The 109,663-nt window shown below is 49.9% G+C and overlaps 2 protein-coding genes across 3 annotated transcripts; both read left to right on the top strand.

The window, feature by feature from the left end:
* The first annotated feature begins 7,605 nt into the window (after nt 1-7,605).
* On the top strand, nt 7,606-73,799 carry LOC101836116 (serine/threonine-protein phosphatase 4 regulatory subunit 1-like). The gene is given in 20 exon segments (XM_021229760.2): nt 7,606-9,772; nt 9,934-10,055; nt 24,424-24,555; nt 36,005-36,111; nt 37,362-37,504; nt 47,943-48,080; nt 56,204-56,269; nt 57,819-57,977; nt 58,529-58,713; nt 59,625-59,874; nt 59,877-60,051; nt 61,132-61,325; nt 63,818-63,913; nt 64,629-64,814; nt 65,010-65,171; nt 65,930-66,030; nt 68,772-68,892; nt 69,627-69,761; nt 71,509-71,650; nt 72,289-73,799. Coding segments are annotated over 17 exon segments (2,439 nt in total). The 5' UTR covers nt 7,606-9,772; nt 9,934-10,055; nt 24,424-24,555; nt 36,005-36,077; the 3' UTR covers nt 72,441-73,799.
* Nucleotides 73,800-75,091: 1,292 nt separating this feature from the next.
* Ankrd60 (ankyrin repeat domain 60) lies at nt 75,092-86,048 on the top strand. Of its 2 annotated transcripts, none has more exons than XM_013116606.3 (4): nt 75,092-75,398; nt 80,669-80,799; nt 81,857-82,022; nt 83,951-86,048. In XM_013116606.3, exons 1-4 carry the CDS (start codon nt 75,314-75,316, stop codon nt 84,259-84,261), a joined length of 693 nt encoding a protein of 230 aa, XP_012972060.3. In that variant the 5' UTR covers nt 75,092-75,313; the 3' UTR covers nt 84,262-86,048. The 2 variants fall into 2 exon arrangements, with proteins under 2 accessions (XP_012972060.3, XP_040588808.1); XM_040732874.1 differs by lacking the exon at nt 75,092-75,398 and adding an exon at nt 78,852-79,062.
* The last annotated feature ends 23,615 nt before the right edge of the window (nt 86,049-109,663 follow it).

Raw genomic sequence — 109,663 nt, 5'->3', positions numbered from 1 at the left:
TGATGTAGGACCTGGGAAGTGGGGGGGGGGGGAGAAGCGTGGGATGACACAAGGAAACAGGGCTGGAGGCTGCCAGAGAAGAGTCACCTCCCGACCAGTCGTATTCGTGTCCGAGGAGAAGGTCGTGGAAGGCTCCAGATGCTTTGCTTCAACTTCTCTTATAGGAAGCTGAGGTAGGAGAGTCACTTATCCTGGCAGTGGTACAAAACCACCGTTTATCCTTTTACTTGTTTGTTTATTTTTAAATGCATGTTGCGTTTGTGTGTGGGTGTGTGAGTGCAGTGCCCATGGAGGCCAGAGTCGTCAGCCTCCCTCTAGCTGGGCTTACAGACAGCCGGGAGTGAATTCTGCTCCTCCACAGGGGCGGTGTGCGCTTTTACTGCCGAGTCTTCTCTCTAGCCCCAAGCTACCGAAAGTTTCTTTAGGACTAATGATGTGAAGTTCTGTTCTGAGTGTGTCTGGCATTTTAATTAATTACAGGGCTGGTAAGATGGCTTGGATAAAGGTGCCTTCTGCCAAGGCCGCTGACCTCAGTTTGGTTCCCAGGGTTTGCACATAGTGGGAGGAGAGAGCATCTCCTCCAAGTTATCCTCTGACCTCCACATGCACGCCCTGGTACACATGCGTGCCCTCAGAAGCTCGCAATAAATAGAAATAATTAAGATGCAACTCCTCTAGGGCTGGCAGGCATTTTATTATCCAAAACTGCGTGCAAGCTCTGTAAGAAGTAAGCATTTTTAATTGCTGAGCGAGGCGGACAAGGGTGAAGAAAGGTTAAATAAGTTGTCCAAAATAATGCGCACAGTCTAGTGAGGGATATCAGGGAGCTGACTGCAGAATTTGTCCCAGCCACTAAGCTCTGGAGACATCGTCCATTCATCCGTTGGTCGGGCCTTCACTCAAGGCCCGTGAAGTCTCAGGTACTACTGTAGGCGTTGTAGACCCAGAAGCGAGGGAGCCCGGCCGCAGAGCCCAGTGTTCAGCAGGTTAATATAAACCGGTGTCATTGGTTCAAGTTGTGGTGGATGCTGTGAGGACAGACAGTCACGAATGTGGTCCCAAGTGCCAGCACAGCCAGGTGTGGTGCTTTGTGTGTGTGTGGTCCCAGCGCATGAGAGGTCAGACATGTGAATCCCAAGTCCCAGTCCAGCCGGGACTTCAGTGAGGCTGCTGGGGGTGGGGCAGCCAGAAAGAACATGTCAGCCCAGTGGCTGGAGTGGAGGGCGGCAGGGACTGATTGTGTCAAGTGGCCAGAGAATCCTCTGCAACTGTGTGAGGGGCTCTTGAGTTTAGATTGGAGTGAAGGTGGGGATTTCCACATGAGGAGCCCAAGAAACAGTTCTCAAATGGCCCCTCAAAGGCAAGGAGCAGCAGAGTGTCGGTGTGTCTGGCACGCGGTGAGTGATAAACATAAGAGGTTAGAGAAGAGGGCACAACCGCACCCTTCAGCCCCTCTGCAAGGTGAAGTGTTTGCTCTTTACTCGGGAAGTCCTGGGGAGCCACTGGAGAGCTTGAACCAGGGCCTGATAGAGCTGAGCCCGGAAAGGATGCACGAGTAGAGATGCAGGCCAGAGAAGGGTGGGCACCTTGTGCTGCCAGGAGAGGACCTGAGGGCGACACCAGGGGGTGAGCTTATTGGTGATTCCAGTGGTCAGGGAAGAGTGGCCTCAGGGATGCTTGTTTACTGTACACAGATAGGGCTAGATGCCCATTCTCCTTGTTCTGGGACATGGGTGTGGCCAGGTGGCTGATTTCCTTGCTCATCAGAATGAGTTGTGTTGATCTTGGGTTGCCATGGTGTAGCGCAGCAGATGGCACCAAGCAGCTTGGAGAATGCTTTGGGCACAGGAGTAAAATGAGTGGACACCTCTTGCTTCTGAGGGGTTAGCTAAGGTGAGACCTGGAAACACGTTGGGGTGTTTGGCAGTGGAGAGACTCAGTGATTCCGGTGAGCGAGTGGTCAACCCAGCTCAGAAGCAAATGGGAGTGAATTGGGAAAGCATGAGAAGTTAAACAAGGCGGCCAAGGCCAGTTGCTCAGTGACCACCCACCAAGCACTTACCAGGCAGTGAGTGGACTTGGGGCTTGCTGGGACTGGTTACTGCTCTCAGGACTCAGAGCCTAGTAGGAGAAGCTGAGTGAGAGGCTTTATTTTGTGAATGGAAGACTCCAGAACACGTTGGTACTCTCTGTATTTGCTCTAAAAATTTCATGAAAAGACAAAAACCATAAACATCTCTCTCCCCCAAAGCTTTGAAGGGTTGATGTCCCACTCTTGCTTGTGTGGAAGGTGGAGAGCGCTTATCATTGTTGGGGGCATGTCTCTTCATAGCAGCTCCTTGGCAGACTTAGACTTGAGCCTACACAAATATCCACCGAGAGCAGAATAGCCCCAGACGGGAGTATAGTCACAGTGGGAAACTTTGGCTTTACAAGCAGTCTAGGGAGCCCTCCCCACCAATGTGGATCTGGAATGTCAAAGAAGCCAGGCTGTGAGGGATCATAGAGTGGGATTCTGCACACAGCTGGCACAGCTGTCCAGGTGTGGGGAGGGAGGCAGGAGTGGCGAGGTAGGCAGGTAAGATTTGAGCTACTGGAGAAGGTATCTTTCTTCCCGGAGGGCTCACTAGATAGGTGTGTTCTATGTGGAAAACCCTTTGGGTATACTTGTATTTGAGCACTTTTCTCTACATGTTACTTTAAATTTTCAGAAAGGAATGGTTTAAAAATCAGTTTAGCTGGGCATGGTGACACATACCTTTAAACCTAACACGCAGGAGACAGAGGAGCTGGGCTAGGATTGGGCTTTGCCTCGATTACTTCTCTACTGCTGTGACAGGACATCATGATCAAGGCAACTTGCAGACTAAAGGATTTATCGAAGGCTTACAGCTTCTGAGACTTAGGATCCATGACCACCATAGAGGGACCATGGCTGCAGGCAGGCATGGCACTTGAGCAGTAGCTGAGAGCTCACATTTTCATCCACACACTCGAAACAGAGCAAATTGGGAACGGCTTTGGCTTTTGAAATCTCCAAGCCCATGCCCAGTGACACACCTTCTCCAACAAGGCCACACCTCCTAATCCTTCCCAAACAGTTCCACCAGCTGTAGACTAAGCATTCAAATACGTGAGCCTGCAGGGCCATAACTTACTCAGACCCACACAGGATTCTGGCCTGTCTGTGGAAGAGTTTGTTCCTATCTGGAAGAAGTGTGACCATATTGGCTAAAGAGAAGCCATTCTGTTGAGTCAAAGCTGCTTGGTGCTTTGAAATAGTTCTAATAGGAGGAAGATGGAAACCTCCCCACCGCAGAGGTGGGTAGCTTCCTTTTCGGTTCTTTCCATCTCTTGAATGTGTCTGAAGGCTGACTAGTGAAGTCACTGCATCTTTACATAATTGTGGTCTATTTACCAGTGCTATGTCGATGAGGAGTCACCTCCAGATCTGCCCTCGGCCAATGGGATGGGCCTGCGGACAAATTGAAATGTGTTACACCAGAGGGAGCCTTAGGAATTGCTTAGATGTAGCAGTCTGGCCAATCAGGTAACCTGAGTAAATGTTTCCCATTGACCGTCAGTGTAAAAGTGGAAAATGTGATTAAAGCCACAAATCAAAGAAGAATCTCCATGTGTCCATGGCAGAGACAGGATGGCTGTTCATGAGTTAAGCTGGGCTTTCCAGCCAGCCCAGTGCACGGTGCTAGATAGAACCATTGGTGGCCCGCAGAGATTTGCCATAGGAAGCACTGTGTCGACGGATCTGCCCTCTGAGAGCTCATCTATCTGTGGGGTCTTGTTAAAGGATGGTGTTGATACAGACACATCCCCCCCCCACACACAACTTGCCTTTGAGATTCAGTCAAATCAACAGGGACCTGCTAGGGAGGGTTAGCTCCCCAAACAAGTGTCCAATCAGAAATGTTCTTTGAGATCTGGTGGATCTAGTCTAGCTAGTACAAGTAGTCACCATTTAAGGTCTTGTATTCATCCCTGGAACCTGTTAGGGAGAAAGAGACCCTCTGAATAACAGGATGGGGAATGGCTACTCAAGTCTGCCCAAATCACACAGAACTCCTAGAAACTTAGTTATTGTTCAGAGAGAAACTTGTGAAACCTTCTTAAATTTAGTAATTGTTCCCTGAATTCCAAATGGCACCCTCCTTTTCTCTTTTTTAATGCGAATTTTGTGAATAAGGCTAACCACCTTGGCCTTAGTCAACTAATCTCCTAATATTTTGAGCCAGACCTAGACATAGTGGACCATGTCCATCATGTTCTCCATCCAGTGTCCCCTAGTGCTATGGCAGAGACAGAATATTGGATCGTGTGGATAATTGGTCTGGCCCTGGGTGTCATATCTCACACAGAGTTATAGTGACAGGATGACATGTTGAATGGAGAGTCGTAAATATCGGGACTGCCCGGAGAACGGATTCTTAATGAAAATGCTTGCTGGGATGGACGCGCTGGAACATTCTGCCTGCAGCTCTGCAGCTTCAACTCTGCTCATGTCTGAGCCAATGAAGGTATCTCATTGGCTGTGTTTTACTGTGTTTATTTTTTTCTTACCTTTCCACTTAAAACCAATTATACTGTGGCTACTTAGCCAGGGCCCTGTGGCGTCCTGTGAGGCCTCCTGAGTCCCTGAGAAGACGACGGACTGTCCTGCCTCTGCTGTGCTTTGGCTGGATTCAGGGTGTTCCTTCCTCTTCCTCTGACTTACTCTCTTCTCAATGACAGATTCTCACCTGCTCTCTGGGGTGCAGTTCATGGATCATTTTGTCTCAGGAAAGCCGTCTCAGCTTCTCTCCTAACAGGCTTGCTTCCCTCTTGTTTGTGTGTGCCGTTTCCTGTGGTCCTTCCCCTACTGAACTGAGTGCTGGCTCCTAGATGATGGCCTTGGTCCCCGGAGCCTGTGTATCTGGGGACTCTAGGGCCTTGCGAGTTCTGAGTGACTGGAGGAGGAGGGTATTTTCACAATGGGTTTGCTGTTTATAGACCTGCGTTCATGCTGATCTTTTGATTCTTGCTGTAAAATAATCTGATGGGCTTCTTTTCTCTCTGTTAGATTATATCTACTGTTCTTTGGCCCCGTGAAGCACATTTATCTAACAAGCTTAAATATTCACTCCTATACAGCCTGCTGTAAGAAGTTGATGCCTTGTGCGAGGCAGTGGCTTTCACACAGGCACTCAGGGATGCGTGGGGTCACTGAAGCCTCCTGTCCCATTGTCCTTCATTATCCTGTTGGATGGTAAAGATGGTGAAGACAGTAGTCATTTGGGTTTTTTCAGACAACTGTTGAGTGAGTAACTAGTTTAGCATCGTGAAGGATAATTCCCCTTTTCTGAGTTGTAGGTTCTTAAGTTTTAAAACTTTTTCATCATCGTTTTTGTTTTGTTTTGTAATTTTTTTGGATTTAGAATCAAAGGGAAAAATCTTGTTTTTGCAAAATGTGTACAGCTTCTTGGTTTTCAATGTGAGCTCAGAACCATGTTGGCTTGGCTGAATGGTAGAAATGAGATGTCTGTCTGAGCTACTGAAATGGAGGTCTGAACTTGGAATTCTTCCCTGTAAGGCAAGTAACAGCCACAGCTGCTGACAGCAGGGACCTCATTCACAATTCAGTAGAAACAGAGGTGTGTGTGTGTGTGTGTGTGTGTGTGTGTGTGTGTGTGTGTGCGCGCGCACGCGCATGCAGTGGACAGAGACTGGGTGCTGAGCGTGTAGGATTCTGGGAAGAAAAACATACTTATAGGTCACACTAGCACATCTAAGCCCTTCCCCAACTGCTCTTTTGATGGTTCTAATTATTTATCCTTTGTTGCAGTGTTAGCAGCGTCCTGTGTGAACCTGACATTGATGGTTCTTCCTAACCTCGATGGCAAATGAACGAAAACATGATCAGTATTGGTTTATTTGCTATCTTAATTGGACCAGTTGATGTGAAGTTACTAGGAGAGATTATTTTCTCCAGGAAGCCTTGCTTTTCTGCATTGTATTAAGCTTTCATGAATGGAGCTGGTAACTTTTATTCCCTAAATGCAAAACATACAATGAAAACAATTGAACAAGGAATTATTCATATACTACTTCATATTTCATGCCTGACTTGAGTACTTAAGATTCCTGGTGTTTATGTTCAGCCTGGGCTTGTTGGCTCCCAGAATAGTTGACTGCCCCTGATACCATCACGTAGACCTTACCCGTTGTCCCTGTCAACAGTTACCAGACAGCATGCCATCTTAGCAGTGGCCGGAAATGTAAATCCTAGAAAATCCTTTTAAGAGCCGACATCGCTTTACGTGCTGCTTCCATTGCCAGGGGACACAGGCAAGCAGCTCAAAGGCAGGTTTTTACCATTCGCTCCTTCATTCTGCACCTTTTACTGAGTGTCTGTGTGTGCCAGGCATATCAATGAGCTCATCAGAGCTTCTTACTCTGGGGGGAGGGAGGGGGAGGGGACACAGCTGATGAACAGCAAACATGCTTTTGCCTTCTGAAGGTGAGGGATTTGCTGGGAAAATAGAAAAAGGAGATGAGGCAGCAGAGTGAAGATGCTTTCATTGTTCTTGTTTTTAAAGAAAGTTATCTGAGAGGACATCAAGGCAAGACTGGTAGGCAGTGGTAGCATCCACAGCCAAGCCACAGCGATGGGAACACGTGGGGGACAGCTTGAGGGGTGACTGAAGGCCCGAGTGGAGGTGAAGGCTTTTTCCCACTGACCGGAAGCCTCTCAGGTAGTCGTGCTGAGGCCTCTAGCTCCTTAGGTGTGGCTCAACCACAGAAGATCTTGTCATGCTCTCCTTCACCCCTAAAAGGGAAGGGATGCTTCTGGCATGTGAGGTCTGAGGCAAAGAGGGCTATTGAAGAAGTAGGGCCCACAGCAGAGAGTGTTCAGAAGTGTCGAGGTGGAGACAGCCTGTTCTGTTATTACTGAGCTCATCAGGTGTTGATTGATTTGGTTTGTCTTTGAAGACATAATGAGAAGAAGCGGTAAAATGTCACGGGTGAGGTTATTTACCTGAGCACCTGGTTAGCACACCTTGGCCATCCACACCAAAGCCAGTGCTGGCTCCCTCACCATGAGGAAGGCACTCTCAATCTCATTTGCTCCCAGTCTAAGAAAAATGTGCTGCACCATTCGCAAGGAAACAGTGGCGGCTGCGCTGAGGATGGAGTTACTGCAGCCCTGGGAGGGTTTTCTGATTCTCAGGAGGCCCAGGAACGGGCCCACACAAGGCAAAGCACCTTTGTAAAAAGAAAATGAATTTTCAGTGCTTGAAATAGGAGGTGCTATTCTTTTAGGCATGAATGTGGCATTATTAGTAAATTATTTTCCTTGGATTGCATCAATTCAGAAATCAGCTGCTTGTATGCCATTTTTTATTATGTCTACTTTATCAGTGTATGGTGTGTAGTTTTCTTTATATCAAATGCATTTGAAAGCATTTTGAGGAATTTGTTTTGGTGGCAATAACTGAAATTTAACAGAAGTATGCAATATAATGGAAATAAAATAATATCATTAAATCCTAGATAGATGCTGTTGCTTACAAATTTTTTTTTTGAGACAGTCTCACTCCCTAGTTCTGGCTATCCTGGACACTACGTAGACCAGGCTGGCCTTGAACCCACAGAGATCTGCTTGCCTCTGCCTCCCAAGTGCTGGGATAAAAGCCACCTTGCCTGCAAGAAATACTTAACAGCAGCATACTTTGTATTAATAGGAAGATTTACCTAGGAATAGTGGTGACACTCACCTCTATTCCCAGAACTCAGGAGGATCAGGAGCTCAAGGTCAACCATGGCTATATAGTGAGTCCAAGGCCAGCCTCAGCTATATGAGACCCTGTCTCAAAACAAAATAGAGTAAATGACAGATAACTAGTCTTAGGGGAATGTTAGAGACACATTAACATCAAAAGAGTATTTTCTTTAATTTCGTTAGGGAATTAAGAAGGAAATAACTTCCCCCTCATGTGATTTAATAACATTTAATGTGTTTTCCACATGTTGTGAATGGGGAGATGCTGTGTGTGCTTGGAGGCACTGACAGGCTGTGTTGGCAACAGGCTATGATCTGCCCTGCAGGGTGAGTGCTGAGCCCACTTGTGGCATCCCAGACGACGCTTCTCTTTGGCTATATTTGACCACCAGCCTTGAACCGGTGCCGGGCTGTCCCAGGGGCGTGGCTGTGAGCCTGACCCTGCTCTGTAGAGGGCTGAGATTTTTAAGTCCTGTTCTGAACATAGACAAAACTCCCTATAATTCAGATTTGCTGCTATTTCAAGTCAATTTTCTTAACTTTTAAAACTTCTGCCTTCTCTTCTTTACATACCTAATGTGAATTACCAAAATTTCATTCTACTGTGGCCATTGTTAGGCTGACTGACACTTGACAAATTAATGCGCATGATTTTGAATGTGGGCATTGGTTTCACTTAGCCGCGGTGTGGTAGTTCTGACCTGCTTTCTGTCTCTGTTTGGCCAACAGAAGCTCGTTAATTAGAGTCTGTGCTTTCTGCAGGGTAGCTCCAGGTGGTGCACCTCCCTTGGTTTTCTAAGGCGAGATTCTCGCCTTCTTGGAGGCTGCCTGGCCGGCCGTCTGAGCGCTGCTAATCAAAGCCTCAGGGGACTGATTTCTATGGAAGCAAGCAGCCCTGTTGCAGGCACTGTATGGCAGGCCCAGGGTGTGAAGGTCTAGCTGTGGAGACAGAGCAGGCGGCATGGCAGGGCTGCTCTGCTGTGGGGGTGAGGTGCTAACTCCAGAGTGGAGAGGCTCCTTTGAACCCCTGGGTGGCTTTGAATTAGCACTGCCCACATAGGTGGGGTGCAGATTCCACAGCACAGGTGCTCATTTTCACTTCAAACCATCACGTGCGTTTTAAAGTAATGAAGGCATAAAGAGGAAACTGGGTTGTCTTTACCATTTCTAGTGGGCTTTGTTCCTTTTGAAGACAAAGGTTTCTAAATGGTGTCACTCGCTCCAGCCTGCTGTTTCTGCCAGCATTTATTGTTGTCTGCATGTTAAAAAACGATGTGTTAGAAACACATTCTTTCTTTTCTTGTTGTTAAATCTGGCAGTGTCTTCATGTCATCTCCTTCCTGGAGGCGGTCCCACTGACCTCCAAGCTCTGATTGACAGCTCTCTCTCAACCCTGGGCCCATGAAGCCTCTCTTCCTCCACCACCTGTGCGGATAGTGCAGCCGGTCCTCACTCCCTGCTTCTTCCAAAATGGCCGTTTTGGTTTTGGTGACCAGGGGCGACAATGTGTAGACTGATTTTTGTGTTTGCCATCTTGGGGTTCACTTTGAGCTCAAGGCTCTCTCGGCTCTTAGGACGTTCAGAGAATTTTGTCATCTCTAGTGAGTTTTAGAATTTCAAATGCTGTTTTCAATTCTAGGATTACTATTTGGTGCCTTTTGAATGGAGAGGAATATTCTTGTGTGTGTGCCTGCACACTGTGTTTGTGTATGAGGGTATGTATTTGCCATGTCACGTGGGAGGGTCCCCCTTGTTTGCCACTGCACTGCGTACTCAGGGCTAACCGGTCTGCACACTTCTGGGGGAGTCTCATGTTTGTTTCCCACAGGAGTGAAGGGATCACAGACAAGCCACCACGTCCAGCCACATGGCTTTGTGATGACATGGACCATCCTGCTTGCAGTGCTACTGATTTTACTGCTGAACCATCTTTTTTCCAAAGAACACTTCTTGTTTGAGAGTCCTTTCCTTTTCACAAATTATTGACATCTCCATGTTGTAAGTTTAAGAGTTTCTTTAAAATCCTTCTTAATTCCAACTTTTGGGTCCTCTTGGTCCGTTCAGAGTCTGGCTCATGTTTTCCTATTTTCTCTGTACATTGAGGGTGCTTGTGTATTGTAGACCTCTGGACTCTGAGGGTTGTTTATCTTTGTCTTAAGGAACACACAAGTAAACCAGCAGGGCTGAAATGTGAGACCATCCCGTCTTTCCACCCAGCCTCGAACCTTCCTGTGCTGTATGGGGTTTCCACACGGAGTCATGACTCAGTCATTCAGTCCAGGTATTGGGAGAGCTTAATGCCAAGGCTTCTCTCTGAATCCCTCCTTCTGGAAATCCTCCCTTCCCCTCTCCTCCCCTCTCTTCCACTTCCTCCTCCCCTCCCTCTCCCCCCTAATGTTGTAATTAGTCTTGAACTCTGGCCAGAGAAGCATGAACAGCACTAACAATATATTATCATCAGTGATTTAATAACTATTATTTTTCAAGGAAATTGTTGTGTTAGGAAGGACAAACTGAAGGCCCAGGAGTGACAACATTTACAGAGCAGACAGAGAAGGGTTTGGTAAATAAGATAGCTGCCATCTCTACTTAGTGGGCAGATTCTGAGAGAGATGCCTCAGGAAGGAAGGGGCTCTTTTCCTGCAGTCGGGAAGCTTCTTGGACTTATCTGGGTAGATCAGTGGTCTTCTTACATCTTGTTAGGTAATAACTACCATTTGTCTTTTCCTGACTGGTCATTTGGGATAAGGGTGTTGAGGTCATCAAGAGCGAGATTCAGCCAAAGGAAGAGAAGGAGGAGGCGCGCGCGCCTGCGTGTGTGTGTGTGTGTGTGTGTGTGTGTGTGTGTGTGTGTGTGTGTGTAGAAACCACATAATTACTGGCCTGATACTATGGCACTCTGAAATAAGATGCCATGAAAACCCACTGAACTAATGTTTGCAGGCTCCACTCCCAGTGTCTGGTGGGAGAAACCTCTCAGTACTTGGAAATAAATCTGCATTTCCAGGGAACAGACTCCTGCTCTGCAGGAGTCTAGTGAGGCAATCATGGTTGCCTTTTTGAAGATTCTGGCCTGTAAAGCATTGATACTATCAACTCTGTCACAGTCCTAAACAAACCTATGAGACATTTCTGGATGTTGCTAGTGCTTTGGATGTTTTTAAAAGAAGTAGCTTTCCTACAGACGGTGATGGAACGGGGTACTGCTGTCTTTGTCACGCAGCAGGCCCTGACACACTGTACTTGGTGAACTGAGTTGTCCTGAATGTACACATACGACGGTAATGTTGTCTCTCTTGTGTGCTGTCAGTACGTTAAAGTATATGTGTAGCGAAGGCAGGTCCTGATGGATGCTGCAGGCCAGGCTCCCAGTTGGTGGGACCCCACGACAGTAAAGGGATTTCTGCATCCACTCATCGCTTCCATCTCCACATTTGTGTGTCCCGTCATCTGTCTTTGTCATTTAGCCCTCACCGCTGTAGTCATGGGAGTGGGCTCTGCTCCACTGGTTTCACGCAAGCAAGGAGAAGCTCAAAGCCAAGGTCACCCCTAATGAGGCTGTCAGAGTCCATATCCCTCTTGTTGATTGGCTATTATTCTTCTAATCAGTCCTTTCGGGGAGCGATCTGCGCCTGGATTATCACTGCGCCTTCTTCCCTTTGCTCGTGCCTCTCCGTAACGCCGACTTTGGCCTTGTTATTAATTACGCAGTTGTACTTCTCAGATTGACTATTCATCTTTTTTTTCCAGCCAGTATCTCTTTCCTTTTTCTCTAATCTCTTCTAGAATTCTATTGGACTTACCTTAGGCCTTAGCTTTCCATCTTTGGTGTCCTAACTGTCTTCGTTTCTCCATGCAGTGTTGTGGGTAATCTGTCAGATCAGTCTTCCAGCTCACTAACTCTCTCTCGAGCTGTGTCGAAGCTGCCACTTATTGAAGCTTTAGTTAGAGCCCCCATTTTTCATGTCTAAGATCCTTCCCAGACGCCCCTTGCCTGTTTTGCTTTCTTCCTTTCATGGTGACGTCTGCTTCGAAGACATTGCTGGTCCCAAGCAGGCTCCTCAGCCATCTGCTCAGGTCTGTGATGTTTGGTGCTGAGCTGCCGCAAGTCTTCCTGGCAGTGGCTTGCAGCCGTGTGCACGTCGAGAGATGGGTTAGCTGGCCCTCTTTGGGGTCGTTCTGCATTTTCCTACATCCTTTGCTTCTGCTGGCGGGCCTGGGATTTTGAGGACTCAGGACAGCCTTCCTCCTAGTAGCTCAGCTCAGCCTGTGGCAACCGTGTGCATAGACTGTGTTACGTGCTGTTGTCTGCCTCCCTGCCCCACAGCAGTTCCCTATTGGTGTCGTGGTTTCCTAGTTCCTGACCACCTGCTTTGTCTGCAGATGTCGCTCAGATGCTTCTCTGTCTCTGTGTCTCGTTCCATCTCTGACGAGCGCTCACTCCGTAGCTGGCCTGGAACTCACTATGCAGCCCAGGTTGGCAATCCTCCTGTGTCAGCCTTTCATGTTCTGGGGTTACTGGTGTGACCCACTGTGCCTCTGGGTGTCTGGTCTTTTTTTTGGTTTTTCAAGACAGGGTTTCTCTGTATTGTTTGGAGGCTGCCGTGGAACTCACTCTGTAGACCAGGCTGTCCTCGAACTCACAGAGATCCGCCTGCCTCTGCCTCCCGAGTGCTGGGATTGAAGGCGTGCGCCACCCCCTCCCGGCTTGGGTGTCTGGTCTTACGTGGTGGTCTGGGCATCAGTTTTGCCCACTGTGCTCACGTTGATGTCTAACTTCCTTCCTTCCTGGTCTTGGCCGAGTCCTTCCTCCCTCCCATCCTCCTGCTCCTCTCTCTCACAATATTCTATTGAAATTGCTATGGTGTGGGTGAAAGGGTGGGGGGATTCCATTTTCTCATCTTTGTTGTCATGTTGTTGGAAATCTTAGTAACAGGTCAAACCTGTGCTCCAAAGCCCCGGGGGTTGGAAGAACATGGCTGGTGTAGAATAGAGAGACTAGTCCCTGGCATATTCAGTCTGGTGACTTGCTGCTTTCCCACTTGATAGACTGTGTGGTAAGAACTCACTGGCTTTTCCACACCACTGGGGCAAATACATGAATGGCCAGGCAGCCTGTGTCTACACTCTTAAACATCTTTACGGTGGAATGAAGGGTTCCCTGGAGGCCACCCACCTCCCTCTGGTTTCCCAGCCACTGTGCTTTCTTTGGATCCAGCTGGATTTTGAGGGAGATGGCTGGGGTCACAAAATCACTTCATAAACACAGAATCAATCACAGGGGTCTCGTGTGCTGAGTTGTTTGAGCAGGACATAGTAGTGCTCAAATTTTGATAATTCTGGCCCTTGGGAGGAGGCAGGGGGATCTCAAGTTCAAGGCTAGCCTGGGCACCATATGGAATTCAGGTTATATATAGCAAGACCCTGTCCCAAAAAAACAAAGTTGTTTCCCTCACAGTAACTCAGCAATGCAACCTGGTGGGCCTTGTAGCCGGATAAAGCTTGGCTTGGCAGCAGCAACAAAACAAAAGGTGTGATGTCTTCTCTTTAGTGTTTGCTTGTTTTGTTTTGAAGCAAGGTCTCTCTCTGTGTAGTCTTCATCTCTGTTACTTGCCTGGGATTCATGGAGATCCACCTGCCACTGCCTCCAAAGTGCTGGCATTAAAGGCTCATATTAACTTTTTAAAGTCATTTTTATTGATGGCATACAATTTATGTTCAGTGAAATTTACCAGTGTTTAATTTGTTAGGGTGAGTCTTAATGTATAACCATTGGCTAGCGCTGCCTGCTTCTTCAGCCCCAAGGACCATTTACACCTTGGACTCATTTACTCCTTGTTTTGGATCAGTCACTACTTCCTTTTAAAGCCAATCACAGCCTTACCCCTAACACCAATCACTGCCATTGAGGCTTGTGTTTTGGACCAATCACAGCCTTGCCCCTTAACACCAATCACTGCCAATGAGGCTTGTGTTTTGGACCAATCACGGCCTTGCCTCTGTACCGGCCATCTCAGTCCCTGTGCTAGGCTAGAAAGTGGAAAGGACTTAGGTTCATCTGGACTTCCTTACAATAGCAAATTGTCAGAGGCTGTTTCAGTTATCCTGGCTTACTTTTCTCAGCAACTGTGGGGTGTTCATGGTGGCCGGCGTTGGTGTATGGGCGGCTTGGCTTCGATCGCAGCAGCCTGGCAGAGTCTTAACAGCTGCCTCATCCCAACAGCTTTGCCCCCTTCAGAGAAGGGAGTGTCAGGAGTGCTTCTACTTACAGAGCTCATTGTGAGTGCTGGCAGTGACTGTGGCAGGGTTATCAACGCTCTAGCAGTGCCAGTGGCCCAGGGAGAGGTGACTCTCCTTTATTTGTAACTAAACATACAGGCCTTTGTGTAAACAAACGTGTTTTCATTTCTCTTGGGCAAATACCTGGGAGTAGGGCTTAGAGGGTCACGTGGTAAATGCCTGTTAACTTTGTAAGGAGACTGCCAGGCTGTCTTAGGAGCGGTACCAGTTTGCCTTTCTGTCTCTGACGAATGAGAGAGAGGTCGCATTGCTGCAGACCTTCGCTAGTGTGTTGATACAGTCGGTTAAAAACATTGTCTTTCTAGTGGACGTGTAGCATGTTTTAATTACCAAGGATGATATTATCCAACATTTCCTATACTGGGCTGTCATTTTTTAAATGTATGACCTTTATGCAAATCTTTCATTAAATACCTGTTTTGCAATTTTTTTCTGTTTTATCTTTTTGAGTTCTGTGTCATGGTGTTCCACTTTCATCTTGTTTCTGGGTTGGGTGGTGCGAGGGGAAAATAAGGGCTCACTGTTTAGCCTAGGCTATGGAACTTGTATCCGGGGTTGTCCTCAGACTCATGCAGTCCCCCTGCCACAGGCTCCTGAGTGCTGGGACACAGGCCTGGGGCACCCGATCTGGCTGCTGCTCTCTCCTTCTGAGAGCACGCTGGTGGTGGGGGTGGGCTGAACTGGTCATTGTGTTATGGCACGTGCTCTTTCTCCTGCACTCTAAAATTTTACTGTTTCTTGCTTTGAATTTGATAGATTGTAAGTTAATTACATTGACGTACATAAGGACCAATGTTCGTTTTCTCCACATTTATTTACTTGTTTGTTTTGTTTGCTGAAAAGTTTGTCCTGGGTCACTGAGTTACCTTGGAACCTTTGTGAAAAACTGAACCGGCTTCGAGGTTTGCAGACAACTGTGTTTCTTCTTGCTGTCTGGTAAGAGGCATGTTTATTCTTAAGTCTGTCTCATAGTACATGGATAGTAAGGTTTTTCCCTTTAAAATTGCTGTGGCTGTTCTAGACCTTTTGAATTTCCGTGTAAACTTAGAAGCATGTATTGATTTCAGTACAGTTAATTTCCGGGTTTTGGTTGTGACAGCATAGGGTTAGGTTCTGTTAGACTTGGGAAAGGTGACGCTGTCAGGGTGCTGGGGCTGCTGGAGACATGGCGGTGGCTAAGAGCGCTCACTGCTCTCCAGAGGACCCGGTGCTTCCCAGCGCCTCCACGTGCCGCCCACAACCACGCGCCACTCAGGCCCCCACTCATGGGTCTTTAAGAACGTGTCAAATGCTCCAGATGTTTATAGTGCTTTACATTTTGAAAGTGTGTCTCTAGGCACAGACTTTGTCTCGGTTCTGTAATGGTTTTTGTTGTTGTTGTGTTTGTTTGTTTGTTTTTTAGATGGGTTTCTCTGTATTATTTTGGAGAGTGTCCTGGAACTAGCTCTGTAGACCAGGCTGGTCTTGAACTCACAGAGATCCTCCTGCCTCTGCCTCCCGAGTGCTGGGATTAAAGGTGTGCGCCAACACCCGGCTTTCGGTTCTGTAATGGTGTCTTTCCGTTTTCTTTCTTTATTTAATGGTTTTGGTGAGAAGTCTGTTCTCCTCTTGGTTTTTGTATTTTAGTGTCACCCTTCCCTGGAGCACATTGAAGATTTCCCCCACGAATGTCAATTAAAAAAAGGGAACTTTTATAAAGGGTATTTTTGGTCCCTGGTTTTTAGCAGTTGGGTGTGGCATGCCGTGCTGTTGCATACGCTGGTGCTGTTCTGCCCCAAGTGGAGGGCTTGGATGTCTCGAGTCTGACAGCTTCCGCTCTCCTCCCGTCAGCCACTCTTGTTCTCGTCTTTCCACGCCACCGTCTCCACTCGCACATGCACCGCATCGCCACGCACCTCTTTACTTCCTGCCACTTGGCGTCCTTGCTTTGTTTTGACAGCTCGCTGTGCTGATCTTTAATTTTTATTATTTTATGTCTGTAGATGCTTTGCCTGTACATGTGTCTGGTGTGCGCCTTGTGTCTGGTGTTCTTGGAGGTAAAAGAGGGAACTGGATCCCTTGGAACTTGAGTTACAGACTGTTGTGGGCTGTCACGAGGGCACTGGGAATAGAACCCTGGTCCTTTCGAAGAGCGGCCAGTACAGCTCCTTTGCTGTGCTTTGAGTTATCCGTTTTCTCAGTTGTTTGACCCTTAGCTTATTTCCATTTATCTTTTTGGTTGTTTTGTGTGTTTTTTCTCACTCAGATATGCACTTGGATCTTACTTGTATTCCTGCCTCCTTTTTTCCTAGAATATATATATTTTAAACATTCTTTTAACTGATGCTTAAAGAGAATTTTCTATTAATCCCATCGGCTCTGGGCAACTTCTGTGTATTCATTTTTCCTGGTTATTACCGGCTTGGCTTCTTTTCAAGCGTGGTAATATTCCTTTGCATTCTAGACCTTAAGAATTTTGTGTGGCTAAAGGCCTTTGAAAAAGCCTTATAGAAACCTACTACTGCAGAAGGTTCCTAAAATAAATACACATATGAGAAGCATTTAAATAGTGTTACTCTATGATGGGCATGGCAGCTTGAGTGAGATTGTTCCCATAAGCTCATGGGAGTGGCACTATTAAGGAGGTGACTTTGTTGTAGTGGGTATTGTTAGAGGAAGTGTGTCACTGTGGGCGTGGACTCTGAGGTCTCATATATGCTCATGCCATGCCCAGTGAGTCGGTTCACTTCCTCGTGCCTGTGGGTCAAGATGCAGGACTCTCAGCTCCTTCTCCAGCACCATGTCTGCTGCACACCACCACGTCCCACCATGATGACAATGGACTAAACCTCCAAACATGTAAGTTACCCCAATTAAATGTTTTCCTTTATAAGAATTGCCATGCTCATGGCATCTCTTCACAGCAATAGAAACCCTAACTAAGACAGAAGTTGGTACCAGGGACTGGGGTATTGCTGTGATAGGTCTGACCGTGTTTTTGTTTGAAGGACTATGGACCTTCGGACGATGGGCTAGAAAAGCAGTTGAATGATTCAAGTGCTGCTTAATGGGCCATACTAGTAGGAGCATGGAAGACAGTGGTGCTGAGTGTGCGGTGATGAACTGTGGGGCCTGACTCAGAGGATTCAGAGGAGGATTTTAGTGTGTGGCCTGGAGATCATTCTTGTGCTGTTTGGTGAAGAATGTGACTGTTTTTTACCCTTGTCCAAAGAGTCTGCTTGAGGCTAATGTGAAGAGATTTGGATTAATTCCATTGGCAGAAGAAATCTCAAAACAGCTTAGTACAGACTCTGCAATGTGGTTATTAGGGTTAACTCTAGTGAAGATTTATAAGGGAAAGGAGCAAGCTGGGAAAGGAAAAATACAAAATGTACAACAGTTTGAGAAGAAATGGAGGACCAAGAAGTAAAGTCTCTGTGTTGAAGGAGATAAACAGATTAAGAAATGGAATAAAGGGAGTGGTTACATCAGGGCAAGATCCCACCCAGCTAAGTTTCCAATTTGTGAAAAGGAATTAAAGAAAAGTTTAGAGCCAGGTGTGGTGGTGCACACTTTTAATCCCAGCACTCCAGATGAAGAGGCTGGCAGATCTCTCAGTTTGAGGCCAGCCTGGTCTACAAAGCAAGTTCCAGAACAGCGAAGTTTCTCTTCACAGCAATAGAAACCCTAACTAAGACAATGGGGGGGGGGGTAGTACCCCAACTAGATACCATGGACCACCAAATAAAACCTTCAGTACTGGGAATGGTTACCTGGTTTTGAATTGTTTGTTGATGAGGTTCCATGAGCTCCTTCCAAAATGCTGTAGGCTGTTGCCTGTGGTGTGGTTACTTGCTCCTGACATGACAGCAAGACCCTGTTGCTGTAGGCTGTTGGCCTGTGGTGTGATTACTTTCCCTGTTGCTGAAGACAGCACATGCTTGAGATTAAGGATGTAGAGAAATTTAGCCGGTGCTCATCTAGAGGCGTCATCCCTGCTGGCTAATGCTCACTGGACTGAAAGTACTGTGCATAGTGCTGGAGAAGGAGAGTACTCGTCTTTCTCAGCCAGCTGTGAATCCTGTGAGATACAAGCAAGATATGCTTGCTGGTGCCAACTGTTAGGGAGTAACTATGTTTTGACTGGATTTAAGGCCTGCTCCAGGAGATGGAACCTATGCTTGACACTGCCACTGCGGCCAAGAACCTGAGACTACATATGTCATGGGCCCCAGGAAAACCTGCTACAATCACTCTGCTGAAGGAACAGCAGTAAAATGACTGCTCGTGACATATTGCTGCACCCGTAGACCAGTGTCTCACTCTACCCTCATCAGAGAAGCCGCTGCTTTCCATAATTAACACAGAGACCCACAAATGGTCAAGGTTCAGGGAGTAAGAGACTCTGGAATGCCTAGCCTTAAATGGACATCTCCATCACACCCCTCCCCTCACAGCTCTGGGATCTACATGGAATTGGGAGAAGAGATAGAGGATGGCTCCAGACATATATGCAGGGCAGCTGCACATATGAACTCAACAAGACCAGCACAAGCTCAAACCAGACAAAATACCAGCGTGGAGGAGGGGAGGGGAGCATGACGTCACGCCTCTAGCTGAGGAGCTGTTGACATGGGATTGCTTCTTGGAGAGGAAATGGCTGGGTTTTTTGTTGTTGTTGTTTGTTTTTTAAACTGGTCTATATAACCAACCCCATTCTCAGGAGTGCTCAGCCAATACAAACTGGACTCTGAGTTAAAAGACAGACAGACAGACAGACAGACAGACAGACATTGAAGTGGATAAGTACTGGGGAGGAGGTGGAGAAAGGGGACAAATATGATCAAAGTACATTGTATGAAATTTTCAAGAAATTAAGCAGAGGTTTGTGTGGTTAGTTGCTAGATTGTTGGAGGTAGCCAGTAAGGGTTAATTACTCAATACCATATGACCTATAGCTTTTACTCCCTTGTTTTATGTGTCTCTGTAGTAGGGTCATTAGTATTCTGCAGTAACAGCTCTTCTTCTGTGGACTAATTGCCAAGGTCTTTAGTTCTCCGATGAAAGCGTTTCTTGCAGAGCATTAAAACAACAAGTTCTCTGCCTGTGAAGCATAGGGTAGGTCCCGAGGGCCCACAGAAGCCCTCGGTCTTGCTTGTGAGGTTCTCCTTGTGTTTGCAGGTCTGTCTCTGTGGATTCCAAAGCCACGAGTAAGCCCCAGAGCTCAGGAGCAAGCTCTTTGTACTCTGCCAGGGCCCATGGAAGCTCTTCACTCATGTGGGCTGAGGCTGCAGTGTCTGGGCCCTGGGAGGGAGGGTCTTGAGCATACACATCAAATACTGTGTCATGGGCTGTTCAGCTAGTCAGTGGTCATCCTATGGGGAGATGGCACTTTAATCCCCCACCCCACCCCACCCCACCTCTCCCCCCCCCACACACACAATTACGCTTAAGCTAATGTACACTACTTGGGCCCAGAGAGATGAACCAAGCTGGTCTAGCAAGAGTGAGGACTTGAATCCCATCCCCCTCGCCCACACAAAATCTGGATATGGCAACACACGTCCATTATCCCAGAGCCCTGTAAACAGAAACAGGGGTTCCCTGGGCCTCGCTGCCTGTCTGTTGCAGCTGCATCAGTGAACTCTAGGTTAAGCAAGAGACCCGCCTCAAAAATAAGGTGGAGAGCAATTGAGGATGACAGTTGGCATGTACACACGCATACAGTGTACTCTATTAAGATTCCGTTAGCACTTTGAATTTTTAATAAGGTCTCGCTTATAACTAAAAGAGTTGAGAGAATTGTGGCCAGTATTTCAGAGAATAGTGAGCACCTAGGCAGCACAGCTTGCCATCTCTATTTTAAACTCTTATCAATTACTCCTAAATTGGCCATGGCTTCCTGTCTGCCAGGTGGGACTCTTCTGCCTCTTCACACCTGTGGTGTAACTGGCACAGACATCTAATTTTCAGTGCAAAGTGCAGCAGGGAACATTGGCACCTCTAGAGCCGGTACCATTGATCTTCCCAGAACTAGCCAGGGAGGCAGGTCTCTTGCCAAAAGCCGCCTCGGGAGGGGAGGTCACGGTTGCTTCTTTCTTCATCTTTTTTCTTTTTGGTCAAAACAGAAAGGTTCAGCAGGGGATTGGGGGCCAGACATTCTTTGAAATAGTGAGAGTCCTCATGATAATTGGGTTTCAAACCCAGGCCCTTCCCTTCCTGCCTTACCCTTTTAGTAGATTCCCTCTTCTCCAGCAGGATGAAGCAGGATGGCTGCATAGCAGGGAAAGTCAGCTGTAGCAGGGATTTAAAGAAAAAAAGTTAAGTTTTATTTCTATTTTTATTTTTAAAAGTGTGTGTGTGTGTGTGTGTGTGTGTGTGTGTGTGTGTGTGTGTGTTGGGGGGTGTGCATGTGAGTACAGATGCCTGCAGAGGCCTGAGGCGTCTGACCACTTTGGAGCTAGGGTTACAGTTGGTTGTAAGCCACCCGATAAGGATGCTTGGAGTCAAACTCTTGCATCACCTCAGCAAGAGTGGTAGTTGCTTTTAGTTGCTAAGCTGCCTCTCCAGCCTAGTAGCTGAATTTTAACAACCAGTACTTGCCATATATAAAATGTGTCTGTAGACTGGTGTCATAGTCTGAGCCAATGCCTAGTCTAGGCACAGGGTCTTTTCAGACCACATCACCCAGGAGATCTCACCTGCTTTTCCAGTCCGTTCTCCTGAGGATCAGGATTTGCGCCTAAAAACATAGGTGCAGAGATGCCACGATGGAGCCATAGTAAAAGCACTTCTTGCACGGAAATTAAGGACATGGGTAGTTTCCCCATGCTCCAGTGGTTGACCCTACACACCCATTCACATGTAGATAGTTACCAGTGAACTTTGTGAGTTACCAAAAAATTTTTTAAAAGATAAGAAGTTAGGAGGAGAGCATGTTGGAGGGATATGAGAGAAGTTGAAGGAGGAAAAATGGATAGATGTCATATTTTTGTGTATTAATATGAAATTCTCAGAAATAAAGAAAAAATTAGGGGCTGAAGGGATGGCTCAGAAGTTTCGAGCACTGACTGCTCTTTCAGAGGTCAGTAACATGAAAAATAAAAGACCCAGATACTGATACTGGTGTGCACCACCACCCCCTAGCTTCTGGCTGCTGGGATTAAAGGTGTGTGCCTGGCTTCTATAGCTTGTGGCTGACTTTGCTTTCTGAATCCTCAGATAAGCTTTAATAAATCACAAATAATCTATCACTATAGAGTTGCCTGACTCAATTCCCTGTCCCCACATGGCAACTCACACCTGTCTGTAACTCCCGTTCTAGGAGATCCAACACCCTCACACATGCATACATGCAGACAAAACATAAAAGGTAAATTATATTAAATAAGAAAAATAAAAGAAAAAATTGAAGGCCAAGAAAGGTTGGTAAGGTGGCTCCATCAGTACAATGCTGCCACACAGCATGAGGACCTGAGTTTGTATTCCCAATGCCCAAAGACCAGGCGTGGTCACATGTATCTGGAGCCCTTGTGGGGATGGGAAAGGATGCAGGCAGCACCTCAGAGCTCACTGACTACTGGATCCAGTAACACCTCCTATCTCAAAAGACAAAGAACTGAGTCATGCCTACTAGGTACTTCTGTACCTCTGGTTCTTCAAAGGTGCTTAAAAGATGTAAATATTTTGTGTGCGTTTGCGGGCGTGTGTGTGTGTGTGTGTGTGTGTGTGTGTGTGTGTGTGTGTGTGTGTGTGCACTCTTGGATACATGTGTTTGTCCATGCCTGTGGAGCCCAGAGGTCTGTCTTGGGTGTCATTCCTCAGTAACTGTCCACCTTGTTTTTTTGGACTTGGTCCCATTAGTATTGGACAAGTAGCATCGACTGGTTTGTAATAGGCTTTCATTTGGGCCACACACCAGCTCCCAAATCATGACAGGGACTTATTAATTATGAATGCTTGACCTTATTTTATGCTTGCCCCACTAGCTTTTATAACTTAATTTAACCTGTTTTTCTCCATCTACATTTTGCCTCTGGGCTTTTTACCTTTCTTTCATTCTGTACGCCCTACTTTTCCTGCTTCTTCCCTGTCTGGTTGGTGGCAGCTACCTGGCTCGCCCCAGCTGTCTTGCTCTCTTTCTCCCTCATTTCCCCCTCCACTCCCTGGTTCTTTCCTCTCTTCCCTTGAGCCTAGATTCCTCCTTCTGCTTATTCTTTCTGCCCCAGCCCTGTCTATCCCTTTACTGCCTAGCTGTTAACTATTTGGCTTTTTGTTAGACCAGTCAGGTGCCTTAGGCAGCCAAAGAAATACATCTTTAAACAAATGCAACGCATCTTTACCCAGTTTAAAAAAAAACAATGTAAACAAATGTAACACATCTTTACATAATTAAAGAAGTGTTTCATAACACTGGCTAGCCATTGAGTCCCTGGGATTTGCCTTCCTCTACCACCTTACCATTGAGATTACAGTGTACTGCATCACACCTGGCTTTTTATGGGTCCTGGGGATTGAACTCAGGCCCTCATGCTTGGGCAGCAAGCACTTTGCTGACTAAGCCTCCTCTTCAACCCCTAAATTAAATTACTTTAATTTTTATGACCACCTAAAAGCTTTACTTACTACTGCCATTCTAGAGTCATCTCTTAGTGATCAGTCTTCAGTGTGTATTTTATAGAAAGATTTTATGGAAACATTGTGTTAACTTAGAGAGAGATACATGGCTAGAGAGTGAATTTGCTCATCACTAGGTTAAGGACCACCATCTAGTTGGGCGTGGAGAACTCAGTAGTGAGAGCATGGACACCTTCCCAAAAGAGTGCCTGTTGCTGAAGGCCTCTCTGCATTGTGCAGAGAGCTATATTGTAACAGTCAGCCAGGTTGGCACCGTGGGATCCTTTGACATGGGAGGCGGTGGCCAGGAGAGGCCTTCTAAAGATGCTGTGCACTAGCCATGACTTAAAGGGCCAAGCCAGAGGAGATCAGGAGCAGTATCTGTAGAAGGTCTTGGAGGTGGGAGAACCAGCAATGGGCATCACAGATTAAAGGATGAGGACTTGAGGTCGGGCTTGGGCAGGCCACAGGACTAGAGGACAGATCTCACGGGGCTTTCTGTGGGACAGCTCATATGTGCCACCATTCCGATTGCACAAGGTGGGTTTACTTGAGGATGAGAAATGCAAAGAGGCTCAGTGACGCCCTCAGTTCACACAGCTAATAAGAGAGAGTCCTGGGATCCCTTCTGTTCACACAGCTAATCAGAGAGAGTCCTGGGATCTCTTCTGTTCACACAGCTAATCAGAGAGAGTCCTGGGATCTCCTCTGTTCACACAGCTAATCAGAGAGAGTCCTGGGATCCCTTCTGTTCACACAGCTAATCAGAGAAAGTCCTGGGATCTCTTCTGTTCACACAGCTAATCAGAGAGAGTCCTGGGATCCCTTCTGTTCACACAGCTAATCAGAGAGAGTCCTGGGATCCCTTCTGTTCACACAGCTAATCAGAGAGAGTCCTGGGATCTCTTCTGTTCACACAGCTAATCAGAGAGAGTCCTGGGATCCCTTCAGTTCACACAGCTAATCAGAGAGAGTCCTGGGATCCCTTCTGTTCACACAGCTAATCAGAGAGAGTCCTGGGATCCCTCAGTTCACACAGCCTATCAGAGAGAGTCCTGGGATTCCTTCTGTTCACACAGCTAATCAGAGAGAGTCCTGGGATCTCTTCTGTTCACACAGCTAATCAGAGAGAGTCCTGGGATCCCTCAGTTCACACAGCCTATCAGAGAGAGTCCTGGGATCCCCTCTGTTCACACAGCTAATCAGAGAGAGTCCTGGGATCCCTTCTGTTCACACAGCTAATCAGAGAGAGTCCTGGGATCCCTTCTGTTCAGGTGCATTGGCTCCTGGGCCCCTAACTCAGCAACCTCAGCGCACTTCTTAGCCCAGATGGACTAGGGGACCTGTAGGGAGAGCCTTCTTGAATGTTGCTAGGCCAGGGCGTGGACCGGTGGGACTACCCACTACTGAGTAGTCCTTACGCAGCCAGGGCATGAGGTAACCCTGCTGCTGGGTGCTTGTCTGTGGTGTGAGCATGTTTCTTAGTTGACCATTTTCAGCACACTGGAGGAGAGATGCGAACTTCCTCAGAGATGAGTGGTTACCATAGTTGTTAATGGGAACCAGTGTCCCATCAACTGGTCCCTGCCACCCCTCTTTTGTATTTCCATAGCTGTTGGCACCACTGTGGATGGCTTCTAGTAGCTTGCAGTGGATAGCCCAGTCACAGGGCGTGTCTGCCTCAGTGTGACTGACCCATCCCTGTTGGTGGTGCCTACAGATACAGTTTTAGAGTGTTTCTTCTTCCTGTCTAGATGGATTCGAAGATTGTGGTCCAGACTGTGACAACGGGAAGGTCACGCTTTCTTGGACATCCCTGGCCAGGATAACCTGCCCCTGCTCACTCGCTTGGAAAAGCACGCGTTCAGCGAGAATGTCTTCAGCCGGTAAGCAGCGCCCTTACCCTGCCAGCCTTCTTTCTGCTGCTATGACAGGCTCCAGGGGACTCATGGGTAAGGTGGGTTACAGTGGTCTCCAGGACACCTCCATTCTGTCTCTGCAGAGTCCCATCTTACTGGGCTTTCCCTGTTGGTCTTTTGTTGTTGTTGTTGTTATTGTGGTAGAGCTGGGGATCGAATCTAGAGCCGGTGTTTGCTGCACAGGCTCCTTCTCACTGAGCTGCTGCTCCAGCCCTGCTTGTTGCTCCTGCCAGCCAGACAAGGGAGGAAGTGGTGCGGAGCATGCTGCCCCCTGAGCACCGTAGGGCGCAGCACACCATGCCTAGACTGTGTGCTGCCACGTTCCTTGTCACCCTACCCTGCCTGCCTTTCTCCACTGTCACTCCATGGCAGCACTGACCTGTCTGTGTTGCTTTCAGCTATGAACTTGGTTTGCTTTCTTGAAGAAAGCGGGAACTCAGGCTGTCCAAGCACACACACACACACACACACACACACACACACGCACGCACGCACGCACGCACGCACGCACACACGCACACACGCACGCACCGCCTGCACACATTCATTCCTGTCCTTCCTGTCTGTCCATTGGCTCTGCCCTTGGCCTCATCACTTCCCACCCTCTGTCCCCAACTATTCAGGAATGCCTTTGTCCCTGACTGTCCATCTGGCACAGCTGGTCCTTTCGGTCCCTCATTTCTTACCCTTTCCGTCTTCCCTGGCTGCACCACTTTCAAGAGAGCCAAGGGCCCCTCAGGTTGTCCCTGTCATCTATTTGGTTGACCTTAGAGGTGACGTTTAGGTCAAGCTTGGGCCCACCCTTTACATCGTAGGTCACAGAACTGGGAGAGCATCCTCCCATTTTAGAAGCAGGGAGATGTGGTCCTCATCTTTCATCTACGTGTGATTGACAGCTTGCTTGCCTCATCTCTCCTGGCTAGTGCTTTCATGCCGTGTGAACACAGTGTTTGCATGGGATGTGGTGGCTCACATTTCACCTCAGTACTTGAGGCTGAAACAGAACAGTATCAACTCTAAGGATAGTTTGGACTGCTTACAAGAACCTGTCTGGAGAACAGCATAAAGAACAGTATCAACTCTAAGGATAGTTTGGACTGTTTACAAGAACCTGTCTCAAGACCAACATAAAGAAATGTTTGCCTGTCGGGGCCATAGCTGTTCTCTGCTGGGGTTTACATTTGGGGTTCCAGTCCACCTGGAGTCATGGCTATTGTCTGGACAGTGTGTGAGGTGGGGCACTGTCTTCTCGATGTCCTGTGATGCCTTCAAGGAGTCTGGCTTATCCGTCACTGCACTGCAGTCACATAGGCATGACATCACACACTGCTTTTAAGATTGCCTTGTTTTTCTCGCTGTCTCACCCCACACGTGCTTTGCAGGGGCTCAGCAGTCCCTAGAAACAAGAAAAACTAGTCTATGAGACTCCTGTTGGCAGCTCCCATCTGCCAGTCAGTCACTGAAGAAGGAGGTTCTTCCAGGCCTCCTGTTTGTGTTTTAAGTTTTTCTTCACTTTATATATGTGCTCATGTGTGTGTAACACACACGTGTGCACACCAACACGTGGGCACACACACTAATGCAACTATGAAGCTACAGAGCATATTTTCCTGTTGCAGAGTCCTGACTCTTGTCAGGTTTTTTTTTTAATATATAAATTATTTTTATTTACTTTTGTTTTATGTACATTGATGTTTTGCCTGCATGTATATCTGTGTGAGGGTGTCCAGTCTCCAGGAACTGGAGCTATAGACAGTAGTATCTGCCATGTGGGTGCTGGGAATTAAACACAGGTCCATCTGGAAGAGCAGTCAGTGCTCTTAACCACCGAGCCGTCTCCCCAGCCCCTCTGGTCAGGTTAATTCTAAGTGTGTGGGCTTGATCTTGTTGTTGTCCTTTATTAACTTTTTTGAGACAGACTTTCTGTATAACCTGGAAGCCTCTCTCTCTGTCAGGGATTGCATCACAGGTGGTAGAAGAGAATGAAATAAATTGTTTCCTTTTTGATGCTATGCTGATTCTAACTTCACTGCATTGCTATGGAATCCCTTGGTTTTGGTTTTCTGTGTATTGCCCTAGTGTCTGTGAAAATGAGGTTTTGGTTTTTCTTTCCTTACTTTACATTTTAAGTAGAAAGTTTGTGTTTATAGCTCACTAAAAGATGTTTTTTTAAATTAAACATGGTGCAGAGGAAGAGGAGAGAGAGAGAGAGAGAGAGAGAGAGAGAGAGAGAGAGAGAGAGAGAGAGAGAGAGAGAGAGAGAGAGAGAGATTCAGAAGCAGCAGGAGAATTCTCATGTGCCCTCTGCTTCAGTCCCTCTGTCCGTGCTCTGCCCTGCAGGCCCCTGTCTGCTCCTCAGCTTCACGCTAACCCTGACCCTACAAGTAGCTGAAGGCACGCTGCTTTGCTCTCAGTTGCTTCAGTTGCAGTTTCCTCAGAACAAAGACCCTCCTCTTTGTCACTCCTGGAATCAGTGTGCTCGTGACACGTGGGGAATGCAGCTGGTACTGTATTGTCTGTTGTCTATTTAGGTGTTTTTGTTTTGTTTCTTGAGGTAGTGTTTCACTGTGTAGCCCCTAGCAAGCCTGGAAGTCACTATGTAGAGTAGGCTGGCCTCTAATGCTTAGAGATCATCTGATACTGCCTCCCGAGTGCTGAGGTTAGGGGTGCCACCTTGCCCAGCTAACACTGTCATCTAATATACAGGCTTTAATAACCCGGCACTAGCCGTCCCGATGATGCCTGGGTATTGCTTTTCCTGTCCAGGCTGTAGCTCAGCTCTGTGTGCTCCATTTAAACCCTGTACTCTCCTGTAGTGCCCACTCGTTTCCAAGTGTCTCACCATTCTCTACTGCCGCTGTGGCTGACTTTCTCCTTTCTTCTTTTGAAACCCAACGCATGACGATCATCCTGCCTCTGCCTCACAGACTGGAAGCTGCTGGGCCTGCTGGTTTTAACATTTGTTTTATAAATTCATCTTGATTGACAGTCTGTCCGATCATAGTGAGGTCTGAATTCTATAGTGTGCTGCTTTGATTTTTTTTCTGAGATTTCCAGTGGGTTTTTGTTTATTTGTTTTGTTTTTGCTTTCCTACTAAAAATCTCCCCTAAAACCTTCTTTAAAATTTCTTGCATTGTGGGACTCCTTTTCTGATCTGGGGATCCGGATTCCTCTCCTGGCCTCTGCAGGCACCAGGCACACACATGGTGCACCTACATTCATGCAGGCACAACATGTATACACATGGAATGAAAAAGAAATCTTTAAAAGTGTCTTGCATTGTGAAGTGCGATCCGTAGAAAGTGGGATAACACATAGATACAGAGTCTAAAGCATTTCTGTGAAGCCAGTGCCTGTGCAGTCATGGCCTCGGGTGAAGCAGTTACCTGTAGCGGGCATCCCAGAGCCCCCCCTGTCCCTCAATTGTTCCCACCTCACCAAGTGCTTATCACTAATCTTGATTTTCATGTGAAGCACATTCTTAATCTTCTGCCAAGTTTTAGCCCCAAGTATCTACCTTAAAATTTTTTATTTTTTTCTAAATTTGATTATATGAAATTATGTAGGTGATGTGGCTTTGGGGCTTGGTGTTGAGCGTGGGCATGCCCCTTTTGAAGCCCTCCTTGAAGTAAACTGGCCTTTGCCTGTTGACAGGTTGGGGAGGTTTCAGGTGTCCGGCTCTTAGGCAGCAGTTTCTCTATGGCTGCTGTGTGTGGAGGGCTAAGGAGAGGGGTGTCCCCTCCTTGAGTGGAGGGCTAAGGAGAGGGGTGTCCCCTCCTTGAGCGGAGGGCTAAGGAGAGGGGTGTCCCCTCCTTGAGTGGAGGGCTAAGGAGAGGGGTGTCCCTTCCTTGAGTGGAGGGCTAAGGACAGGGGTGTCCCCTCCTTGAGTGGAGGGTAAGGACAGGGGTGTCCCCTCCTTGAGTGGAGGGTAAGGACAGGGGTGTCCCCTCCTTGAGTAGAGGGTAAGGACAGGGGTGTCCCCTCCTTGAGTGGAGGGCTAAGGACAGGGGTGTCCCCTCCTTGAGTGGAGGGTAAGGACAGGGGTGTCCCCTCCTTGAGCGGCCGTTGCTGTCTTTCAGACTGCTAACCTGGCCCCATGGCTGCCTGTGCCTCACGCTTCACCTGCAGTTGGTGATGTCAGGTTTCCCCTGGAGCAGCCTGCTGGTGTGGCCGTGCCTCACAAGCCCATGTCTCACAACGCAGAGCTCTTCATCTGACCTTTTCTGACACCACTGGCCTGTAGACTCCTTTATGGATTTGAAATCCAGCACATCAGCTCCTGACAAAATAAAGCCAAACATAGCACCAGTTGGTCAATTTGGAGGGCCTTGCCCTCTCTGTAATATTGAGAATCCAATTTATAAACATGGCCTGCCTTTCTACTTATGTAGGTTTTCTTTTATGTCCTAATAAAAACCTGTTTAAGAAAGAGAAATCTATACTGGGCTTTTTTTTGTTGTTGTTTTCTTCCTTTGGTAACATCCGCATTTTTATATTGTACAGTTTGTTTTTAGTCAGTCAGCTTTTTTCATTGTGACAAAATGCTTGAGAAGAATCGATGCAAAGATAAGATGCATTTGTGGTTTCAGTAGCTTCCCCAGTCAGTCGACCCCACTGACAGAAAATGATGGAGCACGCATTGGGATGGCACTGCACAAGTCATGGTAGTCAGGCAGGAAAGGAAGGAAACCAGCCTTGTCCCTAAGGCTTAACTTCCTGCCACTAGGCCTTGCCTTCTAAGGCTTCCACTGCTAAGAGCACCCCAGGCGGATGGCCACACACCAGTCACTTGGACTCTTGGGGATAGCTGACACACAATCCCTGACCCTCCTGACTAATGTGTTGGTACCTCTTTCAGTTGTGTTTGTTTGTTTGTGTGGTTCACTCACAAATGAACATAAGGCATATTTGCACTCTCTCTTTAGAGCATATTTATTCTGAGCTAAGGTGTCACGTATCCCAGGATAGCCTTAGAGTCACTGTGCAGTTTGCTGAGCGAACACTGCTGGCTGAACTACCCATCCCATTGTCATCAGGTGTCCCTAATGCCCTTGATGAGTTTTCTGTTGACCATTCACAACACATTGTGCCACTTTCAGATACTTAAAACAATTTCCAAATAAATATGTTTCTGTTATCCCTGCTTTCATTTATTTTGTGGTCAGTGATATCTTTTTTAAAGGTTTTCTGGCTTATTTATGTTTCAAATTGTGTTTTGTCTTGAAAGAATGTTGCATGCCAGCATTTTGGGGGAGAATATCTTAAACCATTTGTAGCAATTGGGTTAAGTTGGCTGCAGGCATTTTCCAGGTCTTCTGTGTTATTTATTTACTTCCTGCAATAAATTGAATTGTTGGTGTGAGTAAGTGCGGGTGGGGGGGGTGTGCTTGAATGCCAGAGTTCCCTTATTGAGATCAGAGGACAGCTTGCTTGCGGGAGTGGGCTCTCTCTTTCTCATAGGACTCCAGTGACAAGTCCTGGTGACAAGTACCTTCACTGCTGAGCCATCAGCTGCTCCCTGAGCCATCCGCTACCCCTTACCTTCACCTCTGAGCTGTCTGCAGCCCCTTACCTTGACCTCTGAGTCATCGCAGCTGTCTTCACCTCTGAGCCGTCTGCTGCCCTTCCTTCCCGCGTGCCTGTGTGGGTAGTTACTGAGAGAACAGTGCTCACGTGCTCAGCTATGTTGTTACCCATTTCCTCATCCTTTTGCGAGTTCTAATGGTGGGAGTGTACCCTGCTAGCCACCACTGCCACCGCCGCTTCCTCCTCCTCCTCCTCCTCCTCCTCCTCCTCCTCCTCCTCCTCCTCCTCCTTATTTATTAAGTTGGCTCTTTTATTTGTTGCATAGTATCTCCATCCCTTTTTCTGAAGCTCACTTTGTCTGATAGGCATGCTTTTTTTTTATTTTTGTGCAGTGTTTACTTATGTATACTTGAACCTGTAACTTTCAAAATCCCAACTGTATTTACTGTGAAAGATGAATGAACACATCTTGCTTTTGGCACAGTTCACCCATCTCTGCTTCATAATCTGCTCATATGAATCCACCCAGTGGTCCTCAGGCCCCCTGTGTCCCAGAATAGCTTTGAATGCAGCCTATCATGTTCATAGACAGCGCCGTCTCCCAGCGTCGGAAGGCTGACCCCTCACCAGTCAACTGACATTGATGCTGCCGCCAGTGTGGCTGGTTAGACCCATTCGTCTCACCGTTTGCTTTCAGCTTATCATAACTATTCCTATCCCTCTGGTGCTAAGCACCTACTGCTCCATCTCACTGAGTACTTGGCTGGGCCGCTGGCCAGTCCAGTCTTTGCAGAGGCTGTGTCCTTCCTCGTCTTCCTCGTCTTGTTAGCCTTGCTGACTGAGAAGGTTCTGAGGCCTGTGCTCTGGCTGGGTGAATCCCGTGTTCCCCCAGGGCATACCCATGGACAGCAGCAGGTTTTCCAAAGCTCTAACACAGGGCGGCTGTCTGCCTGTGGTCCTTTCCATCTGTCCACACTGGTGGACTGTCCTGCTCTGGGGTCTCTCTTGTCCCTTTCTTCTCTATCCTTGGGAGGGCAGGTCCCTTGTGCCCACTTGAGGCTGGCTGCAGATTTGTCCATCCATTCTGTGACCAGAGCAGCAGATTGGGATCTTAGTTCTTTAATTTCCCTGGGGAGGCTGGTGTGAATGAGGTAATAAGTTTCTTTCTCCATAGTGTCTGTTTCGACTTCTCCAAGCTTCCTGGCTGCCAAATCGCAACCTTTTATCCCCAGGGTATTATCTGTCTCTCTGGGCAGGCTTGTGTTGACATATTTCTTCTGTGCTGTGCTGGGCCAGAGGACTTCACTCTGAATCCTCAATTTGTAGTCTTCTTTTCTTGAAAACCAGAGTAGGTGAGTCCACTCCTGTGCACAGTGAGGCCTTCGGCCCTAGGGCATCTGTTGGTTCTGACATTGTTGTCTGGTTGCCTTTGTCTGCAACAGCTCCCTGTGTCCATTTGTGCAACCATGCTCACCTGGAGCATTCATGGTGTCCTGTTATGCAGCCATCACTACTGGAGCGTGAACGTCTGTCACCCAACAAGTTCCTGTGTCTGCTCTTCATGGTCAGGCCTTCCCTCCCCTGATCCCTGGGTCCCCACAGCCACTGGCCTGGTTCCCAGTGTTTTCTTATTTTATTTCATTAGAACTAGGGGAACAGAATAGGAATCACTTTGTTTTTGGTCAGTACTTTGACACCTTCTCTGGACACTCTATGTTTTGCACGTGTGTTCCCAGAAAATGGACCAGATGTTCTTCCATGAATGATGCTTGCATACCTGTTTCGCAGCCTGTGTGTGTGTGTGTGTGTGTGTGTGTGTGTGTGTGTGTGTGTGTGTGTTTCTTCATTCCGTTTGGCTAGACCCCTAGAAGTGAAGTTGGATGGTGAGTGTTTATCTGGCTTTCAGAGACACCAACAGTGTTTGCAGCTCCTTATGCTCGAGTCCTCATTGGTATCTGGATTATCATCATAGTTTAAGTGCTAGCTGTTGTAGTGTTATCTTACTGTAGGTCTTTTTGTGTGTGTGTAACTGTGTCTTGTCTTTTAGCTTTTGATTTTGAGATAAGTAGGTTTGTAGAAGAGTTGCAGGTGTATTATAGCGTAAGGGTTAATTTTGATGGGTCACCTTGGCAGATGCTGGAGTCACCTAGGAGATAACCCTCTGGGCACATCTGTGAAGGACTTCCTAGACTGGGTTGTTTAGCTGAGGAGGGAAGGCCCATCCTAAATGTGTGCACCTGTGGGCCGAGGTCCCAGACTGCATAAAAAGGAGACAGTGAGCTGAGCACCAGCATTCATCTCTCTCTGCTTCCTGACTGTGGATGTCATGTGACCAGCTGCTTCACACTGCTGCCGCCAAGACTTTCTGGCCATACTGCCTCTTTCTTCCAACTGTGGGCCAAAAGAAGCTTTGCCTGCTTCTTTTGCTTCTGTCATATGTTTGATGACAGCAATGGGAAAAGTAACTAGTGTACATAAAGAGTCATGACGTTTGTCCAGCTCCTTCTGGTGCAGTGGCCCTCAGACAGAGGGAGTCTGCCCCCCAGGGGACCTTCAAAGATATCTCAGAGACATTTCTGGCTGTCACATCTTGGGGTGGGGGGTCAGGCAATGCTACTGACACCTAGTGGATATAATCAGGGCTGCTTCTAAGTACCCTGTGATGCACAGGACTGTCCCACAACAAAGAATTGTCAGCTCCCAGATGTAGTTGTGCTGAAGGCAAGAAACCCTGCTCTGATGTTTTTGTCAAACATGAACCTGTGTGCTTGTGCGTAGCAAAGAGAGATCGCTTAGCCATCAGCCACAGCCGTGCTCCAGGCTGGCTCGTTAAGCGCAGACAGGCACCATGGCTTTCCACGGCAGTCTCTTCCTGCGCCACACTGCTACCCACACCATCCGTTAGTTGTTGTGTCTCATTAGTCTCTTCAGTCCTGGTCTAGCCTTGTCTTCATGACCTTGATGATTCTTGAAGAAGCCTCAAAATATACAAACTGTAAAAGAAACAAGAACAGTGACTAAGACAGTATACCATACAATTTAGTATGATGTCCACTACACATACCATGCAGTTCACCACTGTATTATCATAGCCCAGACAGTAGAGTTTACCAGTGTAGTGTCATTAGACTTACCATACAGTTTACAACTTTCAAATTTCATGTTGATAGATTTTAATGTATTTGCAGAATTGTGTAGCATTCTGCAAAGAATTTTGAGGTTTTCTTACTACCTCCAAGAGAAACTCTGTTGCCATGAGCAGTTTCTGCTCAAGTGACCTCAGCCTGCTTCCCTAAGCAGCCATTAACCTATTTTCTCTTTCCACCGTGCGTAGCGGCTATCACCCTGTGGTTGTGGGCTCTTGTGGCTTCTTCACTCAGCTCCTTCCCAAGGTTCATCCATGCTGTAGAACGCAGCAGCTCTTATTCTGTTGACCTCCTTGGCTACTGATAATTATTGGGGTTGCTCTCAGCTTTTTCTCTTCTGTTTGAATAACGTTGCTGCACTTGTTTGCGAACACAGTTTCAAAGCTAGGTCTGTGTGTCTTTTGTCAGGTATTTCCCTCAGTCTGTGGTTTGGCTCTCCCACCTTGCTTAATAGTGTGATTTTGGGAAAGAGTTTTTCATTTCAATGACATTTTAAAATTGTTTATTTTCTTTTATAGTTTGTATATTTTGAGGCTTCAGAAATATTGCCAACCAAAGCTCACATAGGCTTTTTTTCCCAGATTCATTTTCTTTTCAGGACTTTTTTTATGGCAAAGAGCTCAACATTAGCCTTCTAATGTGTTTTGCATTAATCTCTGTGCATGGTATGAGGTGAGAGTTAGGTTTATTTTTCTCCCAGTGTCTGTTCATTCCAGCATCACCTTTTGAAAAGGCTGTTTTTCCCCCGTTGACCTTTGTAAAAATTCATTGGTGATGCATGTGTGGTCCTATTTCTAGACTCCTACTGTGACTTTTATCTGTTTCTCCTTGTAGCTTTATTGATCTTTTTTACTCTGTGGCTTGCAGCTGTGTTATTTAGTACATAGACATTTAGGATTATTACATCTTCTTTGTAAGTTCACCCCTTTATCACTGTGAAATGACTTTATCCCTGGTATTGTTCTCTGTCTAAAATATATTTTGTCTGATATTGAGATGGCTACCCTAGCCCTCAACTCTTGTTAGTTTTTCACTTTAAATGTATTTGCATATGTATATTAGAGTGTGTTTCTTGTCAGCAGTATATAGTTGGATCCTTGTGTACTATAGAAGTCTTGGTGTTCTAGCTGTAATGTTTGAAGCATTTATGTTATTTGTACTCACTGGTGCTAAAGCTGACATCTTCCTGCTTGAGTTCAATTGTTATAACTCTTTTCTCCTTTGGGTCTTTATCTGCCTTTTCTTGGTTTAATGGAATTTTTATGAATTCAGTTTGTCTTACTAGTTTATTAGTCATAATTTTTTGTTTTGTTATTTTAGTGCCCATCTCAGGGTTTAACTTATTAGTGATATTTTTCTACTTCACAGTGTAATAAAATTACACTAGTATGCTCTCACTTTTGTTTCTTTGTGCTATTTTGCATTCCGTTTTACATATATGCATATACATACACGTATATATATGCGCTATGACTCCATTACCAGTCATAAATTCATTATCAGTTTTCTTAACAATTATTTTTCTTTCTTTTTCCCCCCCAGGCAGGGTTTCGCTGTGTAGTCCTGGCACTAGCTCTGTAGACCAGGCTGGCCTCAAAGTTAACAGAGATCCACCTGCCTCTGCCTTCCTAGTGGTGGGATTAAAGGCGTGCATCACCGCTGCCCAGCTAACAATTGTTTCTTAAAGAGATTTAAACAATGAGATAAATCTTTATATGTGGTCTTCATTTCTGGTGTTTTTTCATTCATTTATGTAGTTTGGATTTCTATGTAGTGTCATTTTCTTCCTGCCTGGAGGAGTTCTTTGATCATTTCTTATAATTCGATTTTTTAAAGGTTTAATAAAGCATTTACTTAGGACTGCTTGTGTTGAGTAGTTCATTTTGCCTTCCTGGGTTTGTAGGCCTGCTCGTTGGAAGGCCTCGTCCTGCTCTTGGGTTAACTTTAAGCCATCTTGTTTCTCCCTGGTGGCCGAGAGCCTACAGGATGTATCTTTTGGGCTGCCGTAACTAACAGTCATTTGTGTCTCCCATCTCTACAACCCCATGATGAGAGAGAGCTTCTTGTGATTGGTACGTGGCTGCGTGCCACCCGCTGCCTGTGACAGGCTTGCCCAGTCCCTGTGTGGCCCCTGGGCTGCAGGCTGACTCATTGCTGTCCTGCTGCCCCGGGTACAGTGACACCTTCCCTTTCCTTACATGGTCATGGTCGCCTCCTGGCCCTGACCCTTCAACTGTAGTTGTCGTGACCGAGCCATCTTAGAGAGTCAGTGCTCCCTCAAAACAGGTGTTGTGAGTCCCCCCTGTTGGAGAGTAATCATGTGGGAAGATGGGAGTAGGGACTGGCAGGCTCAGGGAAGTGCCTTAGTTGAAACAACTCCTCCCGACTTCTGTCTGTGTGGAGCCCTGGTGCTCAGACTGAAGGACCAGTGGGTTCTCTCTGGGTCTCTCCCTTGTGTTTATTGCTCACTCGCTCCTCCCTCCTCTCTCCCCCTCCCCCACTGACCAAAGGGTTTTCTTCCAAGTCTGTTTGGGCCTAAAGAACCAGCAAATGAAGGAGGATAAGGGCCTCGCTATGTCAAGTTTATCCCCACTGCCAGGGTGTGAGAGAAAGCCCCAGTTCCCGGAGGGCTTTGACTGGCACCTCTGAGGCCCCCTCCTTCTCCGAGCTCAGCACCTCCAGTGTGGTCCCCTTTAGTCAGCACCTGCCAGGTAATACCTGTGTGGACCTTCTGTCTCTGTAGTCAGATTGTTGCCAGAGGATTACTGGATATCTTCCGGGACGTCGGCTGCAGTGACCAGGACATCCTGGCGGTGATGGAGGTGGCATTCCGACTATCAGAAGATGCAGGTCTGTTCAGTTCTGTACCTTTTTTTTACTTGTACACGTCTTTAAAATTATACGCTGCAAGGACTAGCTACAATTTAAAGGCCTTCATATTAATCAGTGAGCTTTGGACAGTGTCTGACCGTGGATAGATTTTTGTCATGAAGAACAGACGTCTTACTTGAGAATGACTCAAATTGTCCTTATTTTTGGAACATCAGAGTGACTAATGTGACGAAGGCCATTTGCCCTGGCAGTTAGGCCTTTTGTATTCCTTGAGTTTTACCAGAGTGCCGGTTGCTAAGAAATGCCCAATCAGAAGCACTCCTCTGGATTAGGACAATCCAGTCATTAGTTTCTCTCACCTGTGATCTCTGTGGACTGATGTTTCCCTGTTCTCCCTGCCTCCCTGTGATTGCTATTCCGCAGCAGCCCAGCAGATGCTCTGGCGTTCCCGTCTCCCCACCCCCGCCACACAGGAAAGATGAGGAGGATGAATGAGTGGTGGGCTTGTCGGTCCTGACAGCTGCCCTGCAGCCCCCCTTCCCTGCACTCATAATGGATGGCGAGATGCTTCAGAAAGTTCCAGAAATCTGAGGCCTTAGAATTTGATCATTTCAGCCGAAGATAGAAAAAGAAGCCTTCCATATAGCTCTCATGTTAGTTTAAAATATTCATATGGATGTGACATGGCGCTTTTAAAAAGGCCCAAGTGGATGTTTTGAGGCTTTGACTGGAATCTCTCTGTAAATGAATCACCATTTGCAGTGCTGCGGCAATTATATATTTGTGTTAAATTTAATGTGGTGTACTGGAGCTCCAGCGCTCTTTTGTTTAATGCTTTGCCTTAGAAATAATTGGGATGCGTGGATTGTGGAGGAGTGCATTTGTGAAAGAATTATTTATAATGTATACATCCCGGCTGGAATTTAAATAAGCACAACCCATAGGTCTAAGAGCGAAGCCATTAGCTGTAATGGCTTTTGGTCGCTGGCCCAGCGTGCAGACTTCTTGGTCCTTTCTCCATTTGTATATGGCTTGTTATAATAGAGTTGTCATCCTCTCTTCCTTTTATGTTTTTATATTGCTGTGTGGCTTACTAGCTTTTTAAGCCTGTCTGTAGCATAAATACTCTAAATGGGAAATGATTTTTAAACTGCATTTGTCTAATTTTCTTGATGAAGTATTTTAGTAAGAAAAGCTAGAAACCATTAGTATACACCATGTCAGATGCTTGGCTGCTTCTTATGTAACTCCCTGTCCCATTGCTGCAGAGCCCACGGTGCGGACTGAGCTGATGGAGCAAATCCCTCCCCTCGTCGCTTTCTTACAAGAAAGCAGGTTGGATTTCCCATTGGTGGTCTCCCAGGACCTCGTGCCTGTGATAGCACGGTACCTCGAGGATGCAGACAAGCAGGTGCGAACACGCCCACCTCAAGGTCTCATCCACAGGCTCTCCATTCACCCACAGCTCAGGGAAAGCCTGGGTAGAGCTTACTGCATGAAACAGACCCCTCTCATCTCATGGGAGAACACAGGCTGCAGGCCTTCTTCCTGAAGAGGGTCTCTCCAACTTTTCATTGTGGATGTGTTCCCACACGCCAACGGTCAGAACGGGAAGGTGGGGTTCGTGAGGCTCTACTGCTCCAACCATCATTAACCCTTGACCCGTTGTCTCCCGTTTATCCTACCCACACAGACCGTGACACAAAGGAAAGTGGTTCCCAACAGCACATTCTTCCCCCGTCCACACTCTAGCATGGCGCTCTAAGAGATAAAGAGCTGAGGGCATAGCTCAGTGGTAGACGCTTGCCTAGGGTACACAGTGTCCTGCATTTAGTCCTCAGTGTGGCAAAAATACATAGAGAGAAAGAAAGACGTGCCAACATTTGAAAACTTATCACTACTTATTGGACCCCGTCTGCTCTGCCACTTAGACTGTCCCCCTTTCCATCAGGGTGTGCTCTGGCTGGATCTCTGTTTTTGAGGCAAACTGGCCTTCCACTTGCTATGTAGTCGATACTGACTTTGAGCTCTGGGTCCTCCTGCCTCAGCATCTTGGATGCTGAGTTATGGACCAGCACTGTCATACCTAGCAAGAGATGTGACTTTTCCAGATGACCCATTTGGGTATGAACACAAACAAGGTCGGCACATGGATTTGCTTCAGTCTCAGAAGCTTGTGAGAGAGAGCTATGAGAGAGAGAGCTGTGTCTCTCTCCCTTCTCTCCTCTCTGTGTGTTAACTAAAGAATCCAGGATGTCTGCCCTGTTGGCTCCTGTGCTGGGTGGACAGTTGCATCTCTAGTATTAAGATTCTCTCCTTTTCTAGAAACTGGGCACTGAGTCTAGAGGTTGGTTTTCTGTTTCCACAAGGGCGCTTCCGAGCTGGGAGAGCTCCCTTCTGTGTCAAGTCAGGAAGGGAGGAGCTCTGGGCGCATCTGTCTGATGCTGAACCTGACTCCTGAGTGGGTACCATCTGAACTGTATGCGAAGGTGCCCATCCACTTGGAGCAGCCAAGGGCAGTCCTCATGGAGAACACTCTCCTTGGAGTCTGCGTGGCTTGACACTTGAATTCTGTCTTTCATTAATGCTTAGAAGTCTCTAGTGAAGAGCCTTCCTACTAGCTGTTTGAGAATGCTTACTACATAGGAATGCAACATTAGTTCTTTATTTTCTTCCTTTATTTACTGGTTTCCAGGAGAATTAGTTGGCTCTGTCATGGGTTGGCTGTCAGAGTTACTGAGACCAGCTAGGCTTTAATGTGATGCCTGTGTCCCAGTCATCGTGGTAATTGCTTTTTTTTTTTTTCGATAATTGAGTTGTTTTCCGTTCTGGCTTGTGGGAGCTATTATTCTAGAATCTTCCTGACAGGTCTAGTGGGCTTTGACAGTTTAGTTGGAACTGACTGCTTCTTCACAGGGCCCGTCTTTACTGGGGAGATGTTGAGAAACCAGAACATGGGTGCCAGGGTGCTCCTGACTGTGAGCTCAGTCACTGCTTCTAGTGATAACAGTTTTTAAAAATAAAATACCTCCCTGGTTTATTAGTGTACCCAATTCATATCAAGGGTGGCGAGGCTTTCTCTTTATTTTCCTATTTTAGCTTCTTTTTTACGTTGCACAGTGTAAGTCTCATGTGGTAGTTGACATGAGTGTTTGTGTTTCACCCACATCACAGCGTTGTGTGTGTGTGTGTGCACGAGCGTGTGTGTGTGTGCGAGCATGTGTCTGTGTGCGAGCGTGTGTCTGTGTGCGTGTGTGTGCACGCGTGTTCTTGCTTGGCGTGCACTCATCAATGAATGAGCTGCATCTTCACCCTTGTTTTACTTTTTTCAGTTGTTATTTATGCCCGTGTTCTTTGTAGATACATGCATATATTCCCAGATACAATCTGTTGAGTCCATATACTTGTGCTTTTTTGCGACAAGGTCTCACCATGTTGCTCAGGCTTGAACTCCTGAGCTCCAAAGATCCTTCTGCCTCTATCTTCTGAGCAGCTGCTGTCCTGTGGCTGAACACATCTTTATCCTCACTAGTAGCAGAAACTTCTACAGTTTGACTCAGATACAATGAAAGTGTCCACCCAGTTCCCAAACTACAGTGTCTTGTGTTTAGAGAGGTCTGATTTTGCTTGCTTGCTTGCTTGCTTGTTTTCTTCCTTCCTTCCTTCCTTCCTTCCTTCCTTCCTTCCTTCCTTCCGGCCCCCTCTCTTCTGGGGCTGCTTCCTCCAGCGGCATCCGTCTTAACCACTCTCCAGACAGTGAGCGCCCTGTGTCCTGCGCCCTGGCCTTTCTCAGGTGGCTGTGCCTCCTTCTGTTTCCCTCATGTCATGTGCCCTGTGCTTGGGAAAGTTACTCAGTGTGAGTCTTTCTCCAATTTCCTAGTGTCAGCCTCTGAGATTAGGGACTGCACATACATTGCTAGGCACTGGGGAGACTTCTGGTCTTTTGAGCCTATGACATTGTCGAAGGGGTCAGGGAGACTGTTCGGGGGCTGTCATGCAATGTGCTTATCACGCAAACCCGATGACCCAAGTTCAGTCTCTGGAACCCATGTAAAGAGGTTGGTGCAGTGGAGCACATCTTTAATTCCAGCATCGCAGGAGAGAGACACAAGAGTTACCCAGAAGCTCAAGAGCTAGCTGGCCTGGGGTGTGCAGCCCAGTGGCAGAAGCAGGAGGGGTTGCCTCTAAAACAGGGTTGGAAGAAAGAACCAACTCCTGAAAGTTCTTTGACACACATGCCATGGAATGCATGCACCCATGTGTATACACACACACACACACACACACACACACACACATACATACACAGAGTGAAGGAAGCCTCTGCCCCTTGTATTTGTATCTGTGTATTTCAGAGATGACTTTCTGTAAAGGGTGAAAGTGTTTTAATTTTTAATGACATACCATGTTTAGATTACCACTATTTTCAAGAAATGCTAAACATTTAGTTTGTGTTTTTTCTTGGTCTGATGTTTCTAAAAGAGACAGACAACCATTCTTAACTGTTACACAGTGTGACAGGACACAACGGAGTCTTCAGATAAGGAAAAAGCCGTCCTATTTCCACTTTCCTGCCGTGGGTATTTTGATTATCTTTGCATTTTCTCCCACACGAGTCTGATCATAACGCGGGGAGGCTTCCTCCATTCGTTCATTTGTTCTGACAGTTTCTGAGTGCCCATTATGAGCCGAGCCTGGTGTGTTGTGCCTGGGGATGAAGAGATGAACAGGACAGATTTCTGCCCTCAGCAAGCTCGTCTGAGGGCCGTAGACAGTCTCCTGTTTCTTCATCATCCCCCACTCATTTTAATTTTGTCATGGGTCCCATCTTCAGCACGGCATGTGTCTGAGTGCACTGTGAGCTGTGCAAGCACCCACAGTGTGAGCACCACGGTGTGAGCACCACGGTGTGAGCATCCACGGTGTGAGCACCACGGTGTGAGCATCCACGGTGTGAGCACCACGGTGTGAGCATCCACGGTGTGAGCACCCACGGTGTGAGCATCCACGGTGTGAGCACCCACGGTGTGAGCACCCACGGTGTGAGCATCCACGGTGTGAGCATCCACGGTGTGAGCACCCACGGTGTGAGCATCCACGGTGTGAGCACCCACGGTGTGAGCATCATCCCTTTTGTTCTTCTGCTGACTCTTCTTTCTCTTTTGATGAATTCTTGAAAATGAGAGACTGTCCAGGGGTTTGACTTTTCCCCGACCTCTGTTCCCAGCCTTTGAACGCACAGCCCCATCGCGTCTGACGGCATAGACCTCTGCTCTGCAGCGGTGCTCTCTCCCCCCCCTCAGATCCGTGTCCGTGTCCCTGCCTGTGGTAGGGTTCTTCCACTCTTGGCTGCTGGGCTCTGCCTGCGGGAGGCTGTCCTGTCATGCATTGATTGGTGCCATTGGAAATTAATTTATGGGCTCCAGTTGCAGCGGATGTGCAGTGCTGCCTGGCAATCCTTCCCTGTCCCTCAGCAGCTGCCTCTCCCATTGCCCCTGGCAGTTCCCTTAGACCTCTGCCATTCTCATCAGACCCCTCACCTTGTCCTGCCGTTCGCCAAGCAAGTGGCCTTGCCTTTTACATCACAGAGAAAATGGAGGCCTTCAATCTTCATCCCCTATTGCGGTGAGCAGAGCCACCACCTGAGATATTCAGTTCCCCTGAGCCACTGCCTGGGAACTCTGGAAACCCCCCCCTCACCTCCACATCCAGTCAGACCCAAGCCACATCTCCATTGTTTCCATCATAACCCCAAAGACACCCCCCCGCGCGCCCTTCTGTCCTCAGAACCAGAGCTATGAGAAGGTTGACTGCACTGGTCGAGTCTGGGGGCTGTGTCTTCCACCCCCACCCCCACCATTGACCTCACGAGGGCCTGCTCCTGCCAGTGCCCTTCTCTCCCCTCCCCTCCCCTCCCTTCCCTCTGCATCTAGTCAGGTGCTGACTCTTTGGAGGTGTGCAGTGTGCTGCTGGCAGTGCCCACAAGTCCTGGTCGGTCAGGGTTCCAGCAGGGGCATAGTGGTTTTGCCTCAGCCTGGGATAGGTACCTTATCTCACCCAGTCACAGCGTGAGGAGGGCGGCCTGCAGCCCTGGGGCAGCACCTAGATCCTGCAGTTGTGCTCACACACCTTGGGCTGCACTAGAGACGGTTGTTGTGTGCCAGGTCTGCTGTGGGTGTTTCCCGTAGTGTCCCGAGCCTGGGGAGGGAGACGCATGGCATTCATTCCATCATTCTTGTGTCACACAGGAGGAGGCTGAGGTGTGGGGAATGAGGCTGTGGCGGACATCAGACCTGGTTCCCGAGCCGCACCCGTCCGTCTGGGGATTGTCCAGGCTCTCCTGGGAGTCTCCTGCCTGTCGTCAAACCCGAGTCTTTCCCAGGAGGGCCCTCTGTGACCTAGGCCAGTGTCTGCTCCAAGTCCTCTGAGGTTCTGTGGAGCTGGGAAGCCTAACCTCTGTACTCGGCAGGCCTCACCCGTGCCTTCTGGCCCAGCTGACCGTCCTCAAAAGTAGTGATTTTGCTCTGCCTACTCTCAGCTTGTGTTGTCCCTGTGCCTCAGTTTCCCTCCTCTTTGCTTCCTGGCTTTCGACCCGTTTCCTACAGCCGCTCTCCTTGAAGGAGTGCCTGCTGCAGCCCCACCTGCTCCCTTCGCCTGGGCCTCTGTGCCTGGAAGCTGCTAGACAGGGGGCTGTTTGGCCTTGAACTCAGCTAATCAGCTCATTTGGAAGATTCAGGGCTCTTGTTTTAAAAACACTTTCAATTTTAAAATTATCTTGACAGATTTAATCACTTGAGAGAAGGACCATAAAATAAACACGCATCTCATCCCGCTCGCTTTATGTAACAAGTGTTTGTGGTTGTGCTTGGCGGCTCTTTGCTTTTGATTTTGAGGTCACAGCAGTGGTTCCAAGTGCTGTGTACCCCTCTCCTGCTGCAGAGTGCCACCAGCCTTTGCATGCGGGCTGTCACAGTCACCCCACTTGTGAGAGTGGCTCTGAGTGGAGTGTTAGCATATCACATAAACAGTGTGGGGGCTTTCTGGGCCGCAGTGGCTTGTTCCTCTGTGTTGTCGACCATTGAAGTAGTCAGCTGTTCACTGTGAGTGGCTACCACTGCATTTGTACCCCAGCCCCCACCCCAATCCCGGTCACCTGTTGGCAGCCTCTTTCCCGTCTCCCATCCATCCAGGCCCCATTTGTTACTGTTGCTACTTTGGGTTTTTGAGATTGGAACGGGATGCCTGTCAGCCCAGACAGTGTGAAGGAAAAAGGACCGAAGTGTCCCTTGATCCTCTCGGGCCCTAAGCTGGGATTCTGTACACACGCCTTCCTGTGCTCTGGTCACGGTGACTTTAGGGACAGCCACAGCCAGCGTCCTCTTGAGCACTATGCGTCCTCACGGTTGTTCTCAGCGCTTTGCATGCTGGGAGGCTTATGTCAGTTCTCTGTGATGGTTTGCGTGGTGGCCCCAGTGTGTACACAGAGGACCGCTGTGACCTTTACCCTCATTATTGCATCCAACCAGTCACCTGAGCTAGGCAGCACTGTACTGTTAGGTCGGGTTAGTGTAGGCGATCTTGTCCAGCTGGTGCTAATGTCATCACTCAGCACATTTGACATTGACCAGGCTGTTAGTAGGTGAAATACATGCAGCACATGCATTCTTGTTTGTTTGCTTGAGTTGAGATAGAGTCTCAGCTGTAGCCTGAGCTGGCCTGGAACTCACAGTTGCTTCACCCTACCGGGTGCTGGGATAACGGATATGAACTACTTCCTATCTTTTGTTTTAGTTTGGGGGTTTATTTGTTTGTTTGTGTGTTTTGTTGTTGTTGTGTATATGTGCGTGGGTTTTTTGTTTTGTTTTGTTTGAGATAGGGTTTCTCTGTGTAATAGCCCTGGCTGTCCTGGAACTTACTTTGTAGACCAGAGAGACCAGACTCTCCTGTACCTCCTCCTCTCTCTACTCTGCCTACCATTCCCTCCCTCCCTCCCTCCTTATAGGTATAGATATAGATATATAGATATGTAAATAAATAGTAGCCAGGGCAGTGTCAGCAGGCACCCTTGCTTAATTGCTTTCCTCAGGCATTGTCCTGCCTCTCTCTCTCTCTCCTGTCTGCGGGGCCAGGAGCTCCTTACCCATGCTTAGGTATCCTTGGACCCACCACAGGGTGCTACTCTGCTACCGTGATTCATACCAAAGCATGATCTTGTCATTTCTATGCTCTGACGCCCTTGCTGGCACTCACTGGTAGTTGCATTGGTCCCCCAGAGGTCATAGTGGCACAGTGACAGCCTTTCCTGGGCTCACCTCCCCTCACCCTCAGTCCATGTAGGTTTGTTTCCCTTGCTTTTGTCACCTGGAGCTTGCCACACCTCCTGATTTCATCTTCCTGTTCTTCAGAGCATGCTGCTCTATGAACCTGAAGTCCCTTTCCCATTGCTGTTGGTGCGTCAGTTTCCCAGGGAGACAAAGTGCCAGGAACTTGGTGGCTCAAAACCCTGGGCCTTTACCCTCACAGTTTGAGAGCTATGTGTTGTCAGGGTTGGGCCCCAGAGCTCTGAGGAGAACCTGCCCTTTCCTGTCCAGCTCCTGTGACTGTGACACTTGCTGCCTGCCCCTCTAAGGATTTCTTCACGTTTCCTCCTCTCTTCTTCCTCCTGTGAATACATACTTGTGATGATTGGCTGACCCCAGGGTCCTAGTCACACCTTCAAAGACCCCTTTTAGAGAGCGTTCGTGGCTGTCACTGTGCCACCACACCAGAGAACCCAGTTTCCAAGAGGAAAAGTTGCGCCGGGCGGTGGTGGCGCACGCCTTAATCCCAGCACTCAGAGGCAGAGGCAGGCGGATCTCTGTGATTCTAAGAACACCCTGGGCCGGGCGGTGGTGGCGCACGCCTTAATCCCAGCACTCAGAGGCAGAGGCAGGGGGATCTCTGTGATTCTAAGAACACCCTGGGCCGGGCAGTGGTGGCGCACGCCTTAATCCCAGCACTCAGAGGCAGAGGCAGGTGGATCTCTGTGATTCTAAGAACACCCTGGGCCGGGCGGTGGTGGCGCACGCCTTAATCCCAGCACTCAGAGGCAGAGGCAGGCGGATCTCTGTGATTCTAAGAACACCCTGGGCCGGGCGGTGGTGGCGCACGCCTTAATCCCAGCACTCAGAGGCAGAGGCAGGCGGATCTCTGTGATTCTAAGAACACCCTGGGCCGGGCGGTGGTGGCGCACGCCTTAATCCCAGCACTCAGAGGCAGAGGCAGGCGGATCTCTGTGATTCTAAGAACACCCTGGGCCGGGCGGTGGTGGCGCACGCCTTAATCCCAGCACTCAGAGGCAGAGGCAGGGGGATCTCTGTGATTCTAAGAACACCCTGGGCCGGGCGGTGGTGGCGCACGCCTTAATCCCAGCACTCAGAGGCAGAGGCAGGCGGATCTCTGTGATTCTAAGAACACCCTGGGCCGGGCGGTGGTGGCGCACGCCTTAATCCCAGCACTCAGAGGCAGAGGCAGGCGGATCTCTGTGATTCTAAGAACACCCTGGGCCGGGCGGTGGTGGCGCACGCCTTAATCCCAGCACTCAGAGGCAGAGGCAGGGGGATCTCTGTGATTCTAAGAACACCCTGGGCCGGGCGGTGGTGGCGCACGCCTTAATCCCAGCACTCAGAGGCAGAGGCAGGCGGATCTCTGTGATTCTAAGAACACCCTGGGCCGGGCGGTGGTGGCGCACGCCTTAATCCCAGCACTCAGAGGCAGAGGCAGGGGGATCTCTGTGATTCTAAGAACACCCTGGGCCGGGCGGTGGTGGCGCACGCCTTAATCCCAGCACTCAGAGGCAGAGGCAGGCGGATCTCTGTGATTCTAAGAACACCCTGGGCCGGGCGGTGGTGGCGCACGCCTTAATCCCAGCACTCAGAGGCAGAGGCAGGGGGATCTCTGTGATTCTAAGAACACCCTGGGCCGGGCGGTGGTGGCGCACGCCTTAATCCCAGCACTCAGAGGCAGAGGCAGGGGGATCTCTGTGATTCTAAGAACACCCTGGGCCGGGCGGTGGTGGCGCACGCCTTTAATCCCAGCACTCGGGAGGCAGAGGCAGGCGGGTCTCTGTGAGTTCGAGGCCATCCTGGTCTACAGAGTGAGTTCCAGGACAGCCTCCAAAACAATACAGAGAAACCCTGTCTCGAAAAACCAAAAAAAAAAAAAAAAAAAAAAAAAAAAAGAACACCCTGGTCTACAGAGTGAGTTCCAGGACAGCTAGGGCTATACAGAGAAACCTTGTCTCGAAAAACAAACAAACAAGCACCCCCCCAAAAAAAAAAACCAGGAAAGGTATGTTTTGGGATCCTGGGTTCAGAACTTTTACTCCATGGCCAGTTGGCTCTGTTGCTCTGGGACCTGTGTGAAGTAGAACATTGTATTGGGGAGTGTGCAGGAAGCAGTGAAGCTCAGCTCATGGTGGGCAGGAAGCAGAAAGAGAGCCCAGAAAAGGCCCAGCGGCCTGACTTTCTGCTGCCCCCTGACCCAAAGGTTCCCCCATCTCCCAGCATCACCACAGGCCAAGGACTGAACCCTTCAGCTCATAGACAAGATCCAAACTCTAACATTTTTGTGTTCCAGAGACTGACATAGAAATATCTTTGGACAGCACCAAGCTGTACTTGGTCCTGTCTTTGAACGCCTGTCTCCATGTCTCCTGTCTCCACTGTGACTGTCCAGTTTCTGCTGCCCTCTCTGTCTGACCATGTCCCCACTGCTCTGTGTATCCTTAGTGGTCACCTGTGAGCGTTCTGATTCCTTTCTAGTGCATTCCATGTGTACTTGGTGTCACCCCCCAAGTGAGTATTACCCGTCAACCTGCCCCAGAGTTGTTTCTTTGTCTCATGGCCTTCTCGTGTCCTTAGCTGCTGGCACATGCCTGCTCCTCAGTTAGTTTGACACCTGAGTCATCATAGCAAGACCCAGTCTTGTCACCATGCCAGGTAATATTGCTAGGGTATCCTCACCTTTCTTGATACGGCCAGGTAGCGGGGCCTCCCCCTCCCCGCTGCGCTCTGCCCCCGGCTCCTTGCTGGCCTTCCGGCCGCGCCTTTCACCCATGCAGTTCACTGGGAGCACTGGTCGGAGCGGTCTCTTTGAAGCCCAGCCCTCCTGCACTCGGGGCAGAAGCCCGGGTGTCATGTCGCCTGTGTGGCCCCAGACCTGGGGCTTACCCTCTTGTACCCTGCTATGGACTCATCATTGGCAACAATGTCTGTTCACTTCTGGGACCCATAGTGATTTTGCCCCCTTCCTTTCCTGACAGTGAACCTCATATTCACTGATCTCTCTGTAAATGGGAACCTCAGGTGCTTTCATTTCCCAAAGATATGCCTCTTTAGCTTCTTTGGTCCCTTTACACCCTGGTGTTGGCTCGCTCCATCCACAGGGACCAAGGACAAGAGGCATCTTTGGAGCGTTCTCTGCCGTGGCGGGGTTCTCGCAGACACTGCTCAGGTCTTCGGTGGCGGGTGGGCCAGGTTTGCACAGGAGCAGGGTAGGTGGTGGCTTCCATTCCGATACCCGTGCCTCCAGCGGGGCAGCTGTGCGCCCATCCAACAAGCCCTAACAGACTGAGATGCTCTGTGTCGTCCGCTTGTGCTAAGGATGTACTGAGAATGACAGCAATTCAGACGTGGGGCTTCCCTCCAGTTTCACCCTCTGGAAGACACATGACAATTATGAATCATACACAAAAAAACGTACAACAGGCGACTGGGGTTCCCTCGGGAAGTAGAGCGAAGGGTAGACCCAGAGGAAGATGTAGGGCCACTTGGGAGGGCACTGTTTCCATCCTGCCATTTTCCCTCCAGGTCAGAAAATCCAGCCAGGAAGTGCTGCTGGCTCTTCTGGAGCAAGATCTAATTTCCCAGTGTGACATCGAAGGCAAAGCGTGTCCTGTTCTGCTGGAGCGCTCTGGCCCTGACCGCCATGACGACCACAGAGCTGAGGTGATGAGCATAAGTCTTCCTGAGGGTGGGTGACTTGTGCACCTGGTAGCTAATGTAGGACTTGAGTTCTCACAAGAGTTGGACTTCGGCCAGCACCATTCCCTGAGTAAGGTGGCCAGGGTTCGTTCAGGGACGTTCCATGGGTAGCTTTCAACCCACTTTTAGACATGCTCATTCTTGGAGCACCAGGGCTGGAGAAGTCCAAGGCAGGTGAGTGTCACCAACCACTAACTGAAACCACTTCTGGGCAGGTGACCGGTTCTCACCTCACAGCGAAGCTCCTCAGGGTGGGCTGGGGCCCTGTTTCTCAACAGTCAAGAGCCAGGAATAATGTGTGAGGTATTGTTAGGCAGTCAAAAACCCTTCCCTACACCTGACGCCTTTTATAAGTGACCAGAAGGTGTGTGAGCAGTAAGGAACCTGACTGCACTTGCAGAAGCAGAGGGGGTGAACTCAGCAAACTGGTCTGCCGTCTTGGTCTTCCACGTGGCACCCTGTGCTATCGGGCTGCATGTACTATTATTAGTGGAGCGTGCAGTAGTCATGGCTCCCTCCTTGCTCCTTCCTCAACGGGGAGCAGCACTGGGTTCCACTGGGCTTGCCCAGTGCCACAGCCCGACCCTGCTCCCTATGTGTGCTCAGCGACCATCATGGGCCATCTCATTTCCTTCAGCAGCTGCTCCTGTGTTGACCTGTGCAGACGGGGCTGTGAGCTTGACCCTCTTTGTGAACTACAGTTCAGAGCTCCAGGTTTGGTCTGGCCTTTTAGGAAATATTTTTGCATAAAGGGTTTTAAAATCCTAAGCTTGGATGATGAATGCTGGGTGAGCGGATAGTTGTTTTCTTGTTCAGAAAGGAATGACGTTAGAGGAAGGAATTTTCCCCCCCAAAAGTGCAAAAGCATTATACGCCATGTAGCTAAAAAATTATATTGCAGCATCAGAACATTTGGCAATTACTCTTCATTTATGTAAAAGTTTTTTTTAACTATGCGTTAAAGGTCTGGATTTTTAAACTAATTTAATTTTTTGCATATTCCATATGTTTATAAGATGAATCAGTCTGAGGAATAATTGATTATTAAAATTCAAATTCTCCAGGGTTCTTTTATAAATTTCAAGTTTCTCTACAAGAAATTTAATTTACTTTGCAAAATGAACCTGGATAATAGCATTTAGCTGGGGTGTTTGGCGGTTGAGCAGTGAACTTTGCCAAGTAGATCTTCTTTTTCATTTGGAAGTTGGTCCAGCGAGTTTCCAAGGTTACAACTGGCAGCCGAGTATCTTATCCCTAAAGACTGATAATGCCATGGAGAATAATGCTGAAGGCATTTCTACAGGATTTTTATTTTGTTTTATTTCCAAACACTCCATTCTCGTCGGTGGTGTCCACCCACTCTGTGCCCCCCCTTTTATCTTCTTGGTAGATCTACTTGGAAAATATAACAAGCCTTCTAGAAACAATCCCCACAGGCCATTTTCAGAAGAAATCGGTTTCTGTTTTGTGACTTGAAGTCCTACTGTGTACGCCCAGACCAGTCACCCAGCTCTGTCCTCCTGTGTGTGTTTGGAGGGCTTTCTTGCCTTCCCATGGGCCCCACAGGAGCAGATGCTGTTCTTTGACCCCACCCTTTCCCTGGAGTCTAGAAGTTAGGGGGCTCTGGAGACCCAGAGCTGTGGGGCTGGCTGGCTTCTTTTCCATGGGGAAATGACAATGTATGTAACATGTAGGTACTTTTGTCTGAGGAAGAAAAGGGCCACATGTGTTGTGGAACTCTCCAAGGAAAGCGTTGTCTAGTTCAGTAGGAAACACCCCAGAATCTGTGGTACTAGTGTGCGTTTGTTGAGAAAACATTTAGAAAGCCATTTCCTTCAGGGTGATGGCGATGGTGGAAGTGTCCTCTGCGCCCGGACTCCCTTTTCAGCCTCGTGTGTGAACGTTGTGACATCTCCATGTACAGAAGCACATGCCAACTCAGACGGACGTTGTTCTGCAGGAAATGACCTGTCACGTGGCCAACACACACATCTGTCCCTTACTCCGCTTCCACTGGCACTGGGAGTCCCCGCCAGTCAATTGTGATTTTCAGAGATTGGGACCCTTACCCAGCCCACTGTGACAGTGCAGCCTTCTTCCTGTGAGGACAAGGCTCAGCTCTCGGTCCTTCACATGTGTACACGCGTTCCTTTGCTGACATCTTTCTAGACACCTTAGTCACTGTTAGTGACACCTTCCCCTCTGTAGCCACAGACTACTTACTGTGTGTCCGTCTCCTTTTACGGCAGTTGAGTTATGAAGCCCCATTCACCTGTCCCTTGAAACAGTGAGCTCCGACCTGGGGTCACTGTGGCCTCAAGCCATCAGCACCCAACACAAGGCCAAGCTTAGAGTCAGTACTGAATAAATGTTAGCTGTTGGATGAATGGATTGGTAAAAACTGTGAGCGCTGTATCTTGTAATTATATCTCGACAGGATAAACAGGCCACTGGAGACCAATTATAACTCCTCTTGCTTGCAGGGAGGCCGTTAGCATTCTACGATGGTAACTAATTGTCAGAACCCTGTTTTTCTCCCAACACGTTCTCACGGTGAGGCTTCCTCGTTTTTTGTCGTCACCCTGATTTTGAGCTCATTTTTATTTGTGCATTTATTTAAGAAGAATGCTGTGGTGGGCTCTAAAGAATAGTTGGTTCCAAGCAACTCAGTGAAGATCGTCATTCCACACAAGTGCTGCCCGGGGCTGCCGGAATGTCATTTCTCGTCACTGTGTGCTGCCTTTTAATGACTCTGGATTTGTCTTATATGGTGTAGTAATAAGGTCATGTGGGTGTGGTGGGCAAGGAGGAGTGGAAAGAGATCCAGGGAGCTCTTTAGTTGCCCGTTGCCCTGGATACAGAGGTCTCACATCCTCATTTATTGTGGCTGTCACTGAACACTCTGCTAAGGGTTGCATCAGAAGCAGGTGTCCTCAGAGTCTGAAGACACAGGCCTTTTCCTGATTTGTGTTCTGGGCTTGGATTACCCTTCCCTCACCCCAATTAGGTTTCTTTGTGTTTCTTTCTTCCCCCTCCCCCTTCTCCTGTCTGTGTACAAATTCTCAACAGAATGACAGCTATATTACCCACCCGGAATTCTTTACTGTACTATGGCAGTGCTGTGTCCCTGAGAGACAGAGCTTAGAGATAGAATGTCCTCTCTCCCCCCCTCCCTCCCCCTCCCTCCCTCCCCCTCTCTCCCCCCTTCCCTCCCTCCCTCCCTTATAAAAATACAAACATGAGCTCCTCTGTACCCTTGTTCCCACTTCTCTAGTAGTTTGTCATTTTCATTTGTGTCTTCTGTTTGTATACACATATGCACATGTGTGAACATGTATTGTATGAAGCATCTATGTATGTATACACACATTTGTTTCTTTTCTGTTTGTATACACATATGCACATGTGTGAACATGTATTGGGTAAAGCATCTGTGTATGTATACACACACATTTGTTTCTTTTCTGTTTGTATACACATATGCACATGTGTGAACATGTATTGGGTAAAGCATCTATGTATGTATACACACATGCACAGCCATTTGAGAAGGAATTGGATACGTGGTCATTACACTGAAAGACTTTAATGTGTTTCATAGCACAAGGGTGGATGTCAGAACGTTTAAATGAGTGCTGTCACCCACCTTCACACCGCATGTCCTTGTCAGTCTCTCTTGGCCCCGAGTTGTCCTGTCTCTGGTCTCCTGGATTTTGTAACTTGGGAGGTCTTGACATAGCCTAGGCCAGGTCTTTTGTAGAATGTCTTCTGTCTTGGCATTGCCTAGTGTTTCCTCCATTTTGGTGTTAGCCTCTGTTTCTCTGACAGGAATGTCATAGACATAACATGTTCTTGTATGTCATGACAGGAATGTCATAGACATAACATGTTCTTGTATGTCATGACAAGAAACTCAGGACCCAAACACTGTGATACGAATTTTGATGTAGTCAGGGATGGTGCCTGCCCAGTCTCAGCTGCTGTGTCCTCTCAGAAGTAAGGGGAGTATGCAGCAGCCTCCTTCTTGGCCTTACCCACTGGCCTTGTGTCTAGTTGGAGTCCTGCTGCGAAGTGCCCTTCTAAGGAGTTTTATTTAAGATCAGGGTCCTTCTCTCGCTTAAATTCTTGTTAAAATTCACCAGTCAAGCCTTTGGCTCTAGAGCTTTCTCTGTGACATGACATGGTTTTGATAAGAAATTGGATGGAGATGAGGACTTCAGTTTTGTTAGTTTTCCTGTGTTTCAGAGAACTCGTCTTCATCTGAACTGTGAGATTGGTTAGGACAGTTGCCGGCAGGGTTTGCTAACCCTTTCACTGTGTGACAGATCTCTTAGGTTTCCTTTCATCATGACTGTCAATTCTTGTAGCATTTCAGCACAGTTTTCTTTTTAACTTATTTTATATACATTGGTGTGAAGGTGTCAGATCCCCTGGAACTAGACAGTTACAGACAGTTGTGAGCTTCCATATGGGTGCTGGGAATTGAACCTAGGTTCTCTGAAAGAGCAGCCATCTCTCCAGCTTATTTTCCTGTGACTTTCTACTTTCCCCCTCCCTTCTGCTTCCTAGAGTTCAGCTTACCTGGTTTGTAAAAAGGAAGAGGTGGTTTTCAGCCTGTCTTTCCTGCTGTTTTTAAAGAAGCAGGTTTTATGTGTATGCCCTTCTGATTTTCTAACTTTTATCATCAAGCAGAATTATTTATGTTTGAAAGTTTCTCCTTTCATTGGGTCTCTGTAACACGAATAATAAAAAAAACCCAGAGACAGATATTGGGGTTCAAGCTGAACATCAGAGAAGCAGAGCAGCCAGCCACTAGCTCTTACCTCTACCTCAGGCTGAAAGGGGTGGTCCTGGCTTCACAAATCCTCAGAGTGCAATGCCTCAGAGGCAATATTCTCTTCATGAATCCTCAGAGGCAATATGCAGACTTTACTGTTCTCCACCAAGCCTCAGACTGCAATCCTCTGAGTTCCTGTCTCCTCCTCCTCACACTTCTCTCCACCCAACCATATCACTCCTGTCTCCACCTCCCTAGTGCTGAGATTAAAGGCGTGGGATTCCCCAGTGCAGTGATCACCTTTATGTGAGCTCTGTTTCTCTTTTAGACAGGATCAATTTTGTGTAGCTCAGGGTGGCCTTGAACTCACAGAGATCCATCTGCCTCTGTCTCCCGAGTCCTAGGATTAAAGGTTGTGCTCCACCACTGCCCTGGCTCTGTGGCTGTGGCTAGCTTTGCATTTTGATCTCCAGTGGCTTCATTAAATTATAAATAATATATTGCCACAGGTCTCTTGTGTCCAGTCTCATAGCTTATGCCTTTTAATTGGCACATTTGACCCATTCCGTTTGATGTTGTTGACGTATTTGGGTCAATTCTACCCGTTTGTTACTTGCTTTCCATTTTCTCACCAATTTTTCTTCCTCTGTTAACTCTTTCTTTGTGTGTCAGAGTGACTGAGTACTTTTTAGGATTACACTTTCATTTCTTTTTCAGTGTAGTCTCTGTCACCCGTTCTCTCACTCTCTGTCCTGCTGTTTTCATGTCACACTACGAACCAGAAAATGTAGTTTTATTTTTTAAAAAGTTCTGTCTTTGGAAGAAATTACTGAGAGAAAGATAATATCATTTTATATGTTCAATTTTGCCATTTTTGGTGACTGTTCTTCCTGTCATTTCTCTTCTATGTGAAGAACTTCCTTCAAGGCTCCATCCGTGCAGTTCTGGTGTTAAAGAATCTACTTTCTTCCAGCTTTATGCTAGTTTTGCTGGGTATAGAATTGTGTGTCTACAGCTTTGTTCCTTCTGTGTAGTATTAAAGCCATTTTGTTGCCATTGGGTCTCCTGTTCCTCTCTGAAGTCATCTTTCATTCCTAAGCGTTTGTAGATACAGTCTCTTTCCCAAGCTTTTTTTTTTTTTTTTCTTCTCTTTTCTCTATGGGTCCTAACAATGTTTGTCTTAAACACAGTGTTTGTGTTGAACAACCTAGATTTTACAGGCTTTGGGAAGTTTGGAGTTTTGTCCCTTTTCACACACCTTTGCAGTGCAACCCCTTTCTAGTTTTTTGAGGTAATGTCACTGTGTGGGCCCAGCTGGCCTTGAACTCCCCGTACCTCAGATTCCTCCCGTTTCAGACTTTTTTGTTTTGTTTTTGTTGTTGTTTTTTGTGTTGTTTTTGTTTTTCGAGACAAGGTTTCTCTGTGGCTTTGGAGGCTGTCCTGGACCTAGCTCTTGTAGACCAGGCTGGTCTTGAACTCTGCCTCCCGAGTGCTGGGATTAAAGGTGTGAGCCACCACTCTTGAGTGCAAAATTGAAGACCTGTGGCAGTGCTCCTGGCAGGCTTCAACTTTTTTTTTTTTTTGGTTTTTTGAGACAGGGTTTCTCTGTGGCTTTGGAGGCTGTCCTGGAACTCGCTCTGTAGACCAGGCTGGCCTCGAACTCACAGAGATCCGCCTGCTTCTGCCTCCTGAGTGCTGGGATTAAAGGCGTGCGCCACCAACGCCCAGCCAGGCTTCAACTTTTAAGGGCAGCTAGACATGCAGCCTGGGCTTTCTGGTTGCCCCTCACTGCTTTCAGGTACTGGCTCTCAGTTTATTATCCGCTCACAGCTGTCTTCTGCAGGCAGTCCATCCAGCGAAGCTCATGTGAGGCTGAGGAGTCACCGCTGTGACAGTGGTCCATAGAAGCGACTCACACGGAGGAAATATGTACTTGCTTGATTATTTTCGCAACTTCAGAGGTTATCATCTGTCACACTGGGGGGGCATGGGGCAGATTGGCTGACGTCAGGGAGAACAGGGAGCAGAGCAGAGGAGCAGGAACAGGAGAGACCAGGCCAGATCCAGCTCCTAGATGCTCTCGATCTTCACCCCGACAGGCCCCACCACCCCTGCTAGTGGGTTAAAGCACTCGGGCCAGGAGCTGCTTCCGGGACATGCCCTCACAGGCACATCCAGAGTTGACAGCTTCCCTCACATACTCCTCTGGAACCATGTGGTTCTCTTCTGTGGTTTCTATGTCTTTGATGAGGGCCTGATCTGCTCGTTCATTGTATCTATCTTTTCTTCGTAATTCTCTAGCATATTCATAACGGCTGCTTTAACACACGTACGTACGTACGAGAGGCTGTCCAGCGAGGCAGCTGGGGTAGAATCGAGGCAGTGGGCTCTCCTTTCTTTGCCTTCCTCCTCGCCTCTCCCTAAGCACCCTACTCTTCCCATCTTTCCTAGACGGCTGTAGCCTAGATTCTCAAACCACTAACCTTGTAGTGTTTGCTTGGGATCCCACTTTTCTGTTCAGGGATGGATGGAGAGTGTGAAGCCTGCCCCCCTCCTTGTGAAGCAGTGTTGCCTGTGTGCCCTGTGGCTGAGCCTCACCTCAAGGCAGGTCATTGGCATTGATACCACTTGGCATGTCTCTATGCTGGTGACCCTCCTAGAGGTGAACAACTCAGTGAAGATCAGCCTGGATGCATGGTAGGGCTTGGCAGACACTAAATGGGGCTGCAGGAGAGCTCACATCTGGGTAAAATTTGGGACTTAGCTGGCCTCTGTTGATCATCTGACTTGACAGAGCTCGAAAGGTGTTCTGAGTTTTCTTTGTGGCTATTGAGAACTGTTTTGAAGGCATGTCTCTGTGTCCCACATACAGGGACCCTGCTTTTCTTGTTTATACAGACAATCTGCAGAATGGCGTCCTTGCTGCCCCAGAGCACAGTCGCGCACCTGCACCTGCTTAGAGGCATTGATGCCCCAGCCTGTACCTTGTGACACGAGTGGTCATGACTCGGGGTCTTGTTCTCTGTGTGGGGAAGCGGACAGGCTCTACCTTCTGACTACCAAATGCATTATGCATCAAGATCAATTAGGAGCCGGGAAGCCAAAGAAGTGGGCACCCTCCTGTAAATCCCTGTTTTCAGTGCAGCAGGCACCTAGCGTGGTGCTGTGTGGGCGATGGGCCTGGTACAGGCTTGTTAGCTGTCTGACTGGAAGGATAATTGCTCTCAGGGTTCCTGCTTGTTAGGATTTACAATCTGTTAAGACAAAAAGAAAGACAAAGAAACGATGCGAATGCCTTTGCCTTTCACAGGTATGCACTATGCATTTTGGCGATATTTGTCATGCTGTTGGACAAGAAGCCACTGAGAAATTTTTGGTATGTGAAAATTTGCCAATCATAATTGCTACCACACTTCTTGGTGTAGTTTGCAAGTCTGGTTGGCAAGTGGGTGGGCACGAGACCCAGACTCGTGCTGTGCCCGTGTCCTCCGTGCTGTTTCCATTCCACCCACTTTCCCCTGTGTCTCTTTTGTCCCGCTCTCCCCGCTGCCTCCCCGCCACCCCTCTGCAACTGTCCCCTGTCCTTGAGCCTGTTAAAATCCAGAGCCTTGTCGCCATTCAGGCCCCTTCACAAGTATCTCTTCTTCTATACCTGCAGTCGCCCTACATCTGCCCCCTGTGCTGGTCCCGCCGGGTTCAGCTCTGGCCACACATCTGTGGTTTTCAAAGTCCCGTTGACTGATGTGGCCTCTCCCTAAGCACCCTACTCTTCCCATCTTTCCTAGATGGCTGTAGCCTAGATTCTCAAACTCCACTGTGTTCACCTGTGCCTGGGTAGCTGCTGGGCACTCGCTGCGCCTTCTCTCCGTTTAATGCTCTAGCTGTGTGGTTGAAACATAACCTCTGAGAGGATTATTTCTAAATTGATTTTTCAATTTCAGTTCAGAAGCACGTTTGGTTTTATTTAAAGTGTAAGCCACATCAACACCATTGTAACCCAAGACAGTTTACCCTAGGCTTCTGCTCTGAAGACACCAGAGCATTAGCGCCTCGTTGAAGTCTCTGCAGAGGGCTGCAGTGGCCAGCAGAGTAGTGTCTTCCTGTAGGTGGCTCATCCCTCTGGCAGTCTTACTCCCATCTGTGTAACGTTGTAAGCTAAGTGTTTTACATTAGGGTATTAAAATCAAAGCCCTTTAAAAGATAAAATTTTAAAGGTATAATGGCCATGTTCATGTAGACATAAATATGTAAAAAATTATATTTAACTCATTTGCTAATAAAGCAAACCAGAAAAATATAACAGCCAAGCTCAGTGGAGAGCCCCACAGACACATTCACAGTCTAAGCACGAACCCATGTGACTTACAGAGGACTACACACAGTCATCTGCCTTCCTCTGGACATAGTTTGCATGTCCGTAGACAGGAATGACTTATATTCTAACATTCTGTGTAGCCCAGAATAGCCTCGACTTTGCAATCCTTCCACCTCCGCCTTCTGAGTGCTGGGATTATGGGGGTGAGCCCATGTCCACTCCCAGTCAACCACCGCAGACTGACAATACCCGGTCAAAGCCAGTGCTTGTGGCTCGGCGAGCCTGCCATTCACTGAGTTTCTGACTTTTGAGCTGTCTCCAGTTTTGTTCAGGGGGGAGTATTGACCCTTCTCTTTGTTGTTTTCTCCATTATCTTCTTAAATTTACCCAAATCACTTGTTAAAGTTAGATGGTGAGAGACCTGTGCTCTTTTCCTACTTACTCTTTCTTTTCTATGATACCTTTGGAGACTGTGTTTTGCTATTAATTTGTTTATTACTGTTTTGTTGTGTCCCTGTGGCTCCACCCCTGTAGGCTATCGGGTCAGGTGCTGAATGTCCACAGACACTCCAGTTTGAGTAGCTACAGCTCTGTGTGTTTATTGTGGTAGATACCGACGTTTTTTGAGCTCTGCTCGGATAACATGTGGGGGATGCGGAGAGCGTGTGCAGAGTGCTTCATGGCCGTGTCCTACAACACCTCCCCTGAGGTCCGCAGGGCTCAGCTCTCTCCTCTCTTCATCAGACTCATCAGTGATCCCTGCCGATGGGTGAGTGCTCACACAACTGGCAGCCTCCATGCTGTCAATCTCTCCAGCTGTCCGGCTGTCCTCAGCTTCCACCTTGGCTTCTAGCTCGTATGTATTTTTGTTTTTGTTTTGTTGTTGTTGTTTGCCCTTTCAGTCACTGGTGGATGTAATCAGAGCTACATGTTGTGAGATCGAAATTAGGGCAACTAAAATCTCAAAGCCTTTGGGGTAAACACTAAGACAGAGGCACACTGTTGACCACTCTAAAGTGTTGTGGGTGGTCAGACACTGTCCTTGAGGTCTTCCTACAGTGCCACAGGCGGTCAGAGGTCAGACTCTGTGCGTGAGGTCTTCCTGCAGACTTCATGAAGTCAGGTGCCACGTGGAGTTCACAGTCTAGAAACAGGAAGATTACATTGTGGGCTAAATGTACCCATTTTCTGCTGAGAGTGGCTTACTTGGCCTTTAGGAGATGGTTGGGAAGTAGCAAACCCGAGGTCAGCGGTCTCTGCGCTTGCCTGGTGTCAGATCTGATCCCGGCTGCAGGTCTGCACAGTGTGCTCTGGTTCCAGGTGCGCCAGGCTGCCTTCCAGTCACTCGGCCCCTTTATCTCCACGTTCGCAAACCCATCCCGGGCTGGCCTGTGCATCCGGGAGGATGGCACCCTGAGCATCAGGCCTCCGAGCCAAGAGGTGGAGTCCGGCTTTGCCTCTGGACCACCCAGGCCCAGCAGCTGCGGTGCCACTTCCCCGGCCGGGTAAGCTTCACCCGGGATGCTTGGCACAGCCCACCCCCCTTTCACCTCAAGCATCCACCTAGAATTCTAGCAATTATATCATCTCCAGGTTTAGTAATAGTGACCTTCTGGGCAAGATGGAATATTAGAGCTTTAATTATGTAAAGAAGCAAAAAGTAATTGCAATAACGATTTCGAAACATGACTGCCGGGTTATAAATAATGAAGCTACCATGTCTCCTCAGTTTAGATAAAATATTCATTGAGGGTGGTGATTAAATAACCTGTAAAGAAAATTGTCTCTTTCTCCTTGATTAATGAAGTTCTTTGGAGAATTTACACAGGGAAAAAGGTGAAGTCTCCCAGATGTACGTTTGTGACACGGGACCTTCTGTATATACAAAGGCCCCATCCCTGCATGCTGTCTTTCTAGTGTGGTGGCTGATCTTGGGCTTGTCATGCTTGCCCTCTGAGGATGGTGGGTATGTACTGACCAATCTGAGGTAGTTTCGAAGCATCCCTTTGCCGTGAGTGCTATGTAGGAATGTGAGGTAGGTAGGGCTGTGTGGGCAGCTGGTACCTTTTAACACAGCGCCTCCTCCTCGTCACTGCTCACTGGCGGCTGCAGTGCCATCCCCAGGACCAGATCTTCCTCACCGAGGCTTCCCACCAGGCTAGCACATAGTCAGTGCTTCCTGGTTCCTGAGCCTTTGTTCCAAAGCCTGCCTCCTGCTGGGGTACTGATAAGCGGGTGGTGGAGGCTAGCTGAACTTCCTAGGGGCATTGAGCTGGGGTGGTGCTGCTGTTTCTGATACAGTGTGGCAGGGGTGCAGTCAGGACAGAGCTGGGCTTAGGAGGATGTAGGCTTTACCTCCAACTCCTTCCCATCTGTTCCATGGTGGTGAGAGCTTGCATCTCTCCCATTACTCTAGTTCTAAGACACCCGCGCCCATGGGGCCAGATCTGCTTCCAGCATGCACCTCGGCGAGACCAGTCATCTGCATGTCAACAGTTCTTTCTCAGACATGGCAGAAAAACCAGTCAGGGAGCCCTTCCTCAGCCAGAGCGGAAATGACTGTGATGTCTGCAGGCAACAGCCCTTTCCCAGAGCTCCCAGGGACTGTCACCTTGAAGCAGGTCCAGGGACTTCTGAGGCCATGTTCAGCACTTTCCTGTATTGGCGAACTCCTCTGCCTGACATAAGCAAGGATGTGGAGGTCCTTCTGAGTGGGCCTGGACCACTGGAAGACAGCCACAGTGGACCCGAGGCTGCGTGTGACAGCTGTGTGGCCAGGAACGAGATCCAGAAAGTCCTGAAGGGTCTGCAGGGACCCCTGCTGCAGGACCCAGACATTCAAGGTGATGGCGGCACAGGACTGCCTCCTCCTCCGGCCCCTCTGTGCAATGTGTGTCGGTGTAATCAAACTGTCCCCACTTGGTTTGTCTGGTCCAGTCTGGTATCTCCAGACGGGACCTGTATGAGGAGAGTTTCCAGACAGTGTGTGCACAGCCTGGAGAGACCCCTGACAAGACAGGGGACAGTGCTTGGGCACATCTGTGGTGAAGGAAGGTTTATTAGCTCCAGGGACAGTGACATTATTTCCCACATTATGTGCCCTCTCTGGCCACAGACAGCTCAGAGTGAACCTCCTTTTAGAACCCATTAACTTAGGCCCTCACTAAGCCCTAAGGTTTCTGTCTTAAGCAACCTGGGAAAGTACAAGTCTTTTGAAGTGTTTTTCTTGTCATGACTAATGTTCCCCGCCAAGCATGGGGTCTGGGAGCTAGTCTCCTAATCCATCCCCATTGTCATGCACACAGCAGCGAGCCCTCAGCCAATCAACAGTGCTAGACTTGTGTTTGTCCTGAGTCACAGAAACTGGAGAAACAACTCTTGCTGCTGTTGCTGGGCAAAGATTTGTGATGCTTCAGAAAAGGAGAGGTGAAGGTTTAGGCTGCCCCATGGTTAGTCTTTGTCCCTGAGTCTGTGAATAAAGGGACCCAGTGAATGCTCAAGGGACAAACAAGCATTGCCCTTCTGGCTGCTGCAGGCACAGGACTGGCATGGAAAAGCTCATTCCCCACCCCCAGTAACGAGGGCTGGGGGAGAGCCATGACCCTTGAAGTCTGCTGGAGGGGGTGAGCCTAGGATCCACACTAAACTATCAAAATCTTCTTACAAACTATTTTGAGGCAGGATCTCACATAGCCCATGCTAGTCTGGTCCTTGCTTTGCAGCAGAGGGTGACTTTGGACTCCTGGCCTTTTTGCTGCTATCTCCCAGGTGTTGGGATTAAGGTATGCACTGTCACACCAAGCCTAGTGGGGTACAGGGCACAGAAAACAGGGTTTTGTGAATGCTAGGTAAACACTCTACCGACTGAACCACATACCCAGCACATAAAGTTATTAAAATTCTGGGTATCTCTCTGCCTATAGCTCAGGTTCAGGTATTATCTGCTGCACTGAGAGCAACACAGCTCAGCTCCACGAGTGAACCCGAGAGCAAGCAGCCAGAAGGTCTAAACGAAGAGTCCGCTTCAGATCCCAGCCCTGTCTCTGACAATCACATCCTCCTGTCGGCTTCATCATCTCAGAATGAGCTCTCCGTGGCCAGGATATTACAGAGCACAGTAAGTACTTGCCCTGTCCCTCAGCCACCGAGGATGTGACAGAAATCACAAAGCCACGCTTGCTGTTATTAATACATCCCTGCAGAGAAGATAAATGGCAAATTTCATTTCATTCTTAAGGTCATGTTTTGGATAACTAGACAACCAATCAATCAGGTGACTGATCACCCTGAATCCCTTCCTTGGGAACAGGGTGGGCACCAGAAACAACCCCCCCCTGCCCCCAGAGGGGAGATGACAGGCAGTGCTCTTGGGGGATTAACGGTGTAAATGTCCTGGGTCATTGCTGGCAGTCACTTACATCTTTAATAACAGAAGAGGGTTAATTCTAACTTGGCAAAGGCTGCAGAGAGTGATGAGTATGGCTGGCCCCTTGGTTCACAGACACCCTTCAATACCCACCTGCTTGGTGATGGTCCTTTCTAGAGGGTGACTTGGAAAGGCCAGTGTCACCTACTTTCCATCCTGCAGTCTGGAGTTGGCTTCTTGTGTGACCAGGGTCCCAAGTAAAACCAGGACCTGGACTTCTGCTTGCCCGAGTCTGTGGGAGCTTCCTAACCCTCTTGATCTGTGCCTTCCCAGCTCCTCCCTAACTTGTACTTGGACCAATTTAAGCTGGGGTCCCCCTCATCACCCATGTCTTGAGGAAGCTGGCGCCTTTTCAGTTGTGTGAACCTGCATGAGCAGACTCTGCAAGTTCATGGTCCTCAGGACCCAGCGCACACTCCGCTGTGGTCATGGCTGATGACCCCATCGCCCCCACTCCAAGCCCATGCAGAGGAAGCTCCTGGCACAATGTAAATCTCAGTGTTTCAGACTTGTTGAGTTAGTAAGAAATGATGTCTTGTTTCTAGAAAATGCCAAGAAAGATGTCTTGTTACTTTGTTACCTGCCTGTAGAAACCCTGGACATAGAGGAGAAAGGTCTAGTGGGTTGTCCCTGGTGGGGTATGGTAGTACTGGGGCTTCTTTCTCAGAGAGGCGCAGCGGGGGGGGGGGTAAGCAAGCCACTCTAGCTGGGTCTTCTGAGGTGTGTGTGAAAAGCTGGTGGATCTCAGTTTGACCCTGGGGTCAGATGAGGTCAGCCAGGGGCCTCAGTTGCAAATCAGACAAACAGAAAGACACCAAGACCTCTGGGAAGGGTGAGCACCCCTGCCCCACAGTGTTCAGGAGAGGTGTGCAGAGTAGTCCACACCTCTATGCCTTCTCCGTGTCAGCGTGGGGTGCTCAACAGAAGGAGCCCGTGCAAGGAAACACCATCCCAGAAGTCCCCTTGACTTGGCTCTCCCTATGTCTCTCCTTGACCACAGCTGGGGGAGGCGGGGGTGCAGATGGCAGAGTCGTTGGAAACAATGACTCTCCTGAAGAGCTAGGGTTCTCTAGACAGGCGCTCATCGGTGAGTTACGGTGCCCCTTACCATCTAGCATGCCACCCTGCTTGGGGGCTGTTTTGGAGGAGTGAGCTCACAGTGCTCCTGAAGCCAATGCTGCCTGTGCACTGACTTCACCCAGTCTTTGGGCAGGTTCCTTTCTAAAGTGCTGATTTGATTCCAGCCATGTTATGTCAGCGCGCGCTGATTCACGTGGAGAATGGGAGACAGCATGCCCAAAAGAGACCTTGAGTGACCTACCAAAATGTTACTGTCATGTTTCCTGTTCAGATAGACAGCATGTTTCTCTGTAAACATTAGGCGCTAAGGTCCTGGTAGCATGCTCAGAGCAAACGCGGCATATATTGGGGTATTAATTGACTCCTGGATCATATATTGAACTGATTTGTCAGAATCCATTAACACAGTAGACAGTATGACATTTCAAGTGCAAGTTGGAAAACCGTGTTATGGTTGAAGGAGAAGGTCAGGTCCATCTCAGTTAATGTTAATCAATGATCAGAGACTGATATGTCACCATTGGACGTTCTTGCTCATTTTAATTGTTAACCTAATGTAATGGTTCATCAGCAAACATGAGGCGTGTTTGCACACGTGGCAGCAGTGTACTGAGTAAATAGTCCCCTGCTGGCCGACTCCTCTCCCTCTAGGTCACCGCTCCCTCGCTGCCATGCTGCCACCTGCACTGTAGTCTGCTTCCAAGCCAGGACTGGGGGTGCCTGCTCTGCCCTTTATGGAAACCCACCCCTACCCCTCCTCCTGTAGCTGTATTGAAGGCTGCTGGTTGTCCACACAAAGGAGAGGCAGGCCTTAAAGGAGCGGAGGGGGCCAGCCCACGCTGTTGGGCCTCACCAGCTTTGACAGTAAGCATGGCCTTCTGTGCGGCAGTCTTGAAGTTGGTATGTGAGGCCCCTTCTACAGAGCCCTGGTGGCAACTGAACCGCAGCAGACCCCGCAGCTGTGCTAAGAGTGTGATCCGATGTCAGGAGAGGCACGTGCACCTCAGGAGCTGTACTTGTCCTCGCCAGCATGAAGGGAGGGTGCATGAAGACACGGCTCTCCTTTTGGTTTCAGTTGGTGACATGTTCCATCAACTCTACAGGATCAACCTGAGCCTCAAAATAGAGCCAGTGGGCACCTGAGGACCGAGCAGGGGCAGGAACCTACCGTGCATGAGGAGAATAAGGCTAAAGTCCAGGTTGGTTTGTTCTTGAAACAAAAGGAAAGAACAAAAATAAAACAAGCCTCTCATCTTCCTTAAAGCTCAGTGTTGGAGCAGCAGCCTAAACCAAATGTTTTCCTTCTGTCAGTATTAACTTTGTCTAGTTCATTACATTGGTAATATTTCCTCTCTAAAAATAACTATGAAGTAGTCTTCAAAGTCTATTGATACAGCTCAACAAAAGGGAAATGACCTCACACTAACGTTTTAGGACAATGACTTTGTTTGTTTTGGAAAAAAAAAAAAAAGAAAACCTTGCAAGCTTCTTTGGTTGGGCCGTGCTTACATGTCTCTGTCTTATGGATTGGCCCCTTGTGCCATACAAAGCCCCTTAAATATTTTAAGTCACCGGCACACATTGCTCTTCCAGAGGCAGGCATAAGCAGGTGATGTGTTTGTACCGAGGGAGGCCTCCCTTCAGTTGGAAAGATGAAGCTGTAATCCCAAGGGTAGCCTTGGGCCCAGCTCCCTGGGCTGCTGTAGAGCACGGTGTCCACACTGGGCAGCTGGGCCATGCACCCTGCTCTCCAGGCTCTTCTCTGTAGCCTAGGCACCTACTTTGAGGCAGCTGACTAGAGACACTGGTTCCCCTCTCCTTATTCTTGCCTGGCTTCTGCTTCTGTTCTCAGCCCAGGCTGCAAAAGCCTGCACTCCTTGCCAGTGTGATGATTTCCTTTCTCTTGTTTCCCAGGATATAATCCCTCAGCCTCTGCTTGACCAGTTCGTGTCGATGACTGACCCAGCTAGAGCCCAGACTGTGGACACTGACATCGCCAAACACTGTGCCTACAGCCTCCCCGGGGTGGCCCTGACCCTGGGCCGGCAGAACTGGCACTGCTTGAAGGATACATACGAGACCCTGGCTTCTGATGGTCAGGTACAGGGTCTTGTTCAGAGGCACAGACAGAAAGAGATCAGCATCCAGGCAGGAGGCCCTGGGGGCTGCCGCATAGCTTGTCGACCTGACTTTCATGTGGCTGTGAGCCGGCTTGTTTACCGTTCTCCAGGGAAATGCTAGAAACATTGAATTACACTTGCTTGTGGTGATTCGTGTGTCTGCTGTCACCCCTAGTGGAAGGTCCGGCAGACCCTCGCCTTTTCCATTCATGAGCTGGCAGTGATTCTCGGGGATCAGTTGACGGCAGCTGACCTGGTCCCCGTCTTCAATGGGTTTTTAAAGGATTTGGATGAAGTGCGTGTAGGAGTCCTTAAACACCTGTATGACTTCCTAAAGGTAGGAGAGCTGAAATCACGAAAGCCTTCCCACAAGCTGGGGCCGAGCCTGCACTGGCTTGGTGGCAGTAAAAGACAGCCCCAATCTTCGGAGCCTGCAGTTGAAATGCACCCAGAATCTAAAGATGAACATCCATGCATCTGCTGCTGCTCGGCCCCTGTAGGGCTGTGCTTCTTGTGAAGGGTGGTGGATGGCAAAGTCTAAGGTCCCCAGGGGTGACCTGGCTTACCCAGAAGTCACCTGCAGAAAGAGATGAAACCCCAGCTCTGCACACAGGAAAGCCTTGTCTGCAAGATGCTGTAGCCACCTCTGTCCCTGCCTTTCCTTTCCTCTCAAAGGAGGGATGAGCATAAAAATAAGAGCTTAGAAGTTACTAATTTGTCAGTGACCCCATTCAGGCCCTACCTTTCATTGCTGAAGAAGGGTTTCAGCCCCAAGGCAGCAGAGCCATTATCCACTGAACACAAAGACACCCCTGGGGTGGGAAAGCACAAGGGGTTTGGGGAGTGGGGTGGGTGGGGGTAGGGTAGGCGGTATACCCACCCACCAGAGTTTGAAAGGCAGCAGCTGTCCAGGGTGCGCATCCCTTGGTGTCAGCTAGCAGCCATGGTTAACATCCAGCCCCGTAGAGTCCTGGGTGGCTGGGTATGAGGGAGACACATAGGCTTTGGCCGGTGACAGCCTTACAGCAGAGAAATAAGGGGTGCTGGGGTCACCTTGAGGCCAATGTGTCCTTTATGGGGCTGTGTTTTTAACAGTTACTCCACGAGGACAAGAGGAGAGCGCACCTCCGCCAGCTGCAGGAGTTCGTGGTGACTGACAACAGCAGGAATTGGAGGTTTCGGTATGAACTAGCAGAGTGAGTACACCTCTGTCTGGGTCCCCAAGGGGCCAGCGAACCCCGAAGTCACCCCTTCTCCCCCCCGTCACCTACTTCAGAAGCAGCAGCACACGGTGCTCTTTTGGGTAGAGAGAGTATGTTTCTGTTAAGGTATACGTGGGATTCCATAGCTCTGAGTTATATACGTCCCCTGTCTCTCTCTGGGAGACATCCATTTTCTCATGAAGACGGCCTAGGTCACTCTGGAATTGGAGTGTGCTGCTGTTCTATAAGGCAATTTATTCAAACCAAATAGAAGATGAATCACCCTCCCGTCAATGTCCTCCTCTGAGTCAGAGTGGCTTTGCAAAGCCTTCTTGAACATTCTGCGTGCCTACTTCTCTGTAGGGCACATGGTGCCTCATGCACTTGAACAGTCAAAGCATCCTGGGCAGTGTTGAGGCCTGAAAAGATCTCCTCCTGGTGCAACAGCTATTCAGAAGTAAAAACACCCACCCAGCCAGCCCTGAGGCCAGCCTGCATCCACCTGCATGCACTGTGCCTGCAGGCAGCACTCTTCAGCTCCTGTCTGCTGTCTGCACCGGGAATGCTCTAGGCTTTACGGGGAATGAACAAGAGTGTAGTTCAGCGCCCCCTTCTCGAGAAGGAGAATGTCCTTTAGTGGTGTGGGGGATTTGTTTGTGAGGTGCTTGTTTGGGCTTTTGTTGAGGTCATTTCTGTATCTTTAGTTTTCATTTTTACCGTCTGACACAACTAGTCATGCTCAAATAATTGTCTTCCTGAAGAAATAAATCCATCAGACTTTTGCAGCTGTTCAGGATGTGATCTGGCCGGTGCCAGCGGCAAACAGCAAGATTTTCCCTTTGCTGTGAGCTTTAATCATTATGCTTAATTTGAGAGATTGAGGTGTAAACCAGCACACTGGGGCAAAAAGTGAGAAAAACAGGCCCGGGCCCGGCAGGGCGGGCCTGCTCCCCCTGGCGGCTCGAGCAGAGTGAGCCCCTGCCCCGGCCCGGTCCTATCTCCCATCGCTCGCTTATTGCTGCGGCAGGCGGCGATAAGGACTGCGCGGGGAGCGATATTGGGCTCATTTTCCCCGCAGACGGCGGGAGCGATATGAAGCCGCTCGCCGCGGCCGGCTTCCTCCCCACCCTTTTTCATTTCCTCTGCCTGCGTGCAAATCGCAGCAGCACTCTCTCCCGCCCGAGCCCAGCCGGGCTGCGGCGAGCGAGGCAGAAAGAGCAAGGAAAAATGACCTATCAAAAGACAAACAAAAACCACGAGGGGGAAAAAAAGAGCGAGGGGGAAAAACGTAGTGATACAGAACGAGGGAGAAAGACCTATGGAAAAGGAGCGAGTGAAAAAAACCTAGCGGGAAAAGTGGAGACAGAAAAGAGCGAGGGAAAAAAAATACCTACTGAGAAAGAACGTGGGAAAAATTCCTAGCGAGAAAGAGCGAGGGAAAGAAATACCCAGCGAGAAAGCGCGGGCAAAAGACGTAGCGAGAAAAGAACGAGGGAAAACAAACTACCTAGCAAGAAAACGCGGGCAAAAGACCTAGAAAGAGCAAGGAAAAAAAAAAAAAGACCTAGCGAGAAAGGGCTAGGGGAAAAATACCCAGCAAGAAAGAGCGAGAGGAAAATATAGCTAGCGAGAAAGCGCGGGCAAAAAAAACATAGCGAGAAGAGAACGAGGGAAAACAAACTACCTAGCAAGAAAACGCGGGCAAAAGACCTAGAAAGACCAAGAAAAAAAAATACCTAGCGAGAAAGAGCGAGGGAAAAAATACCTAGCGAGAAAGAGCGAGGGAAAAAATACCTAGTGAGAAAGAGCGAGGCGAAAATATACCTAGTGAGACAGAGCGAGGGAAAAAATACCTAGCGAGAAAGAGCGAGGGAAAAAATACCTAGCGAGAAAGAGCGAGGGAAAAAATACCTAGCGAGAAAGAGCGAGGGAAAAAATACCTAGCGAGAAAGAGCGAAGGAAAAAAAATACCTAGTGAGAAAGAGCGAGGCGAAAATATACCTAGCGAGAAAGCGCGGGCAAAAGACCTAGCGAGAAAGAGCGAGGAAAAAAAAATACCTAACGAGAAAGAGCAAGGGGGAAAAATGCCTAGCGACAAAGAGCGAGCAGGGAAAACGATCCAGCGAGAAGGAGCGAGCAGGAAAAACCTAGCGAGAAAGGGCGAGCCAGAAGACTAGGCGGGGAAAGGCGAGCGAGGAAGCCCGGGGAAGAAAGCAAACCGATTGAAAACAGCGGGCAAAAACGAGCTAGGTTTCAGAAAGCGGATGAGAAAAAAGAACGACGGGGAAAGAGCGATTTTGAAAGGGAAGAAAGGCAAGCAAAGGGGAATGGAGGCGAAAGAACTCAGGGAAAAGAGCGAGGGCGCCGCCATCCGCCGCTCGGCTCCTGGCTCCCGCTCCCGCTCGCCCTCAGCGTGGCCGGGGAAGTGCAGGCCCGCGGCCGCTTTTGCATTGTGTGATATAGGGCAGAGTTTTGTGTGCTTTTCAACCACAACCGGACGCTGCAACCTCAAAATCGCACCCTGAACGTCCGAATCCCTGTTTTACAAAGCGCTCGGTGCCGGCGGCTTCGGCAGGCCAGCTGCTCGCGCTGCAGCAGCCGCCTCAGCAGCCGCCGCCTTCGCCGCTACCGCTGCCGCTGCCGCTACCGCTGCGCCCGCGCGTGGCCGCCAAAGGGAAAGAACGGGGGAATCGCCTCGTAACTGATGGTAGGGGTCCCTCTGCTTGTGATTGCAGGCAGCTGATTCTGATCTTGGATCTCTATGGCCCCAGCGACGTTCACGGTTATCTGAGGCACGTTGCCCTGAAGTTGTGTGCAGACAAAGTTTCTCAAGTGCGCTGGATTTCCTTCAAGCTAGTAAGGAGCCGGCCTTCACGGAGCCCATTCTTGCAAACAGCACATTGTTTCTGCTTCCCATTTTAACACTTTTTTTTTTCTGTGCTCTGTTTGTCATTTTCTCTATAAGCCCAGGTTTTAACTTTTGCAGTTAGAAGCTGTATTGTTTTATCAATTTTCAGGATGCCCTTCTGTTGTTAATTGTATGCTTCCATGATGGGAACTGTGCAAAAATCATTTTTTATTTGAAACTCTTTAAATAATAGCTCAGGGTTTTGGTGTGCGCTTATGGTATTGGTGATAGTGTTGTGGTGGTTGTTTAACCATGCCACAGCCTTACCTTCCCACCAGAAAAGACAAAGGTGTTCTGTGTTTAGTAATCCTACCAAGGTAGTCAGTCTTACTTGAATAAGTGATTTTTTAAAAAATTTTTGATGGTATTAAAATTTCATAGAAATACCATATCCTCAAAGGTAACAGTTTACACATTTCACAAGATGATGTGTTTTTAAAACTGAATCCTTCTTGGTACATTGGTCAATCCCCCCTTTTTTTACATTCTCCTTGAAGAATTTTGTGTGCATGTATACATTATGACCCATGTAAACACCTTCTCCTCAGTGAGAACTGAAAGTTGCTTTCTCTTGCTTGTAAGTTGAATGGGAAGGTGGGCGAGAACATAGAATGTCCCTGTGCCATGCAGATCACTGTTTGTGGCTGACACCTCACCCTCAACTCTCTCACGCTGCTCACAGGTGGCGGCCATGCTGCGCAAGTTCTACTCCCATGGTGCCCGTGCCCTGGGGCTCAGCTTCATCCAGGAGCTCGTCTCTAGGTTCCGGCACTGCCCTAAGTGCGTTGGAAGGCAGGCTTTTGCCTGCATCTGTCAGGTTAGCACAGACACAGAGAATCTGCCTCTGGCTTTCTTTGTCCTGGGAGAAGCTGGAATCACTTTTACTGAATCAGCCGCTGTGAGGGGCAGTGTCTGTCTTGCCAGTCACCCAAGGCACTCACTGCACCCCAGACACGGTCGGTACCCACTGTGTGCTGGGCATCCTGGAGTTGAAACCGGTGAAGAGGCAGCCAGCTCTCATCAGACGCAGCCCACCCCTGGCACACTGCATCCAGGATTAGGGTGCAGAAACCCCTTTTCAGGCCCCAGGCTTAAAATCTGTGTCACCCTGTCTCGTCAACAACGCCCTCTAAGTAGCACCTCTGAGACGGGTGTGAGGGAGTTTATCTGGAATGCCAACTGCCTTGACACCTCTGGCTCTCCAGTGAGACCTGCTGCGTGGGGACCATGGTGGGACCCGATGGCACGCTTGTTCACCTCTAAGGATAATTGTTTTAGGTGAAGCATTAACTCCTGAGTGATCAAGCACCCCAACGCAGTGTCCCGCTAGAAGTGAGAAGTCATGGTTTCTGCTGTTGAGGATTTTGTACCCCCACGTTATTTTTATCATTTTGATGTTTCTTGATGCTGCCTGCTGGCACCCCAAAGGCAAAGGGGATGGTATGCCACCTCCAGGAGCTGCTTGCCTAGCCGAATTCACAACCTGTTTTGACACAGCTCTGTGTGACCCTCCCCCTCTGCCTGATAAACAACTGCAGTGAGAGGACTCACCAGCCCCCCCTGTTGGTGAAGAGGGACATAACCTGTATTTTTCCACAGCACAGCCTTCTGTGAAGAAAAACATCAATATTCCTTCACGTCATTGTGTAGCAAAAGCAGAAATGAAATTTTTTCTCTTATGTTTTTTAAATTATTTATCTGGAATGTAGAAAAAGTGAGAAATAAGAAATGATATCAATCCATTTTGTTCAAGAAAAACCAACAAGATCTTTTTTTTTTTTTTTTTTTTTTTTTTTGGTTTTTCGAGACAGGGTTTCTCTGTGGCTTTGGAGGCTGTCCTGGAACTCACTTGGTAGTCCAGGCTGGTCTCGAACTCACAGAGATCCGCCTGCCTCTGCCTCCCGAGTGCTGGGATTAAAGGCGTGTGCCACCAACGCCCGGCCCAACAAGATCTTTTTTAAGAAAAAAAATCTTATTATTAAAGATATAGAAAACCCAGCAAACGCAAAGCAAAGGAAAGATGCTCAGGAGATAGCGTACCTCCGAAACTTGCTAATTTTGATCTGACCATAGCTCTGGGAAGAAGGTACTAGGTGACAAGGCGGGTCTGGAATGAGGCCTGGCTGGCCTGGAGCCTGTCTCTGAGCTCCCTGAACATTGTCGCCATGAAGCTCACCACCATGAACCCGTACACCTGGCTGAAGACCCACTCACTCGTTGGTCCTAAGACCTTCAGTGCCACCGCCACATTGGAACAGAATTGTCGCACCATAAAGCAAGGCTGGTGACCAGACTAAGTTCTGAACCTACAGCTGGGTGCCTGGCTCCAAAGCCCATGTTTCCCCTCTAGCTCTTGCTCTCCCTGTCAGTTGCTCCTGGGAAGGGAGCTGTAGAATTAGCCACTGGTTACAACTAAATTCAGTTCTTGGCATGTAAACGGTCACATGCGCATGCATGTGCCTCTCAGACCCATGGACCCTGAAGTGCTGTCTTTAGAATGTGCGAGCCTGTGTGCTTGGAGCCTTGAGGACATCGATGCTAGCCTGTGGCTCTCGTTTCTGCAGGCTGTGGTGAGTGAAGACTCCGTCCCTGTGGACCAGTTTGTGGAACACATGCTTCCCAGCCTCCTGAGCCTGGCGGCGGATCCTGTGCCAAACGTGCGGGTGCTGCTGGCCAAGGCCCTGCGGCAGACACTGCTGGAGAAGGGTGTGTGGCCCTTGCCCACCTCGAAGTTAACCCTAGCTGTGGCGGGTGGTAGCTGGGTCCCCAAGGAGTTACAGCAGGCAGACACACAGCACCCTGGAGAGACACGATCACTAGAGAGATGGACACAATCCCACCAGATACAAACTGTCACATAGACGGACACACGCTCGTTTATCAGTTCCAGTTACGACATGAAATGGAGCCGAAGTCTGCCTCGGTGCTACTGCACTGTGACACCGCTGAGCTAGCTGCTTAAGCTTGAGTGAGGGTGAATGCAAGCTCTGTGCCTGTGCTGGCTTACTTCTCCGCCGTAGATGGGCCTGTTTGTTTGTCCATTTCTAGCCTCCTCCCTGTCCTGCTGACCCCGCATGCCAGTTCTCATGTACTGTAGAACAGGGTGCCTTTAAAGGTTTAATTACTCTGACTTTTAAAGCAGGTGTCACTACTGGCAGCCCACCATTAAAATCTCAGAAATACTTTTAGAATAAGGCATTTTATCAATTGAAAGGGCTTCAGCATGTGTCTATGCATGGAAAATGTATCCAGTGTCTTGACATGTGGCTTAGAAGACAACAAAACTAGACTATGTTTTAAAACACAGTTTGTGGCACAAGTAACTCTAACTTTTCTCTCCTTAGCATATTTTAGAAATGCCGGGAACCATCATCTTCAAGTTGTTGAAGAGACTCTCTTGGCTCTGCAGTCTGACCCAGACCAAGATGTTTCATTTTTTGCTTCCCTAGAACCAAAGATGCAGAATGCCACAGACTCCACTGTACTGGAAAACTAGAACTAGTTGTATTGGCACTTATAGAGGAGGTTTACTTAAGGTGACCTGGCAACCGTATGCTTCCCGCCCCAGCAAACCTGACCCAGGTTACAAAGGCTCTGGATCCAGGCACCAATGACTCTCTGGCTTCCACACCATCAGCTGTGGTGTGGACTTTGCTTTTTAGGAGAGACTGTGTCACTTAAAATCTCCCCGAGAGCCTGGTATAATTGGGAGGCTGGGGCAGGGAGAACAAGAGTTCCAGGTCAATGTGGAGAATCCCAGGCCTGCCTGAGCTACATAACAAAACCCTGTCCAAGGAAACAAAGCATAAATACAGCTCCCCTCGCCAATAAAGTAATTCAGTAGAAGCTTGTACATATTCTCTGGGCTTGCTGCCCCAATCTTTCCTGAGAAAATGGGGTTTATGGCATTGCATTTTATCTCCAACTGAAATACTGTACACATGTAAATAACTTGACAGGAAGAAGATATGTGTGACACTAGTCTCCCCAGGGGAAAACATGTCGTGTGAAGGCTCGTCCTGCTTGGGAGCTGCTCACGCAGCTGTCTTGATGACCTTCGAACTGTGTCCTAGTAAAGAATGGTTACCTCTGCTGTGGGGCTCCTCTGGGGTATGGAAGTTTTGTTACACACTGCTACACTCAGAATGTTTCCTTCAGCCTTCACCCCTTCCCTATCAGGGACTGAAAACATTGTTGGTCTTTGAGAGCAGTTGAGTCCGAGGTTGTTTTAATGAGGGCTCAGGTGAGGTGGGGTGGGGGCTGAGGGCTGAGATGCATGGATAGTGACTTAACACTTTAGACTCAAGAAAGAAAAGAAAGAACAAAGGAAAAAAAAAGAAAGAGTAGAAAAGAAGCCATGCTCTTGACCGTTGGTTTGGGAGCTAAGTTATGTACTCCTTACATTGGCTTAAGTACAAACAGCTTAGATTTCCTCCTTTTGGATTTCAGATGAACAGAAAGATGCTATACAGTTTAAACAGATCTTCATCCACTAACAATTCTGTATTCTGTAGACATCTGATTATGGTTCTGTACCTCTGTCTTTCCCAGCTTTGTGTTTCTGATTTTAACTTGGCAAAGGTGGTGGAGCAGCCCTGGGCCCAGGAGCTTCTTTAAAAAACAAAACAAAAAACACCTGCAAAGTCACACGTTGAATTTCCTGGTACACAGGTCCGCAAGTACCACTGACCGCGTTACTTAAAAAGAAGGAAGGCTCTGAGAAGGCTCTGTGCTGTGCCAGAGAGAATGGAAATGAGTGACGAACCCAAATGGCAGGCACAGGCAACGTTGGGCGGCTTTGGCACAGAATTAATTTATTAAAGTTAGAGGCAAAGATTAAAAAAACAAAACAAAACAGTCTGCTTCGTGTTTATTACGTGCCCACAGCAAACAGATGGACCGCACTGCATGCAGTGCAAAGCTTCTGTAACAAACACATCTGTTATTGCCTACGAAGTAGAGCTTGTCGTATTAAAATCTGTTGTTCTAAAAGTAAGGAAAATTATTCAGCTGGAATCTTGGATTCTCCACAGAGCATAATTTTCTGTAAAGAAAAACAAACAGGAAACCGGGGCTGGGGTAGCATGCGCCTTTAATTCCCAGCACTCCAGCAAAGAAAAGTGGATCTCCTGAGTCTGAGCTCAGCCAGGTCTACAGAGCTAGTTCCGGGCTACACAGAAACCCCGCCTGGATAAATAAATAACAAAGATTCAGTGTCCTGAGATAGAATCTGAGCACTGGGGTCCAATTTGAACACGTGAGAGGACAAAGCCAGCCTCCTATGAAGACCATGGCTCAGTGTTAGGTAGAGAGCTTTCATGAGTGGAGTCTTGGGATCAGCACCCAGTTCTGCAAAGGTCCAACCTGTGCGCTGTACAAATTACAGTTGCCTGTGGTTTAGAACGAGCCACTCCTCGACATAAAAGGATTAAGCGCTCCTCCCTTTGTGTCGCTGGCTCACTGTATACTCAAGGATGTCACCTTGAGCCCATTGCCTCTACCCCCAGGTACGCAGATGGCCTGGACCTCCATGTCTCAGCCCACATTTCTGTTAACTGCTATACCAAATGTATTTTTTTTTTCAAGCTTGACTTTATTCTTGGTAACCACAGAGTCTTCCAAGGGTGTTCTGGCTCCCTGCCCCTTCCCTGTTGCTTCCTCCAACCCCTGAAGACCTTGCTTGGGGTCTGGCATTTAAGAGCCCCATCCCCAGCTCCACTCCCGGTGTGAGCTCTGCCTGAAAAGGGCCTAACCTAGCCTGTCCCCTCAAATGTGTCCCAGGCCTTTCTCCCTCCAAGGATGCTGCAGTGTCAGGACTCATGGATCTGATGCCACTTCCACTGTGGCCCAGGTCTGCTCGGGTTGCTGTGTTCTGGAAGCACATGGGGGCAAGCCTGGAGAGCACCTTAGAAACGGTGGGCCTAACGGTTCCAGATGCTTCTCCCCGATCATGCGCCCTGCCATGAACAAACAGAGGTCTATACCCAACAGCGCTAGGAGGCTGGCGAGGGCTGTGGAGGAAGGTGAGGGGGGAGCGACTCCGGAAGTGCGGGCGCCCCTCTCCTGTCCCGGGGGCCCAGGCGGGGGCGGTGATGACGTGCGGGATGACGCGGGCCTCGGGCCATGCGGAGGTGGGCGGACGTGGCGGGGGCGGGCGCGCGGCCGCGGAGGCCGCAGGGGGGCGCCCCTCGTCACGACCCCAAGGCGGGCGCGCGCCCCTCCAGCCGGGCCCGCGCGGGGGCTAAGGGGCCATCCGCGGACCCGCGCGCCTCCATCGCGTCGCCAGACTTGGTCCCTGACGTCTTCTCACTGCGGGTGAAACTGGAGGAGACTGGGGAGCTGTTCCGCGTGGCCAACTGCCGCAGCGACATGACAGTGCGGGAGCTCAAAGAGGAGCTGGACCTGATGGTCGGCATCCCCTTCAACCTACAGCGGCTGCACTTCCTGGATCAAGGTGGCCCCTGCCCGACCCCTTCCCGTACCCCACGAGCTACCGTCCTCTCGAGGGCCCCTGCCCACTCCTGCCCTGGGTCCCCAAGAAACACCTAACAACTACCAGAGGACCCAAGGTGGTCAAGTCAACTCCAGCCACCTTGAACCCCATCTGTAAGGGCCCCGTGGTGCACTGGCCACTCATGGGCCCCCAACTCCAAACACACTGGTGTCTCATTTGACACCAGATAGAAAGGTGGACCTGGTTCATAAACATTCAGTCTGTTGGCTGCAGTCTGCCAACGTTGAGCAAGTCCAAGCTACTCAGAACCTCAACCACAGCAAGACCCTCCTCCCCAACCCCCCGCAGCCCTGATCCTCTCTTTAGAAGAGACCCAACCTCCTAAGACTACCTTGTTCACCTAAGACTGCATTTGAAACAAAATTAGGCCTCAATAGACCCCCCCCAATCATGGACAGGCCTTTCCCCTGTGAGAGCCTGGGTCCAAAACCAACCCAAAGTGGTGAACCCCAAGTTCTGTAGCCAGCCTGTTTGTGTAAGCATTCCAGAAGCTGAGACAAACCTTGCTGGTCTTAGAACCCCAAACCCAGAGCACATCTACCCAAGATTGAACCCCAGATTTCCAAACCAACAATAAATCAAAACCCTAAAACTCCATATACTGTGTCCACACAGAGCTGCCCAAACTCAAAAGAAACCAGTCAGTCCCAGGATCCTCAATACCCAAGCAAAGTCGGCATGACTGAACTCCAGGTTTCTGGGTTAATTATCATGGCCTCAGAAACCCAAGTCCTCCACCCCCAATGGCCATTCAAGGAAAACAAACATTAAATCCTACCCACTCCAGGACCCCCAAATACAGAACAAACATGGCTGAATCTTCAGACTAGTCATGACTATGTCAGATACCCCCAAGCTTCCATCAGATGCGTCTACATAGAGAGGCTAAAACTCAGGACAAACCTTCCCATCGTGGAACCCCCAAACCCAGAACAAAGCTGAATGTCCAAATCTCCTTCCCACCCTAACCGCTAACAGACACCACCCCCCAACTCATACCATATATATATATATATATATATATATATATATATATATATATATTCATTCAAGGGTGCTAAAAATCAAAATAAAACCTGCCCATTCTACAACCTCAAGCCCAGAACACACTTACCCAAGGCTGAACCCCCAACTCTCCCAAGCTAACTACTACTGTAGCCCACCCCCAAACTCTTATTAACTGTGTTTATACAGAGATGCTAAAATTCAAAACAAGCTTTGCCTATCCTGGAACCCCAAACCCAGAATAAACCTGAACCCCAAGTTTGAAACTAAGCTAGCCATCACTCTCTTAGAACCCCAAGTTATTCATATCAGGATGTCAAAATTAAACCAAATTCTTCCTTCCCACTCCAGTACCCCAAATCCAGAATATACCTACCCAAGACTGAATCACACATCTCCAAACTAGCTACCATTACTTCAGAACCCCAAACCCACAGCATCCCCTCTACATGAGGATGCTGGAACTCAAGACCAACCCTACTCATCTTAGGATCCCCACATCAAAACAATTCTGACCAAATATGCACCCCCAGTCCCCAGGCTGACCGTATGACCATCAGGACCTGGAATCCATGGCTGTGTCCACACAAGGGTGCCGAAGGCTGAGACCAACCCTGCCCCACCTCAGGGTCCCAAAGTCTGTCCACACATTGCTGTGTTTGAACCTCAAATCCTCTAGCTGCCCCTGGCCACTCCGGCACCCTAAGTCCCAGAGCAGACTCCGCCCACATCACGAGTATCAACACTGAGCCTATGTACCCAATTCTGAGACACCCCTCCCCGCAGCTCCCACCACCCACCTGTGCAGGCAAACCCCAGTCTACGTAAGGGTGCTAGACCCTCAAATGGGCCTTGCCCACATCTGGACCTCCCAAATCCAAAGCCAACTCTGTCCACCTCTGAAAGGTAGCCCTCAGGCTCAAGGATCCCAGTCCAAGCCAAGTGTTTCATAAGGGTTCCAAGGCTTTAATGAATCCTGCCTACAGAAGGACCCCCAAAAGTGAAGCCACGCCTGCTTCTCTTTGATTTCCTACCCCCACACAAACACCTTGTGTTTATGAGCATTTCAAGGCTGGTAACCAGCTGTGCCCTTGTGAAGAAACCAAGGTTCAAAGAAACCCTGGCTCGTGAGGACCCCAGAACTCAATACAGATCCTTTAACCAAACCTCCTCAAATCAGAACCCCAAATTTAGAATCAACTCTGTCACTGATAAGACCCTAAATCTCAGGGGAAAGCTGTTTTGATTCCTAACTCCGTTGCTTACCAGCCCGAGTTGCCTAAACCATTCATGCAAGGACCCCAGATCCTGCCACAGATCTCTCTTAAACCAGGGCTCTTAACCAGACTTGCTGTCATCAGAACCCCAGATCCAGAGTAAATCTTGTCCTCATTCCCTTGCCCATGACCAGACCCCCCCAATCCTGACACTAACTTAGTCTGTATCTAAACCCCAAGGTTCAAGCTATGTCCTTTCCCACATTGGGGGCTCAAGGGGAGCCCAGCAGAATTAGAACCCAATACCTGCAGCTCTCTTTAATCGGGACCCCCATGAGCCCCAATCTAGACAAATTCTAAGGGGAGGCACCCATTGGAGACCAGAGGCTCAGCAGCCTGTCTGTCCTTCCATCTATATCCTTCCCTCAAGTCAAGGACGTGGCTGTCCCTGTCCCTGTCCCCCGTTCCCTACAATGTTTAGGATATGAGTACAGGATCAAAGCCCCTTGGGCTCCATCATCTCCCCACCCGATGGAAATCAACGCAACTTCAAGAAAATGAAGTTTGAGGAAAAAAAAATCTCTGTTCTGCCGGGGGAATGTGAGCAGCCGGTATCCCAGAGACACTGCAGGGTACTGCAGGGCCTGGGCAGGACGGAGACAGCTCTGAAAGCAGCCTGTCCCCAGCTCAGCCTTCTTGGGCTGCCCTTCCTGGGCTCAGTTTCCTAATCCGGAAAACAGAACCCCATTCGCTTCAGAGTTCTCTGTGCTGTTCCCCCGGTGGACAGGAATGACTCTGCAAACTGCCAGTGTGTAGGCAAGGCCAAAACACTTCTCCTTGCTCCTTTTAAAAATAGGTTAACTGTTTTCCACGGGCACATGTATTTTCTGACATTCTTGAGGCTTTATGTAGCATGAAGCTGTGTTTGAGGCTCAGTCTATAGCTAACAAGTAATGCAGGAAGTGAGGTGTAGTGGGGGGGCGAGTAACTGTCCCCCAACAAGGAATTTGAAAAATTATGTATCCTCCTAACTCTGGACCCCCCCCCGAGTTCCTTTGTTTTCACTGATGAGCAATAAATTCAAGCAAGCTGAAGAAGGAGTGAGAGGCAGGGGTGACTTCACGCTGATGTCACAGTGCTAAGACTCGGCAGTCACTTAGCAACTGCTGGAGGCCTGACCCCTGTGCTGTGCTGTACCGTGCTGACTGGCCGGCACATCAGAGATGATGCCGACCTGTCGCTAAGAGAAGTTTGGGCCCCTGTCTATAAATAATTGGCTGACACATCTGCCCGCCTCCAAGGTGGCCGAGGACAGGGCAAGCGAGATCATGGCGGGGAAGCGTCTGGGTGGCCATGTCTAAAGGAGCCGAGCAAATTCACGGGCAAGTGGCGCCCCTGCCAATCATTTATCTGTTGATAATTAGTAGCATTTGTCCGAGCCTAATGTAGTAGCTAGCTGCCTGCCTGCAAAGGAGATAGGCTAGGGATTGCCTAGGAACCGCTGTGAGTGAAGAAACACCCAAGCCTTCTAGGCGGTTTACACAGTGGTTAAAAAGTCAAGTTGTCGTAGGCTGGTGTCGTGCTGGCTCCCACATTCAAGCCACAAATAGGACCCTAATTTACAGATTTCCTGGCCAGCATTCTCTGTCTTCATCCTCCTCAGAGTCTGGTCATCAGATGGTGCCCACAAGCCTGGCAGGAGTCTGCTTTGTCACATCTCCGTAGAGGGAGAGCCATGGAGGCTGGAGGGTCGTCCTGGGGATTCAAGGATGCACCCCCCTCGGTGTAGGCATAGAGACCCAATGTAATTGCCAAGAAACTAGAACTTTGGTTGGTTCTGCTCATCTGGAAGGAGTGCTCGGTAGCCTGGGCAGCTCATTATTGATTGTGAATAATCCAAGTCCTCCGTGATTCCTAAGATGGAGGCGTCTGTGTCTTAAAAGAGAAGCTAAACACTCTGGTACATGTCAAAAGACACTCCCTACCTAATGCCCCTTCAATGATCGTTTCCAAAGCCTGGGCTAATTATTTTGTTTGTTTACTTATATAAGTATTTATTTAGATAGGATCTCATATCTCAAGGTAGTCTTGAACTCTTGATCCTTCTGCCTCCAGCTCCCAAGTTCTGGGATGACAGGTGTGTGCCACCAAGCCTGGCTGGTTTATGAGTGTGGGGTTAGACCCACTGTTCTTCGCAGATCCATCTTACTCAAGATGCCAAGCTGAGTCAGGCAAGAGCTCTGACACCAGGGTCCAAATACAGCGAGCATCAATATATGTTTCTGATGTTACCATAGGCTTGTATGGGGACAGTGTGTCCCCAACAGGAGCCATGCCTGGGTGACATCTTGGACTGTTAAGAGCTAGCTGTAGGTGCAGCTGATGTGCCTTGGTGGAGGCCACGGAGGCGTGTGGGGTAGAGAGGGTTAGTTACCTAGTTGAGAATGTCACTTAAACACCTCTGTGGAAAAACCCTGACGTGGGCTGTCTGTCATTTGCCAGATCGTTCATGTCACTGTCGTCTCTTTAGCCAGCTAATGGCAACATTCCCTGGAGTCGGTGTTCAGTTGAAGGTATATAACTTGCTAAGTACACTGTCGAGCCTGTGATGTATAGCTCAGATTTAAGTAGTTCTATTTGTAGAGTTTGCCTCATAAAACGATTTCACTGACTCATGTATTTTTCCCCAACAGGACAAGCTGTAATTACAAAATTTTATAAATCATTGCCATTGTGTATGTGTTTTTTTTTCTTCTTTTTGGGCCCAGCTTCGATCTGAGCTGAGCCAAATTAATTTTCTAAAGAGCATTAGCAGCAGCAAACGGAATCCTGTGCAGCCATCAAGTGGAAGACTTCCCCCTCCCCTTCCCCTTTGCTTAAGATTTTAAAAGTATCTTTGTGTGATTCAAGGTCAGACACTGTCTCAACAGATACAGTGACTTCTCTTGAAGTCCTAATTTTGTTAAAAGGAAAAATTGTTCTCCATAGGGATTTTGATGGATGACGCCATCCTGAAGTTCTACGATGTCATCCCCGGAGCCGTCATCTCGTTGTGTATCTGGCATTATGATGGTTGGACAGAACTGGTTTTGGCAGCCGTGGAAGGGGACCCCAGTAAGGTGGTTATATGCTTCTTTCCATAGTAGGGGTTGAGGGGCCCTCCGGGCGTTAGCATGAGCATTTCAATAAAAGCCTCAGCGTAGGAAAGATGAGACTCCCGAATAGAGTGTTTGCAGCCGCTCTGGCCTGGCGAGCCCCCCTGGGTTTACTTATTTACAGGTTATAAACCTGCTCACGCCACCCGCAGTGGAGCTCAGGTGGTACTTTTCTACCTACATGTTGCTCAAGTTGAAAATCAAATTTAGTCCCAAGAACGGGGCTGTAGCCCTCCCTCCCCACCCACCCCACCCCACCCCACCCCCCACCCCCTACCCCTGCCCCGCGCGCGCGCACGGGCGCTCAAGGACTTGTGAGGAGAGGAAGAGGCAGCTTCCTGGTGGGACAGGGGTCCAAGGGGAGCTTGAGTGGAGGGAGAGGCGGAGGAGCGAGGTCTGTCTAGCTCTCCAGCTGTAGCGTTGTCTTCTACCTGCTCCCCCAATTTCTGCTTTCTCAGTTTCCCCAGTTGTCTCCTCCTGCCTGAGGGAGTAACTGTTGCCCGTGCAATTGGCCCCACCCACCCTCTTCACGCAACCCGCTACCTGACCACCCCTCCCACCCCCCCCAACATCCGGAGCACAGTCCTCGCCGTGGCCCTCCTCCCCATCCCTGAAGACTTGTGTCTCTCCCAAGATGGTTCTGTGACGGGCTACCCACCTGCCAGAAGAGTTCAGAAAGTTCCAGAAGTTGACAGAGACATAGACTGGAAACGCAGAATCCATCACAGTGCCTAGAGGACCTCCCTCCTTTTGAGCTCCTTATAGGGAACCACATTGGGTTGTTTTTCCAAAGGGCCATCTCCCTCTGGACACTAGCAAAGTCCTCCTCTCCCTTAAAATCACCGACAGGGAGGCCCTCGTGTGTCCCCCTTCCCGAGTGTGTGCAGATCACCCAGCGATGTCCCCTGTCAGCCCCACCCCGCTCCCACTGTGCACCTTGGTTTGGAGCAAGCAAGCGTCATGCACATTGGGGGGTGGGACCACGCTCCAGAGTCGAGCCTGACCTATTTCCTTCACCTAGCTGTCGTGTCTTGGCATCAGCGAGGACACCTTCTACCGAACGGCGAACTCGCAGCACTTTAAGGGTGAGCAGTGGAAGCAGTGGACCACCCACAGGGCGTTTGTGGCCTTGTACATCACTGCTCACAGAGGTCACGTGGATGCCGTGAAGTATCTTCTAGAACTTGGTAATTCTGCAGAAAGCATGGCCTGGTTCTGGTTGGGAGGACAGAAGGATCTGTCTGTCTTGTTTCTTCAGCAGTGGGCTCCCTGGACCCCCAATCTTCTCATGCGCCCAAACTTGTCTCCCCCTGGGTTCCTTAGGACGTGACCACCAGAGGCTTGCACATCTCAGGCCCAGGCCTCTGTTGTAGTAGGGTCCAAAATTATAGGACAGTGAGACATGGGGGATGTCCAGGAATTCCTAGCTTGCCCTTTCCAAGCAGCCCATGGTCTGGCTTCATCCTTGCCTCACCTGAGGTAGATTACCTGCAATGGTCCCAAAGGGCCTCACCTCACCCTGGGTATCACAAGGAGTGGCCAGCTCAAGTAGATCCTCAGAAAGATGCCCCCCGCCCCCGCCCCTTCGATCATGTCCCCACTGAAGAGTGACCATCCATCCATCCATCCATCCATCCATCCATCCATCCATCCATCCATCCATCCATCTGTCTAAAGCTGTAGTCAGCACTGTGTCTGGACAGATGTCAAGGAATCTTTCATTCTCCCTGGTTAGGGGAATGATCCCTCTAATCGAGAGGCCAACCACTAAAAACAGTACCACAGGTTCAGACAGCCCAAAACCATGGCTTGTCCCAAGGAAGCCACAGCAAGCGCCTCTGGCTTCTCTGGAGCTCCTGACTCCATGCAGAACCCTTCATTTCCATCTGCAGGCACGGTGGGAGACACCTCAACTTTGCGGGGAAGAATGCTGGCATGTCACATGTCTAATACAGAGCTTGGGGACAGCTGGGTGATAACACCACGTTCTCTGCCATCCCACACTGCCTTTCTGCTCTTCTCTTATACAATGAAAGATGGGCTTTCACAGCCCAGCAGTCCTTTAAGCTCATAAAGAGTCATCTTCGCTCTGATGGAGCTGTGATGTATTTGAAGGCACCCGTTAAAAAATGACGGCGGGCTTTGCAAAGTTTGCCATCCTCTGCCGCCACCACAGGGGGAGGCGCAAGGCCTCGCCTGCCAGCCATAGCTCAATTGGACTGTGGTGGCAGCCGCGGTGCCAGCTGGGTGGAATCGAATTGCCTAGTTTTCTGTGTCATGATTTCTGTTACCCACAATTTGATTCAACTCCTTGAGTCCATCCTGGACCCTTGTCGCCAGTCCATCTGTCTGCAGGAGGCAGTGAGAATCCAGATCTGTCCATGTTTAGGCTGCTATCCCTCATCACCTCCCCAGTACCTCTAGCTGTGTGGGGAGCATAAAAACCAGCAGTGCTCAAACCATGTGTTTTTTTTTCCTCCTGGCCCTTAGGCAGGAAAGCCGTTGATTACAAATGATTAATTCCATAGCTAGGCACATAATGGGACGTATTAAACACTGCGCCTACCGGACGTGTGTGTGTGTGTGTGTGTGTGTGTGTGTGTGTGTGTGTGGAGTGGGGTAGGGGTTGCAGGGAGGAGGAGCTAAGGAAGTTACTGAAACTCTAAGAAGAGAAAAGAAAGCAAAGGTGTAGTCTGTAGCGGGAATAGTGTGTGCAAAGGGCCAGGGGCAGGGTGCAGAATTCTATATTTAAGGGTCAAGACAGGAAGTCCATGGGGCTGGAGATTTGGAAGCCAAGGAACTCAGTAGGAAGCTCAAGGGAGGGGTGGGGACCGTGTTGGAATAGCCAGGCAGTGTAGTGAGTCAGGCAGACATCAAAAGAGTGCCCCACAGGCAGCAAGATTTGGTGATAGGCTTGGAACAGGAGACTGGAATGGGTACCCCAGGAGACCAGGCTAGACAGGAAGGGTGATGAGTGAAGGGAGGTCACCATCGTCTCTGGGAGCAACTCCCGCCATAGCCCTGGCCCCCTTCTTGTACTTCGGGGTCAGATGGTGGGACTCCTGCCTGGGAGAGCAGCCCACTCCAACAGGTCTTTTTTTTTTTTATCTCACAGGAGCCGACTGCCTGGGCAAATCGCCCCTGGGCAGGACGCCCTTGCATGTGGTTGCAGCCATGGGCAGGACAGACTGCATCAGGCCTTTGCTGGAACATGGCGCCTCCATCCACGACAGAGACGCCAAGGGGGACTCGCCCGTCACCATCGCACGGCGCCTGAACCGCATGCATTTTGAGCGCAAGATGTTCCTGCTCTACTGGATGATCAAGTCCGGGACCAAGGACCCCGATGACTTGACAGTGAAGGAGGCTCCAAAGAAGCCCAGCCCTGAGTCTGTGTCAAAGAAGATCTTAGCGCTATCTCCCTGAGCACTGCCTGCCCATCACCCTGCTCTGGGGTAACCTTGCAGCTCCCGCAGTGGCCCCCATGGCACTCATTAGGACACAAAAGGAAGGGACGGATCTGAATCAGTCACCAAATTGGTTGTCCTTTTACCAGTGTGTCTGGGAGGGTATAATGGAGTGGGTGAGCTCACCTCTTTTGTAATCCATTCTGTCCCCACCAGGCCGACAATGCCAGCCTTTAATTTTAAGCTCTTTGTATGTGGCACCCAATCACACCGTTTGGGGTGATGGTAGCCAATTATCTCTCCCCTTTGAGGCCATCTAATGCACCAGCATAATAGGAGTAATAGCAGGAATGATAATAGCACCCCTGTTATCGAGCAGAGAGAGCACTGGCCGACGTCAGGAGGTCGTGTGCAGCGTAGGTTGTGAATTTGTTTGTCGAGCCTAGGCAGCTAACCATTTCCGTGGCCAGGAATGACACAGCTTTAGCCTGAGCCAGCTCTGAGGGGTCTGCTGTGTGAGCATGGGGCGGAAGAGAGACTGGGAGTGGGGCTTGTGAGCCTCCAAAAGTGGTCTTCCAAGGGGCTGTGTTCTTGTCCTTGTGGCAAGGACACATGTGGCCTTAGGGGTGGAGGAAAAAAAAAACCCAAGAGACAAGAAGGACAGCTAGGCTGTCGGCCTCTTCCTGTGGCCCCAACCTAGTGGTCCCCACAGGCCTCCATGCCCCTTCACACTTTCCCAAGCACCCCCTTTCCCTGGGAGCTAATTAGCTCAGAGTGCCTGTTGTTGGATCCGCCTCAGACTATCTATACCTTAGACCCTGCAGTGGGGGTGAGTGAACCAAGTGCAGACTACCAGCAAAGAAGCCAACAGTGAGGCCAAATGCCCACGAAAGGGCATGGGGATCCAGCTCCAACAGAAAGGCAAGGCAGAAGTTGCTAGGTTGTTCTAGAATGTTCCAGAGCTAAAACCTGACTCTCGTGATAGTTTAACTCCTGGTTTTAAAAATATTGCCTTGAAATTCTGAAGACGTAGCAAGGTGTGAAAAGCATGCCCGAGGGACAGTTGCTTGCTGCTCAACTGTTGTTTCACTGAGAAAGTGCTAGGAAGAACCTGAATCCCATTAGGATGATCCCCAGTTCTACAACTGCCGTCTGGGGACAGCCACAGACCTTCTAGTGACACATAATGTCCACCTTGTTACTCCCGGTGGGCCATATGTTTCCCTGAACCCCTGAGCCACAGCACAAGTTCTGGAGTCCATGTATCTGTCAAAGGTCTCTTGGCCACTCATCAAGTTGCATGAGGTGGAATCGGGCAAGAGTGACGTTGCACCCTGGCTGCCCTTCCTTGCAATGTCCCAACAGCTAGGCCTCACTTCAAAATTAACGGCCTGTGTTTCCTGGTGTCACAAGACCTTTGTTGACAATGGTCTTACACCAGCCGACGTGGCTGTGCCTGGCCTCAGCCATCTGTTTGACAAACAAGAGTCAGAAAAGCACATCTCAGCATCAAGAATGTCAAACTGAGATCTTATTTTTGGCAGGCATGCTCCAAAGTCAATAGGCAGATATTAAACAACCCCCCCACCCATTGGGTCGGGTCACTTAGCTAATGAGGCGCATGGAGGGGGGTGACCTTATGGGTACCTTTTTAACTTAACAAGCAGAGTCCCTCCAAGTATTGTGTTTGCCAGGAGCTTGCTAAGCAGTCTTTGTTATTGGAAGAGCCAATGGACTGGCATGAGGACCCATACTTTTGGGGACAAGCACTCCATTTACCCCAATTCAATTAAACACTTGGCTAGACATCTGTTGGCATCAGGCTCTCTGTGAAGACATTTTCTTCAGTCTGGGGTAGGGTCACTTGGACACTGTCCTGGGTTCTGAGGACACTTCCATTAGAGACGATCTCAATACCTTTCATTGGGTCTTGGGTGTACAACTTAGGTGTGGAGGGCTTGCCCAGCATGCACAAGACCCTGGATTCACTTCTCAGCACCACACACACACACACACACACACACACACACACACACTCTTGCAAGTCACATAGAAACGACAGTACGTCACAGGCCATATGAGGCATGTCAACAGCTCTGCCATTGCTCAGTAGAATGTTACACTTGGGGTTAATGCTTTCCATGCTTATTTTGAAGAGTGTTTTGTTGTTTATAAACAGGAACTAACAAAGGAAATCAAGGTAAGGGTCATCTTCAGTGTTCCTGTAGGAGCTAAAAAACCTTGCTGGCCCATGCCCTGGGGCAGGTCTAGAATGTTAAGAGAACCATGGTCTGCCACATACTGGGGACACTTTCTGTATGGAGAGGACCGTGTTTCCCCTACATCTGTGACCTCATGGGACTGACCTTTCAGTCACCAGGGACCTCACATGTGAGGAGTTGGAGGTACAGAGCAGGGGATAGTAGGGTCCTCTGGGCTCAAGGTTCTGGGTGGATCTTCACTTCTCAGAACCAAAGGTGTCCTGTAGAGGATGGAGGAGGATGAGCCCTGCTCCTGGTCCCTAAGGCTGCTAGAACCGTTGAGGAACACCCAACAAGTCGTTTGAGACCTTGTCTGGGAGCCTTGCGGAAGCACTGGAAGCCATGGTGGGACCGTTGAGGGAGGGAGAAACGGAAGGCTGTCCCACTTGGTGTCTTTCCTGGGCTCTCTTCAGTTCTGGCTATCGGACTCTGAGGACCAACTAGCCCTTGAACCTAAGTGCCCTGGGTAAGTGCTGTAGTATATCCTTGATGACTTGCAAGGCAACATCCAAGCAACCTTCCTTGTCTCTTCACCTTGTAGCCTAGGAAATAGCTTTGGAAAGTCAGTCCCACAGGATGACACAGCAAAGATGACGGTTGCACTGGACACTGTGTTTCCATTTGACTTGGCTATGAGGGTTCTCAAAGCCAAGTGTCTAGTGACCAGTGCTCTCTCTCTTCCTCGCTGAGTGAGTCTCCAGACTCACCTTCCGGCGGGTCCTGCAGAGGTCATTTGCAGCTGGCCTGTGTCACGAAAGCCAGCACAGTGGAAAGTTTCAAGACAGCAGCACAAGCAAATAGCTTAAAGACAGTAGCCTGCATGGCTTCCTCAGGACTGAGATGGTGGGCCTCTCCCCAGGTGTCCCCATTCCAAGTGTCATCAGCAGACAGTAGAGCTGTCCCTGGGCCCTTGAGTCCCCTGGCCTCCCAGAAGCCCCTACCACACATCTGGACGCTCCCTCTATGCTTCCTAGTCTAGGGTTTCTAGAGAGTGGGGGAAAGAGTCCCCCATGACCCTGCCTGGGCTTATACTGAGCACTGGGTGAGCAGGTTGACCCATTCCAGTCTCTCTACAGCGTAGACCTAGAGAGCCTTAGTCCACGTGGAGCCTCTCAAGCCTGTCTGGCCTCAACTTGAGACCCAAGTAGAGCAGACTTCCACAAGCAACGGTGTTCTGCCCACTATAACATTGCCTTCTGCATGCCATGGGCTAAAATTGTGGTCTCCCACCCCACCACGTGTGTACACATGCAGATGTGTGTGTTTGGGGCTATACTCAGAGCACAGCCTCGATGGGTGCTTCCTTAGGTACCATAACCCTTTAATTTATTTTTATTTATTTTTTCCATTTATTTATTTATTTTTTGACATAAGGTCTCTAGGTGGCCTGGAACTCACCAAATAGGGCCGGGCTAGCTACCGGTCCTAAGGATCTGCTTGGCTCCACTTCCTCAGCAAGGCATTGCAAGTGCTTTGTCTACCATCATGATGAATTTTTTTTGGAAAAAAATTTTTTATGTATATGGGGTTTTGCCTTCCTGTAACGTCTCTGTGTGTGTGTGTGTGTGTGTGTGTGTGTGTGTGTGCCTGGTGCCTGCAGAGGCCAGAGGAGTGTGTTGAGTCCCCTGGAACTGGAGTTACAGACGGTTGTGAGCCACCATATGGGTGCTGGGAACTGAACTCGGGTCCTCTGCAAGAACAGCCAATGCTCTTAACCACCGAGCTCTGTCTCCAGACCTGGGGTCCTTCATGTGGTTTCTGGGGCTCAAACCCAGGCCCTCATGCTTGCACAGTAAACATCACTGGGGGAGCCATCTCCTCAGCCGCCACCCTCATCAGCTGCATGGTCGCAGGCCCAGCGGTCACCTCCTGATGCCCTCGGCTCCCTCCACCCACACCACACATAGGGCTTGTCGGCCTGTACTACCAGCCGCGTCGTGGGAGAAACAGCCCATGAGAATTGCCTGCTAGACTGACCCCTCGACGAGCAGGAGGGTTGACTTTGTGGTCTGGCGAATGTGATTCACGGGCTCCTCTGCCCCCAGGTGTGTGGCATTAGGGCCTACCAGGGGGCAGTTCTTGGGGCCTCAGCTGCCTCACCGTGAGTGTTTGGGGCAATAAAGCCTTCCCCCTGCCGCCCCTAGAGACCTGAAATGCCTGGCACGAAGCAGACACTTGAAAAATGGCAGGCATTATTTGTATTATTATACCACCAACACTTAATTTGCTTAAAATGTTTGCTCGCTGAGAATCGATCCCCTCCCGGATTCCAGAGGGACTCATAAATTCTCAGCAAACCCTTATACAATAAGAGTCTCCATCCAGAACTAATAACTCCCAAAGCGGGAGATTAATAATTTCCTGTAAACTTGCTGGTCTGGACATTGAGTGCAAGACTTTCTCAGCAACACCTAGAGCGCCCCCAGGCCAGAGCTGCTTCAGGGGAACAGCAGGCTTTCAGGCAGAGGAAAATTCCAGTCTCCAGGCCCTGCCTCCGCAGTGCGCATTGAATACAGAGGCAGCCAGCAGAGGGCACAGAAACCCATTAACATTTAGCAAAACACCGGGGTTTGTGTTCTTCTGAAATGTCAGGGATGCTGCTATCTGCGTCACTTGAAATTTCAAGAGTGGGGCTCATCTTGGGGGGTTCGAGGGTAGCGTTTCGGCCTGAGCTCTGGAACTGTCTGCAAAATAAGCCTGGTAGACACGTGTATAGCCCTCATGACATCCTGAAAGGGGTCTGTCTCCATCGCTCCAGGAGCCCACATCTGGCCATGGAACAAGAAGGCCCAATGTCTCAGCTGCCCCCAGGAAAGCATCCCACTGCATTCCCATAGAGTCATCCTTGGCCTGTTTGGTTGCTATACATCTAAATTTAAAATGGGAAAAATAAATACCAATAACATTTGGGTCTCTGTGTGTGTGTGTGTGTAATATCACAGGGGTCTTTAGAGAATCCCATATCCTTGTAAGGTTAAAATTGCTCATTTCCTGTCCAAATGCCCAGTTTGGACCCAGCCACCCCACTTTTGTAGAAGTACCAGGGTACAAAACATGTTTACATATGCTGAAACAGCTGGCTAGGATGACAAGGCCTTGGGAACATTTCCAGTGCCACAAGGGGGGATGTTGTGGCCATATTTTGCAGCTTTTGTAAGAACATGGGTTGGAGGGATGCAGTTAAGAGTGCTTGCTGCCCTTACAGAAAGCCAGACTTCATTTCCTAGCTCAAAACCACCTGTGACTCAAACTCTGCAGGGTCTGCTGCTCTCTGCTGGACACTCGGGTCACTGCAGATACATTGCATAAGACTTAACAGAGACAGTGCACACACTCACACACACACACCACACACACTCCATATACATCCCACATGCCCCCCACACACACCCCACATCCCCACAAACCCATCACACATCCCACACACCCCATAATACTAACACACTCCTCCACACACCCCACACACCCCCCACACACATTCCAAACCCCACACACTCCACACCCCACACCCCCTCACCCCCCCCACAGCCCCACATTCATTAGAAAATAACCATTGAAGGACTTGAGATGTAGTTCAGTTGGCTGAGCTGTTGTCGAGCATGCGTGATACCCTAGCCACAATCCTGAGCGCTCTAAGAGTGGGTGTGGACGTCCACACATGTAATTTCATCCGGAGGATATGAAGTTCAAAGACACCCTCCGCTACATGGTGAGCTGCAGGTCATCTTGGGCTACCTGAGATCCCTCCCGGTTTTGTTTGTTTGTATTTTGTTGTATTCTTTTTTTTTAAAAGATGATCTTGTCTTATATGCTGTAAATATAGACCAAGGGGGTAGTCACTAGATTGCCCAGGATGTGACCCTAAGGGTTGGAAATATACACAGGATCCCCGAGTTACAGTTGTAAACACTCTGCGCATGCCTGTCCATGCTGATTTTAGCACAAAGAACGATGCCAAACAGGCTGAGAGTCGGGTCCATCAGCTGGGGGTCAGGTTGGATTTCCAGAAACCAAGTAATGAGGAAGACAGTGCGATCCCAGTGCTGGGCAGTGGAGACCGGACCCCCAGGGTGTGGTGGCCAGCCGATCCGGACTCCTTGTGTGAGCCTCAGGTCAGTGGGACAGCCTGTTTCAGAAAGCAGGGTGGATGGCACCTGAGGAGACACACTTCTGTGGACATTTACCCGCCACAGGTGCGTCTGTGACACACGTACACAAACGCACACACATCGATGTGCACACCCAATGCAACAGGTACACACATACACATGAACACACACAATGCAACAGGTACACACATACACATGAACACACACAATGCAATAGGTACATACATACACATGAACACACACAATGCAACAGGTACACACATACACACACATAAACACACACACACCACACAGTCTCTCTCTCTCTCTCTCTCTCTCTCTCTCACACACACACACACACACACACACACAATGCATGTGTGCAAACGCATGGGCACACAATGCACTCGTGTACACACACAAAGGGGAAGAAAGACCCCCCCACACACACACACCATAGCTCTCTCTGAGGCTGGCGAATTTTAGCAGTGGTTCCCTGAGCCCTCCCAAAGTGTTGTGAGTGCACTATTATGTGAGAGCTCTCCAAGCCTGGAGGCAGGGGCATAGGCTGTGAAAGCATTAAGCAGCTACCGGTCAACCAGGATACCCTGAACATGCCTGTGGAACTGCACACCATCATGCAATTCAGACTAAAGGATGGTGCGTAGACCCCACCAGACTCCCTTTGGGTGCCTAAGACAGCCACAGTGGCAGGAACCACCCCTCAAAGGTCCCACAACTGTTTAAAGCCCCAGTTCCTGGATTCTGTAAGGAAACTCTCCCAGACCAGCTTGGAGTTGGAGTCTGCTAGGGGGCGCAGCTGGGAACTACCGCGGCAAGCCCGTGATGGAGCCGCCACCAGGTGTCGCCTAGAGACCACAAATGGACTGCCAGTCAGCTGAAACCTGTTTTTAAAAACATGTAACTTTGTGTTTTCTAATTACTTTTTGGAGATAGTGTTTCATGTAGTCCAGGCGACCTGACTTCTACTGGACGTCTTCCAGCTCAATGGCCTTCTAGGGTCAAGAGTAAGAGATAGCCAGCTTTAAAAGGCTCGCTGTTATGTGTAGCTCAGGCTATCCTGGAATTCAATATGTAGATGCGGCTGGCCTCAAACTCACAGAATTCACCTGCCTCTGCTTCCTGAGTACCGGAACTAAAGTACCTCCACTCACCACCATGCCAGGCTCGTAAATTCAAACTTTGACCTCCAGACAAAGGGATGTCCAAGACTTTTGTTTCGTTTTTGTTGTTGTTGTTGTCTTGTTTTTTTGACACGGGTTTTCTGCGGCTTTGGAGGCTGTCCTGGAACTCGCTCTTGTAGACCAAGCTGGTCTCGAATTCACAGAGATCCCCTGCCTCTGCCTCCCGAGTGCTGGGATTAAAGGCGTGCGCCACCACGGCCCTGCTAAGACTTTTAACCATAACGAATATTTTAGTGCAACAAGAAAGACATCTTGAAGGCCAAGCATTGCTCTCAGCCACGTGCGCGGGAAAGGGCTGGGATCTGAGGCTCGCACGCACTTGACAGACCCCCAGCTTTCACCAGTGTGTAGAGCTTTAGAATAACCCCCAGCTGGAATTCTGAGGCGGGCCCACAGCGTGTGTTCCAGCCCGCAGATAGAAATGCTGCCCACCTGAAGACAAAGGGTGTCAGCCGCTAGACGGGTGGGCATGTACTCTGGACTCTGGGCGTGGGGACATCTGACTGGCTCATGCTATTCGACAGGTAAGAGACAGGTATCGACCTCACTGCTGCATGCCAGGACCTGCCTGGGGCTCTGTCACCTTCCCTAGTTCACAGCCATTTCCTCCGTGGACAACGCTAACCACGAGGCTTCTTTGAATCACCTCTGGCCCCCTCAGGCCCCTGCTCCCATACAGCCTTCTCCGCATTGCTCTTGGCGTGTTCTTACGTTTGAGTGTTAGCATGTGCCGGTGTGTACGGAGGCCCAGGTTGGACATCAGCTATCTTTTTCTCACGCTTGACCCGGTGAGATGGCTCAGCAGGTAACGGCACTGCTGCCAAGCTTGCTGACCTGAGTTTGATCCCTGGGGCCGTTTGATACATGGAGAGACTTGACTTCCTCAAGTCCTCTGGTCATCTCCATACATACGCTCTCTCTCTATCTCTGTCTGTCTCTGTCACTCTCTCTGTCTCTCTGTCTCTGTCTCTCTCAGTCTCTCTCTGTCTCTGTCTCTGTCTCTGTCTCTGTCTCTCTCTCTCTCTCTCTCTCTCTCTCTCACACACACACACACTGTAACACAAAAATTTAAAAAGAACGGTCTCACCGAACCCTAAGCTTTACTGGCTCAACTCCACTGGCTGACCAACGGGACTCCTGGCTCCATCTCCGAGGAGCTGGGTCTCCAGGCGTGCGCTATCACACGCCGCTCACATGGGCACTAAGGATCCAAACTTAGAGCCTCATGTTCACACGGCAGGGATGGGAAACCTCCGCTCTACAGCTCCATCCCAGGAGACTCGGGGGGGGGGGGTGGAGGAGAGACAAGCCAAGGCGTCCAAGCATGGTGTGGAGGACAGGTCAGGTCACGGGGCAGAGGGCGGAAGGCGCTGGTGGGGAAGACTGGGAAGTTTGGTTCTGCTGGAACGAGCAGTGAGAGACACTGGGAATGAGCCTGGGAGATCTCCGGATGTCACACACAAAGTGACTGTGAGGCCCTCCCTGCACGTCCACTGCATGGCACATGCCTAAGAGAAACTGGAGCTTTAATCCCACACAGAGAGCATGTGCAGACATGTACAGGGTTGTTTGCATAAGCAGAGTAATCTAGCTACCCGATTTGAGGTGCTCAGGCAGAGGAATATTACTCATCCCCAAAAACAAACAAACAAAAGCAAAACTTTTAACCAAGCCCAAGCAAATGAATCAAATCCAGTTATCAGCTGCAGATAAACCCACGGCAACAGATGAGACAGGATGGGAAGTGAGTTCGAGCAGCCTGAGGGCAGGGTGCAGATGTCAGGACTGTTGATGGCAGCGGCCGCTTTGGACTGCACACTTTAAATGAGCAATTGCTTGGCACATGGGTTTTGTCAATGAAGACTAAGTTCTGTTTAGTTTTTGTGTATGCCTGTGTGCTCATGTGTGTGTGTGTGTGTGCTCATGTGTGTGTGTGCTCATGTGTGTGTGCTCATGTGTGTGTGAGTGTGTGTGTGAGTGTGTGTGTGTGAGTGTGTGTGTGCTCATGTGTGTGTGTGCTCATGTGTGTGTGTGTGTGCTCATGTGTGTGTGTGTGAGTGTGTGTGTGAGTGTGTGTCAGTGTGTGTGTGAGTGTGTGTGTGTAAGGCCAGTGGTTGATGCTGTCTAACATTCATGCTGGCTTGCCTCACATGGACACAAGGGCAGAGGGACAAAGACAGCAGAGGAAATCTTGCCCAGGCAGGGCCAGGACAACTGGGTACCTCCAGTCTTGGGTGCTCTGTGTCCGGGAGGGCGGGTCACAGCACACCTGGCCCTTGCATGGCCCACGTACTTGCGTGCCAGCCTTGGGGTTCCAAGACTGCTGCGGTGCCTGAGTTACCCCTCAGAGCCCCAGTTAGCACCTGAACACACTTGCTGGTTCTTCTGGTGTACCCCCAGCCAGGCCACACCCGTTTGCTGGGCTCACTCTGAAGGTGCTAAGTACTGAAGAGGGGTTAAGTGCAAAGGGTTCCAGCCTTCTCTTCCAGACATTTCCAACTCCACAAGGGAGGAAGTGAGGCACACAGAAACATGGGATAACTCAATATCTTCCCACCCACCCCCACCGTCAGAGTGGGGTGATTTATTTTGAGAAAGGTTCTGGATGCTGCACTAGGCCGGGGGGGGGGGGTGAGGGGCTCCATCCCTCCCCCAGGAAGTATAGAATTAGAACTGGAGATGACTGTTGAGCAGCTGCCAGAGTCATCTCCAGAAGGAAGTCCTTGAACCCCTGGGGTCCCTTCAGACCCTGTGACCATCCCTTTAAGGAGAAAAACATCTTGCCTGGCGCTGTTTGCTGTATATATTAAGATCTATGTATATATTTAGTAAAGGATCGCAAATTCCCAGAGAACCAGTTTCCCAGGGTCCTGTTTTCACGGGTCCGGAACACAGATAAGGAGCAAATTTAGCCAGTGTCCCTGATGCTGTGAGCCGTGCTCACAGAGCCGGTGCCAGCACGCCTCCCCTGCCCAGAGCTGGCCGTCACATGGACACACAAGCTTTGGGACTTGTACAGCTTCCCTTCCTCCTGGTTCTCAGAGTTCAAGGCTAGCCCGTGGCAGATGGCAGTGGGGTTAGGGGCCCTGGGCTGTCTAGAGAGCGGCTCTGCGGCCTAGTTCTGCAGGGAGGTGAATCCATGGATTGTTGGGAGGCCTTACAGGGCAACATTGAGTCCTCAAGTCACCTAGGTGCCTCTGCTGCGTAACTCAGCCAGTTCCCTGCAGATAAACCAGTTGGGAATTAAAGCACGTCTGGGGCACGCAGGCTCTAGAAAACATTGGCGTGTTAAGCATTGGTCGGGATGAACATTTTAGTCTGGCAGAGTGTGTTGCAGAAGGGGCGTGTCTGGCAGGGGGCTCTGTTCTTAGTCACAGTCACCATGGGAGGCCGGTGGCTAGGGACTGCCTGGTTTGGGGAGCCTGAAGCTAGCTGCTCTGGGAGTAATGGTCCACTCGGGCCCCGGATCACGTGGCTCGGTGACCTGCCAGAGTCCAGCCTCGGTACCCCAGGCTACCCAACTTCCTACCTGCTCCATCTCACTGCCCCTTCTTGAGCCTTCCCTGCCTCCTATATCTAAGTTGCTTCTGAGGACTGGGGTTAGCTTCACAGGTCTCAGTGGGGGACCTCATGTTAGCATCTTCCAACAACAGGATGATAGTTCTGTTAACACTGTGAGACCAGGTTTCTCTTCTGCCTTGGACCTTCTGTGACTCCCAGCTGCCCTTTGGATAAAGTTAGACTCAGCACTGAAGGCTTACATCTCTTTGAATCCCGGTGACCTCTGTGATCTCACTCTGAGTCACCCTGTTCTCCTCTGGGTCTCAGGAATGTGCGCTCTTTCCTAGTTCTTCCTGTATTAGACCCTCCACAGGCGCTTCTGACTCCCTGGGTTCTCTTGCCTTTCTTGGTCGTACTGGTCGTACTGGTCGTACTGGTGGGTCCCCAGTTCAACATCTCCATTGTTCTTTCAGCTTCCAGTCACACTCAGCTCAGGTGTGACAGCTGCAGGCAACGCACAAAGAAATCTGCAGAGAGCTCTTCCTTCCTCCTCCCTTCCTTCCTCCTCCCTTCCTCCCTTCCTTCCTTCCTTCCTCCTTCCTTCCTTCCTTCCTTCTTTCCTCCCTTCCTTCCTTCCTTCCTTCCTTCCTCCTTCCTTCCTTCCTTCCTTTCTCCCTTCCTCCTTCCTTCCTCCCTCCCTTCCTCCCTCCCTTCCTTCCTTCCTCCCTTCCTGCTTCCTCCCTTCCTTCCTTCCTTCTTTCCTCCCTTTCTTTCTTCCTTCCTTCTTCCTTCCTCCTTCCTCCCTTCCTTTCTTCCTTCCTCCTCCCTTCCTTCCCTCCTTCCTTCCTCCCTCCCTCCCTCCTTCCTTCCTTCCTTCCTTCCTCCCTCCCTTCCTTCCTTCCTTCCCCCTTCCTCCTTCCTTCCTTCCTCCCTCCCTTCCTTCCTTCCTCCTTCCTTCTTTCCTCCCTTCCTTCCTTCCTTCTTCCCTCTCTCCCTTCCTCCCTCCCTCCCTCCCTCTCTTCCTTTCTTCCTCCTTCCTTCTTTCCTCCCTTCCTTCCTCCCTCCCTTTCTTCCTTCCTCCCTCCTTCCCTTCCTTCCTTTTTCTTTTTTTAAGGAATTGTGACCCAGCGTCAGAAGCCCCACCTATCCTTTCCTAAAGTCACCTTAGTAGATTCGTCTGTCATTTTCACCCAGATCCTAAAGGACCTAGTCATTCTTTGTAGATAATCCTTCTATGCAAATATCTACATGTCCACATTCAAGAGTTCAACTGCCCTGTACAGTTCCGCGCTCCCTACTCTACGGCGGACCGCGCTCTGTCTCACCAAGGTTCCTGAGAGAGGTCTGAGCTAGGGACAGAAGTCAAGAAAACGAGGAGATGGCTGGTGTCAACTCCTTCTGTCCCTCAGGCTCAGACAGTTTACCCTTGACTTTGCAGGCTCCCCAAGGTGGTGCTTATTCTCCAGCCTCCGGACTTAGGGGATGAGCATGCGCCGTGCCTCCAGTCCAAAGGGAGAAACCTAACTCACCTGTCCCAAGCCTGGACTCCAGAGCCCTCACTTCCTCTGCTGCTTCTCCAGATGCTGTTGCCACAGCTGTGAGAAGGAAGGACACACTATTACCCGTGAAGGATAGGGAGAGAGACACAGGAGCAGGTCCCCTCAGGCCCAGCTACAGCTAGTAGAATCCCCAGTGACCTACCCATGTGTGGGGATCACTGCAGTTATGACGAACTTGTCTCCGGGCATCTTATCTGACCTCAAAGCAGGAGGGGGAATCAGCTGGGAAAGCAACAAGAATCTCAGATGGGGAGGGCAAGTTGGGACTAACTAGACAAGAAGAGGCAAGAGGACGCTGGTGGCAGGGGCCGTGTTGGGTGGCAGCTGCGGTCATGGTGGGGATTGGGGAGGGGAGGAAGACAGTGTGGCCTATACCCAGGTGTGCTTACTGTTAAGGGCATGGGCGGAGACCACCACCAACTGCTGGCCAGAGTGAGGTGTTTCGAATTCAACTCAGCAAGCAACCTGGAGGAAACAGTCATTCCCGGTTGGCCAGAGCCTTGCCAGGGGTGGAGTGACGGTGGGGGTTCAGGCCAATGTCCGGTTTGTGACCTGCATAGTGCTCAGCTCTCCCTCCTCCCAGACAGGTCTCCATGTGTGTGGCCGGGGGGGGGACACCGGGGTCTTCACAGGCTCCTGGAGATGCTCTTCCCCAGCTTCTCACACCTGTCAGCTGCCTCGTGGTAGTGGGTGTGGATTGTAGATTGTGTAGTGTGAGGGCCTGGATGGGACCCGGCCACTCCTCCGGGGCAGGTGTGGTGGGGACAGCGGTCAGGCACAGACAGGGCACTCTTCCCCCCTTCCCCCCTCCCACCCTAAGAACACCCAGGGTAGATCCCCAGATCTCTAGCAGCACAGAGATGATGTCACGCACAGTTGGTTTGCTGCGTCTACACCAGAGCTTCCAGCAGACGCTGGTCTGGGCATCTGTGGCCCTTTATCTCTGCTGTGCTAGACTCTGCTGTTGAGGCCTGGTGGGGAAGGACAGAGGGGGAGACAGATCTTCCCCGAAGCCTTTGCCGTTATCCCTGCACAGGGCATACTTGTGGGGGATGGAGCCTCCAAAGCCTCTCTAGGTCCTCCTGCCTCCTCTGTCCGTTGGAATGAGTGGTGTCGCCAATAACACCTGTGCCACTCACTGTTTGCCAGCCACAGTCACAGCCCACGTGCCACTGAGTCCTGCTCTGCTTACTGGTTCTCTCGGGGCCTGAGAAAAGCCCGGAGACCTTTTCTCCACCTTGGACATTTCTAGGGCCTCCCATCTGTCACACACATGCTTCTGAGAGGGTGGATATGTTGGCTGCCACTGCCATCTGCTGGTGTCCCTAGGTTCTGCTATGGGCCAAGGTCACTGGGCTGTAGCATAGGGTCTGCATAGCTCAGAGAGAGGATGCTATCCCTCCTCCCCCTCCTCTTCCTCCTCCCCCTCCTCCTCCTCCTCCTGCCCCTCCTGCCCCTCTCCTCCCCCTTTCTTTCCCCTCCTCCTGAATGAGGGACTGTAAGGGCAGGGCGGGGCTGGGAGGGTGTCTGGCAAGGGCCTGGCGTTGATTGGCTCTGTTCAGATGTCCCCACAGACGCTCAAGGTAGTTGCTGTGGCAGGCAGGACCCAGGCACCTCTCCAGCCTAGCTGTTGGCTCCCACTGGCTGATTCCCCTCTGCGGGCTTTTCACGTGTGGCTGCAGCGAGTGTGGGCACTTGTGAGGCTGGTACCCACGCCAGGTAGAATGAGAGCTCTCTACAGCCTCTTCTTCACTGGGAGGGGGGTGGGCCAGGTGAGCCAGAGGCTGAGGGGACTTTTGTGGGTGGAGGCTAGGCTGCCTGCGTCCTCCTGTCTGCTCTCTGGAGAGAGTGACAGGTCAGTCACCCTCCCAGGAATGTGAGAGACGAAGCAAACCCCCAGGTCCCAAGCCGGGTGGGAGCATCTCTGACTGGTTACTGTGCACTGTCCAGGGGACTCTCCAGTACGTCCCCAAGGGGGACACATCACCCCTAGCTGTTTCCCAGTGTGCTTATCTAATGCCTGTTGTTCAGCTTTCTGCCGGCCCAGGATCAACTTTCTTATCTGAGTGAGCGAATGTACGCACGCATGCACACAAGGGTGAAGTCAGAATTCTCCTGTGTCACTTGGGGGACATTTTTAGGTACGATTGACAGAAAAATCATTGTAAACTTGTTGAAGTCCAAAGAGGGTACTACTGTTGGCTCTGGGAATTTTGAGAGTCTCAGGGGTACCCTGGGCTTTCAGGGCTCCAAGGAGTGACTGATGCTACCTGGTGTCACTGTCTCTTCCTTCCCAGACCCAGGAAACTTCCTATGCTGACCCATGCTCGCTCTTTTCCTGCAGATGAGCTTTCACCCGTGTCTAAGAACCTCCGGTATAGGGAGCTCCGGTGTGGGGTCCTCAGAGCTCAAGACCCAGAGTGGGCAACTTTCTTTCTCTGTCAGACCTCAGAGATGTCCCCATCAAGCAGCCTGGGTCACATGCTCACCCTACCCTCAATCCCAGCCAGCACTAGGGAGGCTGAGGCAGGAGGATCGTGGCTTCCAGTTGAGCTTGGGTTCCCTAAGAAGACCCAGACTCAAAACAAAACAAAACAACAGCAAATCAGTGCTTGTGCCCCAGCAGGATGGGAATACTCTGATCGACCATTGGCTAATGGCCCACCCCTTATATGGGTTGGGGTGGAGCATCCTGATTGACAGCTATGGAAAACTAGCACCCTAGAGGGAAGGAGCCAAGAATGCATACCCCCATCCATTATATTATATTATAATTACAACCCACATTATCGAGTTACTTTGCTTGACCTACTTTAGAAATCACACTTGTAGCTCTCATCCGACTTAGAGAACCTGCACAGTTCTTGTGGTGTTAGGGTCTTAAAGCAAAATAAGTTAAAAGGAGCAGGAGGAGGAAGAAGAAAGAAAGAAAGAAGGAAGGAAAGAAAGAAAAAAGAAGGAAAGAAAGAAAGAAAGAAAGAAAGAAAGAAAGAAAGAAAGAAAGAGGTTGAACCGGACAGTAATTTCCTAGCATGTCATTTTAGCTTGTATCCACTAGGAAAGGAGACTTAGGGACTCAACCCCACATAGCGCCAGGGAAGAACATGACAAAGCTCCTCCTTGGGGAAAGAGTAGCCGCATCTGTGGCAGTGTGAGGGGCCCTGGCTGCAGGCAGGTATCTTTTCAGTGAACATGTGTTTTTTGACCTCCATGATGCCCCAGGACCACCTTGATGTCCCTGTCATTCACTGGCTCGTGGGATCCTGGAAACCTCAGACATGTTTGGAGTCAATTTCACAGGTGAGTCTGGGGGTGACTGAGTCCAGGTAAGGGATCCACTCCAACTCACCAGCTGCTAACACCATGCGTGGGGATCCTAGGCAGAAGAAGGCTCTACTGCTGACCTCATAAGATCCAGAAACAAAGAGATGTGGATGGAACAGCTAAAGGACCACGTGCAACATCTACCTACCCATGCCATGCACACACACACCTAAAAAAAGCCTCTTGGTATCCAGCATGAAGGGTGAGTCTGGAAGCCATGTAGCCCTCCACTCCGCCGCCCTCTCCCCTCCCCAGCAGCAGCAGGGAAACCTCCAGCTCCTGAGCTGTGGCAGCTTGGGTACCTGTGCACCCAGGAGAATGTGGGAGGCGGAGCCTTGGCCGATTCCCCCAAGAGGCTGTTTGCTCTTGTGAGGTTTGTTCCCCATTTGTCCTTACATATGAGCCAGGGATTGTCACTGGGAATCGCATTCCTTATGGCATTTTAAAGAGATTTTAATAGACTCATTATATCAGTTAGTGGGTTAAAACCACACCCATCTGTCATCTGCAACTTCTTAGATCAGACGTGTGTGCGGACACGGCTCATCCGGGCTGGTTTTGCTCCTGGGACTCGGAAGCTGGGTCAGGGTCAGAGGGGCAGAGGCTTTGGTGGTGGTGACACAATTCATTGTTGACACAGGGCTAGAGGAAGGGAGGGTAAAAAGAAAGACAGAGGGAGGGGAGGAGGAGGAGGGAAGGAGAGAGGGAGGGAGGGGAGAGGGTCACTGGGGACGTGCCCTTGGAGGGGTGTGTGGGACAGACAGCCCTCTCCCCACTTTGTCAAGGGTTCTTACTATGTTACGCCACCATCTGTCCCCAGTTTTCAGAGGACAGGCTAATGGGGGCCTCTCAATTGGACTTCAAGCCTGCCAAAGTGTGCGTCCAATAAATCTTTCCTGTGCATATTCCAGCTGCCTTGGGTATTTCACTCTAGGACAGAAAATAATGAGGTTACAGTATTTTCAATACTACCACTCTGCAAATCCCTCAGGGCGCGCAATAAGCACACAGAGTCTGCTTTATTGACCAACTGTGTTTCCCCCAGGGTCCACAGCTACACCACTTTCTTGTTTGTTTAAATACTTAAAAATTAATACATTTCTCACCAATTCAGTGTCAACTTTGTGTAAGTCACTCAGAGCAGATATTCTTTTTAAAAAATGTCAAGCCAATAGATTTTCATCTTCATGAAGAACTTCCGGAGCATTCCGAGTAGGTACCTTCTCATGTCTGCCTAACGTTTCTCCCCGAGGACACTGCCTCACCCAGGGTTCAAGTGTCTAGGGACCCCTGTGAGATCCCTCAGACACCTTCAGTGCGGTCTTACCCCACAGGCCTGCGTGCTTGAATCCAACCGTCTGGCTGCTGCATCATGGGAATTTTACACACCTGACTGCCAGGAGCCCAGCCATGTGGCAGCATCTGCCAGGACAGAGACCACCCCCGCGCCGCTCACCCCCCATACTCCGCAGTGCTCCCTCTAGAGGTAGCTGTGCTCCTCCCCAGCTCACTCTGTAAGTGCAGCGCCCCTTGGAGCCATTGCCAGAACTTTGAGGGGGTGGGGGGCATGGTGGGCCTAGTAGTATCTACCATTCTTGCAGCACCCTGTCTGAGCCTCAGTTTCCCTGCCAAGAGAGAAAACCAAAGGATCCAGCAGGTCTTTCCTCAGGCTTTGACCTTTGGGGCCCGCGTGTGATGGTTTTGCACCTAGAAAGGCATCTTTGGCTCCAAGGGCACAGCAGTCACTAAACATGTTTGCGTGGGCTCTGGTCTCATTAGCTGACGGATGATGACACTCCAGGGTCCCCGTCTCTCGGTCAGGCTCGACAGATGAACAAGGCGGGAGGAAATCTGTCTCAAGGGATGTAGCTGGACTGGTATGGTCCACCTGGACAGGTATGAAGCCCACGGAGCAGACCCTGAACGCAGCTGGTGTCTCTGCATAGCTGCAGCGGCGCCCGCAGGTGGGAGCTCTGGGTTTTCTGGGAGCTCCAGGCATGTAGGGTGGGTGGGTGGGTGGGGTCTCACCCGGCTGAGCCTGGCCTACCCAGAGTATCCAGAACCAACCTCCGTAAAGTCAGCTGATGGCGGGCTCAAATCACAAACTCAACACTGCCACTTCTAAGTTGTCGTTTGATTGACTAACGGGGACCACAGCTGTGCCGTTTGACATGCAAAGAGCCCTTCACTGTCTTCCTTTGAAAATGTACCCCAAGATCCAGAGAGAGCCGACGTACATATATACACATATGTCTGTGTAGACACCGGTACATAAGGGTTCAACTTATGGTCCCAGGTATAATGAATAGCTGAGCTAGATGAATTTCTCTGTAGTTTCACATGACTGTAACCCCCATTCTGGAGCCAGATGGGTCTGTTGACTCTTTGCTTTGGAAATCAGCTCTGCACAAATGATTTAGGCATAATTTATATGCTTCCCTGGTGACAAGGCTTGGCCCATATAATTAGCTGTAATGATAAATACAAATAAAATATGGGATAATATGTGGCCAATTACCCGTGCCAAAGCTATAATTCCATCTTTGGGGATGACAAACCACCGGGAGTGGCGGCAGCCCTGTGGGGTTGGCTCACGACACCAGAGATTGCCTGACAGATGACCATGTGGGAGAGGGTACAACGGTGTGGTGGCATCTGAAGCTACCTGGGGGGGCAGGAGAGAATGGCTGGGGCTGAGTCTGCCCCTACTGAGGGACCTCTGTCTGGGATGGGCCCGCATGCTAAGCTTTGAACGGCGATCTCACCGCTTTGACCTTTCAGTGAGCATGTCAGGGGCACAGGTCAGGCGGCTGAGCAGGGGGAGCCTGATGATGAGCAGCCCAGCTCCAGGCCCTGAGGGGCGATGTCACTGAGGAGGGTATTAGGACAGGCAGGACTCTGTGAGTCTTGCTGCGGGGACCTCGTGAAGCGTGACCAGTGTTCCCAGGATAAAGGAGGACATAGCCTCAGAGTCGCTGGCATCCACTATAGGGGCTTGGCAGAGGGAAGGAGAGGGGTTGCTCTCAGCCTGGCTTGCACCTCAACCCTGGGCTAAGTGGCTATCCCTTGGCCATCCCACAGAGCAGCCACCGTGTCAATAGAGCCCGTGTGGAAGGCGGGGCAGCGGTCCAAATATCTCAGGTCCCAACTCTATTACTTAGGAAAAGGTTGGGCATGGGTAAGTCAAAGATCGGGAGATGGGGTGAGTGTCCTGGGTGGACCCCAATACCATTGCGAGAACCCTTGAAAGAGGGAGGAGAGAAAGCCTTACACAGACAGGAGGATGGAGTGGCATGACCCTGGGTGACAGGGACGATGAAGCCAGGAGTCAAGCAAGGTAGGCCCCGGCACCACCAGAAGTTGAATGTGGCAGGATCCACCCCAGAGCTGTAGGAAGGGCCGAGACCTGCTGATGCTGGGCGCCGTGTTTCTGCTTCCAGATCATGAGGGTCAAGTTCCGCTGTCCTAAACCTCCTGTTTCGGTGTTTGTCACACAGCTATGGAAACCCACCCCAGCAAGGGATGAGGCAACTGCTTGGAGCCACCTTGGGGGATCCCAACATTCCTTGGGGACATTGGGAAGTCTCTCTATTGATGCTGTCACTGTGCCACCAACTCAGGGTCTTAGACAAGATTCATGGTCTCCTAACTCTAGAGGGTGCCATTGATTGGGTCTCGGGCAAGCCTGTGTTCTTTTCTGGAGGCTCCAGGGAACAGCCCCTCTTGTACACGACTGTCCTCCAAGCCAAACAACTGCCATCCTGGGGAGCTCAGCTGTGTCTGCTTGCGAAAGACCATCCCAGCTGGTCTTGTTCCAGCTGGGACACGGAAGATGTTAAGACCACCAGGCTACCCAGCCACTTGCTCCACACCACCCATCGGATGCAACCCAGCCTTAACTGCACCTGGTCTTGGGGAGGGCCAAGAAGAATAGGATAAGGGGCCCCACACGTGCATCTATGGGACAGCTGTCCTCCCTGCTGGATAAAGCTTTTGGTGGAGGGGTAGGGGGGGGTTACCCACACCCCTGTTAATGCCTCATCCATGCTCTATAAGAAAGTCCAATAACTCATTGGTTCCCGGAGTGAATTTTGGTGGAATGGTGCCCCGGTCTGTAACTGGGACTTAGGAAGGGGGGTTACTTGTGTCTCCCCTTGGGAGGGAATTTTAGCACCTGCCCACCCCCTGTCTGTTCTGTTTTCCAGAGGCCGCTGAGGGCAGGAAGAAGGGTGCAGCCCCTGGTCGGGGCCATGAGGGGCTGAGATGTCTGGAGCCTGTGGGGGTCTGTGGGGGAGCAGGGAGAGGAGGGGAGACGGAGGTCGATCGCCGCAGAGCCAAGGCTAGCACAAAGAAGGGCGCGCCACGCCTTGAGCTCAAAACATAAGGAGACGCTGAAATGAAATAAAAGAACGGCTAACGGCCCCAACAGAAAGCCATACCTGTAATCGAGATAAATGACATTTTAATACGATTGTTAAAAATCAAAATTAATGCCAAAAAATCCATGCAAACAAAGTATCAGGGCTTTAATAAAGACAGACGGATGCAGTGTTGTGCTCAACTACACTGGAGCTGGAGGCGACGTGGGAAAAAAATCAGTGATAGGATCCCATCTTTGCTGAAATCTTCAATATTTTATATAGCACGGAGATATTTGCATTGATTCTGGGTTTAAAAAATGTTATTTATCTGAGTGTTGATCTTTATGGCATCTGCTTTAATTTTCCACCCGTTTCACCCCAAGCTTGGTGGTAGGCGGCGGACTGGGGGAGCAGTTACCCGGAGGCACCACGCTGGCCTTCCGGGGTGGCCTTCCGGGGCCGGTGCCTTCGTGCTAGTGCTCCCCACTTGCTGAACAGCCAGGATCTGTCGCCTCACCTCAGGACTCGGCCTCTTGCGGTGCCACCAGTGTCCATTAGGGGGCAGCATGTCACCTCCAGTACAGCGTGGGTCAGGGGCTTTTCCCTTCCCCAAAAAGGTCCTCAGACGAGAGAGAGAGAGAGACGAGAGAGAGAGAGAGAGAGAGAGAGAGAGAGAGAGAGAGAGAGAGAGAGAGACAGAGAGAGAGAGAGAGAGACAGAGAGAGAGAGACAGAGAGAGAGAGAGACAGAGAGAGAGAGAGACAGAGAGAGACAGAGAGAGAGAGACAGAGAGAGAGAGAGAGAGAGAGAGAGAGTGTCCTTCAAGGGGTGGGGGATGAGACCCCGGCTTCTGGATTTGTTGCACCCTCCTATGCCATCTCTGATGGGGAAACTGAGGCTCAGAGAGACTAGGCCATCTGTCTCTCTCTCTTGCAGTTAGTGCGGTGTTGGTCATGGTCCACATGGATACGTGTGCGTGACGCAGGTTTTGATGTCCTGGCATGCGTGGGACCCTCGGCGGAGCAGTGAGCTCCTTGATGGCCACGCCACCCTAGCTCTTCTCTTCCTGAGGGCTTGTCCCTTGATAGACCCTCAGCTCAACAGTGATATCAGCAGGGGGCCTCAGAGGTCCCTTCCCAGAGCAGGGCCGCTTCTCTTGCAGCTCCTGCCTTGGGGAGGTGGTACAGCTCGTGGCCATCTTGGTGTCATGGCTGCTGATGTCCCGTTTTCAAAGGGAGCGTCGGCCCTATGGCCGGCCTTCATCTTGCCTGGGAGCGCCCAGAGGAATGGACGGATGGTCGGGCACAGGTCTGGCCTCCCGCCCCGCTTACACTGGCGTCCCTCCTTCAGGTGAGTCGGCCTGAGTGCTCTCAGCCGGTGGAGCCTCGAGCTTTCTGTCGGCTGAGGGACGATGCTTGAACTCAGACAGAGCCCTGCCTCTCACAGCACAGGGAGATGGGGCTGGGGTCTTCGAGCTGACTGTCTCACCTGTGTTCGGACCTTCCCTTTCCTGGTAGGTTGGGGGTCTAGTCCCCCCCCCCTTAATAAGCAGGTGGAGATAGCTCTGCCTAGGCCCAGGCCCCAGGTGCGGCTCCACATCACAGCGGAGGCCAGAGCTTTGAAGATTGTCCGGGCCGGGAGGTCTCCAGCTTGGGAGCATAGCCCCGAGATCTCTGCTGAGGGTTGAGGGTTGGGGAGGGACATTAGAGTTGGAGCATGGGAGGGACTGGGTTTGCTGTGTTTTCTCCAAGGGCTTCCCTCTGCAAGCATGGGCCACCATGTGGCTTTAGGGCTTCGGCCGCAGGTTCAGGGCAGACCTGGGTCTCACAGCTTTGAGGCGAGCCTGTTTATGCGACCCAGGCCCTGGACCTCCCTCTCACCTGGTGATGTGCGGGAGTCAGGCCGGTGACAAGCCCCGGCAGGTGGGGTTCCTAGCCAGCTGGCACCTCGCACCCTTTGTGCAGCTCTACAAGGAAGACAGCGTGAGGAAGGATGTGATCTGGAGAGATGGGGGGGGAGGGCGGGGCGTGATCCAGGAAGACTGTGGGGGACACCCAGCAGGTGACAGTGATGGCTGGGTTTTCTGTGGGTGTCTGGCTGGTGACCTTTGGAAGGAGTGGATTCAGAAGCGACTGCTGTTTGTGTCGAGGCGAGGTTCAGAGACATCAGACGGAGTTGCTGCCTCTGTGCGAAATGTCAGGCCCCTGCTGTCCCTGGATGTGGAAAGGGCATCCAGCCGGGTGCAAGCTGAGATCTGACAGGCTCCCCGTGGAAATGTCCCCAGAAAATGATGCATGTCTACTTACTTGTTGCGGTGGTAACCAGCGACCTGTGTGTGTGTGCCTGTAACTATGTATGTACGTATGTATGTATGTGTGTGTGTATGTATGTATGTATGTATGTATGTATGTGTGTGTGTGCACCAGTGGGCCTGTGCATAAGCATGTGTGAATGTGTACTCATGTGGGCACCTGTGCATGTGTGTGTGCCTGTGTGTAGTATGAAAAATAAAAGACCCACAGATTGATATTTGGGTTCAAGCTTCAAGCTGAATATCAGAAAAGCAAAGTAGCGGGCCTCACTAGCTCTCACCACCCCCTCACGCTGAGTGGGCCGATCCTGCTGCCTCTCCTCAGCGTGGCTGGAGAATCCTGAGACTGAATGTCTTCCTCGATACCGAGCCTTCCCATCTTCAGTGTGGCTGGGGAATCAATGCCTGATACTGAATGCTGAAGACCCTGCTTCTATCTTTTGTAGCCTAGTTCTGGGATTAAAGGTGTGAGATTGTTACTCTTTCAGACTGACTCAATCTCGTGTATCCCTGGGTGGCCTTGAACTCAGAGAGATCTCTGTCTTAGTCCTGAATTCTAGGACTGAAGGTGTGCGCCACCACCTCCTAGCTTCTGGCTGCTGGGATTAAAGGTGTGTGCCTGGCTTCTACGGCTTGTGGCTGAGTTTGCTTTCTGAATCCTCAGAAGTACATCACACCTGTGCACACATGTGGGCCTGTGTGGGCATGCTGCCTTTTCCCCTCCCTGGATTCCTTCTTTTGTGGCATGAGTAGGGTAGGAAACGGGGTTTCGACTAGTTTCTCCCAAGAAGCATATGCTTTTTGGGGCTGAGGCTGAGACAGTAAGAGAAAACGGCACCAGCCTGGGGTGGGATCCATAGGGTTAGCGGCTCTGATGCTGCCCTCTCCTCCTCTCTGCTCAGCGCTGGGATCACCTAAGGGGCTGGGCCCTGAGTTTGAAGGCCCAGCTGCTCCAAAGACCCATCCCCATCACCTTCTAGCTTATGTCCCCAAGGCCCTTTGTATCTGCAGATCAGAGCCTGGGGCCGGAGCTTTGCCACACCTGGGTCTACCACAGGCTCAGCCTGCTGGCACTTCAGGTGACCTCTTCTGCCTCTCACAAGATGCAGAGTCCCTTCCTGCCATCTGAAGTGAGGGTTAAACTCAGAGTGCCTTGACCAGTAGCTGACGCACAGCGAGTATGCAATCAGCCCTGACCCTTGCCATGTGTGTTCGATAGTGACTGACGGCGGGGGTGGGGAGTGGGGGGGCGCAGAGGGCACTCTCTGGAAGCTGGGCTCTTGTGGAAACCCTGAGAGTTTGGGGGAGAAGTTAATTAGAGGAGTACTGTCTCCCCAGCTGTGGTGAGGGGCCAGATCCCTGGATATCATGGAGACACTTGTCACCTGATGAAAGCCCACCCCGTCAGTTAATCCTGGCATCTTCTGCTGTGAGTTATAGAAGCTCTTTTTTTTTTAAAGGTGGTGCTGCAACCATTATGGCTGACCAGGGATCTGGTCAGATGCCCTTCTAAGGAAACGGGCTCTCCAGGAACACCGTCCTGGGGTCTCTATGTGAAGAGCCTAAGGTCAGGTCCCAGGGCCCCAGCCCAACCTGGCCCCTCCACACCCAGCCTTGTTTGAATAAATGGTGGCAGGGGTGCATGAGCCCAGGCCAGCTCCTGACTGGTGACCGCCACTCCCATCTGTCCCATTGCCCGGGAATGGAATGCATTACCAAGTGTGGCGGTGTAAGGGGCGGGGACTTGGTGCCATTGTCTTTGCTGGGTGTGGTGCTCCACAGGAGGAGCAGAGGGGACGTATGCCCACCATGGCAGCTCATCGGCCGGGGAGGGCTGGAGAGCGTGGCTCACAGGAACCCACAGAGTCTGGCTCTCCGCCCATTCTCCCGTACACAGGATGGTTGCCATGCTCTGACTTTTCTCATCCTCATTTTCCTCAGGACTGGAGGCCCAGTTGGAATACCAGCCAGGCCCTCCGCTCCCTTCTCCCCTCCCCTTGTCTGCCCAGCACTTACGGGTTTTTTCTTAGCCTCTCCATCCTGCCTGTTCCTCCCCTTCCCTCTCTCTTCCTTCCATATCTTCCCTTCCATACCCAGAAAGGGGTAGGTGGGGCTGACACCCCTACTCCGGAGCTGCTGGAAGGGTGGACATGTGGGACTGGCCGTGCTCACAGAGAAGCAGGCCCCCGGAAGGGCCACGGCAGAGGAATGGGGCCTGGGCAGATGGGGACAGCAGCTTCTTCAAGGCCTCAGGAACACCTTGGGGGCGACTGGGCATTCTCTCTGCTGCACTTGGGAAAAGTCCGTCCTCTTCACGTGTGCTGCTGTTTAAGCCTTGTTCTGGGCTGCTTGCACCCATATCGCTATGAGCACGGTGTCCCCAGCGGCGTGCTGGTTAGTTTTGTGGGTGTGACACAAGCAAGGGTCACCTAAGATGTAGGACCCTCCTTTGAGAACCGCCTCGATAAGGTTTGCCTGTAGGCGAGCCTATGGGCGTTTTCTGGATTGATTAATTAATAATTATGGGGAAGGGCCCAGCTCCCTGTGGGAGGTGTCTCCCCTGGGTCGCTAATCCTAGGTTGGATAAGAAAGCAGACTGAGTAGGCTTGAGGAACAAGCCAGTAAGCATGGCTCCTCCATGGCCCCTGCTTCAGTGTCCGTCCGTCCGTCCGTGCCCCCACCCACTCCCTACTAGGTTCCTGCCCCCAGTCCCTTCCTTGAGTTCCCCGAGGAACTGTAACCTGCAAGCTCAATGACCCCAAAGTTGCTTTTGGGCTTGTCGTGTCATCGCAGCAACAGAATCAAGCCAAT

Source organism: Mesocricetus auratus, unplaced genomic scaffold (genome assembly GCF_017639785.1).
Source record: "Mesocricetus auratus isolate SY011 unplaced genomic scaffold, BCM_Maur_2.0 Super-Scaffold_100028, whole genome shotgun sequence".
Taxonomy (NCBI): domain Eukaryota; kingdom Metazoa; phylum Chordata; class Mammalia; order Rodentia; family Cricetidae; genus Mesocricetus; species Mesocricetus auratus.
This window is presented reverse-complemented; position numbering and strand designations above follow the sequence as displayed.

Coding starts and splice junctions, on each gene's coding strand:
- Ankrd60 (XM_013116606.3), top strand. CDS start 75,314: ATGACAGTGCGGGAGCTCAAAGAGGAGCTGGACCTGATGGTCGGCATC. Junction 75,399..80,668: donor GCTGCACTTCCTGGATCAAG/GTGGCCCCTGCC, acceptor TGTTCTCCATAG/GGATTTTGATGGATGACGCC. Junction 82,023..83,950: donor GAAGTATCTTCTAGAACTTG/GTAATTCTGCAG, acceptor TTTATCTCACAG/GAGCCGACTGCCTGGGCAAA.